The sequence below is a fragment of the Castor canadensis genome, chromosome 18 (genome assembly GCF_047511655.1).
Source record: "Castor canadensis chromosome 18, mCasCan1.hap1v2, whole genome shotgun sequence".
Classification (NCBI taxonomy): domain Eukaryota; kingdom Metazoa; phylum Chordata; class Mammalia; order Rodentia; family Castoridae; genus Castor; species Castor canadensis.
Window position 1 is genome coordinate 11,661,251 of NC_133403.1, and position 144,179 is coordinate 11,805,429.

The 144,179-nt window shown below is 39.1% G+C and overlaps 2 protein-coding genes and 1 pseudogene across 2 annotated transcripts; all 3 read right to left on the bottom strand.

Annotated features, from left to right (window-relative positions):
- Positions 1-22,494: 22,494 nt before the first annotated feature.
- Positions 22,495-23,829, bottom strand: LOC109700908 (calmodulin). Its single transcript, XM_074060819.1, is given in 2 exon segments — positions 22,495-22,599; positions 23,320-23,829. Coding segments are annotated over 2 exon segments (585 nt in total). The 5' UTR covers positions 23,800-23,829.
- A 4,223-nt stretch (positions 23,830-28,052) lies between these two features.
- On the bottom strand, positions 28,053-116,368 carry LOC109702633 (sodium/glucose cotransporter 1-like). Its single transcript, XM_074060820.1, has 14 exons — positions 116,240-116,368; positions 108,094-108,198; positions 106,907-106,966; positions 102,175-102,279; positions 100,207-100,312; positions 99,244-99,324; positions 94,660-94,880; positions 70,355-70,490; positions 63,501-63,608; positions 61,930-62,080; positions 34,825-34,993; positions 32,352-32,567; positions 30,573-30,713; positions 28,053-28,238 (listed from the first exon to the last, which is right to left on the bottom strand). Exons 1-14 carry the CDS (start codon positions 116,366-116,368, stop codon positions 28,053-28,055), a joined length of 1,914 nt encoding a protein of 637 aa, XP_073916921.1.
- Positions 92,300-92,936, bottom strand: LOC109702632 (histone chaperone ASF1A pseudogene; annotated as a pseudogene).
- Positions 116,369-144,179: the final 27,811 nt, after the last annotated feature.

The window sequence follows — 144,179 nt, forward strand, 5'->3', positions numbered from 1 at the left end:
CAGCTCCCCCTCATCCCAGAATGGAAGAAAACACCCTAAAGAGAGAAATTCCCAGGCCAAGAGTCCCACAGACATGTCTGCCTAAGCTCAGGGAAGGGCACTGGGCTTTTTGAAACTAGAGAAAAGTCAAGGACATTGTCATGAAGACCGACACACCACCAGGAAGAGGTACAAATGCTAAAGTGCTGTCAACTACTGAAAATGCTTTTACTAAGACAGGAAAAGACTGGGGATCAGCCGAGATTCCTTTCTTTCCCTCACTAGCCCCACCCTGCCTTCCTTCCCCAGAAGAACCCAGAGTTACTCACCTGATGTGTAGCCACCAATGAAATTGATGTTTGGGCCGCTTCCAGCGCTGGGGTCAGGGCAGTGGGCTCAGGTCCCCAGTCCTGGAGCACAGTGCTGGTGGGTGACACAGGCCAGGACAAATATCACTTGATGATGCTGTAATCTGTGGTGCCATGAGCTCTTACAGCAGGGAGAGAGTGACCAGTGCTGGGCTAGCTGGAAGGTCAAAAAGGGCCACCCCTGAATGAATGAGGGGACCCACCTACAGGTGCCTGGGGAGGAGTGCTCCTGGCAGAAGGAACTGTAAGTGCAAAGTAATGTGGGAATGTGCCTGGCAACTTGCAGGAACAAGGAGGCCAAGCAGCCAGGTCAAGGAAGAGAGAGGGGAAGAGGTGGAGGAGGGAGACTTAAGAGTCCTTAGGGCCTTGCAGACTGCGCTAAGCACTTTGAGTTTTTCTCCCAGTTTTCAGAGGTGCCTGAGGACACGTGGGACATACGTAGCTCCTAACTTTCTAGGCCTGGCAAATGCAGCAAATTAGAGTGAGCTAGATGATTTCCTGTGTAACAGAAGACAAGTACTGGCTCGACTGGGCTGCCCGGGTTGTGTCTTCACAGTCTAGTGAACCCCTGTGCAACCCCTTCTGATGCACACGCCAGGCTTCCTGAGGGCACCCCAGACCTGGACCTGCAGGGCATCTGTGGTCAGGTTGACTAGGAGCTGCAGCCGCTCCAAGCAGCAGGGCCCAGGAAGGGCCCAGCAAGGCGACGACCCCAACCCCACATCTATGCTCTGCCTTGGGGTTGTGGACTTGCTATCACTAGGGGGACACAGCCCCTCCCTTCCACATTAACTGAGAACTCTGCTAAAGCCCCAAAGCGAAGCCCTGCCCGCGGGCATCACGTTGGGGTCTTTGAACCCTTGCCCTTGCCTCCTGGTGTGGGCTCCAAGCCTCTGCTGTCTCGTGGTGGCACTTAGAAGTCCCTGAGCGTCTTGGTGCAGTCTGGACCCAGCTCTCCAGGGCCTGCACAGACTGCACTCTCTTCCTGCGCTTCTGTCGTAGGCACCGAGCGCCCCCTGGTGGCCAAGGAGGGTGCAGCGGGACCGGAGCCGCAGCTGGATTGCTTGTGATTGGGGTTGTAGTGAAAGGCAAGGCTCCGAGAGCAGGGAGAGTTCAAGGAGCCCCCCTGTTCCTATAGTCTCGGCTTGCAGAGCTCCTTCCCCCTGGGACCTTTATCTGTGTGATTTCAAACTCCAGATTTTCTTTTTTTTTTTTTCATTTTTCTTTTATTATTCATATGTGCATACAAGGCTTGGGTCATTTCTCCCCACTGCCCCCACCACCTCCCTTACCACCCACTCCGCCCCCTCCCTCGCCCCCCTACCCCCTCAATACCCAGCAGAAACTATTTTGCCCTTATTTCTAATTTTGTTGTAGAGAGAGTATAAGCAATAATAGGAAGGAACAAGGGTTTTTGCTGGTTGAGATAAGGATAGCTATACAGGTCATTGACTCACATTAATTTCCTGTGCGTGGGTGTTACCTTCTAGGTTAATTCTTTTTGATCTCACCTTTTCTCTAGTTCCTGGTCCTCTTTTCCTATTGGCCTCAGTTGCTTTTAAGGTATCTGCTTTAGTTTCTCTGCGTTAAGGGCAACAAATGCTAGCTAGTTTTTTAGGTGTCTTACTTATCCTCACCCCTCCCTTGTGTGCTCTCGCTTTTATCATGTGCTCAAAGTCCAATCCCATTGTTGTGTTTGCCCTTGATCTAATGTCCACATATGAGGGAGAACATACGATTTTTGGTCTTTTGGGCCAGGCTAACCTCACTCAGAATGATGTTCTCCAATTCCATCCATTTACCAGCGAATGATAACATTTCGTTCTTCTTCATGGCTGCATAAAATTCCATTGTGTATAGATACCACATTTTCTTAATCCATTTGTCAGTGGTGGGGCATCTTGGCTGTTTCCATAACTTGGCTATTGTGAATAGTGCCGCAATAAACATGGGTGTGCAGGTGCCTCTGGAGTAACCTGTGTCACAGTCTTTTGGGTATATCCCCAAGAGTGCTATTGCTGGATCAAATGGTAGATCAATGTTTAGCTTTTTAAGTAGCCTCCAAATTTTTTTCCAGAGTGGTTGTACTAGTTTACATTCCCACCAACAGTGTAAGAGGGTTCCTTTTTCCCCACATCCTCGCCAACACCTGTTGTTGGTGGTGTTGCTGATGATGGCTATTCTAACAGGGGTGAGGTGGAATCTTAGTGTGGTTTTAATTTGCATCTCCTTTATTGCCTAGATGGTGAGCATTTTTTCATGTGTTTTTTGGCCATTTGAATTTCTTCTTTTGAGAAAGTTCTCTTTAGTTCACGTGCCCATTTCTTTATTGGGTCAGTAGTTTTGGGAGAATTTAGTTTTTTAAGTTCCCTATATATTCTGGTTATCAGTCCTTTGTCTGATGTATAGCTGGCAAATATTTTCTCCCACTCTGTGGGTGTTCTCTTCAGTTTAGAGACCATTTCTTTTGATGAACAGAAGCTTTTTAGTTTTATGAGGTCCTATTTATCTATGCTATCTCTTAGTTGTTGTGCTGCTGAGGTTTCGTTGAGAAAGTTCTTGCCTATACCTTCTAACTCCAGAGTATTTCCTACTCTTTCCTGTATCAACTTTAGAGTTTGTGGTCTGATATTAAGATTCTTGATCCATTTTGAATAATATTGGTATAGGGTGATATACATGGATCTAGTTTCAGTTTTTTGCAGACTGCTAACCAGTTTTCCCAGCAGTTTTTGTTGAAGAGGCTGCTATTTCTCCATCGTATATTTTTAGCTCCTTTGTCAAAGATAAGTTGGTTATAATTGTGTGGCTTCATATCCAGATCCTCTGTTCTGTTCCACTGGTCTTCATGTCTGTTTTTGTGCCAGTACCATGCTGTTTTTATTGTTATTGCTTTGTAATATAGTTTGAAGTCAGTTCTCATGATACCTCCAGCATTGTTCTTTTGACTGAGTATTGCCTTGGCTATTCGTGGCCTCTTGTGTTTCCATATAAATTTCACAGTAGATTTTTCAATCTCTTTAATGAATGTCATTGGAATTTTGATGGGAATTGCATTAAACATGTAGATTACTTTTGGGAGTAGCGACATTTTTACTATGTTGATTCTACCAATCCATGAGCATGGGAGATCTCTCCACTTTCTATAGTCTTCCTCAATCTCTTTCTTCAGAAGTGTATAGTTTTCCTTGTAGAGGTCTTTCACATCTTTTGTTAGGTTTACACCTAGGTATTTGATTTTTTTTGAGGCTATTGTAAATGGAATTGTTTTCATACATTCTTTTTCTGTTTGCTCATTGTTGGTGTATAGAAATGCTAATGATTTTTCTATGTTGATTTTCTATCCTGCTACCTTGCTATAGCTATTGATGATGTCTAGAAGCTTCTGAGTAGAGTTTTTTGGGTCTTTAAGGTATAGGATCATGTCGTCTGCAAATAGGGATATTTTGACAGTTTCTTTACCTATTTGTATTCCTTTTATTCCTTCTTCTTGCCTAATTGCTCTGGCTAGGAATTCCAGTACTATGTTGAATAGGAGTGGGGATAGTGGGCATCCTTGTCTGGTTCCTGATTTTAGAGGGAATGGTTTTAATTTTTCTCCGTTAAGTATAATGCTGGCTGTAGGTTTGTCATATATAGCTTTTATAATGTTGAGGTACTTTCCTTCTATTCCTAGTTTTCTTAGAGCTTTTATCATAAAATGGTGTTGGATCTTATCAAAGGCTTTTTCTGCATCTATTGAGATGATCAAGTGGTTTTTGTCTTTGCTTCTGTTAATGTGGTTTATTACGTTTATTGATTTTCGTATGTTGAACCACCCCTGCATCCCTGGGATGAAAAAAGAAAAAAAATGACTTCTTTATTTTTTTAGGATAGCTACACAGGGAGTTTCCTCATGACATGTCCATGTATGTATGTAGTATAACCCATATTGGTTCATCTCCTCTCTTTTTCTCTTTCTACCTTAGTTCCCTCTTATGGTGATTTCAACAGATTTAAAAATTCTACATTCATTCTTGTATGGAGAGTACATCAACCATAGTTACCTTTCTCACTTCCTTCTTTTACTCACTCTCTCTCATTAGTGCCCTCCCATTAGCACGATCTATTTTTTCTAGTTTTTTATTTCATCATTTTTTACACTTACTCACATGTATATACATTGTTTGGGCCACCTCCCCCCTGCTTCTTGGCAGAACTAGTTTTGCTCTCTTGTTCTCCGATTTTGTTGAAGAGAAATCGTGAGACATAATGAGAAAGACATAGTGTTTTGCTAGTTTGAGATAAAGATAGCTATACAGAGAAATTCCTAGCATTGCTTCCATGCACTTGTGAATTGCAACCCACACTGGTTCATCTCTACCAGACTTCTTCATTACTTCCTAGTCCCCTTCCCATAGAGGCCTCTGCCAGTTTAAGATTTCTTTATTTGCTCCTCTACAGTGAGCACATCAACCACATTGAAGTTTTAGGTTTCCTTCCCTTTCCCTATCCCTCTCATGCACGTTCTCCCTTTAGTGTGTGACCCATGTCCAATAATATTACTGTGTTTATTTTAGGCCTATATACCACAGATGAGGGAGAACATGCGATTTTTGGCCTTTTGAGCCTGGCTAACTTCACATAAGATGATTTTCTCCAGTTCCATCCACTTACTTGCAAATGACAAAATTTCATTTTTCTTTGTGGCTGAAAAAAATTCTATTGTATATAAATATCACATTTTCTTGATCCATTTGTCAGTAGTGGGGCATCTTGGCTGTTTCCATAGCTTGGATATGGTGAATAGTGCTGCAATAAACATGGGTGTGCAGGTGCCTTTGGAATAACCTGAGTTGCATTCCTTTGTGTATTGCTGGATCATATGGCAGATCTATGTTTTGCTTTTAAAGAAGCCTCCATACTGTTTTCCAAGGTGGTTGTACTCGCTTACATTCCCATCAGCAGTATATAATGGTTACTTTTTCCCCACAGCCTTGATAACATATGTTGTTAGTGGTGTTCTTGAGGCAGATAACCACTTTTCCTAGCAACATTTGTTAAATAGGCTGTCTTTTCTCCATTGAAAGTTTTTGTCACCATTGTCAAAAATAAGGCTGTGTGGATTCATATTTAAGTCCTCTATTCTGTTCCACTGGTCTTCGTATCTATTTTTGTGCCAGTACCATGCTGTTTTTATTGTTATGGCTCTATAGTATAGTTTGAAGTCAGGTATTGTGATACCTCTGGCATTGCTCTTTTTTCTGAGTATTGCCTTGGTTATTCATGGTCTTTTGTGCTTCCAAATGAATTTTGGGTAGATTTTTCAATCTCTGTGATGAATGTCATTGGGATTTTGATGGGAATTGCATTGAACATGTATTGCTTTTGGTAGTATAGCCATTTTTACTATGTTGATTCTGCCAACCCATGACATGGAAGATTGTTCCACCTTCTGTAGTGTTCCTCAATCTCTTTCTTCAGAGGTTTGTAGTTCTCCTCATAGGGGTCATTTATTTGCTAACTTTATTCCTAGGTATTTGATTTTTTTGAGGCTATTGTAAATGGAATTGTTTTCCTATATTTTTTCTCAATTTGTTCATTGTTGGTGTATAGAAAGGCTACTGATTTTTGTAAGTTGATTTTATATCCTGTTACATTGCTGAAACTGCTTATGGTGTTTAGTTTTTTGGGTCTTTAAGGTATAGGATCATGTCATCTGCAAATAGGGACATTTTGACAGTTTCTTTACTTATTTGCATTCCTTTTATTCCTTCTTCTTGCCTTATTGCTCTGGATAGGAATTCCAGTACTATGTTGAATAGGAGTGGGGAGAGTGGGCGTCCTTGTCTCATTCTTGTCTTAAGGGGAAGTGGTTTCAGTTTTTCTCCATTAAGTATGATTTTGGCTGTAGGTTTGTTATATATAGCCTTTATGTTGAGGTACATTCCTCCTATTCCTAGTTTTCTTAGAGTTTTTATTATGAAGTGGTGTTGAATCTTATCAAAGGTTTTTTTTCTGCATCTATTGAGATGATCAAGTGGTTTTTGTCTTTGCTTCTATTAATATTCTGTGTTACATTTATAGATTTGCATATGTTGAACCACCCCTGCATCTCTGGGATGAAGCCTACTTGGTCATGATGAATGATCTGCCTGATTGTTGTTGGATTCAGTTTGCCATTATTTTATTGGGGATTTTTGCATTGATGATCATTAAGGAGATTGGCCTATTGTTCTCCTTTTGGAGGTGTCTTTGTCTGGTTTTGGGATGAGTGTAATACTGGCTTCTTAGAATGAGTTAGGCAGTATTCCTTCCCTTTCTATTTCGTGGAACAGTTTAAAGAGGGTTGGTATTAGTTCTTCCTTAAAGGTCTGACAGAATTCAGTCAGAATCCATCAGGTCCTGGACTTTTCTTTTTTGGGAGACTCTTTATTGCTGCTTCAGTTTCATTTCATGTTATCTGTTTAGGTGGTTAATATGCTCTTAGTTCAGTTTGGATGGTCATATGTATCAAGAAATTTAGCCATTTCTTAAAGACTTTCCAATTCATTGGAATACAGGTTCTCAAAGTAGTATTTGATGAGTCCCTGGATTTCCTCGGTGTTTGTTGACATGTCCCCTTTTGTGCTTTTGATTTTACTGATTTGGGTCTTTTCCCTTCTCATTTTAGTCAGATTTGCCAGGGATCTGCCAATCTTGTTTATTTTTTCAAAGAACCAGGTTTTTCTTTGTATGTTTTTTTTTGTCTCTATTTCATTAATTTCAACTCTTATTTTTATTATTTGTCTCCTTCTGCTTGATTTGGGTCTTGCTTGTTCTTGTTTTTTCTAGGAGTTTGAGATGTAGCATTAGGTCATTTATTTGAGATATTTCTGTCCTGTTAATATATGCATTGATGACTGTAAACCTTCCTCTTAGGTTACCTTTTCTGTGCCTCATAGGTTTTGGTAGGTCATGTTTTCATTTTCATTAACTTCCAGGAACCTTTTAATTTCCTCTCTTATATCTTCTATGACCCACTGATGATTGAGCAATGTGTTATTCAGCCTCCAATTGTTTGCATATTATCTGCTGCTGTTTTTGTTGTTGAGTTCTAGTTTTAGTATATTGTGATTAGATAGAAGGTAGTGGGTTATTTCTATTTTCTTATATTTCTGAGGTTTGCTTTGTGCCCTAAAATATGATCAATTTTGGAGAAAGTTGCATGGGCTGCTGAGAAGAATGTATATTGTGCCGTCATTGGATGGTGACATCAGTTAGGTCCATTTGGTTTATGGTGTCATTTAGTTTGAGGATTTCTTTGTTGATTTGTTTGGATGACCTATCTATTGGTGATAGAGAGGTATTAAAATCTCCCACTACCACTGTGTTGGATTCTAAATGTGCTTTGAAATCCTTTAGGGTATGTTTGATGAAATTGGGTGCATATAGGTTGATAATTGTTATTTCCTTTTGATGTATTGCCCCTTTTATTAGTATGAAGTGTCCTTCTTTATCTTGTTTGACCAATATAAGTTTGAAGTCTGCTTTGTCTGAGAAAAGTATTGCTACTCTTGCCTATTTTCAGGGGCAATTGGCTTTGTAGATGCTCTTCCAGGCTTTCACCCTAAGCCAGAGTTTGTTTCTGTCAATGAGATGAGTCTCCTGTGAACAATAGACTGTTGGATCTTCCTTTTTAATCCAGTTTGCCAAATGGTGTCTTTTGATGGGGAAGTTGAGTCTGTTGATTTTCAGTGTTAATATTGATAGGTATGTGATGATTCCTGACATTTAGTTGTTTTTGTTGTTTAAGGATTTGATTGTGTGAAGCGAAATCAATGCTGCTTTCCTATTACTTGTCTTTCTCTCTCTTATGGTTGATTCTTCCTGTTCTCTTGTGGTTTTGTTTGCTTTCATCTTCTGTGCAGAATTCCTTGCAGAATCTTCTGTCATGGTGGCTTGTTGGTCATATATTGTTTTAGTTTCCATTTATTGTGGAAGATTTTTATTGCTCTGTCAATTTTGAATGAAAGTTTTGCTGTGTAGAGTGTCATAAGGATGAAATTCTTTTCATTCAGTGCCCATAATTCCACACTCCATGCCCTTCTTGCTTTTAAGGTTTCCATTGAGAAATATGCTATGATTTTGATGGATTTACCTGTATACATTATTTTTTCTTTCTCTCTTATAGCCTTCAATATTCTTTCTCTGTTCTCTGTGCTTGTTGTTTTAATGATAATATGCCCTGGGAAGGTTCAATTTTGGTCAAGTCTGTTTGGTATCCTGGAGCTTCCTGTACCTGAACGGGCAAAAACTTTCTCAAGATTTGGGAAATTTTCTGTTATTATTTTATTGAATGTATTATGTATCCCTTTGGCTTGCACCTCTTCTCCTTCAATGCACATGGTTCTCAGGCTTGGTTTTTTGATGGAGTCACTGAGTTCTTGCATATTCCTTTCAGAGGTCTTGAATTGTCTGCCTACAATTTCTTGTTTTTTTCTTTAATTTCTATTTTATCTTTGAGCTCTGAGATTCTGTCTTCCACTTGTTCCAATCTGCTAGAGTGACCTTCTACTGTGTTTTTTGTTTGACTAAAGGGACTTTCAGGATTTCTGAGGTTTTCCGTATCTTTGTACAACTCCTCTTTTATATTTTATGTTGTCATCTTTAATTCATATATCTCCATCTTTACAGTGTCCTTTGTTTCACTTTGGTGTTTATTGAAATCCTCTGTGAGTTCATTTATTTGCTTTTGTGTCTTCTCATGTTCTTTATTTTTGGTGTCTTGGAATTGTTTGATTTTGTACATTCTGGTTTACCATATCTGGTATCTTTTCCATGAATTTCTCCCAAAATTTCTTCTTTGAGGGTTTTCTTGTGGGCATCACTGGGCTTCTTAGTGACATTTATCATTGTTTTGTTGGGTCAGGAACTGGGTATCCATTTTCTTTATTTCCTACTGAATACTATATAGAATTATTTTTTGAAGAGAGTTGTTTCCATTCCTTCTTCTTCCCATCAGTCTACTTGGTGCTGTGTAACTATGTTTTTGGTAGGCTAGTTGGTGGTTTTGATTGCCTGTTTTCTTTCCCTGATTTAATTTTTGTGTTATGCCTGACTTGATTGTTAGCGAGGTTGATGTGCTTTTCTGTTCCTGACCTGCAGGTGTAGTTTAGCAATAACAGATTCACAGGTTCAATGCCAGGCCAGTTGTTTATATATTATAGAGAAAACCCCTTGGCAATAATATCTATAAACAGTGGGAGTTGGGGGCGGATAATGGTTATTAGGCTAAATATAGAAATTTGGGAAATTGGTGAAGGTGGCACTAAATGGGGGGTGGGGAAAGGTGGGGGATGGGCGAGGGTTGGTGGTTGGGGAAGAGGTATGCGGGCTGCTGGGTTTTGTGGCCCTTGTGTGTGTTTGGGTGTATTTCTGTTGTTGTAGTGGAGGGTGTTTGTGTCAGGGATTGTAGGGGGGCTGGGGTTGTGTGGAGTTGGTATAGTTGGCTAGTCAGCAGGTGGTGACTAGGGAAGGAGGGGGTCGTTTGGTGACAGGTTGAGGGAGGAGAGGATGAGAAGGTGAAGACAGGGAGAGAGTGGATGATATGGGGCAGAAAGAGTAGTTGGGATGGAGAACAATGTATTGTAGCACAAGAAAAGGAGAGAAAGTGACGGGGGTAAGAATAGGGATAAGAAAATAGTGACGGCGAAGTTAATAATACAGAAAAAAACCCACAACAAAACACCAGCCACAGGGACAACAAAATGTTCAGTCTTTTGGTAAAAGTTCTGGAGTTATTCCTCAGGTGCCCAGTCCTAGTATTGGTGTACAAGCAGGAGCTCTGATGTGGTCTCACCAGGTGACTGGTTTATGAGTAATATTAGGTTCCTTCTGTCCACAGGCTTAGCTGTAGTTGGTAGGTGAGGTAAATCCGCCAGTTCATGCAGGGTGGTCAGAGCTATTGTTTGCACCGGGAAGCAGCTGCACTGCTCTTCAGCTGCAACTCTTTTTTGGTCAGCTCCTCCCCCAGCAAAGTGGGGCAATTCAATTTTGAATACTGCCTCTGTCCTGTGAGATCAGCTCTAGGATCCACCATCTGCTCCACTATGGGAGAGTGGAGCTGTCGCCCCATGCCTGCTCTCAGCCTTTACGCTTCTTCTGACCTCTTCTCGGTGCTAGTGGCTCCTCTGGGAGGTTGTCTTGTTTCCCCACTGGTGCTCCCAGCTTTTGTTGCTTTACTTGCATTTGTCCACTGAGAGTTTGGCACTGTGAGTTTGGTTCCTTGCCTCACCCCTATTCTCTGGGGCAGGTTCAGCATTCCACCTCTACCTCTGCTGTTAGTGTTAGATTACAGTTCACTGTTTTTCAGTTTTGTTGGGGGGGTGGGGTTCAGTCTGCCTAGGGGCTATGCTGGAATATGTTCCTGGGGGGTGGGTAGGGGAGTCACACGTGGTGCATGATGCTCATCTGTTTGTCCTGCAGATTCATGCAAGCAGCTTTGGAGCCAGCTGCCAGGGAGAAATGGTGCTGCTTTTCTCAGTGTGGTGCAGTGGAGGGAGGCTTTCCATAGGCTAGGGGTCTAGGATGTTGCAGAGTTTGATTCTGATTGATGTTATGTTTTCTGCTTGTTGGGAGAAAAAACAAAAGAAACACAGCTTGGGGATTTTTTCCAGGGCCAGACACACTTTGCTGGCTGTGCTGTGTGGAATTTTTGTGGCTGTTAGGTACAATTAAAGAATGATTCAAGCATCAGTCTTTGAATTTTATGTACACCTAATGTGATGGCAGTTATTATTTTGGCTAGTAGGAATCAGAATTACCCAAGAATAACTCTGAAGGTAGTTATCTCAAGGTGGTTTCTGGAGTCAGGGAGCTTAGGAGTTCTGAATCACTACCTTAACTGCCATCTTGGATCTCCTCACCTACATTCAGTGTTAATATTAAGAGATGTGTGTTGCGTCCAGTCATTTTAATTTCCTTGTTGTTTACTTTACCTATTTCTTATTTGTTGGTCTGCTTGGTCAAGCAGGTTTATTCTTTATTGCCTCTTCCCTGTCTCAGTCCAGTTTCTTCTTCTGTGTGTAAAAGACCTTTAAGAATTTTCTGCAGTGCTGGCTTGGTAGTCATGAATTCCTTTAGTTTTTCCTTGTTGTGGAAGGTTTTAATTTCTCCTTCAATTAGAAAGGATAGTTTTGCTGGAAAGACTAGTCTAAATTGACAGTTGCTTTCTTTCAGGGCCTGAAATATATCTTTCCATGTTCTTCTTGCATTTAGAGCTTTTGTTGAGAAATATGCTGTTATTCTAGTGGGTTTGCTGTTATATGTGACTTCTATTTTCTCTTTTGCAGCTTTCACTATTCTTTCTTTGTTCTGTATGTTAAATGTTTTGATTATGATATGTCTGGGGGGGTGTTTCTTTTTTGATTCTGATGGTTTGGTGTTCTGTAAGCTTCTTTCACCTGGATGGCCCTTTCGTGAGGTTGGGGAAGTTTTCAGCTATTACTTTATTGAATAGGCTGTATATGCCTTTAATTTGTATATCTTCTTTTCCTCTGTATCTATGATTGGTAGGTTTGGTCTTTTCATGTTGTCCAAGATATTTTGCATGTTCCATTCATATTTTCTTAGCATTTTTTAATGATCTCTTACTGTCTGATCTAATTCCTCCACTTTGTCTTCTGTTCCTGATTCTCTATTTTCAACTTGCACTACTATGTTCACCAAGCTTTTGATTGAGATTTTTATTTGGGATATTGAGCTGTGTATTTCAGATTGATTATTTTTCAGGATTTCTATATCTTTGTTGATTTCTTCTTTCATATCCTGCATGGTCTTCTTAATTTTATCCGTTTGTATTCTCTTTTAGCTCATTTAATTGTTTATTCACATCCTCTTTGAGATCAGACACTAGCTTTTGTGTGTCTGAGTTCATTAATCATTCCTACTATTATTTTTTGGAATTCAATATTTGATATTTCCTCTTTTTTATTGTTGTTTAGGTTGTTAGGGGTGGAGCCTTTGAAGGAGACATGCTGCCTTGCTGCTACATGTTTCCGCACTGAGATTTACACATCTAGGGTTTGTTTTGGCTCAGGATTCTTATCCCTTTTGCCCCCGTGGTTGGGGTTTTATAAAGGATTGTACAGGGCTGGAGGTGGCTGAGCTCTGATGTGTTTTCTTGTCTCTAGGTCATGGGGTAGAGGCTCAATAGCATTCCCTTCTGCTTATTGTTCTCAGGATGTTGGATTTTACCCCCTGTTCCACTTAGGACAGAGAGACTCAAGTATTAAAGTTGCTACTGTTGTTAAACTGTAGCCATGAAATTATAGCAATCCCTCATGAAGATCAGTTATTGCTACTGTTACAGTATCTTAGTTGTCTATTGGGGAAAGAATGTATCTTCATGGTCCTGAAAGTCTAAAGGTAGTAGGGTCTGTAATGGGAGGAAGACCAAAGGATACCTCTAATGGGTTACATGAGGTCAGAAGCTTAAGTTGCAGGAAGAGATGGTAGCTTAGGTATTAGAAGGGGCTGATTAAGAAGATTGGAACATGGTGAAAAGAGTTAGTAGATGTTGAAAAGTGTGAGAAGGGGAGGGATAAAAATAGAGAAAGTTGAACAGACAGACAAACAGATATGGATACCACAAAATTGAAAATTGTTCTGGAAATTGTTTTAACCACTAATAGTATTCATAGTGGAGGAAGTTTGTGGATGGGTGAATAGTAAAATGGGAAATTAAGAGCTAGGGAAGGTTGTAGTTGTTCTAGGTGGAAAGTGTGAGTGGGGAGGGTGATAGAAAGGGGCAGAAGAAGAAGTGGCTTAAGGTTAAAGACTGAAATGCAGTTTACAAGTCTCTCTTGCAATGAGGCTCAGAATGGGAAGGGTGGACAATAGGGCTTGAGAGAAAATTGGGGGGTGAGAATGTGAAGCTGCTGTTGGCATACACAGCACAAATATAAAATCTTATATACATTTGTCTTGTGCAGACAACTATAAAATATACATCACAGACTTAACAGTGACAAATTTCATATGAAAAGATTGCAAATTTTCTAGTGCTCTTGACACCAACTTATCTCCCCCTTCCTTTGTGCCTGAGTCTTTCAGTCTACTAGATGGCAGTCTAATTGGATACCTGGCTCTGGAGCCCTGTCTGATGTTGGGAAGAAAGGGGTGTTTGGAGTTTTAAGCAGGGTCCTTGTCAATTTGCCAGTCTCATGCCATCACCTGTTGCAAGTTTCCCATCTCTGGCTCCCCAGAAGTTACAGTCCATAGTTATGCTCAGAGGCAGGCTTTTGTCAGATAGACTCACTGACAGAAGTCTCAGTGCCAGTAGTTCCTTGGAGACCTTCACTGCCAAAGGCCCTGTGTTCACTCAGCCCAGGGAAGGTCCTTCTTCTAAGGCAGCCATATGGAGCATTTCAACTTTTTCTCTTGGGGTTCCAGCAACTTTCCTCAGGAAGAGGCACACTGGAAACCTTACACCACACAAGGCCCTTGTGGTACAGATTATCGCTTTCCTCCCCTCAGTGGAGGAGCTGGTGCTCCTGCTCTTTGATAGGGGAGTAGGTACTCTCGGCAGGCCAGGCAGTGGGGAGGAGCGCTGGGCATCTGTGCACAGTGGGGAGTCAGGCCTTCTGGCCCCTGCAAAGCAGTGGAGACTTGAATCTTCTATCTGCTTTCATGTAGCAGTGGGTTTCCTGGTACTGAGTAGTGTTGCTGGGTGCCTGTGGGGCAACAAAGCGGTGGGTGTGTGCCTTCTGGCTCCCATGGAGCTCTGGGGCCTGCTTGTGCAGGGGTGTAGCTTTCCCAGACATTTAGAGTGTGGGGTGGCAGTTTAAAATTTGGGGAAAGGGAGGTGGAACATCCTTGACCCTCCAGGTGAGACACCATCTAGGAATTTCCACATGTTCAAATACCTGTAAGCGCTCCAACCCATGTCCTTTTTGTGTTTTTATGGAGACTTCATTACATAGGCTTGATTGCTAGCGTACTTAGTGGGAAAATCCAGCAAGGCCCATGTATTCAGATTCCTCCTGGCATCTTTGTGCAGCATTCCTTCCTCAAGGCTAAGAGCAGGAACTCTGTAAAAAGAGGCAGATTTATGATCTAGTACTCGGCAAGGTAGCCAGCAAGGTATTTTTTATTTTTATTTTTTGTTGGTGTTGAACGCAGGCTCTTGCACCTGAGAAGCAAATGCTCTACCACTTGTGTCATGCCTCCAGCTCTTTTTTACTTTAGATTATTTTTGCAGATAGGATTTTGTGTTTTCAACCAGGGTCTACCTGAGAATGTGGTCCTCCTATATATGCCTTCCTTGTAGCTGGGACTAGAGACTTATACTACCATACACTGCTTTTTTATTGAGATGGGGTCTTGCTAACATTTTTTTGCCCCTGTTGACTTGGAATTGTGATCCTACTTATTTCTACTTGTGAAGTTGATGGGATTACAGGCATCTGTCATCATCCCTAGCCCAGAAAAATTCTTTATGACCAGATAAAGGAAAGAGGAAGATTAGAGTTTTTTTTAATGACCTGCTTTGGAGAGACAGTTAAGGCAGAAATCATGGACTAAAACCCCCAATATCACAATAGTATATTTTTCATTTGATTTTACTCAGGTTTGAATTTAGGGCTTCATGCTTGCTAGGCATTCTCCCAGTCAAAACCTTACCCTCTCTACATCTCCCTCTGGTGGTAGTCTCCCATGCAGACACTGTGGTTCCCAGACTTGGAACTCTCCAGGCTGCAAATTTTCAGATTCCCAGAGTTGCTCAGTTTTGAAGCTCACTGCTTGTCATTGTTTGCAATGAAGCAGTTATTCTAACTGAGTTCTTAGTCAGTAGGGGCTTGATATTTTAAATTGACCTTATTCAATGGAGATAGTGTGGTAGGATTGGGCAGGGCTGCTAAACTCTGGGCATTTTTTTTTTAGCTTTCCTGCTAGGAAACCTCAGATTGTTCCATCCATTCCTCTTCCTTGCTAAGTTTGCCTCTGGTGGCAGATTCTTATGTGGACACTATGGCTGGGAAGTCTCAGAACTCTCTGGGTTGTGATTTTTTAATCTGAATTTCTCAGTCTCCAAGCTTGCCTGCCTGCAAAGTCCTTCAGATATCTGAGCTCTCTGTCCATGAATTCTAGGTGCTTTGTTTTGGCAATTTTCCACAGGCAGTTATGCAGGGTTTCCAATTCCCTACCCTAGCTCCCTTTAACTTCTCAACCTGCTGCAAGTCAAAGCCTCTCTGTTGCTATGTGTCTCAAGACACCCTGAACAATCATTGCTCTTTTGTTTTCAGGATTCACTGAGTACCTCAGACTTGATCATGAGGCTCTCTCTTAAGATGGTGCCTTGTCACAGCTCTCTGAGCATGGGGAATGAGAGGTTGTCTTGTTTGCTGCTGACCTGTCACACAGGGAAAATTGCTGTCCAGTGAGATTTCCACATTGGAGTTAGGATTTGTGGGTGGTGTATGTATTGTTCCACAGCTATATCTGTCTATCTGTCACTGCAGCTGCCTAGCTTACCTTAAGATGGAGGATTCAGTTTCTCCTTCTCCCAAGGGGAGCTGGGGCTGGAACCCAGCTGGTGCAAAGTGTTTCTGGATTTAGTCTATTGTTTTTTTAGTTTGCCAGATTTTTTAGATGTCTGTCAGTCATTTGTGTTACTCTGTGCTCTTCCTGTCTTTGGTACTTCTTTTTTGTTGTTGTAATTTTTCCTTTTTTAAATTTCTTTTATTCATATGTGCATATAATGTTCGGGTTATCTCTCCCCCCTACCCCCTGCCCTTTCCCTTTCCCTCTGCCCCTCCCTCTCCTCCCCTACCCCTTTGCTACCAGGAAGAAACTATTTTGCCCTGATCTCTAATCCTGTTGTAGAGAGAGTATAAGCAATAATAGGAAGGACCAAGGGTTTTTGCTAGTTGAGATAAGGATAGCTATACAGGGAGTTGACTCGCATTGATTTCCTGTGCGTGTGTGTTACCTTCTAGGTTAATTCTTCTTGATCTAACCTTTTCACTAGTTCCTGGTCCCCTTCTATTGGCCTCTCGCTTTAAAGTTTCTACATTAGCTTCTCTGCATTGAGGGCAACAAATGCTAACTTGTTTTTTGGGTGTCTTACCTATCCTCAAACCTCCCTTGTGTGCTCTTGCTTTATCATGTGATCAAAATCCAATCCCCTTGTTGTGTTTGTCCTTGATCTAATGTCCGCATATGAGAGAGAAAATATGATTTTTGGTCTTCTGGGCCTGGCTAACCTCGCTCAGAATGATGTTCTCCAGTTCCATCCATTTACTTGCGAATGATAAGATTTCATTCTTCTTCATGGCAGCTTAAAATTCCATTGTGTACAAATACCACATTTTCTTAATCCATTCGTCAGTAGTGGGACATCTTGGCTGTTTCCATAACTTGGCTACTGTGAATAGTACTGCAATAAACATGGGTGTGCAAGTGCCTCTAGAGTAACCTGTGTCACAGTCTTTTGGGTATATTCCCAAAAGTGGTATTGCTGGATCATATGGTAGATGAATGTTTAGATTTTTAAGAAGCCTCCAAATTTTTTTTCCATAGTGGTTGTACTAGCTTGCATTCCCACCAGCAGTGTAAAAGGGTTCCTTTTTCTCTGCATCCTCGCCAACACCTGTTGTTAGTGGTGTTGCTAATGATGGCTATTCTAACAGGGGTGAGGTGGAATCTTAGTGTGGTTTTGATTTGCATTTCCTTAATGGCTAGAGATGGTGAGCATTTTTTCATGTGTTTTTTTGGCCATTTGAATTTCTTTTTTTGAGAAAGTTCTGTTTAGTTCACTTGCCCATTTCTTTATTGGTTCATTAATTTTGGGAGAATTTAGTTTTTTGAGTTCCCTATATATTCTGGTTATCAGTCCTTTGTCTGATGTATAGCTGGTAAATATTTTCTCCCACTCTGTGGGTATTCTCTTCAGTTTAGAGACCATTTCTTTTGTTGAGCAGAATCTTTTTAGTTTTATGAAGTCCCATTTATCTATGCTATCTCTTAGCTGCTGTGCTGCTGGGGTTCCATTGAGAAAGTTCTTATCTATACCTACTAACTCCAGAGTATTTCCTACTCTTTCCTGTACCAACTTTAGAGTTTGGGGTCTGATATTAAGGTCCTTGATCCATTTTGAGTTAATATTAGTACAGGGTGATAAACATGGATCTAGTTTCAGTTTTTGCAGACTGCTAACCAGTTTTCCCAGCAGTTTTTGTTGAAGGGGCTATCTTTTCTCCAACATAAAAGAAAGATAAGTTGGTTACAGTTGTGTGACTTCATATCCAGGTCCTCTGTTCTGTTCCACTGGTCTTCATGTCTGTTTTTGTGCCAGTACCATGCTGTTTTTATCGTTATTGCTTTGTAATATAGTTTGAAGTCAGTTCTCATGATACCTCCAGCATTGTTCTTTTGACTGAGTATTGCCTTGGCTATTCATGGCCTCTTGTGTTTCCTAATAAATTTAATGGTAGAGTTTTCAATCTTTTTGATGAATGTCATTGGGATTTTGATAGGAATTGCATTAAACATGTAGACTGCTTTTGGGAGTATAGACATTTTTACTATGTTGATTCTACCAATCCATGAGCATGGGAGATCTCTCACTTTCTATAGTCTTTCTCAATCTCTTTCTTCAGGAGTTTATAGTTTTCCTTGTAAAGGGCATTCAAATCCTTTGTTAAGTTAGGTATTTTTTTGAGGCTATTGTAAATGGAATTGTTTTCATATAATTTTTCTCAGTTTGCTCATTATTAGCTATAGAAATGCTAATGATTTTTCTATGTTGGTTTTATATCCTGCTGCCTTGCTATAGCTGTTGATGGTGTATAGGAGCTTTTGAGTAGAGTTTTTTTAGAATTTTTGGGGTCTTTAAGGTGTAGGATCATATCATCAAAATAGGGATATTTTGACAGTTTCTTTACCTAGTTGTATTCATTTTATTCCTTATTCTTGCCTAAGTGCTGTGACTAGGAATTCCAGTACTATGTTGAACAGGAGTGGGGAGAGTGGGCACACTTGTCTCATTCCTGTCTTAAGGGGAAATGGTTTCAGTTTTTCTCCATTAAGTAGGATTTTGGCTGTAGGTTTGTCACATGTGTTAGGTTGACGCAGATGGGAAGGCCAAATTGGAGCCAAATAATAAAACAAATAGGCTTAAAGCAGGCTTTATTGAGAGCACGCTCTCGGGCGAGTTTCACCATCCCCAAAGAACAGGGCCGGAGAAGTTGCGCCTGAGAAATGGCAGCCCAGTTTTTATAGCCTGCGTGAAGTCAAGAGCTTAAGGTATTATGGGGCATCAGGATAGGTTGAGTGTGAGGAAGAGCTCAGGGTAATATGGATCTGTAGGATAGGTCAGGACCCATTGCCTGCCAGTGGGAATTGCCATGGTAATTAGAGGGGAAGAGGAAGGAGGAGGGTGAAACAGGAAGTTTCTAATCGACATGCATGGGAGTTGCCATGGTAACCATGAAAGGAAGGAGAGGGTGGAGTGGAAAGTCGAGCGGAGAGTCCCTGATAGCCATGGGGTGGCTGCCCACCGGCCAAGCATTCCAGACTCTTTGGTATAGGGGCACAGAATCAGTTCTGGCTACTTCCTGCTGAAAGAGGGCGAAATTAGGGGCTAGGGATGTCTTGGGCCACTTGACTGGTGCAGCCGGACCCCATGGGGTGGATCTGGTAGTCATGAACCTGGAGCATCATCTGGTTGAAGGTTACCCGAGTTAATTGGTGTAGGCGGTTCTGGAAAAATCGAAAGAGAAAGGGTGCCAGAAGCAGAAAGAAGCAAATAATTATTAGGGGTCCAATCAGAGGGGTGAGAATGTTTAACGGGTGAATTCCACCAGCCAGGGGTGTCAATCGAGGCAGTATTGTAGCGGCGTATCTCATCGCTGAGCTTGTGAAGAGACTGGACACGAGTTTCCACCAGGCCTGACTTCCTGAAGAAAGAAGCAAGTTCCCCCTTTATCTGCTGTGAGAAGGCCCAAAGCGCAGTGGTTCTGTAGGGTTACCTGAGCTAGGGAGGTTATCTGTCTTTGAAGAGAGGCAAGGGATGTTGCTGAGTCCTCAAAGCCTGTCAGAACCTGTTGAGTGAGCCTTTGGGTCTGGATCATTGAGTGAGCCAGGGCACTGGAGCTGAAACTGGTAGCCGCCACTGAGGCTGCCAAAGATATGCCCACAAGGACAGGCAGGAGGACAGCCCTCTTGGTCCTATGTGGAGGTGAGGGCTGGGTCCCTGATGTAAGGCCTATGAGTTGGAAGAATTCTCCTTTTCCATACATAGTAAGCTGGGGAACCATAGAGACAGGTAAGCAGAGCTGGGAAGTTGGGCCTGTTGGGTGAGATTTTTTGGAAGTGTGCCGTTACACCAAAAGAAGCCTCCTGGAGGGGCCCAGAGGGAATCTGATATGGTAGAGTTAGTGGTGTTACACAGTTGGCCAGGATCAGAGTAGCAGAAGGGCAATTGTAGGGATAGAGGATCTCTATATAGGAGGGCTCCCATGATGGGGGCAGGCAGAGGTGTGGAGGCTGACCCGTTTGATGGGAATGGCCCAGGTGAAGGAACAGCTATGAGTGGGGGCCTGGACAATGCGGCACAAAGGAAATATTTAGTTACTTTGGCCAGGCCTGACCTATTTAACAAGTGGGTACCTTCCTATGCCAGGGACAGCCAGGAAATAGGGTCTCTCCGGGTTTTGTTTTGAAGGCTGTTTTCTGCCTCCCTAATGGCTTTTGCCTGGTCCTTTAGCACATTGAGAATCTGGGGGACTACTTGTTCATATAGCCTCCAGATTTTGAAGGTTGTTGAGGGATGTGTGTCGTACCCAGGCTGATATCCCTTGGCTGTCACCCCAGTTGCCCATCTATTATCCCAGGAGTCAAGAATGTAAAGGCGTACCTGGGAGCCATCATAGGAAGCTTCCAACAAGTTGCCTGAGTGAGATCCAGTGTTGAACTTAATGTAATGAATTTTGCAGGACCAATATGGGCATCCTCCATATTCTTCAACCCATTTGGCCCCCTCCTGACAGTATGGTTTGGTTTGATCGAATGTAAAACAGAAATAACCAAGATTTATAGTTCTTGTTCCATATATGCTGCTAAAGGAGTGCTGAAACTGGAGGGTGAGTGGTCTGCTACACCCCCTGGAGGGGCAATCCCCAGTATTGGTGAGGCGGGTGACCACCCTATTGTCTTTTGTATATGTTTCTTGGATCCTGAATCTCCAATGATAAGAGGAAGATGGTTCAGATAGGGTTGGGGGAAGGGCTAGGATCAGCATTAAGAGTGTCCCCCACCTGGGAGATCCGGAGGGAGGTGGGCCCCATTGGTGTAACTTGCCAAGTTTTGGTAGGCATGTTGGGTGGAAGCTTCTTAAGGCAGGTGAGGTGGTACCAGGTAGGGTGTCCCAGAAGTTTTGCCGCTGAGGGAGTGGTGAGGATGACAGTGTATGGTCCCGTCCATCTGGGTTGGAGGGGCTTTGGATTTAGCTGCTTGAGAAGAATGCTGTTGCTTGGAGACAGGGGGCCATAGTCTGGCAGAACGGTATCTGATTGGGGTGGGTGGCGATCTGTGTGGGCTCGGAGCAAGGAGCGGAGGGGAGTGAGGTAAGGTAAGTATCCTATTAAGGGAGGTGTGCTTGATGGGAAAGTGTGGGAAAGGAGAAAGGGGCTGCCATACAATAGTTCAAAGGGGCTTAGGCCAGTTGGCTGCCTAGGGGCCGCTTGGAGGAGAGTGAGGGCCAGGGGCAGCAGGTCAACCCAGGAGAGCTGGAGCTCCAGGGACAACTTGGTGAGCTGTTGTTTGATCAGGCCATTGGGGATTGGGGGTGGTATGGGGTGTGGAGTCTCCATGTGACTGCCAGGTGTTTACAGACTAGTTGAGTGACCTTGGAGATGAAGGCAGGGCCATTGTCCAACTGGAGACTTTGTGGAAGACAAAAACGGGGAATGATGTGATGGATGAGAGTGTCTGCTACGATTGTAGCCCCTTCTGTGGCCATAGGAATAGCTTTGACCCACCCTGTGAAAGTATCAATAAAAGTAAGAAGATATCGGAGTTTTTTGTGTTTAGGCATATGAGTGAAATCGATCTGCCAATCTTCACCGGGCTGGCTACCATGGAGTTGGTGGAGGGATTGGCAGAGATAGAGTCCCGCCATGGGGGTTTGCTTGAGAGCAAACGGAGCAGACCTCCTGGACCCGACAGATGGTGGATTGGAGGCCCCTGGGGTGAAACGAGGGCTCCAAGAAGGAGAGAAGGACCTTGGGGCCTGTGTGTAGTGAGCTGTGTGGATGGCAGTGATGACCTCTGTTGTCTGGCCCAAGGGGAGGATCAGATGGTTGTCTTTGAAGATCCACCCATTGGGGAACATAATTCCCCCTTCTTTGAGGAGAGCAGCTTGTTCTTCTGGTTCATAGATTGGAGTAAAGCTAGAAGAGAGGAAAAGGATAGGTGGGGGAATTGACTGTTCGGCTGTCTTCCGGGCCGTTAGATCCGCAAAGGCGTTTCCTCGTGCCACCGGGTCGTTGGAGGTCTGGTGTCCCCTGCAATGGATGATGGCGACCCCCTTTGGGAGCTGTAGAGCTCATAACAGTTTGGCAATGAGGGGTCCATTGACCACCGGGATGCCCCATGTGGTCAAGAAGCCTCTCTCCTTCCAGATGGCGGCATGAGAGTGTGCTATAAGGAAAGCATATTTAGAGTCAGTATAAATATTAGCAGTTTTATCTTTGGCAATGGTGAGCACCTGGGTTAAAGCCGTGAGTTCAGCCTTTTGAGATGTTTTTCCCAGGGGGAGGCAAGTTGCTGTCAGTACCCGAGGAGGGTCGATGGTGACTGGCATAGGCGGCTCAGCAGCCTCCCTGGTCATCCAGGATGGAGCTCCCGTCAACAAACATAGTGAGGTCAGGAGAAGGTAAAGGAGAGTCGGTAAGATCCTGCCTGGGGGTCATGAGACTCTCCACTGTTTCAGGACAGGAATGGGTTGGGTGAGAGGCTATTGGTGGGGAGCAGTGTAGCGGGGTTGAGTGGGGAGCAAGTAGTGAGAGTTATATCAGGATTGTCGATGAATAGGAGGTGAAATGTCTGTAGGCGGGAAGCTCCAATGAGAGAGAGAGAGAGGAATGGGTGAGGAGGTCAGCGAGTCTGTGTGGGGAATATACAGTTATTGGTTGTAGTTGGGATAGCTTAAGAGCCTCCCTGGTGAGGGTGGCTGCTGCTGCAAGAGCTTGGAGGCACGGCTGCCAGCCCGACAGTGAGATCCAGCTGCCTGGACAGGTAAGCAATTGGTCAGTGAATAGGGCCTGATAGTTGGGAAAGGACCCCTTTGGCTACTCCTCTTGTTCTGAAATAGACTGGCTGTTGCACCCAGCTGGGGCCATTTTCAAAAAAGGCCCACTCTAAGAGGAAAACTTTTTCAGGAAAACAGGGGCTATACTGTTTGTGTCCCAATCCTACCTCAACCTACATCAATCTGACTCCATTCCTGCCCAGGGTCCAGCCAATGTTGCCAACCTCCATGCCACCAATACCCTTTTTATCTCCATTGTGCAACCCTTTTTTGCTATATGGCTAATGGCGTTGATGCTTCTCACACTTCTGGTCTAGGCCTTTGCTTTCCCATTTTTCCCACACAATCTTATCTGCTTAGGGATGGGCCTCCTTTACCAGCTCCTCTTCTTATCTGGCTTGCCCTCTGCCTTTAAATCTTGTTCTCCAGTCCCTGTCTGTCTTTTGAGTTCTGGTTCCTAATATTCAGTAGAATATCTGTTCTTAAGTGTCTCCAGACAAGACTTAACACCAGTGTTTCACAAATGGCTTTGGAAATAGAAGAGGAAGAAGCAATTCCCAATTCATTGTGATGGTAATAACATCCTGGTAAGTCAAGCATATAAAGAAATTACAAGAAACAATAGACCAGAATTCTTTATGATTGCACAAATACACAAAAACTCAACAAAATATTAGCAAACCAAATCTAGCAACATACATAAGTGTTATGTACCAGGATCAACTGGAATTTAAATGTCCCAGGAGTCATCATCTGTACGAATTCTTCATAGTTGACTTGTCCATCTCCATCAATATCTGCTTCTCTGATCATTTCATCTACTTCTTCATCTGTTAGTTTTTCTCCTAAGTTTGTCATGACGTGACGTAGCTCTGCTGCACTGATGTAACCATTTCCATCCTTGTCAAAGACTCAGAATGCCTCACGGATTTCTTCTTCACTATCTTTCATTTTTCTAGCCATCATAGTCAAAAATTCTGGAAAGTCAATGGTGCCGTTACCGTCAGCATCCACTTCATTGATCATATCCTGCAACTCTGCTTCTGTTGGGTTTTGACCCAGTGACCTCATGACAGTCCCAAGTTCCTTTGTTGTGATGGTGCCATCACCATCTTTATCGAATAGGGAGAAAGCTTCCTTGAATTCAGCAATCTGTTCCTCAGTCAGTTGATCAGCCATGGTGCGAGCGAAGGGACGAAGAGGAGTGGGAATGAAATGATCAGAGAAGCAGATATTGATGGAGATGGACAAGTCAACTATGAAGAATTCGTACAGATGATGACTGCAAAATGAAGACCTACTTTCAACTTTTTCCCCCTCTAGAAGAATCAAATTGAATCTTTTACTTACCTCTTGCAAAAAAAAAAAAAAAAAAAAAAGGAAAAAGTTCATTTATTCATTCTGTTTCTATATAGCAAAACTGAATGTCAAAAGTACCTTCTGTCCACACACACAAAATCTGCATGTATTGGTTGGTGGTCCTGTCCCCTAAAGATCAAGCTACACATCAGTTTTACAATATAAATACTTGTACTACCTTAATGATAAGGAAGCACTTAGTGGACTCCTTAAAGTTCCATTTGCTAATGATTAATACACTGTTTGGGCTGGCCAGTTTTTCATGCATGCAGCTTGACGATTGAGCACAGTCAGGCATTTGTATTAAAACCAAAAAATGAAAAAACATCAAAACCTATTCAGATGGGTTCTAGTTCAGTTTGTTAGTATAAATTGTCATAGCTGGTATACTGAAAACAAATACATTTAAAATTGGTTTACCTCAGGATGATGTGCAGAAAATGGGTGAAGGATAAACTTGAGATGTAGCCCCAGTAGTAGGGATGGTCCTCTTGTACTTCACCCCATGTGCTCCGACCCATGGTGACAATGACACACCCTGGTGGCATATCCAAGTATCTTGGTTGTTAGCATTGTCTGCATTGTACTAGAGTGAAATGGGTGTCAGGCTGTCACCAATCACACAAATTTTTAATAAGAAATCTTTACCAAGGGAGCATCTTTGGACTCTCTGTTTTTAAAATCTTCTGAACCAGACTTGGAGCCAGCAGAGTAGGCTGTGGCTGTGGACTTCAGCACAACCATCAACATTGCTGTTCAAGAAATTATAATTTACATCCATTCCAAGTTGTAAATGCTAGTCTTTTTTTTTTCCAATAAAAAGACCATTAACTTAAAAAAAATAAATAAATAAATGTCCCAGGAACGAAAGATTGATTTACATAAAAAGCTAATGTAATTGATATTGGAAGGACAAAATTTAGAAAAAGTGCTCTGCAAAATCCAAATACCCATTCATGATTAAAAACAAAAATAAGCTGTTAGCAACCAGGCGCTGGTTGCTCATGCCTGTAATCCTAGCTACTCAGGAGGCAGAGATCAGGATGATTGTGGTGTGAAGGCAGCCTGGGCAAATAGTCCTGCAAGACCCTATCCTGAAAAACCCTTCACAAAAATGGGGCTGGTGGAGTGGCTCAAGGTGAGGGCCCTGAGTTCAAGCCCCAGTACTGCAAAAAAAAAAATTAATATAATTGATATTAGGACAAATTCAGAAAAATTGCTCTAAAAAATCCAACACCCACTCATGAGTAAAAACAAAAATAAACTGTTAGCAAACTGGAATAGAGGGAAACTTCAACATATGCAAAATCTCATAGCTGACATAATAATGGTGAAAAACTGACTGCTTACCCTTACTGCTTTTGCTACCTCTATTGTACTGGGAAGTTCTAATTAGGGTAATTAGGAAAGAAAAGAAATAAAGAGGAACCAGATTGGAAAGAAAGAAGTAAATTATTTTTATTCACAGATTGCATGATTATATACAAGGAAAATCATGGACTTAATAACTATTAGAACTAACAAGTTCAGCAATATTACAGGTTACAAGATCAATATGAAAATTCATTGTATTCTTATACACTAGCAGTGAACATTCTTCAGGGGTTGGTGAAGGTCCAAGGAAGTCCCCAAGTGGGAGAGGACATCTATTTGGCCATGTAGGTACCTGTCTGACACATAGGAAAGAATTTTAGGATGAGACAACAGGTAAGAGGCTAGCAGTTTTATTCAACAAGCAAAATGAACACACTCCAAGGCAGAGTGTGGGCACTGAGAAAAACACCACAATGAATTGTTCTAATATCAGGGATATATAAACTTAAAATATTCCTCCAGATAGGTGCTTTACTTTGTTCTGGGCACTTGGTTTATTTAATTACTTTTGCTGTTACAATGTCTTGCTAATATCAGCTTGGCTTGGAGACATTGGGCCTTGGTCAATTTAATTAAATCTGCATCATTGTGACAGATATCTGTTTCTATTCCTACAAGAATTCCTGTAATCAAAGGGGTAATTGTACCAAATGCCTTTCTCAAGATAAGTGTTTTTCTTTAAGATAAGCTTGTCTCTCAGGGCAACACCAGAGGGGTTTATTTTCTTCCCTGTACTACAGCTTGTTTAGGGGGGTGTGAGAGTAGAGAAAAAGGCAGGTGTGTTTCTAATCAGAAAAAAAATAATTTAAGAAAAGTTAACAATAATCTCAATAGACTGAAACATTTAGGAGTAAATTTAACGAAAGAAATACAGTCTGTATGCTGAAAACCAAACATTATTGAAAGACATTAAAAACCTATATAAATGGAAGCATTCCATATTCCTGGGTCATAGACTTAATGCTGTTCCCTCTGCCTGTTCTATCTCCAGTGTAACCCATCTCCAGAATTCATGCAGCCTTCATTCATGTGCTCAAGCCACACAGTCCCTTAACCTCCCCATCCAGAAGTCTTCTCTTCGCCTGTCTCCCAGTCTCCCCTGAGATGTTCCTGACTCCCTTTCATCTCCTCAGCAACATCCAGCAAATCTTATTCTATCACTTCCCTGCCTAAGCTCTCAGAAATTTAAGATTTCAAAGTGTACAGGCATACAGGTCAGGCCTCTCTCTACGTCCCACTCTCTTCCACACACATGCCATATCTCAGCATCCTCAGATATAACTTGCACTCTGACCCCAAATATTCCTACATGTCACCCCTTCTGTTATCCAACTAACAGATCTCCACTTTTGCTGACTTTGAATCTTGGTGGGACTCCCTGATGGGCATTTCTGCAGTACATGCACTTTGTGGTGGGTCAGCCTGTGGACTTCTATCTATCCCCTGGGTTGCTAGGTTCCCTTGCATAGCCTCATTGTCCTCTGTGAAATGTGGTTAATTCTAGTCCTTTTGCAATATGGTTCTGTGGCTTGGATGTGATAAGGCACTTACCTTGGGCATGAAAGCAGCAGGCCACATGAAATGCAGGCTATTGTCACTAATGGTTAATTGTTGGTTTGCCTCCTTAGACCATAAGATCTGATAACAGTTCCCCTGTACTTTGTTCATGGATACATTCTTGTAGCACAACACAATGGGGAACACACAGTGGGCACTCAGAACTGTTAGCTGAAGGAGTGAAGAAGGGATGAGGGACTGGCTATATATGTGTCTTTACAGTGTGGTTTTCATGATGCTGAGTGGGCCTCCCCCAAATCACTCCAAGGCAACTGAAACTTTTCCTAAAGACACAAATTATTTATTTTGGTTCAAGAAGGAAGAGGTTTGGGGACTTCCTATAGAAACACAGTTGAGCAGTGGACTATATTTGCTAGCTGACAGGAATCTAACCCATGTGTTGCACTCCCACTAACTGGAGTCAGATTGGGAGTGTGACTGGAAAGAGCTTGCATGGAGGGTAGCCCTCCAGGGATGCAGAACAGCAGAAGCCCATCCATGGTGAGTTGTGGGGAGGCCAATTCCATTAGAGCAGACTGAGTGCCTCAGTCCCACTCTGGTCCATGAAGGAGCCAAAATTTCCATCCTCGAGGCAGCTGTTGCTCCATTCCCTACTGCGGTCCTCAGAATTTGGTATAGCACCTGCAGGCAAGAACCCCTGCAGGGGCTGGGTGGGGCTTACTCAATAAAGCATCTTTGCCTGCAGAGTCACACTTTCAATAGTGAGAAGATGAGATGACAAAGCAACAGAGGTGGATATAGGAAAGAAATGATGACAAGTAAACACAAGCAAAACCTCCCCAAAATATGTAGTGATAAAAAGCCAAAATTAAAGTGAAAGTCAGTGGTTATGCAGTAGAACTATTTGGAGAATATGACTCATTTCAGACAGGAATAGATGTTCTCATTTGTATAGTCTCTGTAATCGTGAATGGACTTTGCTCTGTCCCCTGTATAGTATGCATGCCCTGCAACTGGTAGTGCTTGGTGCATGACATCAAGGGAGGGTTTAATTAGGGCAATCTTTGGCCCCATATCCTTGGGTATCCCAGGAGGAAACACTGCATCTCCTTCATATAAGGGGGTCTGAGAAAGGCAGGAGTCCTGCTCATCCAGGACACTTCTCACAAGCCTGACATGATTCAGGCATAGTAGATGTGGCCGACAACTAAGAGCACGAACAAGATGATCCCACCGACATTGACCACTCTCCTCCAGAAGGGCTTCTCTAGTGTGTCGTCACCCCACTCTGTATCTCTTGTCTTCTCAGTTGCCTTCATGTTCTTCTCAGTGACCTTTCCTGGGGCTGACTTGGGTTCTGGTAATGACTGTAGGCCACAAAAGAGGTCCAACGTATTCCAGAGGCAGGAGTGGCCCTTCCTGAACCTTTCTGGAACAAAGAGAACAGGCAACGGTCAGAATACACACAGCCCTCCAGAGAAGGATGAAGTAGGTGTGGAGTTCTGACTCAGCAGCAAGTCAAGTATGGAGTCTGATAGACTTGCTCCCAATATGAATGAACATCTTCAACCTGGAAATGGAATGCCTACAACCATTGTCAGAGAAATGCAGAAGATCCCCTCAACTGTGCAGCCCAGATGAATGTTATAGGAGCCCCACATTGTGTTGCAGCAGTGCCCTTCCTAACTCTGTGAGTGTAGGGCAGGTGTTGACTGTTCCTTGATGTACACATCTCCCTGAGTCACTATTTATGTAGGACAAAGGATGCATTGTGAGCCCTGGAAACAGATGTTGCTCTCTGGCAGCTTCTAGGAGTGTCTTCTCCAGGTACCTCAAGTCTTTCTGCTTGGCCCAACAGGGCATCTGTAGATGCCTGGGCCCTGGAGGGACTTCCTGTCTAGAAAGGAAGTCCAGGAATTACAGAAGACTGCCATTCATTTCTCTAGGGCAAACAAATGAAAATACTTAACTGTGGGGCTTGGATGTTATTCCAGTATCTGTGCTACTGACACTGGCCTGCCCCACGGGGCCTGCGCAGGCTTAGTTCAGCACCATGGTCAGCTTCAACACACCAGAATAGGCCCAGCCACTGCCTGGAATGTAACCTCAGAGCCACTCCTGAGAAAGGTTCCCTTATGTGATGTCCTTTGTCTCACCCAATTGAACAACCTCTGAGCCAGTGTTATCTGGACTCTTGTCCCTGCAGCCAAGTCTGAGGAAGCAGCAGGAATGATGGAACCTATCATCCAGCAATGTTACAAGGAGAAGGGTGTCTGTAGTCAGAGGACTCCAAAGTCAGTGACACAGATATCTGATGGGACAAAGAAGTCCTGATCACTAACCAAACTTTGGCTTCTGTTCTCAAATGCCCATACTATCATAATAATATGGAACCATACAGGTTCCAGGACCTCAGGGACTGCTGGGAGAGGTGTTGAAGCCAGCGTGGAAAAGACAACTAGTCATTAAAGCACAGCCCAAAGGCACAACCATCACTCCCAAGAGCCAAGGCTGTATGAGGGGCAGCTGACTAGTCCAGAGGCCAAGAGCTTACACTTTCCCATGGGACAGGGTTCAAATCCAGCTCTATCACTGACTAACTTATTTCTAAGTGCCATAGAATCTCTCTAATTTTGGTGCCACTTGGCACATTGTAGGTGGCCAGTTTACATCCTCTTAGAGAAGAAAAGACATCAGCAGATGTTGGAGGGAGTCTGGAGTCTCATATCCTTCCAGAGCACAGGACAGGCAGGACAGGCTGCTCCCTGCCCCACAGACGTCCATGGGCCATCCATCCTGGCCAGCTGCATATCTTCTGTATGTTTCAGGAGCAACCCCCCCAGCCTCTCTGGCCTCTGAGCTTTCCTGGAAAGAGTATAGAGGAGACCCTAAGACCCCCACCTTCTCCCTAGCCAGATCTTTTCCCCCTCTCTTTCCTTCCCCAAAGCTCAGTGCCTCTTTACCACTCTGGACTAATCTCATTACGTTCTTACCCCATTCCCTGCCCACCCCCCATAACCCTAAACACTTCTTTTCTGACCTTGTCTTCTGAAAACCTCTCTCTAGCCCTCTAAAAGCCCCAGCCCTTTCAACCACTCCCCACAACACTCTCTCCCTTCTTTCTTGGACCTGTTTCCAAGAAGCCTTCTTAGGTAGGGCTGCTCCCTCCCTCCTTACCCTTGTACCCCTGCTGGAGAGACCCATCTCCTGTTCCCTTCTGGAAGACTCTGGTTTTGAATACCTGAGCTGTAAACCACTCTCTGCCTGGCATTTCGCCACCTGATTTCCTTGCTGGAGATACAAAATGGTGTCTGTTCAAGGACCTGTACTCAACTCTTGACTTTCCTTACCTATCAGCATTTCTTTGAGTAGATTATTCTGTCTCCTGAAGTCCTTCTAGGACACTAGATTCACCTTCTGATTCCCTGCTCCTGTATAAGCTCCTCTTCATAATTCAAGTGCCCACTGCTTTGGTCCAACCAGTTCTCTTCTTCCCTCCCCTTCCTAACATCCAGGGTTACCAAGAACACCTGCTGTTTCTCCCCCTACCTGCTTTCCATGAATGTCTATGGCCTCATGGCCTCCACATGCCCTGACTGCCCCAGGAAACATCTTAGGGAAAAGGAAAACTGGGGCACCTGCTTGAAAGAGTATTTTGAGCATGTGGCCCTGGCCACACACCACCACAGACTCTTCTACACAAAGGTCTTTTTCCAGGACTGTGGCTCTTTCTTCTCACCTGGTAGGACTGGGGAGCTGTGGAATTTTCTCCAAAGCATCTCTGGGTCCAGAGCCACCCTCTTCTTTTGACTGTTGCGTAAACTCCAGCAGAGCCTATGGAGCTGGGGATGGAGAAAACAGGGTATGTCACCACAGGGCCCTGTCATGCAGCCATTTGGTACCATGGCCTATGTCTAGAATGAGGGTCCTGATAGACATAAAAGAAACCTGATTGTTAGAGTTTAACAGAAGACAGAGGGAAGGTAGGTTGAGAAATTGTAGGAACCAGAAAACTCTGGGTTTTAGCTCAGATGCCACATAATCATACGACCTTGACAAAGAGTGGCATAACCTATTGTCTGTGCCTCAGTATCTTTCAGCCTTAAGTAAGGGGTTATAGACAATAAGCTCAGGGCTCCTTCTCATTTGGGTGTTCAGGAACCTGTATCCTTTAGGGTGGGAGAAGGTGACCATAACCCCAGGTCTACTTCTTTTAGCAGTGTCGGGGAAGCCCTGTCATATAGATGAGCAGGACATGTCAGACCAGAACTGCTCTCAGCCTGTAAGCTTTTCATGAGACACAGAGAGCAGTGACCGTGCTCAGGAGGGGATTTGGCCCTGGGACGACAGAGGTCAACTGTTCAATTCCAATATAGCATTTTCAGATGCTAAAGAGGGGCAATTCCTTTCCTTTCCTATTTTAAAAACCTATATGGAAACTTTGGGAAGTAACAAAAACCCAGCCAATTGTTGCTTTGTGGAGAGAGGAGAGACTAGGGTAGCAGAAGCACAACTAAGTAAACATTTCTACCAAACCCAAGTCTATCCTGGAATAGATGCACCTCAATTTATTACAGCTGCTTTGGTGAAGGTAAAGGCAAATCTCTACCTGGCATGGTTTCTGGATGACACACAGGAGGGATGTTTATTATGTTACTGGTTGAGGACTTCCCCCAACCTACTCTATTCCAAAACCCAGCCCTGCCTCTCAGACTAAAGGCTCTTGGTCTTGTGTACCCATTTCTTCCGAGCTTCTCTCCAAACTCCAGACCTCTTTATTACTGGATTGACTTTCTGGAAAAGGCAATTCCCTGCCCTGCTAAGGTGCCAAAGTAGGTGACATGGCAGAGCCAACTAAAGCTTTGGAGCCAGGTCAGAGCTAAGGCCTGTCACTTACTAGTTTTGTTACCTTTGACGAGTTACTTAAATTCTCTAAGCCCAGGTTTTCTAGTAAATATCTAAAATGAGTTACTGACACCTGCCTTCTGGGAGGCAGGAAATGGCTTGGGAGAAGGCTGTGAAGCACAGCCTGAAGCCTTCTGTGATTGTCGTGATCTTGCACCCCTTCTGAATGGCAGTTGGCATTGCCCCTTTACATTAATTACTACTGAGGTTATTGAATGAAGGAAAAACTGCATTTTGTGAGTCAAATTCTCAATGCAAATGAATATCTAATTGGCAGATCATTGAACAGCTTTTAATTAATTAATTAATTGATTTATTTTGTGTGGTGAAGATAGAATCCAGGGCTTTGCATATGGTAGACAAGTGCTCTAACACTTAGCTACACTCTCAGCCCTTAGTGTTGTTTTTTAAAGCAGGGTCCTTTCTGTGTTACTTGACTATTTCTGATCCACCCAACTCAGTTCTCCCATTCCCAAAGAGAATGAAGGAATCCAGCCTTGATTCTTGGGTTTGCTGATTTGTTGCTCCCTGGGGCCTTGAGATTGACAACAGAGCATATTAACTGCAGCACTTACATGTTTATCCAGAATAGGGTCTGTAATTAAGGAGATCCCCAGTATGCTGAGAAGACTAAGAAGGAAGAGGATCATGCTGAAGTAGAGATGGTGCAGGCCACAGATGATCTCAGGGCACTTGCTATTCCCCTCACAGGTCCGGGTTCCATCGGCAAACTCAGCCAGCAGTCGAAAGATGCCAATCGAAATCCCTAAAGTCACCCCCCAGAAAGCGCCCTGCCAAAGAAAGGGCACAAAATAGACACATGGTAGGGAGGAAGTTGGATAATGAGATAAACCAGTACCATCCTTACTTCCTGACAAGCTTGGTTCCAAATCTCAACTAGTATTAATGAGGACAGTGATCTCTTGCAGAAGAAAGGGTAAGCAAGTGAAGAGATGCAGACCTGAGATAGTGGTGCTGTCTCTTAGGATAATCGGAACTTAAGAAAACTTGGAGACACTTTTAAGTGAGATAATGAATAGGCATCTCAATCCTTCAGCAAATCCTGTTGTGTCTACCTCCAAAATATATACAGAATCCAACCCCAGGCCACCATCTTCACAGCCACCATGCTAACCCACCCTGCCATCTTCTTTCATTCAGGTGGGTTTCTACTTTGTCGCCTATTGTCCCTGTGCCTACAGAAGCCAGAATGGTTTCCCAATGGCTGCACAAGTGAATGCCATGACTCTGTCTAGACCCTCCAAAGATTTCTCAGCTCCCACCATCAGAATCAAACCTCAACCCTGTACTATGGTTGACCTTGCCTGGCTCTGCTACTCTCAACTTGGTCATTCCACTCCACATCATGACCTTCCTGCATATTGAACCTATCCACTTTACTCTTGACTCAGCCATTGGGACTTGCCTTTGTTTTTCTTGGGTCTCTCAGATCTTGGCATTTCTAGAATGACCTTCAAGTTTCAGATTAAAAGTTACTTCCTTATGAAAGGCCTTCTACCCTCATCTTAGCTAATGTTCTTGTCTGCCTATCCCCACTAGTCTGCCATGGCATCTCAATGATCCCCCACTTTTTGGTGGTACTGGGGTTTGAACTCAGGGCTTCACATTACAAGGCAGATATTCTATTTGAGATCTTGATGATCCTTTCTGATAGTCATAGCACTGTGTCACTATCAGAAATCTTTATCTGCTCATTGGGTATAATCTGTCTCCTCCAATCAGATTGTACAGTCTATAAGAGTGAGGACTAGGTTGGCTTGGGAGTTGTATCTGGAGGCTGATTCAGGAAGGGATTGGTGTCAGAGAAGAGATCGATAGAGTATGTGGGAAAGCATCATGGGTTAAGAGCCAAACCAAAAGCCAGGCAGAGGATCCATAGGAACCAATTCCTGAAGGAGACAGTCAGAAGCCAGATGAATATGCCATCCAAGACAGGGTGGGAGAGAGGGCCTTAAGAAGTGCTTTAGGTTGAAGAGGGTATACACAGTATCACTGCAATCTTTGATCTGGGCTAGCAGGAAAGTGTCTGACCATGTTGCACTACTTTCTTTGGTATAATCCTAGTCCCCTGACTACCTGCCCTTCTTACCCATGCCCTTCCCAGGAGAGCAAAGAGAAGCAGCTCTGCAGTGGATTGTTCTCCCACATTCTTGCTTCTAAATGGAGCCCTGGTGGGCATGGGGGAACAGGGAGTGCTGGTAGGTGGTCTATAGGACTGAACAACTGAGATAAGCCTGGGAAAAACCACTGGGTAGTTACAATAGTAAAAAGATATTCCTGGCAAAGAAAATAAACCATGAAAAGGCAGGGAAGCCAGAGAAGGCAGGGGACAATTTAGCAATCAGTACTACATGTTGTTTAGAGTGGCTGGAACATAGGGTCTGTGGATGAAGAGGGGAAGGCTTGGGAGGTGGGCAGGGCAAGATTACAAAGGAACTCAGGTACTGTGCTTAGCAACTTGTGCAAGGCCCAGTGTTATCTAGGGAAACAAGAAGGTTTAAGACATGACTCAAAAAAAAAACCAATAAAAAGTAAAATATTAAGGCAAATTGTACCTTCAAAGTCTTATTGATGAAAAAGATCAACCCATTCATTTAGATCTTTATTTGGTGTTAAGTGTGACTTAAATCCAAATCATTACTTCCTCTGTGCAAAGAAGGTGGAAGGGATCCCACCACTGTAATGCTCCTACAAGTGTAAGATCTCTGAGGACAACACATTTATGTATAGAGGCAACAGAGGAATAGTTTCTTATAGCCAGGTATGTGAGAGGGACAATCATTCGGTTTTGTATCATCACCTCTACAATCTTATGGTGATCAGCCTAGCATGGAATTACATCAGAAAGGGAGGAAAACAAATGAGAAATCTCCTTGTCCTTCCAATGCACAAGAGCAAGCTTGAACCAAAATTTCCCAGGAGGCCATCATCTCTCAGAAAGCAAATGATGTCTTGGAGTGAACCTTCCAGGCACAAAAGATCCCCATTGTGAAGGCAATCACTCATACTGTTCCATGCAACACCCACCTGTTCATTGACTCTCTTGCAAAACACGGCAAGCAGAAAGAGGGCAGTAATGGGTGGTGCCAGGAAACTCCTGACTATCTGCATGTGTTCAAACAGTTTTTCACTGTGAGCTGTTTCTAATATAGGGATCCAGGTAATGGTGGCAACAAGTAAGATTATAGTAAAAAACCTATAAATTAAAGCAAAAATTTGATGAGTTTTTTCTGTCAATAAAATATATAAACACCATGAATTATTAATTCCATTTTCCTTCATTTATTTATTTATATTTATATTCATATTATCATTATTACTACTATTATTATTATTATTTTGCAGTGCTTAGGATGGAACTTAGGACCTCATGCATGCTTGGCAAGTGCTCCATCGTTGAGCTACACAACCACCCTTACTTAGTTTGAATTCAGGTGCCCATTCATAAATGTTGAAACAGAGGAGACAGCCAAACTCTTAAACACAAATAGGTGTTATAGGGCTGTAGATAAGAACCTTTCAAACTCTGAACAAATAATACTGTCTGTTTACCTGTTACTGGATAATGGACATATCTGGAGCTCATGTTTAACCAATCTGTATGAATGTCAGCCTTAAAATATATAACACATGCCAAATATTAATTTCTTGAGGAGTGACACATTTCTAAAAATTTCAGACAGATTACTAAGGCTCATGATTTTAAATGTTTATACAAGTTAAATTTGGAAACTTATTTTATGCAACATATGTAAGTCAGATTCATCCCAGTATTCCTAGTGGTTCAACATTTAAAAATCTATCAATGGAGAGGGTTAGACTGATTAAAATACATGTGTTGACAAGTGAAATAACAAGGCAAAAACCCACTGAACAATAAGCAGACACTTAAACAATGAAGGACAGGAATGTAAAATAGGTGATGTAAAATAGGTGATATTAAGGGGTGGTACTAGTATGAGGGAGAGGGCAAAGGAAAAGGGTAAAGGAGGGTGAATATGGTTGCTGTATTTTCTACACATGTATAAATATGTAATACTGAAACCTGTTGAAGTCATTTTAAAAAGAGGTAGGGGGAAGAGGGAGAATAATAGAAGGGATAAAGCAAACTGGTATGTATTATATGCTTATATGGAAATGTCACAATGAAACTCCCTGTACAATTATTATATACTAATAAAAAGTTAAAAAATGAAATAAAAATCTATAGATGGAACACACAAAATTAAGACATTGAGAGAAGGAAAAAACAGCAATATCCTAACTGACATAACAAGGCATTTAATAAAACCAAATACATTTTACACAAGGGAAAAAACCCTCAGAACACTGGGAGTACAAGGAAACCACCTTCACATGATAAAGGGCATTTATGAAAACCCCACAAACAACATCACACTCAGTAGTGAATGACTGAAAGCTTTTCCTTTGAGATATTCAAATGGGAATTTGGGTAGAGGCTATACATGTTCATTGCTTTTTCTAAATAAGTGATTGTTATCTCAGTATTGGGGTTTGCAGTATTGTGCTTGGTAGGTGTGTGCTATACCACTTGAGCCATACTCCAGTTCTCTTGATATTTTAGTTATTTTTAGATAGGATTTTTGACCTGGATTGGCCTCTTATCTATACCTACTGACTAGCTGTGATTACAGGTGTGAACCACTGTGCTTGCCCCTAAATAAATGATTTTTAATGTGGAGCTCTTTACGAAATTATAGTACCTCAGGTGTCATCCCAAAGATTGATAAATTTTAACCATATATCAATATAACATGAAAATTTGTAATTTTTGGGAGAGTGAATGTAGGCTAGAAAGGACTGGTACAATGATAGAGACAGAAGAAGGAAAGGAGCAAATTCAGTTGCATTCGTGATGAAATAGCTGGCACTGACTAACCTTTCCATAGGTGACAATGATAAACTCTGAGCTATATATAGAAACAACTTGGAGTCACTGCAGAGCCATAGGAGGGGATCCAATCCTGGGAAACAATGAACTGCACTAGGTGAGATCGATATTTACACAGATTTTCTCCTGGGGACTCATCCTAGCGTTCCCACGTGGGCTGGCCAACAGTAAACAGAGAGCCCCCCACTCTTATGGAGTTGAGGTGGTAAAAGATAAAGGAGGCTGGAGATTCAGAGCAGCTGGAAATTTAGGGGAGTAATTCCAGAAAAGAGGGAGTCACAGATCAGGGGAACAAATCTGCATATATAACTCCCTTGAATTCCTGGCTGACCTCTGAACTGTGCATATCTAGGAGAATCTCTATGGAGTCCACCAACAAGCAGCTGATGGAAGGCAGAAAGAATTGAGCAAAGGCTTCAGCTGGTGTTTACAGTAGGGAGACAGAAATTAGATCTGAAATGCCATCAAGTTCTGTAAGTACTCAGGCTTTTCACTGAAATTCCACAAGGACACACCTTATGAATAGAGATGTTATCCCAGTGAAGAATCTGCCCTAAGAATAAGAGCAAAACTGAAACAACTCACCTGAATGACAAAACCTAAGCAGGACAAACAGTGACATATATAGACACACACACACACACACACACACACACACACACACACACACACACCCTGCACACACACCACAATAAAACTGTTGAAAAGCCAAAAAATGAAGTGAAAACAATTGAAAACCATGGGGAAAAAGGTATGTTACATATAGAGAGCATCAATATTAGTTATGACTAACTTCTTATCAGGAGCAAGAGGGAAGTGGCTAAAGAATAACAATGTCACACTTGACTTCTATATCTAGTGAAAATATCTCTCAAAAAGGAGGTGAAACACAAGTTTATCTGATAAAATTTCTGAGAATATGCCACCAGCAGACCTGCATAATGAAGCATGTTGAAGGAAAATTTTCAGGTTGAAAGGGAATGATACAGAAGGAAATTTGAACATAAAAGAGTAAATGTAAAATGCTATGTATTTTTCTAACCTTAATTTATTTAAAAGGAAACTGTTTAAATTAAAGAAACTGATATTATTACTGTATTGTGGGTTTCATAACATATGTTGATATAAAATATATTACAGGAACAACAACCTAACAAAGGAAGGGGAAAATGGTGTATATTGTTACATACTTATATCTTACACAAAATGGCACAATATTTAATCTAAGTAGAAAATGGGAGGTTAAGAATGCATATTGGAATCCCCACAGTAATCAAAAAGAATTAAAATGGAATATTAAAAACCATTCTAGCCATATTAGCAATTATACTCAATGCATACAGACTAAACACAAATTAAAAGGTAGAGATTGTCAAACTAGTTTTAAAAAGTCAAGATCCAACAATATGTGTTCTATAAGGTATTCACTTTAAACATGCCTACAGCTTAAAAGTAAAAGATGTTTCTAATCACAAGAATGCTGTTGTATTCTACCTTAATAATGAAATAACCCTCAACACAAGGAGTATTATCAGAGCTAAAAGAGACAACTCATAATGATGAAAGGGTAATTCATCAAGAAGCCAAATGCATAAGCACCTAATATCATAACTTCAATATGAGGCAAGCCCCCCGGAACTACATAGAGGACATACAGACAACTACTTAATCATAAATGAAGATTTTAGTGTCTTCACTCAGTAAGAAGATACTGAATGTTTGTATATACATTTGTATAGAGCCAGACATATCTAGAAATAGAACTAGAGAAAAATTCTATAATAATACAAAACTATCAATACATTTTTAAAAGACTGAAATTTTTCATATATTTCTTGGATCATAGTGCATATAAGCCAGGCATCCAGAGCAGGGTGTTGTGGCTTGTGCCTGTGATCCTAGCTACTCCGAGGCAAAGATCAGGAGGATTACAGTTTGAGGCCAGCCTGGGCAAAACATTAGTGAGATCCCATCTCAGTCAACAACCTGGGCAGTTGGTAACAAATACCTGTAATCCCAGCTATGAGGAAACATAGGAAGGAGGATTGTAGTCTGAGGCAGCAATGGAAAAAATGTGAGACCCTATCTGAGAAATAGCTACATAAAAATAATAAAGGCATAGCTCAACTAGAAGAGTGCTAGCATAAGGCCCTGAGTTCAAACCCCAGTACCACCCCCCTAAAATTAGAAATCAGTAACAGTTAGAGAGTTAGGAAAGCACCAAATACTGTAGTCACACAGCACACTGCTAATTATCCACAAATAAAGGAAAAAATCACAAGAAAATTAGAAAATATTTTGAACAGAATGAAAATGAAAACATAACACATTGAAATTTGTGGGACTCAGATAAAACAGGCATTATAAAGATATTCCTAATTTTAAGTGATAATATGTTTAATAATATGATAAATAAATAATATGATAAAATGTTTGTCTTTTTTGCAATACTGGAGATTGAACCCAGACAATTGTGCATTCTAAGTAAGTGTTCTACCATTGTGCTCCATCCAATAAATAAAAGTTTTTAGCCAGGTCTGGTGGCTCACACCTATAATCCTACATACTCAGGAGGTGGGGTATCTAGGTAGCAGTTCAAGGCCAGCTCTGGCAAAATCTTCAAGAGACCCTACATCATGGGGAAAAAGGAACCCTCGTACACTGGTGGTGGGAATGCAAGCTAGTGAAACCACTCTGGAAAACAATATGGAGGTTTCTTAAAAAATTAAACGTAAATCTGCTGTACAATCCAGCAATCCCACTCCTAGGGATATACCCAAAGGAATGCAACTCAGGTTACTCCAGATGTACCTGCACACCCATGTTTATTGCAGTGCTATTCACAATAGGCAAGTTATGGAAACAGCCAAGATGCCATACTAATGACGAATAGATTAAGAAAATGTGGTATTTAACCACTCTTGGGGGTATACCCAAAAGACTGTGACACAGGTTACTCCAGAGGCACCTGTACATCCATGTTTATTGCGGCACTATTCACAATAGCCAAGTTATGGAAACAGCCAAGATGCCCCACTACTGACGAATGGATTAAGAAAATGTGTTATCTATACACAATGGAATTTTATGCAGCCATGAAGAAGAACGAAATGTCATCATTCGCTGGTAAATGGATGGATTTGGAGAACATCATTCTGAGTGAGGTTAGCCTGGTCCAAAAGACCAAAAATCATTATGTTCTCCCTCATATGCGGACATTAGATCAAGGGCAAACACAACAAGGGGATTGAACTTTGATCACAAGATAAAAGTGACAGCACACAAGGGAGAGGTGAGGATAGGTAAGACACCTAAAAAATTAGCTAGCATTTATTGCCCTTAATGCAGAGAAACTAAAGCAGATACCTTAAAAGCAACTGAGGCCAATAGGAAAAGGGGACCAGGAACTAGAGAAAAGGTGAGATCAAAAAGAATTAACCTAGAAGGTAACACACACCCACAGGAAATTAATGTGAGTCAACTCCCTGTATAGTTATCCTTATCTCAACTAGCGAAAACCCTTGTTCCTTCCTATTATTGCTTATACTCTCTCTTCAACAAAATTAGAGATAAGGGCAAAATAGTTTCTGCCAGGTATTGAGGGGGTGGGGGGGAGAGGGAGGGGGTGGAGTGGGTGGTAAGGGAGGGGGTGGGGGCAGGGGGCAGAAATGTCCCAAGCATTGTATGCACATATGAATAATAAAAAATAAAAATAAAAAAAAGAAAGTGCGGTATTTATACACAATGGAATTTTACTCAGCCATGAAGAAGAATGAAATCTTATCATTCGCAAATAAATGGATGAAACTGGAGAACATAATACTGAGCGAGGTTAGCCAGGCTCAGAAGACCAAAAATTGTATGTTCTCCCTCATATGCGGACTTCAGATCCAGGGCAAATGCAGTTATGTTGTTGAACTTGGGTCACATGCTAAGGGGAGAGCACACACCGGAGGAATGGGGTTAGGTAGGAAACCCAAAACTTGGAAGTGTTTGATGTCCCCACTGCAGAGGAGCTAATACAGTAATCTTAAAACAACAAAGGTCAATATGGGAAGGTGACTGGGAAGTGGTGAAGAGGTCAGGTCGAGATGAATCAATTTGGGTTGTAATACACTTGTGCATGGAAGCAATTCTACAAATCTCTCTGTATAGCTATTCTTATCTCAACTAGCAAAAAACTTTTTGCCTTTCTTATTATTGCTCATGCTATTCTTCAACAACATTGGAGAAAAGGGCAGAACAGGTTCTGCCTGAAAGTGAGAGGGGGTGGAGGGGATAGGGATGGGGTGGGGGGCAGGGGGGAGAAATGGCCCAAACAATGTATGCACATATGAATAAATGAATAAAGAAAAAAAAGAGACCCTACATCAACCAATAAAAGCCGGGCCAGGTGGCACATGTTTGTTATCTATGTGGGAAGCATAAATAGGAGCATTGTGGTCCATTGCAGCATAGGCATAAAAGGGAGAACCTATTTGAAAAATAACCAAAGTAAAAAGGGATGGGAGCATGATTAGAGGGATAGAATGTATACCTCACAAGTACAAGGCCCTGAGTTCAAACCCTAATATTCCCCCCCAAACAAGCCATTTTAGACCAATGATCTGAATTTCTACTTTAAGAAGCTAGAAAAAAGAAGAGTAAGGTAAATGCAAAGTAACAGGGAAAAATATAAATGATAGTGGGAAAAAAAGCAGACAAAACCAAAGGAATCAACAACTACACATGTTTGCTCTTTGGAAAGATCATTAAAATCTGTATGCCTCCGGACAAGTTTGGTCAAGTGGAAAAAAATCACCAATCTCTAGAATGAAAGAGGGATCATTACTTAAGATCCTACAGATATTAGAAGGCTAGTTAGGAGAAATTATAACAAGTAGCAATAACTAATCTCAGATGAAATCAGTAAATACCTTGAAAATTCACCTGAATAAGACTAACTCAGGATAAAGAAAATCTCAATTAGTATAAATCTATGAAAAAATTAATTCATAATGAAAAATATTTCCATGAAGAAAAAGCCATATCTAGTTTCACTGATGAGTTCTGTCAAATGTTTAATAAAGAGATAATACCAATAACACACAAACTCTCTTGGAAAACAGTTTTCTAAATCATTTTATAAGGGCAAAATATCCCTCAAACTAAATTCTGTCAAAGACATTATAAGAAAATTACTGACCAATATAGCTACCTCATAAATACAGGTAGAAAAATACTTAACAAAATATTAGCAAGTCAAACCCAGTAATACATAAAAACAAATAATGCAACATGACCAAGCATGTTTATCCCAGCTTTGCAAGGCTGGCTAACACTCAAAAATCAATAATTTCAATTCACCGCATTAACAGGATAAAAGAGAAAAATCATACAATCATTTTCATGGATATAGAAAAATCACTGGATATAATTAAACACCCTAGGTAATTCTACTTAAATCTAAATGAAAAATTTTCAAAACATTTCAGAAAAATTTAACTTAGTCCTTTATGCACAGCATTGGAATTCAACAGATGTCTTGTGGGAGAAGCCTGTACATGTTTGAGACCCTTTGATTTGGCATTTCAATTCCATCAGCCTGCCAGAAGAGTTATAATTTTCTCTATCTCCTAATAGTGGCCCAGTCTAGAATGAATTTCTAGTGCTTACTGCATTGGAGGGGAATTTCCTCAACATGGTAAAGAATATCTACAAAATTTCAGCCAATATCACACCTAATGATGAAAGACTAAACATTTTATCCCTAAGATTGAGAATGATTCAAGAATCCAATTCAGACACTAAAAAGAGTAAAGAAGTTCCTTCATATTCCTAATTTGTTGAGATTTAAAGAAATAGGTGTGGAAGTGGGACATGAGGATTAGAAGTATCTGCTATTTTGGCTAGATGAATGAGAAAAGTTTGGAAACATGGGAGGCACTAGATTCTGAGAAGAGAAAGAGAGAAACAAAATCTGGAGTCACGAAATGGGTAGCAAGAAGGCAAAAATCCACGAGACAGTGTGGGAACAGAAAAAAGCAGTCAGAAACTCTAAGTCCATCCCTGTCTTCCTAAGAGGGGAGGAGAAGCTGAAGACTCCATTATAAGGCAAAACAGACTTCCCTGGCAAGAGGTTTCCAACCCTACCTGCAAGATAGCTCCATATATCACACAAGTCAAACATCTACTGCTAGGATTTGTGCTCTGGAGAAGACAGACAATCTGTCACTTCCCTTATCTCCAAAGGCAATTATCAACCTACCATCTTGAGAGAGAGCCTATTGTTTGGAACTCAAATACTGGGGGAGGGGGGGTTGAAAACAAGGAACACTCTTGGCTCAGGGAATCTTTGGACTCCCTGCCACAGAGTTTGGGCAGGAGCTGACCATGAATGGTGGTTAAGGAGAGGGACAGCAGCATCCAATGGGATCCCATCGAGTTTAAGTTGTGGGAAACTGCACCAGCAATGCAGGGCACCAGAAGTGCAGATGCCTGCAGACAAGGAGCCAGTGACAGCAACATAATGACAGCTTCAGCACTGTAGTAGGGAAGCTTGGAATCTGCTTGGGCCCCACCAGTAGAGAAGCATGGCTTCTGCTTGGACCACAGTGGCAGAGGACTGTCTGCTTGTGTCCCACTAAAGGAGAGGTGCAGTCCCAGCTTGAGTCATGTCCCAGCAGTGTGGGTGCCTCCTGTTTGGATACAGCAATTAACGGAGGCCCCACCAGCCCTGGTCAGAAGCGACTCCCACAATTTGAGGCTAGGGCAGCAATAAAGCTTCCAGCCCATGCTTTATTCTTCAGCTGGAAGAATAAAAAGGTGATTAAAACTTCAGACCAATGACTTAGTCTCAGATGTGTATATCTCAAAGTAGAAACACAATGAATATGAAAAAAGAAAGATAAGGGAGTTAAAAAATATACAGAAGATGAAACAAAAAGTTGGTTCTTTTGAAAATATAAACAGATTTGATAAACTCTCAGCCAATCTGACCAAAAGGAGAGGGAAAAGACCAATATTTATAAAACTAAAGATGAGGAAGCAGTAGTGCTATGTCCCTTTGCTTATCTGCCCACCATTTTATTTCCTTCTAATGATATGCTAATAAATCTTTGCTTTCTCCCAAAAAATTAGAGCTGAAAAAGGATGTATATTAATGAAGCCAAGAAGACCACAAAGGAATACTTTTAAAACTTTATTAATTTTACAGTCAATAAATCATAAAATTTAGAAAGAATGGATAAATTTCTAGATGCATTTGATGTATCAAAATTGAACCAAGAGGATATAAACCTCTTGGTTTAAATAAACTGGTAGCAAGGAATGATATTGAAGAAGTGATAAGAGTCTCTAAAAAAAAAAAAAAGAAAAGCCCAGGATCAGATGGATTCACTGCCAAATTCTACCAGACCATTAAAGAAGAACTAATACCAATGCCCTCCAAACTACTCCATAAAGTAAAAAGTAGAAAGAGACGACACAATGCCAAACTCATCCTATGAAGCCAATATTGCCCTGGTAAGCCCTATAAAGACACACACAAAAGATAACTACAGATCAATTTCTTTGATGAAAATAGATGCAATTTTTTTCAATTAAATAATTACAAATTGAATTAAACAACACACCTAAAAGATCATATACCACAACCAAGTTGGTTTCATCCCAGGATGCAAGGATGGTTCAACATATGTAAATCAATAAATTTGTTGGGCCTATATTCTGCATATGAGAGAAAACATGCAGCCTGTGGTTTTCTTGTTAATTTTACTCAAGAGGATGCTCTTCATTTTTATCCATTTACCTGAAAATGACAAAATTTCATTTTTTCTTTATAGCTGAATAAAATTCTATTGTATATAAATACCACCTTTTCTTTACTCATCATTTGTGGGGCATTTTAGCTGTTTCCAGCAATACTATGAAAAACATTTCACACTAAGGGCAGGTCACTAACAGGAGTGGGAGGGTAATAGAAGGAATTTAAGAAGGTGAATATGATTGATGTAATTTCTATACAAGAATGAATGTACAATTTTTAAACCTATTGAAATCATCATAAAAAGACCACTAAGGTAGAATGGAGGAAAATAGAGGGATTAACCAATTTGGGTTATAATACATATTTACATGAAAATGTCATAATGAATCTCCCTGCCTGTATAGCTATTTTTTTTTTCATTTTGTAACATAGATTTCCTTTTTATTTTTTTTTTCATTTTTCTTTTATTATTCATATGTGCATACAAGGCTTGGTTCATTTCTCCCCCCTGCCCCCACCCCCTCCCTTACCACCCACTCCACCCCCTCCCGCTCCCCCCCAATACCCAGCAGAAACTATTTTGCCCTTATCTCTAATTTTGTTGTAGAGAGAGTATAAGCAATAATAGGAAGGAACAAGGGGTTTTGCTGGTTGAGATAAGGATAGCTATACAGGGCATTCTGTATAGCTATTTTAAACAAACAAAAATATCTCCTTTCGAAAATGGAGAATAAGAAGATAAAATGGTTCTGTCTGGGGGTTGGTACTAGTGAGAAGGGTGAGGATATAGGGAAAGGGTATAGGAGGATGAATTATGGTGGGAATATTATGTACTCATGTATGAAAATGGAAAAATGAGATGTGTTGAAACTACTCTAAGTGTGGGAAGGGGGGATTAAAGGAGAATGATGGAAGGGGTGAATTCAACTATGGTATATGGTAAGAACTTTTGTAAATGTCACAATATACTCCCAGTACAACAATAAAAATAAGTGTAATACAACATGTAAACAGAATCAAGCACAAAATTCACACGATCATCCCAATTGATGTAAAAAAGCCTTTGACAAAATTCAACATTCTTTTATGACAAAATCTCTGAAGAAACTAGGAATAGCAGGAATGTACGCCAAGGCTATGCATGACCAACCTACAGCCAACATCATACTAAATGCAGAAAAACTTCAACAATTTCACTTAAAGTCAGGAACAGGACAAAAGTGATTACTGTTCTCATGTTTATTTAATATAGTACCAGAATTCCTAGCTAGAGCAATAAAGTGAGAGAAAGACATAAAAGAGATTCAAATTGGGATGAAAGAAGTCAAATTACCCCATTTGCAGATGATATGATCATATACTTAAAAGACCCTAAATATTCCACCAAAAACCTCCTTGGGCTGATAAATACTTTCAGCAGCATAGCAGGATACAAAATCAACATACAAAAAACAGTAGCTTTTCTTTTAAAATTATTTTATTTTGAAATTATCCTATATATGTAAGTAGCTTTTCTATAAACCAACAATGAACAGTCTGGTAAAGAAATCATGAAAACAATTCCATTCACAGTAGCCTCAAAAAATAAATAAGTAGATATAAACTTAAGGAGGTGAAAGACCTCTATAATGAAAACTATAAAAGTTCCTCTCATGTTCATAGATCAGCAACATACCAGGAAAATGGATATACTACCAAAAGCAATATACAGATTCAATGAAATACCCATCAAAGTCACAATTTCATTCTTTAAAGAAGTAGAAAAATCAATCCTAAAATTCATATGAATGAATAAGAGACCCCAAAGAGCAAAATAATCCTGACAAAAAAGAGCACTGCTGGAGGTATCACTGTACCAGACTTCCAATAAACTATGAGCAATGGTAACAAAATAGCATGGTACTGGCACACAAACAGACAGCACAACCAATGGAACAGAATAGAAGCCCCAGAAATAAACCCACATATCTACAGTCATCTAATTTTTGACAAAGTAGCTCCCCAAAAAACATACACTGGAGAAAAGTCAGCATCTTCAACATATGGTGCTGGCAAAACTGCTTTTCTACATGAAGAAGGCTGAAGTAGACCTCTATCTCTCACTCTGTACAAAAATAAACTCCAAAGGAATGAAAGATCTTAATGTGTGACCTAAAACTCTGAAACTACTACAGGACAGCATGGGAGAAAACACAGGAATAGGAATTTTTCTGAATAGGACTCCAGGTGTCCAAAATATAAGAGCAAGAAGTGACAAATGGGATTGCATCAAATTAAAAATTTCTGCACATTAAAGGACACAATTACCAGAATCAAGAGACATTCCAGGTCTTAGGTGATAGAGGTCCCAGGTGTCCCAGCCTCCATAGCTCTGTGTCCCTGTCTGCAGGAGTCTATGGATGATGGGACCTCTGGGAAGCCAGGAAATGTACCAAGGAGAACCAAAACTTTGACACTCTGAACTCCTAGCCTGTGGAAAGCTTCTCCATGCAATGTTACACTGAGAAAACAGGTGGGTTGCCACTGCCGCCGCCACTATCACCACCACAGCTGCTGGCTGGAAACCTGCCTATGAGACATTTGGCAGACCAAACAGGTGAGTGCCAAGTATTATGCAGAATTCCCCCAGCTACCCCCGGGATAAACCATAGCCCCCTGGGCAGACTGAAACTCCCCCCACCCAAAAAACCCTGAACAATAAACAGCAAACTGAAATCTAGCACAGAGCAGAAGGGGTGGGATTGCTGAAAGTGCACTGGAGAAGGGGGAAGGAGCAAGGAGCTAATCTCAGTGAACTATCAGTAAACAAATGCTGGAAAGGCAGGAAGGCCAAGAGCGGGTGGGTGATAAGCCATTCCCTGAAGTAGGGCAGGTAGTGGATCACAAAGTTCATCTCCTGAGCCAGTGATTAGCACCCAAAGTGAAACTGCTCTGCAAAATTGAAAAACAAACAGCAAACCATCACAACATGCTGACAGCAGGGGGCCAGCTGACATAACACTGACCCTGCCCCAGAGAAAAAGGGTGAGGCAAAGAAACAATCCCCCAGTAAACAAGCACAATGAAAACCCAACACCAAAGCAGGACGGCTGGTGGGCTACAGAGCTGATCTCCTGAACCTGAGGACAACATACAAACTTAAACTGCCACACCTCACTGGAGGAGGATCTGACCAAGCAGTTGCAGCTGAAAGACAGAACAACAAAACACTACCCAACCACCTGGGGAGACTACTTGAAAGAGCTTCTGCTTAAATGGCAACACCAGGACTGGGTGCTGGAGGAGTAACACCAGAACTTAAACTTAGACTGAAATTCTATTGTTCCTGAACCTGGAGTTTTTTTGTTTTTGTTTTTGTTTCTTGTTTGTTTATTCATCTCTCCCCATTTATTTCTTTTGTTGTTGTTGTTTGTTTTATTATTATGGGTCTTCTATTTTTACCTTACTCCTATTATATAAAAGTAAATAACTACAACACTAGGATATTCTACCCAGCAAAACTATCATTCAAAATGGAGAAATAAAAGTCTTCCATGATAAGCAGAAGCTGAACTAATGCATGACCACCAAGCTACCACTACAGAAGATTCTCCAAGGAATTCTGCACACAGAAAATGAGAGCAAACAAAATCGTGGGAGGACAGGTGGTACCAAACCACAGGAGAAGAAAAGACAAGGAATCAGTGAGTAACACTGATTCAGCTGTACACAATCAAACCATTAAACAACAAAAACAACTAAATGACAGGAATCATCACGTACAGATCAATATTAACACTGAATGTTACCAGACTCAACTCCCCCATAAAACACACCATTTTGTAAACTGGATTAAAAAAGAAGATCCATCAATCTGTTGTTTACAGGAGACCCATCTCATTGACAGAAACAAGCACTAGCTTAGGGTAAAAGGCTGGAAGAAGATTTACCAAGCCAATGGCCCCTGAAAAGAGGCAGGAGTAGCAATACTTATCTCAGACAAAGTAGACTTCAAACTTACATTAATCAAATGAAATAAAGAAGGACACTCCATACTAATAAAAGGATAAATACACCAAAAGGAAATAACAATTATCAACCTATATACACCCAACATCAGTGCATCCAATTTCATCAAATATACTACGAAGGACCTAAGAGCACATACAGACTTCAACACAGTGGTAGTGGGAAACTTCAATACTCTCTATCACCAATAGATAGGTCATCCAAACAAAAAATCAATAAAGAAATTCTAGAACTAAATCACACCATAGATCAAATGGACCTAGCTGATGTCTACAGAATATTTCATTCAACTTCCACACAATGTACATTCTTCTCAGCAGCCCAAGGAACTTTCTCCAAAACTGATCATATCTTAGGGCACAAAGCAAGCCTCAGCAAATATAAGAAAATAGAAATAATCCCCAGCATACTATCTGATCACAATGCATTAAAACCAGAACTCAACAACAAAAGCAACAGCAGAAAATATGCAAACAATTGGAAGCTGAACAACACATTGCTGAATGATCAGTGGGTCATCAGTGAAATAAAAGAGGAAATTAAAAGGTTCCTGCAAGTTAATGAAAATGAAAACATGACCCACCAGAACCTATGGGACACAGCAAAGGCAGTCCTAAGAGGAAAGTTTATAGCCATGAGTGCATATATTAAAAGGACAGAAAGATCTCAATTCAATGACCTAATGCTACATTTCAAACTCTTAGAAAAACAAGAACAAGCAAAGACCAAAACAAGCAGAAGGAAAGAAATAATAAAAATAAGGGCTGAAATTAATGAAATAGAAACAAAAAAATACAGAATCAATGAAACAAAAAGCTGGTTCTTTGAAAAAAATTAACAAGATTGACAGATTCCTAGTAAACCTGACTAAAATGATGAGAGAAAAACCTCAAATCAGTAAAATCAGAAATGCAAAAGGGGAGATAACAACAAACACCATGGAAATCCAGGGAATCATCAGAGACTACTTTGAGAACTTACAGTCCAATAAATTTGAAAATCTTGAAGAAATGGACAAATTTCTAGATGCTTATGACCACCCAAAATTGAAGCAAGAGGATATTAATCACCTGAATAGATCTATAACACAAAATGAAATTGAAGCAGCAATACAGAGTCTCCCAAAAAAGAAAAGTCCAGGACTTGATGAATTCTCAACTGACTTCTATCAGATCTTCAAAGAAGAACTAATACCAACTCTCCTTAAACTTTCTCACAAAACATAAAGGGAAGGAATACTGCCTAACTCATTCTATGCAGATAGTATTACACTCATCCCAAAACCAGAAAAAGGTATCTCCAAAAAAGAGAACAATAGGGCCAATCTCCTTAATGAACATCAATGCAAAAATCCTGAACAAAATAATGGCAAACCGAATCCAACAATATATCAGAAAGATCATTCACTATGACCAAGTCAGCTTCATCCTAGGGATGCAGGGGTGGTTCAACATATGAATATCTATAAATGTAATACAGCACATTAATAGAAACAAAGACAAAAACCACTTGATCATCTCAATAGGTGAAGAAAAAGCCTTTGATAAGATCCAACATCACTTCATGATAAAAACTCTAAGAAAACTAGGAATAGAAGGAAAGTACCTCAACATTGTGAAGGCTATGTATGACAAACCTACAGCCAACATCATACTTAATGGTGAAAAACTGAAACCATTTCCCCTAAAATCAGTAATGAGACAAGGGCTCCCACTATCCCCACTCCTATTCAACATAGTCCTGGAATTCCTAGCCAAAGCAATTATGCAAGAAGAAGAAATAAAAGGAATACAAATAAGTAAAAAAAACTGTTGAAATATCCCTATTTGCAGATGACATTATCCTATATCTTAAAGACCAAAGAACTCTGCCCAAAAACTCCTAGACACCTAGGAGTAACCTAAACAGTTACAGCAAGGTGGCAGGATACAAAATCAACTTACAAAAATCATTAGCTTTTCTGTACACCAATAACGAACAAACTGAGAAAGAATATATGGAAACAATTCCATTTACAATAGCCTTAAAAAAATCAAATACCTAGGAGTAAACTTAACAAAGGATGTTAATGACCTCTACAAGGAGAACTACAAACCCCTGAAGAAAGAGATGGAGGAAGACTACAGAAGAGGGAAAGCTCTCCCGTGCTCATGGATTGGTAGAATCAACATAGTAAAAATGGCTGTACTACTAAAAGCAATCTTCATGTTAAATGTAGTTCCCATCAAAATCCCAATGACATTCATCACAGAGATTGAAAAATCTACCCTACCCAAAAGACCAAAAAACGTATGTTCTCCCTCATATGTGGACATTAGATCAAGGGCAAACACAACAATGGGATTGGACTTTGAGCACATGATAAAAGCGAGAGCACACAAGGGAGGGGTGAGGATAGGTAAGACACCTAAAAAACTAGCTAGCATTTGTTGCCCTTAATGCAGAGAAACTAAAGCAGATACCTTAAAGCAACTGAGGCCAATAGGAAAAGGGGACCAGGAACTAGAGAAAAGGTGAGATCAAAAAGAATTAACCTAGAAGGTAACACCCACGCACAGGAAATTAATGTGAGTCAACTCCCTGTATAGCTATCCTTATCTCAACTAGCAAAAACCCTAGTTCCTTCCTATTATTGCTTATACTCTCTCTACAACAAAATTAGAAATAAGGGCAAAATAGTTTCTGCTGGGTATTGGTGGGGGGAGAGGGAGGGGGCGGAGTGGGTGGCAAGGGAGGGGGTGGGTGAAGGGGGGAGAAATGACCCAAGCCTTGTATGCACATATGAATAATAAAATAAAAAAAAAAGAAAAATCTACCCTAGAATTCATTTGGAAACAAGAGACCACGAATAGCCAAGGCAATACTCAGCAAAAAGAGAAATGCTGGAGGTATCACAATACCTGACTTCAAACTATATTACAAAGCAATAGCAATAATAACATCATGGTACCGGCACAAAAACAGACAGGAAGACCAGTGGAAAAGAATAGAGGACCCAGTTATGAATCCACACAGCTATGCCAACATATTTTTGACAAAGTTGCCAAAAACATATGAAGGAGAAAAGACAGCCTCTTCAACAAATGTTGCCGGGAAAAGTGGTTATCCATCTGCAAAAAACTGAAACTAGGTCCATGTTTATCACCCTGTACTAGTATCAACTCAAAATGGATCAAGGACCTTAATATCAGACCCAACTTCTGAAGCTAGTATAGAAAAGAGCAGGGAATACTCTGGAAGCAATAGGTATAAGAAAGGACTTCTTCCATAGAACCCCAGCAGCTCAGCAACTAAGAGAAAGGATGGACAAATGGGACTTCATAAAATTAAAAAGCTTCTGCACAACAAAAGAAATGGTCTCTAAACTGAAGAGACCACCCACAGAGAGGGAGAAAATATTTGCCAGCTATACATCAGACAAAGGACCGATAACCAGAATATACAGGGAACTTAAAAAACTAAACTTTCCCAAAATCAATGAACCAATAAAGAAATGGGCAACTGAACTACACAGAACTTTTTCCAAAGAAGAAATTCAAATGTCCAAAAACACATGAAAAAATGCTCACCATCTCTAGCCATAATCAACATACAAGAGAGATACCTGCATACCTGTTTATTGTAGCCTTATTCACAGTTGATAATCTGTGGAATCTGTGAATATGGCATAGTTATATACTATGCATTATTACTCAGACATAAAGAAAAATGAAATTATATCATTTGCAGGAAAATAAATGGGATTGGAAATCATACATAATGTTGAGGGAGACAAGCCAAGCTCAAAATGTGAAATGTTTTCCCTCATCCATGGAATCTATACCCCAAATGATGTTGATGAAAATGATAATTAAAATAATAATAATGAATGGGAGGGGAATCATTGTCAGGAATGGACCTTATAAGTGAAGAGAATTTAAGTATTATATATATTATATAACATATACATATGTATGTCTATCTATCTATATCTCTATCTGTATCTATCTATCTATCTATCTAATCTCCACTTCCTGAGTGTTGGGATTATAGAGATGCACCACAATGTGGAGCTTAAAATATATTTAAACATATTTATATTATCTTCATTTTGAACTATGTTTTTGTAGTTTCGCCCCTAACACTTGAAGATGCTATTCTCTTTTCCTTGATTGCAGAGTTTCTGTGGAAGATCCTGCTGTCAGTTTCTTCATCGCTCTTTAAAGTTAATGTAATTTGTTTTCCTGTCTGCTTTAAAGGGCTTCTCATTATCTTCAGCTTTCAGTAGTTTCACTATCATATAGTCCAGATATGCTTTTCTTTATTATTTATCATGTTTCGTTTCATAGAATTTCATGTCTTTGGTTGGTTGTCCATCAGTTTTGGAAAGATCTTGGCCACTATTTTTTCAAAATGATTTCTATCTGACTTCCTCCTTTATCTCTGTAGTTTGTTTTCTTTTCTGGCTCTGTTTTTGGTAGTACTTAGGTTTGAACTCAGGCTTTGAGCTTGGGGTAGGTGCTCTATCACTTGAGCCACACCACTAGGCAATTTTTGCTTCAGTTATTTTTTCTGATAGGGTCTTGTGTTTTTGCCCAGGGTGAGCCTCAGACCAGGAGCCTCCTACTTATGGCCTCTTGTGTAGCTGGGACCACCGTCTTGTACCACCATGCCAGGTTTATTGATTGAGATGGGAATCTCTCTAATTTTTTTCCGGGCTGGCTTTGAACAACCATCTTCCTGATCTCCACTTCACTAGTAGCTAGAATTACAGGAATGTGCTACTGAGCCTGACTTCTGTGATTTCAGTTACACTATGGTTAGTCTGGCTGTTTATCATGTACATTCCACTTGTTTTTGTGTATTAAAGCTGAATATTGTCAATTGATCCATTTCCAATAATTAAGCCTTTTGCTGTATCTAATCCCTGTCCACCCATCTATATTTTCTTCATTTTAAATATCTATTTCTCAATTCTGTATAAAAACTTTTCAGTTCTTTTTTCTTTCCACACAGGGATTTACAATGTAGCCCAGATTAGCTTTGAATCATAATCCATCTGGATCAATTTCCCAGTTTCTGGGATTAAAGGCACATGTACCTATGCCTACACCTTCAATACTTTTAATAAATTCTAATTTTATGGTAAAATTCTCAAATTTTTATCTGTTTTATGCATCTTTCCCTCTACTTTATTTTACAGAACAATCATGGTTGTTTTAAAGTTCTGGTTGGCTAACATTACCTGTGGGTCTACTTTCTATCTATATATCTATTTATCTATGTATCTGTCTACTTGTATACAGCAGTGAGGGAGGACATTCTTGCCTTATTCTTCTCTTTTCTCATCAAGGATGATGTGACTTTTAGTATGATAAAGACATGTTTTATCATGTTAAAAATCACCTATTCTGCTAAATGCCTTCTAATAATCTATGAATGGGCATACATGATTTTTATTATGTTGAGTTATATCATTACATTTCCTAATACTAAACCATTTTTTTAATTTCTGGAAAGAAATCTACAGGTGGTAATGATGTATAATGCCTTTTAAACATTCTTTTAATGAAATGTTGGACTTGAGTCTAAGTTTTATTACATCTTTAAATTTATATTTAAAATCGAAAGGTTATTCTTTTGTTCCAATGTTTTTTCATGGTATATTTGAAAAGTTTTGGCATCAGTAGCTTGAGCTTCACAAAACGATTTTGTCTTCATTTCTTCCATATATTGTATAACACTTTAAATAAAACTGAAATGCATTTCTTAAAATTTTTCTGAAAAATGCTTATCCATCATGCAATGACAATAAAAATGTAAAGGCTGCTGGATATGGAGACACACACCTGTAATCCCAGTTCTTGAGAAGCTGAGAAAAAGGGATCATGAGCTTGAGTCCAGCCTGGGCTAACACCTTCCCAGGTGAGACAGATAAAATAAGTAATGGTCATGCACTTTGATGTCAGATAAAAGCAGTATTTTAGACACTGTGTGTGTTGGATGTAGCCCATGGGTAGCCAGCATGAAACTCTATGAAACAAGTCCTTTAAAGACAAAGGCCTAGCAAGTGCCAAGTGGCACCTGCCACTCCTCTTTTAAGTGCGTAATTAATTATAAAAGGGGATTCATTATGATATTTCCATACATGCATATAATGTACTTTGCTGAATAGTACTCCATTGTCTATATACAACATTTTCTTCATTCATCAACTGATGATCCATTTATCACCTAGACTGATTCTATAATTTGGCTATTGTGAATAGCACTTGTATAAACATGGATATGCAGGTATCTTGATTTTATGTGGACTTACATTCCTTTGGAAGTGGTGTAGCAGGATTATGTGGTTTTAGTTTAGCATGATCATATGATTTTATTTTTAGTTTTTTGAGGAACCTCTACACTTATTTCTGTAGTGGATGCACCAACAGTTTATAAGGGTTTCATTTTTCTTGCATCCTCACCAATATTCATTGTTTTTTAAAAAATGATTACCATTCTGACAGGGCTGAGATGGAATCTCAGTGTTGTTTTGATTTCCTTTATGGCTGAGAATAGTGAACATTTGTTCATGTGTTTATTAGTCATTCATACTTCTTTTGAGAGTTCACTTCATTTTCCCATTAATGGAACAAACTGAATTGTTTGTTCTTTTGATATTTAGTTCAATGACACTGATTTTTTATCTAATAAACAGTTGGCAAAATTTTCTTTCAAAAAGAAAAAATTCAAAGTTGTCTCTTGATTCTGGTAAATGTTTCCTTTGCTGGGCAGAAGCTTTTTAATTTGATATAATGCCATTAGTCAATTCTTACACTTAGTTCTGAGTAATTGAGCTTATTCAGCAATGCATTACCTATGCCTATTCTTCATGTTCTTCTCTAAGCTATCCTCCAGTAGTGTCAAAGCTTCAGGCCTTACATTTACCTCTGTGATCCATTTTGAATTAATTTTTGTACAGAGGAAAAGATAGGGATTCAGTCTTATACATGTGGTTATCCAGTTTTCCCAACACCAGATGTTGAAGAACCTGCTTATTCAAAGTATGTTTTTCTTGCTATAGTTGAAAATAAGATGGCTGTAGCTATGTGGGTTTATTTCCAGATTTTCTATTCTATCCATTTTTTTATTGGTCTGATTTTGTGCCAGTATTACATTGCTCTGTGGGATAATTTGATATCAGGTATTGTGTGCCTCTGGGATTGCTCTTTTTGCTCAGGGTTTCTTTGTCTATTCAGGGTCTTCTGTGCTTTTGACAGGGATTGCATTGAATCTGTAGATTATTTTTGATTGTATTGCCATTTCCACAATATTAATTCTGCTGACCCATGAACATGGGAGGTCTTTCCATCTTCTAGTGTCTTCAATTTCTTTCATTATGGGATCTTTCACTTCTTTTGTTACTTTTATTTCTACATGTTTAATTTTTTGAGGTTGTCGACTGGAATTTTTTTCTGATTTCTTTTCAGCCTGTTCATTATTGGTGTTAAGAACAGCAATTGATTTGTATGTTGATTTTGTATCCTGTTTTTGCCAAAATGCTTATTATATCTAAGAGTTTTTTTGTGGAGGTTAGTTGTCTTTTAAGTATAGGATAAAATCAACTGCAAACAGAGGTAATTCAAATTCTTACAGTCCCTTTTATAGCTCTTGCTTTTTCTTACCTTATTGCTATGGCTAAGAATTCAAGCACTATATTGAGTGAGAGTTGAGAGAGTGGACAACATTTTCTGATATTAGAGGAAATGTTTTTAGGTTTTTTTCATTCAATGTTGGTTATAGGTTAATCATAGATAGTCTTTATTGTGCTGAGTTATGGTCTTTCAATCCTAAATTTTTCAGGGCATTTATCATGAAATAATGTTGAATTTTGTCAAAAGCTTTTTCTACACCAATTGAGACGATTATGTGATTTTGTCCTTTACTCTGTTTATGTGTTAGATAGTGATTTTTGTATGTTGAACCATCTTTGCATTCTTAGAATGAAGCTAACTTGATCTTTGTAATGTGTTGTTAAATTTGGGCTGTATTTTATTGAGAATTTTTGCATGTACATTCATCAAGGAAATTGGTTTATAATTTCCTTTTTTTGTTGCACCTTATAGAGCTTAGGTATCAGGGTAATACTGGCTTCATAGGATGAATTTGGTATTGTTCCTTCCCTTTCTACTTTATGGAATAATTTGAGGAGCATTGGTGTTAGCTCCTTGAAGGTCTGGTAGAATTTGGTAGCAAGTCAGCCTGGTCCAGGACTTTTCTTTGTTGGGAGACTCTATCACTGCTTCAATCTCATGGCTTGTTATAGATTTGTTTAAGTGATTTATATCCTCTTGGTTCAATTTTGGTAGGTCAAATGCATCTAGAAATCTATTCATTTCTGATACATTTTCCAGTTTATTAAAATGTAAGTTTTCTAAGTATTCCCTAATGATCCTCTGAATTTCATTGCTGATTGTTGTGATATCACCTTTCTCACTATAATTTTATTATTTGGGGCCTTCTCCTTCTTTCTTTTGGATAGATTGGCTAAGACCTCTTTAATCTTGTTCATCTTTTCAAAGACATCTACTTTTTGTTTCATATATCTTCTCCCTGATCTTTATAATTTCTTTCCATCTATTGTTTTTGGATTTGCTTCTTCTTGTATTTTCTAAGAGTTTGAGATGTATCATCCCATTTTTTGGGAACTCTCTGATTTTTGAATTAAGGCACTCGTAGCTATAGACTTCCCTAGTAACATGGCCATTGCTATGTACCAATGGTTCTGGTAAGTTATGTTTTCATTTTTGCTTCATTTTGAGAATATTTGAATTTCCTTCCTTATTTCTTCAATGATCCAGTGATCATTCAATAGTAAATTGTTCAGTTTCCAGGTACTTGGACATTTTCCATGGTTTCTCCTGTTACTGATTTCTAGTTTTATTCCTTTGTGGTTTGATAGAATACAGGAAATTATTTCAGTCTTCTTGTATTTATTAAAACTAACATTATGCCCCAAGATATGACCTGTTTTTTTAATGTTTGCTGGAACTTTTCCATTATGTTTTTATTATTTATTTATTTTCTTGTTTATTCATATGTGCATACATTGTTGGGCCTTTCTCCCCCTATCCCTCACCCTCTCCCTCTCCCCCTCCCACCCCCTTGCTTTCAGGCAGAATCTGTTCTGTCCTTATGTCTAATTTTGTTGAAGAGAGAGTACAAACAATAATAAGAAAGACAAAGCATTTCTTTTGCTAGTTGAGATAAGGATAGATATACAGGGAGGTTCCTAGCATTGATTCCATGTATAAATGTGTTACATTCTAAGTTGATTAATCCCTTACTGACCTTTTCTCTATTTCCTGATCCCCTTCTCATATTGACTTCTATCACATTAAAGTTTCTGTATTAGTTCCTCTGCAGTAAGTACCTCAAATGCTATCATGTTTTTTGGGTTTCTTACCTACCCCCCCTACCTCCAATGTGTGTTCTCACCTTATCATGTGACCCAAGTCCAATCACATTGCTGTATTTGCCCTAGATCTGAAGTCCGCATATGAGGGAGAACATATGATTTTTGGTATTACCTGTTTTGAAGAAAATTTCATGGGCTGCTGAGAATGTGTATTCTGTCACTGTTGTGTGGAATATCTTGTAGATGTGTGTTCCTGAAATTTATCTGTTGAGTTTTTGTCTGGATGACCTGTCTGCTGGTGAGAATGTGGCATTAATGTCACTTACTGTTATCATGTTGGGGTCTGTTTACGTTTTTATGTTCAGTAGTGTTTGCTTTATGAAATTGTGTGTGCTGATGTTTGATGTGTATATGTTTGCAATTGTTATCTTCTCTTGCTGGATTGTTCCATATCAGTATGAAGTGATTTTCTTTGTCTCTTCTGATAAATTTGGATTTGAATTCTGCTTTGTCAGATATGAGTACAGTTTCTCCAGCTTGTCTTTGGGTTCCATTTATTAGACTATCTTTTTCTATACTTTCATTCTAAGCTGATGTTTGTCTTTGCCATTGAGGTGCACTTCTTGTAGGTAACAAATAGTCAAGACTTATTTTTTAAAACCCAATACACTGGTCTGTATCTTTTGTTGGAGAATTGAGACCACTAACATTCAGAGTTATTATTGAAAGATATATAGTAATTTCTGCCATTTTATTGGTTTTGTAGTGCTTGATTCTTCCTCACTCCTCATTTTCTTACTACTTGTCTATTGAGATTTATTCTTTCCTATATTTTCATATCTTTCTATTCTGTGTTTATGAATCCTATAAGAACCTTTTATAGTGCTGCTTTAGTGGTCATTAATTGCTTTAGTTTTTGTTTATCATGGAAGATTTTTATTTCTTCTTCAATTATGAAGGATAGCTTTGCTAGGTACAGTAATCTAGGTTGGCAGTTATTTTCTTTCTTTGCTTGAAATTTATTATTCCATGCCCTTTTCTTTTAATGTTTATATTAGCAATCTGTTGTCATTCTTTTGGGTTTGTTTTTATATGTGAGTTGGTGCTTCTCTATCATGTTCAATATTCTATCTTTGTTCTGTATTCTTTGTTTTAACTATAAAATGATATGGAATGATTCTGTTCTGCTCTTGTCTGTTTGAGATACTAAAAGCCTCCTGTACATGGATGACAATCTCTGTCTCAAGATTTGAGGCATTTTCTGCTATTAAAGTATTGAATATATTTTCTATGCCTTTAGTTTGCACATCTTTTCCGTCTTCTATACTGATAGCTTATAGGTTTGGTTTTTTAATGGTGTCCCAGAGGTCTTGCATATTCCACTCATACTTCTTTAGTTTGTCCCTCTATGTTCATCTGTATGTTCTAACACATATACTTTGTCAAGCCCTGACATTTGGTCTTCAGTTTGATACAGTTTATTGGAGAGACTCTTGACTGATTTTTTAATTTGACTTATTGAGCTTTTTCATTTCCATAATTTCAGTATGATTTTTTTTCAGAATATCTACTTTTTATTGAATTCCTCTTGTTTTACATTGTGTTCTTTATTTTATTCAGTTCTTTTTTGAATTTTCTTGGCATTTATTTGTGTCCTTTAATTTCATTGATCATTCATATAACTCTTTAAAAATTTCTTTGTGAGATTTCATCCATTTCACTGTCATTAGTGTTTTTAACCACGGACTTGAGTTTTAGAGAAATCATGTTGCCTTGTTTTTTCCATATTACTTATGTTTGTGCCCTGGGATTTGCACGTGTGAGGCCAAATCATTAGTTGGAAGTTTTAACCATTTGTAGTTTTTCAGTTGAAATATTCTCAATGTTTAGGAAGCACAGTGAAGTGGTCAGTTTAAGTGCTACTTCTCACCATTGAATTGAGAGTATCATTCAGTTTCCATGCATTTACCACATGCTCAGGGCACAGGGTCTCATTCCCAGCACCACTCACATACAGTTAAACTAGCTGGTAGCTCTTGTAGAAGGGTTGTTTGTCCACGTCTGGGCTGCTTCCACTATAGAAGTTTTCCTTTCTCTGTGTACTGTGTACTGCTGCTGGCTGCATACAACCTGTATACTGGGCAGGTTCCTACTTGCTCCAGAAGCTCCCCAGTTTGTGTTCCCAGGGTGAGCAAGTGTCCGGTTCTTCAGGTGACACCCGAAAGTGGGAGCAAATAGAGAACTGAGTTCTGCACTGGCTTGGAGAAAATGGAGAGCACTAGTCTCTCTGTCTGCTGGTCTCAATATTACATACCACATCCAGCAGTTCCCCTTCCTGTGGGAAGGAGGGAGTAGCTGTGGAAGTCTCACATTTCAGATGATCTGAACTCAAGCCCTGAGTCCTATATAGCAACAAACAAACATTGGAATGTAGTTCCCAGAGGTGTGTCTCAGTGATTTCAGACTCCACCTAGCAGTTTACCTCCCTGTATAAGAGAGGAAGCTGTGGATGTCACTTAATTTGGAGGGTCTGGTCTCAGGGCCTCAGGCAGGCCTGGTAGCTAACATTTGCTGGGATACAGTTCCTGGAGGTGAGCCTCAAACCTTGCACAGCAGTTTGCATCCTTGCTGGGAGAAACAGGCTGTGGAAATTATGTGATTCAGCAGGTCTGGATTCTGGGCCCTTAGACACGCTTGTCAAAAAACACAGTTTGGGATGTAGTTCCCAGAGGTAGGTCTCAATGTTTTCAGACTCTGCCCAACAGTTCTCCTACCTGTGTGATGCAGAAGGCTATAAATATTACATAGTTTAGAGGGTCTGAGCTCAGGGCCCTGTCATATACCTAACAGCCAACACACACCTCCAGGAGGTTGGCCCTGGAGGCTGAATATTATACCAGTCACAGGCATAGTGCCTTGCTCCCACTATAACCCTCAGGCAATGGGAACTGTTCCTCACCAGAGAAGATGGGGCCTCCCGCCACTAAACGCTTCACTTCTGGAGCTCCCCATTTCTTGAAATCTCTGCAGGATCATGCCAGATCATGCCTTTTTCTCTCCATGACCATCTCTTATGATTGTGTTGCACCCAGACACCGTGGCATGGTGTCCCAGGACTTCCTGGGCCCATGACTGTTCTTTTTTCCAAACCCTCAGAGTATCTCAGTCTCAATAGGCCCCTTCTCAAGATGACATTTTGCTATATCTGTCTGAGGTAAAGAGAACAACAAAATGTCTTTCTTCACTGAAGGTAGTTTTGCACACTGGAGCAGACATTATTTCACCAAATCAGCATACTGGGTATAAGACTTGCTGGAGGAGAGGGATTTATCTTGCAGCTAAAAATTACCAGTCTGTCACTAAGGTCACCTGGCTTACCTTGTGATTGAGTCTTCAAACTTCTCCCCAGGGAGATGGGGATGGGCTTGGAACTGTGTGTTGCCTTTCTCTATTGACTGGGTTTCTCTGTGACTTTCTGTTACCACTTTCACTGTTCCCAATGCTCTTTCTCTGTCTCTTCAGAATATAGCTTCTCTTGTGTTGCCTGACTCTTCTCATCCATGGAGTCCAAATAGTGAATGCTTCAAATCTACCATCTTGCCCCAAAAGTAATGATGAGGACCCAAGATGGGCATGTTCCCCCACTTATTATATAACCCGAGTTATATAATAATCTGTTATATATAATCTCAGTTTCTCCCTCTGGCACAGATTCCACTTTTGCTCAATGAAAATAAAAATGGTAAAATTTACCTTTAATGATTGTCATGAGGACTAAATGACATAATGAGAGAGTTTATGGAAACTTCCTCCAAAAGAGTATTTTAGGGGTACATTAAAATATACTCATTTTATCAATGTAGTGATTATTTTCTTTTTTCCCAAGTGGCAACAATTTTCTTTGTGACAATAAAAGAAATATATTATCATTGCAAAATATGTAGCAAAACAACATGAAACTAAAACTCCAAACCACACTCCCAAGCCAACCAAACTGCATATAAATGGGATAATTTTATAGAGTATTACAGCCTAAATTTTCCACATAATCACATTAATAGTGTGGTTAGGGGAATACATCACCTTCCTGATACCATGAGTTCCATTTCAGTGGCCAGAGGCCGCATCCAGAGATAGATATTCATTGTGAACAGGGCACTGGCACTGTTGAAAGCAGAAGTCAAGGAAGACATGAGGGCAGCACATATTGTGGACACCATTAAGCCTTGTAGTCCTGGAAAAGAAAGGACATTTTTTGAACTTCCAACGCTCTGACCATGGCAGGAGATGACTTAAACCTCCTAAGGAATTTTTTTGAATACTAAATTTTCTTCTTCAAAACATTTGAATTTTACTTAGAGTGGAATTCCATCCAGGATAGATGATAACATCTATCTTTGTTCTTTGTTTGTGACAAGACTTATAGCTTCCTACTGTGTCTCTATACAAGAATGGCTGCTAATATCTCTTAAGTGGTTAGTTTTGGCAAGAACATCTCTTCTGGCATTAGCCTGCATCATTCTCTATATAGTCCTGTGATAAGGACACCATTGCTTACCCTTCATGTACAGGTAAAGAGCCAGAGGCTCAGAGAAGTTTCAGACTAGAGGCAAATGATGTAGCTATTTGTGCTTTAGTGTTCTCATCTGTGAAGTGGGCATACAGTACCTACCATATAGAAGTGGTGCTAAGATTAAGATAAATTAAGTAGCCAGATTAGCACAATGCTCAATATAGAGCAAGTGCTCTAGAAACACTAGTTATAAACATTACAAATCTGATATGAATACCTGGAAGGCTACCATGTGACAGGGACATTAACTGTTTGGAAGTTTCTATGTACTTCTGGGAAAGCCTGCATATAATCTGACCTGGAACCTGGCTTAGAAGCTCACTGTGGCAATGCCACAACTCTTATCAGTGGACCACTCAGGGCAGGCAGACATAGGCAGGGTTCTTTGGATTTGCCTTCCTTCAACTTCTCACTTACTTGCAACCCTGGTTGTTCTAACCTAGGGTGTGTTTTGGCTGTAATGTGCTATATGTATTTTATGGAAATGTCTCAACTTTTCCAATGTGTTGTTCCACATCTAACACAGAATTATTTTTTGAAAATATATATTTGGCCATTTCAATGACATTTTGGGAAGCTGAAATAAATGCATGGACTTACTGTCCTCTCAGAGTGAAAGTTACTTACTTTTGGGTAATTGACCTGCTTCTTGCCTACCCCACTACATAGTGAGCTCTTTGGGGGACAATATTAGTCTTGCTTATGTTTGTGTTTTCCTCGTTTAGAACAGTGACTTGCACAGTATGGAGTCTATTTTCTGAATTAATGACCAAGGTCATCAGTTAAGCAGGTTAAATGAATAATGTAAATGGCATTGTCAGGTTGTGCACCCGCAGAGTTGAGAACTACCACTGTGCAAGGAACAGAGAGGGAGAAGGTCCTTCCTCTGCAGAGTAAGCAAGGCAACTCCACTGTACAAACACGCTTCCCATTCCACAGCCTGCATTTCCATCCCAGAATTATGGGAAGGCTGGTAAAGAAGCTCCCCCAGTAACCTCACTCCTAATTTGCCACTTATAGCTGGAAGACACAGGTTCCAGTGAGGGTTCTTAGGCCCTTGGTGGCAGAGTCTGTTTCTTACCGGTAGGCAGCACTGCTGTCACCAGCATTGGATAAGCCAGGAGGCTGCAAGTGGTTTCAGCACCACAATACTTTTGACATTCTGATGGCACAACACATGCCACTTCATCTGCAGAGAGAAATAACAATCGCATCAACACAATGGCCTTAGGGTTCTAAAATCTGGGTTCAGGATAAGGGAAGCAAATTAGCAATCACATATTGACATGTAGATACTAGATTCTTGGTTTGCTCATGATTACTCCAATTCATGACACTACACAGCATCAAGAGCTTGGGCTAGAGGAAAAGGCTAGAACTCAGGCTCCTAAGAGTCAAATGAATCAGAGCTTCTACTGACTTACTGCATGACTTAAGGCAAGTCATGGAACCTCAGAAAAACTTTCAATGATCCCAGCTGGGTGTTAGGAAAGCCAATGGATTATTCTCCACATGCTAACTTAGGAACAGCTTAGAACCTTACTCTGTTGGCCCTGAGAGGGGTGTCAATTCAGATTAATAACTTGAGACTCCAGGTCTTAGAGAGCAGAGGGCCTATTTTCTATTTTATGAGGAACTACCACCCAGAAGGTCTAACAAAGCACCCCTTCACTTATGAATATCAAATTGGGAAATGTTGATACTCCACGCTGTTAAAACTGGAAAGAAATTAGGCTAGAAAGAAAGGTTTGTCTCAGGAGCAGATTGAAGGATGTGTTAGGGTTAGGGATGTCCACTGTACATGTTATCACTATAACCTGCTCTTGAAGAGGGGAAGATGGCAGATTTCAGATTCACACTACATTGCTCTGTCTCCACTAACCAGAAATAAAAATTCAGGTATGTGGCTACAAAGAAAGGTGGGTGAGTTAGCAAGCCAGGACCACCAGTAAAAGATTAGACAGATAATGACTAGAGAACACTTACACAAATACTTAACTTTAGAATAAAGAGATAATCTGCTTGGGTGAAGGCCAAGAAGAACCTTGCCAAATTGGTTTCTGACCAGCAAATGTGTCCCTCTGCTGAGGCAAAAAGCAGACCTGGAAGCAAGGAATCCAAGTACACGTCCCTGTAATGGCCAAATCCCTAAGAGCGCCACCAAGCCCAGCAGTTGTAAAAACTGGCCATGAGAGAAACTTTTGACAGTGCAGGCTAAGGAAAAGTTACACATTTTGGACTGAGCTAGGGGTAGGGTAAAGCCCCTCAGCAATTGAATATCCAGCCCAAGACAAAGGGTGGATACTGAAGTGAACAAGATGGCTACAGCCATAAACTCACTGCTCAACCCAGTGCTCTCTCTCTCTCTATATATATATATACATATCAAATAGTATACAAATATAGTGATATATATATATATATATGCACAAATGACAAGGGTATTTGCCCTTCACTTTGTAAATGAAACATTAAATTGGAGGCATAGGTGGAAAAGAAAAATCTTGCTATTGACAAGCTTGACAAGCTGTGTCAGGGCAAGATGCAGATTTTAAGAGTGGTACACTTGTATACCACTAGCTGTGCTCATACACCCCTCTACTAACTCCAAAATGTTACCTCACATCCCACCAAACCTCAGCAGAGGAGACTAAACTCTGGGAATTGCTGCTATTCCACAGGACCTGCCCTACCTTACCCCAGCAGCCAACCACAAAACATCACACCCAGATTATACCCAGGCAATCTGGGGTCCAGAAGGATTGCATGAATAAACACAATAGAACTGCAGACAGAGCCCTGCTGGCATAAATTTTTTTCCTCAACAAGGAAGAAACACTGATTTTTATTTTTAAGTATTAATTTATTTTCATTTTCTTTACAAATTTTGTATTGATAGTTCATTCTCCCACCTTTTAAAAATTATTCTTAATTTTCTATCCCTTTGCAATCCCTGACTATAGCATCCATCTCCATAATACTTGAACTATATTCCTGCACATTATTATTTGTTTACCTCCAGCCCACATATTTTGCCTCTACTTCCCAGACTTCCTTATTTCTTCTTTAACTTCTTTATTTTTCAGTCTAATTTTAACTCTTCAACAAATAGGTTTTTTTAACCTCCTTAGTGTTATAATTTAAGAAGTCTAGTCCCTTTTACATATAATGTGATCAGTTATATAGATAATGTCACCAATGGTTTATTTACTTCATGTAAATATCTGGTTTGTTATTGAATTGGTGGATTTATTATTGTTCAGTTATACCCAAGGCCAGTGCTAAGAAATAACACATGAATCCTACTCATAGAATAAGAATATAAATACATCCATGAAAATAAGGGAAAACATAAATCTCATCATTAGACAGTAGCTAAGCAAGTGAGGAGTAGTGAGGAATCAAACACTACAAAAACAACAAAATGGAAGAAATTACTACAAACCTTCCAATATAGACCTTTCTGTAGACATTTCTGCATGTTAATGATCTAAATCATCCTTTCAAAAGACATGGAGTAGTGGACTGGATTAAAAAACAAGATCCAACCATTTATTGTCTACAAGAAATGTACCTCACTGATAAAGACAAACACATACTTAAAGTGAAAGGATGGAAAATGATCTTCTAAGTAAATGCAGACCAAAAGCAAGCAGAAGTAGCCAAACTTTTATCTGATGAAGCACATTGTAAACAAAAATTAGTCAGCAGAAACAATGATTGTCACTTCATATTGATAAAGGGAATATTCCATGAGGAGGATTTAACTATTGTAAACATATATGCACTGAATGTTGGTACACTCGATTTCACAAAGGAAATACTACTCAACATGGAAGCTCATACAGACCCTAACACAGTTAAGAGCAAGTGACTTTAATAACTCACTCACCAATAGATAGGTCATTCAGACAAAAAATCAATAAGGAAATTTCAACATTGACACTAGATCAAATTAACTTAATAGATAGTTATAGAATATTCCACCAAAGAGTCACAGAATACACATCTGGAACTTTCTCCAAAACTGATCACAGTTAGGACCTAAAGTATGCCTTAACAGTTAGAAGAAAATTAAAATAACCTCTTCTATTCTATCAGACCAAAATGTAATAAATCCAGAAATGAATAACAAGAGAAACTACAGAAAATATTCTAACATGTGGAGACTGACAATTCACTTTGAATGAAATAAGGTAGGAAATAAAAAATTGCTAGAAGCCAATGAAAATGAAAACACAACTTACCAGAACCTTTGGAAAACAGCAAAGGAAATGCTAAGAGAAAAATTTGTAGCTATGAGGGACTATATTAAAAATTAGAGAAATTTCAAATAAATAACCTAATGATGCATCTCAAGCTCAGAAAAACAAGAAGTGAAACCTAAAAGCAGTAGATGGAAGGAAATTATAAAGATTTGGGCAAAAATTAATAAACTGGAGACTGAAAGAATACTACAAAGAACCCCTGGTTCTTTGAAAACATCAAGATTGATAGACCTCTAGGCAAATTAACCAAAAGAAAGGGATAGAAACAACTTAATAAAATTAGAGATGAGAAAGTTGACATTATAAAAAAACACCAAAGAGGATCATTAGGGAATACTTTGAAAACCTATTTTTTAACAGACTAGAAAACCTAGAAGAAATGGATAAATTTCTAGGTGCATATGATCTACCAAAATTGAGCCAAAAGAATATAAATCCCATAAGCATGTATGATAAGCAATGAAATTGAAGCATTAATAGTCATCTGACAAAGAAAAGCCTACCTATGACTGGATGGATTCAGTGCTGAATTCTATCAAACCTTTAAAGAGAACTTATACCAATACTACTCAAGCTATTCCATAAAGTAGAAAGAAAAGGCACACTGCCAAACTCATTCTGTGAAGCTAGTATTACCTTGGCATCTTAACCAGGAAAGGACAGTACAAAAAGATAATTATGAACCAATTTCCATGATTGACATAGACACAAAAATTCTCAACAAATTATTTGCACACTGAATTCAAGAACAGATTAAAAAGATCATACACCATGATCAAGTTGGTTTCATTCCAGGGATGCATGGATGGTCCAATATATATAAATCAACCAATGTAATATAGAACATAAACAGAATAAAACACAAAAATCACACAATAATTTCAATGCAGAAAAAGCCTTTGACAAAATTTAACATCCCTTCATGATAAAATCCTCGAAGATACTAGGAATAGAACAAACCTCAACATAGTATGTTGTATGCTGTAAACCTATAGTTAACATTGTTCTATATGGGGGAGACTGAAACCACTTCTTCTAGTCAGAAATGAGACAAGGGTGTCTACGTTCTCCACTTTTATTCAGTGTGGTACTTGAATTCTTAGCCAGCGCAAAAAGGCAATAAAAAGAAACAAAAGACATACAAATAGGAAAGGAAGAAGTCAAATTATACCTATTTACAAATGATATCGTTCTATATTTAAAGGACCCAAGACTTCACAAAACAACTCTTAGATATGATAAATGCTTATGACAAAATAAGAGGATACAAATCAATTGTTAAGAAGAGTAGCTTTTCTATATACCAAAAGTGAGCAGGATGAGAAAGCAATTGAGAAGACAACTACATTCACAATATCTTAAAATAAATGAAATACCTAGGGATTAACTTGACTAAGGAGGTGAAAGAGCTCTACAATGGAAACTATAAGACACTGAAGAAAGAAACTGAGGATGACACTAGAAGATGGAAAGGCCACCTATATTAATGAATCAACAGAGTTAATATTGTGAAAATGGCTACATTACTGAAGCAATCTACAGATTTAATGCACTCTCCATCAAAATTCCAATGATATTCTTCACAGAAATAGGAAAATCAATTATAAAATTCATTTGGAAGTACAAAAGACCCTGAATAGTCAACGCAATCCTGAGCAAAACCAGCAATGCTGGAGGAATCACAATACCTGAATTCAAATTACACTATAAAGCTATACTAACAAAAACAATGTGGTATTTACACAAAACAGAGATGCAGATCAATGGAATGGAATAGAAGACCAAGGAATAAGCCCAAACAGCAACCACCATCTGATTTTGACAATGGCACCCAAAACCTAAGTTGGAGAAAAGATAGTATGTTCAATAAGTGGTGCTAAGAAACTTGGATACTGACATGTAGAAGACTGAAACTAGACCTTTGTCTCTCTCCTTATACAAAGTTGTTAAATGGATCAAAGATCTAAATGTAAGGCCTGAAAAATTTAAAATATCAGAATATAACAGGGAAGATGCTTGAAGATACAGGCACAGGTTAATGCTTTTCTGAGTAGAACTACAATTGCTCAGAAAATAAGAATTAAAAAATGGAATTGTATTAAACTCAAAATCTTCTGCATAGCAAAGGAAACAATTACTATAATCAAAAGAATACGTACAGAATGGGAGACAATCCTTGCCATTACTTATTGGATAAAGAATTGATACCGAGAATACATAAAGAGCTCCAAAAATTGATCACGAGAATAAATAATCCCCAGTTAATAAATGGGGAGATGAATTGAACAGTTTTCTCAAGAAGTGTAAACGGCTAATAAATACATGAGGAAGAGTTCAATATCCTTAGCCATCAATGAAAAGCAAACTGAAGCATCATTGAGATTCCATTTTACCCCAGTCAGAACAGCTCACATCAAGAAAATAAACAATAAAGCTGATGAGGATGTGGTGAAAAAGGGACCTCTAAATACTGTTGGTGGGAATGTAAAATATTGCAACCACTATGGAAATCAGTATGGAGAGTCCTTTAAAAATTAAAGATAGAACTGCCATATGATCCTGTAATAGCACTCTAGGCATATATCCAAATGAATGTAGATCACATACAATAGAGATACCTGCATACCGATGTTTATAGCAGTATTATTCATAAACCAGAATATGGAATTAACCTAGGTGCCCATCAACTGATGAATGGATAAAGAAAATGTGGTGTATATATACAGGGAATATGTACTTTATACCCTTGAATGAAAATATAACTATGAGACGTATTGACATTGTTTTAAGAAGCACGGAGGAAGAATGAGAGGGATATGAAAGGGGATGAGTTTGATTGAAGAATGTTGTGTGCTTGTGTAGAAGTATCACAATAAAATCCCTATCTATAACTAATACATGTTAATAAGAAATAAATAAATAAAACAAATTAAAACTTGTTCTTCATTTGTTTGTTCTTGTCTAAAGCACTGTAGGAAAAGACTCTCGGAGTTACCTGATGTGCTCCTGTGTCTGCACTGATATTAAGTGTTCCATTAAGCTTAATGAATAGAGCTGTCACCCTGAGAGATAGGACAAGCTGGTAAAACAAAGATGAAACAGGGATGAAATACATCTACGGAATTATGGTAGCTCATTGAGGGAAACAAGGATGCTATTCTTATTTACTGGAAACTACCTGGGCTTTGCTTCTAGCCAGTCTCACTGTGGAGGCTATATCAAGCTCCCTCCAAACTACCTCATGAGTTCAATGATGCTATGAAAATCTGGTATTGGGACTGTGAGAAGAAGTGACAGCAGTTGTGAGATCCCAGCACAGTGTCTGCCACATAGTATATGGTGATGTTTGTGATGTGTTGGAACAACCCAACCTTCCTGCAAACAATGTCCCAAAGTCATGGCTCAGACACTGCAGGGAATGAGGCTGTTACTGGTGGTAAATTGCATTGATCTGTTCTTCATGCCTGAATTTAACACCCTGGAATTTTTTCTTGATGTGTATACCAACAGTTTCTATCAGATTTCTGCTTGGCTATACCCCAAGGAGGCACTCTGGCTCCTCCAATAACCAGTATACCATAAGAGACCAGCTAACCCCAAATAGTCTCTAGATCTCTTAAGAGATGAGTAGCTTATTGCAGTGAATACATCAGAATCAGAAATTTACCTGGGAACAAGGTGCGGCTGATCATTCCTGGCATCACAATGAGGAACATGGGCAACAGCATTAGGTATCCATATAGAAGGCAGCCACCTTTCATGTGAGACATGTTCTTTCCTGCCAGGAATCGCTGGACAGAAACCTGCCAAGGAAACACGGGTGGATAAAGCAAGTGATGGTTCATTTTTCAGTGTGTGTTAAAGCCTGGGCTACCTCAACACATGGAACATGACAATGGTTATAGGCCACAGATGCAAGGTGTGCACTCTGGTGGTGTTTTGGTAAGCTGCTCAACCCTCAGTCAGACACTTCTGGGCCATCCAGGGCCAGGGAGACATGTGGCATTAACTAGCACATTTTGTACTATTGCATAGCTGCCAGATGGGATAGAGATGTGGAGTGACTTTGGACTCACTGATAGTGCTATTTACCAATAAAAGGCAGTGAAGGGCTTGTAAGCTGTCCCCTGGCAAGGACAAGATTTCACCTTGAAGGCCATAGGTTGTTTCTTCCAGACAGAAGGAAGGGGCCTTATCTCACCAATCAAAATGAAGATGGGCCCCTAGCAACAAATGAGTGCTGAGGACAGGGAGTAACTTAATTAGTTGAAACTGGAATTAATACCATAGCACTTTAAATGTAGACTTTCCCAGGAGATGTTTCAGGGCTCACTTCATGGCCCAAGTGCTGTAAAAGGCAGCATGCTGTCAGGCCAAAGTCAATGGTGACTTAGGAGAAGCACTTAGGAACAGAAAATAAAGGCATGGTGGAGAGGGAAAATGTGGAATATATAAACAATGGAGTATTAGCCACAAAGAAGAATGAAATATGAAATTATTTTGTTTGCAGGAAAATGGTGGAATTAGATGTCATCATGTTAAGAAAAATAAGTCAGACTGAGAAAGATAAGAACAGCATGTTCACTTTCATATGTGGAATAGCATCTTTAGGATGTTTATTCATACCAGGCATGTAAAACAGGTTTTGATTGGGGGTGGGTACCAGAAGTAAGTGAGAAGTATGAAAATAGAACTATGAAACCTGTTGAAATTGTTTCAAGAAAGGGGGAGGAGGGATGAGGCGGGAGGACACGGGATGAATTTGATTGAGGTACATTGTATGCATGTGTGCAATTACCACAATGAAGTCACTTTGTATGACTAATATATGCTAATAAAAATTAAAAGGTAAAGACATGGTCAAGACATTTAGTGCATTTAGACATTTAGTGCATTTAGTGCATTTAGACATGCACTAAAACTTATGTTCTTGAAGAACAGCCAAATAATGCCCACAGTGATTGAAAGGAACAAGACACAAAATAGTATATATAAACTGTGATATTATGCTTTGGAAACAAGTCCATGAGAATAAACCAATATGATAACCTGTGGATGAAGGGATTAAAGGGTAGACTTTTCATTTTTGTCTTTTTACTTTCTAAGTGCATTAATTTAATAACAGAGGAAGTAACTCAAATTTGCTGTCTCCCCATGCAACAGGTATTGATTCTTGAGAAGTCACCTGGCCAGTCTGTTGCTGGTTTTCTTGGTGAAGACGGGTGACTATTGAGCAGGTGGAGTGGCCACACATGTTGCAGTTCCTGGTCTTTGCTTAGGCCTGGTACAGAAATGTTTCTAATGGAGGGGATGAAGTAGCAGTGTGAGGGCATAAATATAAGGACATAAATGTCCTTATATTGAGGAAAGGGTGACATAAGAGCATTAAATCATTGTATGTAGTAAGTCCTAAGCACTTTAGCATATTATCATGTACTACAAAGAGGGGGAAGGAAAGAATTATTATTATAAAATGGTGGTGAGCTACACTATTAAGAATTTTCTGCCAGAAATTCAAATGGCCAAAAAACACATGAAAAAATGCTCACCATCTCTAGCAATAAAGGAAGTGCAAATTAAAACCACACTAAGATTCCACCTCACCCCTGTTAGAATAGCTATCATTAGCAACACTACCAACAACAGGTGTTGGCGAGGATGCGGGGAAAAAGGAACCTTCTTACACTGTTGGTGGGAATGTAAACTAGTACAACCACTCTGGAAAAAAATTTGGAGGCTACTTAAAAAGCTAGACATTGATCTACCATTTGATCCAGCAATACCACTCTTGGGGATATACCCAAAAGACTGTGACACAGGTTACTCCAGAGGCACCTGCACACCCATGTTTATTGCGGCACTATTCACAATAGCCAAGTTATGGAAACAGCCAAGATGCCCCACCACTGACGAATGGATTAAGAAAATGTGGTATCTATACACAATGGAATTTTGTGCAGCCATGAAGAAGAATGAAATGTTATCATTCGCTAGTAAATGGATGGAATTGGAGAACATCATTCCGAGTGAGGCCCAAAAGACCAAAAATCATATGTTCTCCCTCATATGTGGACATTAGATCAAGGGCAAACACAACAAGGGGATTGGACTATGAGCACATGATAAAAGCGAGAGCACACAAGGGAGGGGTGAGGATAGGTAAGACACCTAAAAAATTAGCTAGCAGTTGTTGCCCTCAACGCAGAGAAACTAAAGCAGATACCTTAAAAGCAACTGAGGCCAATAGGAAAAGGAGACCAGGAACTAGAGAAAAGGTGAGATCAAAAAGAATTAACCTAGAAGGTAACACACACGCACAGGAAATTAATGTGAGTCAATGCCCTGTATAGCTATCCTTATCTCAACCAGCAAAAACCCTTGTTCCTTCCTATTATGGCTTATACTCTCTCTACAACAAAATTAGAAATAAGGGCAAAATAGTTTCTGCTGGGTATTGTGGGGGTAGGGGAGAGAGGGAGGGGGTGGAGTGGGTGGTAAGGGAGGGAGTGGGGGCAGGGGGAAGAAATGACCCAAGCCTTGTATGCACATATGAATAATAAAAAAAAGAGAAAAAAAAAGAATTTTCTGCCTGTTTTTGGTTCTTTTTCAATTAATATTTTTTCTTAGAGTCACAGGTGTAAATAAGTCAGTGTTAGAACATTTGTCTAGAATATGCAAGGCCCTGGATTCAATACCTAACATGGAAATGGAACTTTTTTCTTAAACAGTGTCTTTTGCAATTTAGGAAGTTGTATATTTACTGCTATGCTTTTAATAAACTACACTTAAATTTTTAATAACAATACAACTTAAAGTCTAAGGTAAATCAATATCCCCTCCCATTTCTTGAATTATTTACAGACCATAGGCAGAGTAACTCCAAACTATAGTCACATATTTGTTTGATTTTTATTTACTGATTTAGTAATGATTATTGTGTGTGTGGTTTTTTTTTTTTTGTGGCACTGGGGATTGAACCCAGGGCTATGCAATTGTTCTCCCACTGAACCACATCTACATCTTTTAGTGTTTTGAGTCAGAGTCTCGCTATGTAGCTCAGGCTGGTCTCAATTTTGCAATCAAACTTCCTCCACTTCCCAGGTACTAGGACTACAGGCATGAGCCATCATCTCCAGTTTATTGCTATTTTAGTTAGTGCTTTAGGTTTACTCATGTGCCTGTCAATTTATTTTGGCTAATTTGCTACTCTCTAGTGCACATTCTTTGGCTTTTCTTTAGGAAAGGTTATATCTTTGTTGTCCTTGTTTTTGAGTAACACTTAAGCTAGATGTATAATTTGAAACTGACATTTCCCCAGTATTTTGAAACAAAATTCTCCTTACTTTCTTTTTTAACTTTACTTTTTTGAATTCTAGTTTCTGAACTCAGGTTGAGACCCTTAATTTGCTGTTGTTGCTTCTCATTGCTGGTGGGCACTTTTTTTTTCCTAGTCCACCTTTCCAATGAAGGTATAGACTTTCAAGAATCTAACTTTTACATGGAGAACTTACTCTTCACCACTCACCAACTTAAGGCTTTCTGCGATTCTCATGTGGCAGCTCAAATCCTAAGCCTTTGAAAACTAAGATTAGTAAATACTGTTAGGGCACTGTCAGTCTTGTCAGCATAGTTCTATTAATTTAAATTCTCTCTTTGTTTCTAACCTCTGGACATTTTCTTCCTTTCTTATGAGCTCCCCTATGACCATAAAGAGATGCTTGTTATATTTTTCCACCCTTCATGGGTGTTTATTTTGTTTTGTATTGTTTGTATTGTTCAGGAAATTTAGTTTTCCTATTATGAGAAGAGGAAGTCTCAGAAGCAACATTTTCAAATTATGGTTATAGAGAAATTGAAAAGAAAAATATGGAAAGATCAAAAAATCTAGATAAAGTAGCACAATTAAACTACACAGGGGTTGGGAATATAGCTCAGTGGTAGAGGACATGCTGCTCATGCATGAAACAATGGGTTTAATTTCTAGTGCACAAACACACACACAAAACCGCATTCAAGACAAGAACAAAAATGCCCCTCCCCCAATAAATTGATGGGAATAAATACAAACAAAAATGAGAGCTACATTACAAAGAATAGCCATGTATTATGTTCTAGATCTGGTCTTGTTTCTTGTTCCTCCACTCAGTTTTAAAGGCCCATCAGTGTGTGTGCTATGTGCACAGCTAGTCTGTTGTTTCTAAGCACTGCCTAGCACTCTACAGTATTACCACTTACCATTTCATCTAGCTACTTTACAGTAATAACACTATCAACAATGATAAAATTCTCATACATAGTCCCTTATGAACTTGTGTTAGGATAGTTTACACAGATTCTGGGGATCATCACTGCTATGTCTCAGAGTACAATACATTTAATTTTATTAAATTCTCAGCTCACATTGTGGAATAAACTGCACTAGTGTATATATCCACCAGGAATGCATATGAGTTCCTAAATATCCATAGCTTCCTGAAGGCTTGACAACATAGAGCTTTCTAATGTTTGCCAGGCCCTTTGTGGTTTTAAATCGCACTTCCCTGATAACTTTGTTTTATATTATTGCTATCATTTGTGTTTATTTGAATTTCCTTTTCTATAAATTGCCTACCATCATCTTTTGTCTGTATTTCTATTGGAGCTCTTTTTTGTATATTTCTTGGTATTAGTTTTTTGTCCATGATAAACATTTCTAATACTCTTCCCTAATTTGTCATCTGGAAAGTTTGTCTAAGGTATTCCCTATTAGAAAGTCCTGATAGGGTAGAAAGGTGGGAGAGACTATATTGTGAAAAGAGAAAGAGAAAAAGAGCATAGGTAACCATGAAAGAGGTGACAGGACAGCTGAAAAACACAGAGAAACATAAAGGCTATACAGAGAGGAGACGGTAAGCTAGGCACCCCTGGTGAACACATATTGAAGGTTCTAGCTGCAAGGTAAGCCCACAGTTCTTTCAAGCCTTAAATTCAGAAGAAAGCCATTTTGTCACTCAGAGAGCCATCACTGGGCACTATGTTGAGAGAGGTTCTGTTGTTTGAGACTGAGTTACTGTGGACAACTGAAAGCAAGGGATTATCATGGTTTAGACTGGGGACACCATGCCACAGTGTCTGGAGGGTAGACACCCACAAGAGGTAGTTGCAGAGGGGATAGGGTCTGACATGGACCTGGTAAAAAGTATAAGCAGGGGAAGCTTGGGCAATGAAGGGCACAGTGGTTGATGTCTATACCCTCAGAAACAAGGGCCAGCCCCCATCACCTGATGATAACTTTGGAAACAGATATCTGAGCCTATGGCTAGCAGATTGCTCAGTCTGTGGGAGCTGCCTCCTGGCTTTTCATGGTTTGCTACTGGGAGGAACTGAGATCCCTGAGCCAAGGTCCTGCAGATCTCTCCATTTCTCCAGCCTGTTTCCTCCTGCAGGGTTAGCAGAGGATAAAGTTTGAGAGTGCTGAGACTGTGGAGAGAGTGTTGAGTTTTCTTGGTTCTCTGACTCCAGTGTAGAAATCAGTGCTCTGTTTGCTCCCCGTACTCCATGACACATTAGAGGGATAACCTTAGGCTTGGATTCTTGATGCCCCTAGGGGCACAAATTGGGGGCCCTGAAGAGAAATGGGAACCCGCCAAATCTCAGTGGCAGCCAGTAGTGGCACCTGGAACACAAGAAGGTAAGCTTCTACAATGAATGTCTACAATGAAGTCCTGAAGAAGTTGACCCCTTCACCAGCCTAGCCCTCAGCCCACATATAGCATCAGCCACAATAAGAACTACTAGACTCCAGCTAGTTATTATTTCTGTGAAAGTTGCCAGGAAACAGGCCCAATCCTCTAAGTACAGGGGCAAATGTTTGGCTACTAAGCCATAACCCTAGTCCTGTGGTAGAAAACTTCAACCCAACCTTGCCACTACCCAGTCCTTCCTGAACATTCGAAAAAATTCAACTGAAAGACTGTAGGTGGTTAAATTCTCCAACTAATGACTTGGTTGCAGTTTCACAAGTCCCAACACAGAAGCACAAAAAATTGAAAATAGAAGGTAATATATCTACACTAAAAGTCAACAATACTTCAATAAAAGAGTTTAATGAAAGTGAAGTGGATGAATTATAAGAATGATCAATGAAATAAAAGAGGACATGAAGGAACACCTGAATGAATTCAAGGAGAATTAAAAAAACCAGCCAAGTGAAATGCAGTATATGGAAGCAGAATTCAATAAAGATATAGAAATTCTAGAAAAACCAAGTTGAAATTCTGGAAATATATATCCCATATAGTCCTTCAATAAGCAGATGGAGAGATACTGTTTTACCTCCATTTCTTAGTGGACAAAACTGAAGCCCAGCTTGGCTATTAACCAAGGCCATCAAGGTCATGGTAGAGTTAAGCAGTCTAACTCTAGAGCTTTGTCAGAGAGCATTATAGAGCACTGCATCTTAACCAAGAGGGCCCTTCAAGCTCACACCCTAACCCACAACCATGCTTTTAGAGATTTCTTCTAGTTGTTATGCTACAGAATTCTTATTCACACTGCAGGGCCATGGCTCTGGGTCCCATCTTGCTTGGTTTCCAGGCCTGGCTTTCCCTTTGTTCCATCCTAGGCTTATTCTCACCCTTTCAACTCATGGGGTGGTTGTGATTGTTTCAAGATGGCATCCTTGAGGACAAGGTAGCCTTTTGAAGACATTTGTTCTTCTTTTTATTCATTTATTCACATGTGCACAAATTGTTTGGGCCATTTCTCCCTCCCTACCCCCCACTACCTTCCTCCCCTCCCCATACCTCTAGCTTCCAGGCAGAACCTGTTCTGCCCTTTTCTCCAATTTTGTTGAAGAGTAGACGTGAGCAATAATAAGAAAGACATAGCATTTTTGCTAGCTTGAGATAAGGATAGCTGTACAGAAAGATTCCTAGCATTGCTTCCATGTACAAGTGTATTACAACCAGAATTGATTCATCTCTACCAGACCTCTTCACTACTTCCCAGCCACCTTCCCATATTGAGCTCTGTCATTTTAAGGTTATTGTATTAGCTCCTCTGCAGTGGAGACATCAAACACTTTCAAGTTTTGGGTTTCCTACCTATCACCATTCCTCCTGTATGTGCTCTCCCCTTAGCATGTGACCCAAGTCCAACAACATAACTGCATTTGCCCTAGATCTAAATCCCTCATATGAGGGAGAACATATGATTTTTGGTCTTCTGAGCCTGGCTAACATTGCTCAGGATGATGTTCTCCAGTTCCATCCATTTACTTGCAAATGATAAGATTTCATTGTTCCTCAAGGCTGAGTAGAATTCCATTGTGTATCAATACCACATTTTCTTAATCTATTCGCCATTAGTGGGGCATCTTGGCTGTTTCCATAATTTGGCTATTGTGAATAGTACTGCAATAAACACGGTGTGCAGATGCCTCTGGAGTAACCTGAGTTGCATTCCTTTGGGTATACCCCTAGGAGTGGAATTGCTGGATCATATGGCAGATCTATGTTTAGATTTTTAAGAAATCTCCACATTCTTTTCCAGAGTGGTTGCACTACCTTGCATTCCCACCAGCAGTGTATGAGAGTTCCTTTTTCCTCACATCCTTGCCAACATCTGCTGTTGGTGGTGTTTTTGATGATAGACATTCTAACAGGGGTGAGGTGACATCTTAGTGTGATTTTGATTTGCATTTCTTTTATGGCCAGAGATGGTAAGCATTTTTTTCATGTGTTTTTTTGCCATTTGAATTTCTTCTTCTGAGAAAGTTCTGTTTAGTTCAGTTGCCCATTTCTTTATTGGTTCATTAATTTTGGGAGAATTTAGTTTTTTAAGTTCCCAATATATTCTGGTTAGCAGTCCTTTGTCTGACGTATAGCTGGTAAATATTTTCTCCCACTCTGTGGGTGTTCTCTTCAGTTTAAAGACCATTTCTTTTGTTGTTCAGAAGCTTTTTAATTTTATGTAGTCCCATTTGTCCATCCTTTCTCCTAGCTGCTGAGCTGCTGGGATTCTATTGAGAAAGTCTTTGCCTATACCTATTGTTTCAAGAGTATTCCCTGCTCTTTCCTGTACTAATGTCAGAGTTAGATATTAGGTCCTTGATCCACTTTGAGTTGATACTAGTACAGGATGATAAACAAGGAATTTGTCCTTTACCTTGTGTGACTGGGGATCCTTTTGAAGAGCTGTTAAAAAGTATAAAAACTTTCCTGGAATGGGGGGCTTCAAACATGGAAATGTGTGATCCCAGAGGAGCCACCTGATGCCTAGGACTTGGATTTAACATTTAAAGGAATAAAACAAGAATGACAAGAGAAAAAAGGAAATTCTAGAAATACAAAGCTCAATAAGTTAAATAAAAACTCAGCCTATCATAGCTTGAAGACAAGGTAGTAAATTATAACATTTAGAAAATGATAAAAAAAATAAGAAAGTACAAACAGATTATAGAAGACCCCTGGGGCACCATTAACAGACAAACTTATGAATAATGGTCACAGAAGAAGAAGAGATAAAAACAAAAGGCATAGAAAATATTTAATAAAATAATAGCAGAAAATTTCCCAAATGTTGGGAAAGAGATGGTTATCCAAGAAGTTCTCTAGAACACCAAATAGACAAGACCACAAAGGAACATCTTACACAACATTATAGTTAAAACATCAAGAAAAGATTGCTGAAAGCTGTAAAAGGGAAGTGCTAAGTCACATATAAAGGTAAACCCATCAGAATAACAGTAAGTTTCTCAACAGAAATTCTAAAATCTAGAAGAATGTACTTCAAGGTCATTGAGAAAAATTGTTGCCCACCTAGATTATGTCAACCTAAATTACTACATTCAGCAAAACCATCCTTTATAATTGAAGGAGAAATAAAAAATTCTTACATGCTAAACAAAATTAAGGAATTTGTGACCTCTAACCCATCACTGCAGAAGATACTAAAAGAAATACTGTGCCCAGGAGAGGAAAATAAATACATGAAAATACAGGAAAGAATAAATTTTAATACAAGAGTAAAACAATAGAATGAGGATTGGGAAAGAATAAAACATGACAAAACAACAAATTTACAAGAATTAGTAGAAACCGTTCAATAGTACTCTGAATGTTGATGCTCTTAATGCGCTAATTAAAAGACTGGTAAATTGGATTAAAGGACAAGACCCAACTATTTGGTGCCTATAAGAAAACCTCCTTACTCGCAAAGACAAACAATGACTTAAAGTGAAAGGATGGAAAAAAGATCTTTCAAGCAAATGTAACACAAAAGCAACTAGGAGTAGCTATATTTAAATCTGACAAAGCAGAGTTCAGACAAAAGTTAGTCAAAGGAGACAAAGACGGTCAGTCACTTCATATTGATAAAGAAAACAATCCATCAAGGGGATTTAAAAGCCTCTTTTCTCCTCCTTTTCCCTTTTTCCAAAGGGCAAAAACTCATCACAGAGAACTGAAGAACAAGTTCTGAAAGTGCCCAGACTATCCTTGACCTATTTATGGATGAGGAACCTCTGACTGCACCTGCCTGTGGCCAGGGGTGCTGACTCCCAATACCACTGAGAGGAACTACAACCCTTCCATGTAAATGTGCCAAACCATTTGCTCTGGAGGAAGCCACACAGTTCAGTGTAGCTTGTTTGCAGATTGCAACCATCCTGGACAAAGTTGGTAGCCTAACAAATTGAGGAAAAATTCCAGCCTAACCTGGTGGGTGGGGCAGGGTGCTGGGCTGATCCAGCCTGTGCAGTGGAAGAGTGAGAAAGCTGCAGTCCAGGGAAAGCAATGCCTTCTACCACCTTGGAGAAACAGGTAGCAATTTGAAACAGTCTACAAGGCATTCAACCAGAAAGCTCAATTCCAGCTCCCAGGCTTGCCTTGCTCACAACACCAGCTCCTCTGGGGACCACTTTGGAGAACCTACCTACTCAGACAAACTGACCCTTACTGCCCACCTCCCCAAGAAGAGCCATGACTTAAACACCATGAATGGATCCCCCAAACCTGTTTGGTAGAGAGGGGCACACTGATTACCACACAGCCCAGCATGTCAACCCTGAGAAGGGAAAACACTTGATGAAAAATCAGAGGTAAGTGCCCAGAGCACTCACTGAACTTAGAACAAACCCATATCGAGGAGGAAATTAGGGGGATTGAACAAGAGGGAAGATTGTTGACATCCCTAAACCCCAGTGGTGACTAACCACCTGAATAAGGAAGATGAAGGGACCCCAAAAGACATCCATGGGTTCCTGTAACCAGCAAGAAGCAAAGGCCTCTCCAAATCCACAAAAAGAGAAGCAACTAACCATGGGAAGAAGGGGAGGAATGACTTGCAGCTCAACACTACCGATCCCCTGCCCCTGAAGTCTCTGTGTAGCTCTAGGATCCATTACTCTGTGCTTGGCAGTAAATCCTGCTTCCTGGCATACATAGGAAATCAGAGCTCTACCCTCCCCCACACTTACATGATGATACCCTGCACCCTGAAATGCCAGGCAAACCTGGGCTCCCTTGCTTCACGGGAAACAGAAGGTGTAAGTTAGCAGGCTTGGTTGTCCTGTGCCTCTGCACTACTGTACTTGGCTCCTGGATGCCCATGCCTGGCAAGCAGGCCCCAGAACTCCTGCTGCACTCAGGCTTTCTTCTCCCATGACTGCAGCAGCTTCAGTGGCTCCTGGAAGCCCATACCCTGGCATCAGTAGACACCAGGACCTCTGCTGCCTTGTGGGCACCACATGATTCAAGCTTGCTGGCTTTGCTGCCTCATGGGCACCCTCAACTAGCTGCTCAGTGTCAGGAGCCTGCTGCCACACATGCAGTGAACCCCAGGCTCCATGCTTTGCTATTCTGCTGGCACCAGGAGCTTCTGTTCCCCTCAGAGCATGGAGGCCCAGCACTTACCACCCCCCAAGCCCTCCTGTGGGAGAACTCCCACTGCCCTGTCAAAGAGCAGCAACCCAGCTCCTCTACTGAGCAGTAATCTGCCATTCTGTGGGTGCCAGGAGACTTGTTTCCCTAAGACACAAAAAGGCCCAGTGCTTCCCACTGCCCCTAACCATGGGAGAGTCCCTGTTTCTATTAAGGAGTGAAAACAACAGATTCCCTACTGAGAGGAGAAAAACTGTAAACTACTACTCAGTGATCAGTACAAGAAGAAGAAGTGTGCACCTCCCAAGGTGCACAGAGGCCCAGCACTCCCCACTGTGCCTGACAGCTGGAGAGCCCCTGTTCCCCCATCAAAGAGTGAGAATGCCAGATTCCTACTGAGGGGAGGAAAGATGTAATCTTATACTCTGGACAGCACCAGAAGGCCTGCTTCTCCAATGTGCACAGAGGTCTAACACTTCCAACCTCAGTTGCCTACAGGATGGTCCAGTCTCTCCTATCTAAGAGCTGGAACCCCAGCTCCTCTACTGAGTGGCAATCCACTACTCTGCAGCTGCCAGGAGGCCTGCCTCTCAAGGTGCAGAGAAGCCCAGCATCCCCCACTGTGCCCATGAAAGAGTGAGAATACCAGATTCCCAGCTGTGGGAAGACAGCTGTAACCTGCTACTCTGTAAGCAGCACCAAAGGCCTGCTTCCCCAAGGTGCACAAGGGCCCAGCACTTCACACTGTGCCTCACTGCAGGAGAGTCCCATCTCTCCTGTCCAAGAGCTGGGATCCCAGGTCTTCCACTGCATGCAATCCACTACTCTGCAGCTGCCAGGAGGCCTGCCTCCCGAGGTGCACAGAGGCCTAGCATTTCATGCTGTAGCTCCCTGCAGGAGAATCCTGTTTCTCCTGTCCAAGAGCTGACATCCAGGCTCCTCCACTGAGTGGAAATCTGCTACTCTGCAGGTGTTACTAGCATTTCCCAGTGTGACTTCAGAAGAGTCCTCATGCCACCATCAAAGAGCAGAAACTCCAGCTCTCTCTCTGAGGAGAGAAAAGAGGTAATCTGCACCATAACAAAATCTCTGCAAGATTTCCAGCATACCCCTTTCTGAGGAAAACTGCTGGGGCTCTGGGTGAAAAAACTCAAAAGCCCAACTACAGAGGCATAAGGGATTAAAACCCTAGCTAAACCCAGCTCCAGATGCATAAATCTCAATGCAGAATGAAAGAGCAAGGCAACCACTCTCCCTCAAAAGTCAATTCCACCACTAAGGATTTAAATACCATGTAGAGGAAGAGATATCAAATAAGGAATTCCAAAAAATAGTAGTAAAAATGAATAATGGCCTCAAAGAAGAAACACAATAGTTAGTATCTGACTTCTAAAAGGACATGAATAAACAATGAAATGAGCTCAAAGAGAATACAAACAAACACATGAATGAAATTAAGAAGACTATGCAGGACATGAAAGAGGAGATAAAGATAGGGAAACCCTGAAAAATAATCAATCTGAAATAAACAATTCAATATCCCCAATAAAAATCTCAATCAAGAGCTTGGTGAACAGAAGGGAGCAAGTTGAAAATAGAGTATCAGGAATGGAAGACAAAGTCAAAGAATTAGATCAAACAGTAAAAGATCATGAAAGAATGCTAAGAAAATATGAATGGAACATGCAAGATATCTGGAACACCATGAAAAGAAGGAGAGCATATACAAACTAAAGGCACTGACAACCTATTCAATAGAATAATAGCTGAAATCTTCACTAAGTTCAAGAGGGATCTTCAGGTGCAGGAAGTTTACAGAACACTAAACTGTTGGGACCAAAAATGAAACATCCCCAGACACATCATAACCAAACACTGAGCACACAGAACAAAGAATTCTGAAAGCTGCAAAAGAAAAAAAAAACAAGTCAGATATAAAGGCAAAGGCATTAGAATAACAGCAGATTTCTCAACTCAAATTCTAACTGCAAGAAGGTCATGGAAAGACTTAATTCAGGGCCTGAAAGAAAGAAACTGTTTACCTACACTAGTGTATCCAGCACAACTGTCTTTCCTAATTAAATTAAAATCCTCCACAGCAAGGAAAAACTAAAGGAATTCATGACTACCACACTAGCACTGCAGAAAGTTCTTAAAGGTCCTTTATACATAGAAGAAGAATTGAGACTAAGATAGGAAGATGCAAAAAAAAAATAAACCCTTTTGAGCAAACAGACCAGTAAACAAAGAACAGGTAAAACTAAAAAACAGGGGAATTAAAATAATTAGAAACAACAAACACCTCTGAATGTAAGTGACCTCAATGCCACAATCAAAAGTCATAAAATAGCAAACTGGGTGAAAAACAGGGCCCAAGCATATATTGCTTACAAGATACTCATCTCACTGAAAAAAATAGACACTGGCTTAGAGTCTAAGGGTAGAAAAAGGTTTTCCAAGCAAATGGATTCTATAAACAACTGGAGTAGCTATACTCATATCTGACAAAGTAGACTTCAGACCAAAATCAGTCTGAAAAGAAAATGAAGGTCACTTCATAGTAATTAAAGGAACAAGAGCAAATGCCAACCCTTAATATATATGCACCAAATACCTATCTACATTAAAAAACTCTAATGAACCGAAGACCACAGATAGACACTATCACAGTGATAATGGGAGACCTAAATACCCCACTATCACCAATAGATAGGTCATCCAGGCAAAAGATAACAGAGAAACTGCAGAGCTACTCTACATATTAGACTAACTGGATATGGTTGGTATCTACAGACTGTTTCACCCAACAACTAGGCAATACACATTTTTTTCTGCAGGTCATGGAACTTTCTCCAAAATAGGTCATATTTCTGGACACAAAGCAAGTCTTAACAAATTCAAGAAAACTGAAATAACCCCCAATCATATCAGATCACCATGCAGTAAAACTAGACATCAACAACAAAAAACCCCCACAAAAATCTACAAACACATGGAGACTGAACAACACACTGTTGAAAAACCAGTGAGTGACTGAAAAAATATGGGAAGAAATCACAAAGTTCGTAGGATATAATAAAAATGAAAATATAATCTACCAGACTCTGTGGAACACAGCAAAGGCTGTGCTAAGGGGAAAACTCGATATCTACATGTAGAAGCCTGAAACTAGATCCCTGTATTTCACCCTGTACCAAAACCAATTCAAAGTGAATCAAAGACTTTAATATAAGGCCCCAAACTTTGAAACAACTCCAGGAAGCAGTAGGAAATACACTGGAATAGAAAAGGTATAGCATAAGACTTCCTAAATAGAACTCAAAAGGCTCAGCATCTAAGAGAAACAATGAACAAATGGGACTGCATAAAACTAAAGAGCATCTACACAGCACAGGAAACTGTCACCAGACTCAAGAGTCAGCCCACAGAATGGGAGAAAATCTTTGCCAGCTACTCATCCATTAAGGGACTAATATTCAGAATCTACAGAATACTCCAAAACCTCAGCCCCAGAGAATCAACACCTCAATAAAAAAATGAGCACATGAATTAAACAGGGAACTCTCAAAGGAAGAGGTACAAATGGCCAGTAAATTCATGAAGAAGTGCTCAACTTCCCTGGTTATAAAAGAGATGCAAATCAAAACAACACTTAGATTTCATCTTACTCCAATTAGAATGGCCATAATCAAGGGTAATAACAACAACAAATGCTGGAAAGGATGTGGCAAAACAGGAACCCTTATACATTGTTGGTGGGAGTGCAAATTAGTACAACCACTATGGAAAGCAGTATGGAGATTCCACAAAAAGCTGAAGATAGAACTCCATATGATCCAGTGATTCCACTCCTGTAAATCTACCTAAAAGAATGTAAGATAGGTTTCAATAGAGACACCTATACACTGATGTTCACTGTAGTACTATTCACAATAGCCAAACTTTGGAAACAACCCAGGTTTCCAAACAACTGATGAATGGATGAAGAAAATGTGGAATATATATATAATGGAGTATTACTTAGTCATAAGGAATGATGATGCAGTTTGAAAGTAAATGGATGCAATTTGAAGATGCAGTCATGTTAAGTGAAGTAAGCCAGGATCAAAAACACAAAAGCAGCATGTTCTCTCTCATACTTGAAAGATAGATCCAAAGATAAACATATATACAAAACCAAGTATGATCATATACAAACTCAGATGTAGAATATGTTTGTAAAAGTGGAACTACTCTATGGAACTCAGGGAAAGAGGGAAAAGAAAAGAGCATGATAGAGCATTAGTAATATAGCTTAACTTAAGATGTGAAGATCTAAAGGATATAAGGATTTGTATTGAAAGCTATTGAAAATGGAGGATGGGATGTAAAGGGGTAAGGGAGAGTAATGAAGGGGTTGAACAGACCAAAGTAAAGTACACCCACAGTGGGCATACATTGAGACACCCCTTTGAACATCAACTTAAATATTAATAATGAAAACCAGGACTGTAAAATAGGTACTGTGTGTGTGTGTGTGTGTGTGTGTGTGTGTGTGTGTGTGGTACTAGCACAAGGGGGGAGTGTGAAAGAAGGAGATTAAGGTGACGGTATATGGTAGATGGACTTCATATACCAGTGTGAAACAGAACTAAGAAACCTCTTACAATTGCTTTAAGTAAGGTGGGAAGGGAGTTGAGGGGGAGAGATGATGGGGGCAATGTAAATAATGTACAATGTAAATCTAGTTGGAATTGTCATTATGAATTCCCCCCATATGATGAATATATCATAATAAAAATGTATTAAAAAATGAGGAAATTAGTGCTCTCTCTTTCTCTCTCTCTATATATACATATACACATATATAGGTATGCATATCTATCTGTCTATATTTGTGTGTGTGTGTGTATATATATATATATATATATATATATATATCTTTTTTTTTAAGTTTCTTTTTTTGTTACTGATCTCCTTTTTCCACTCTGCTGAAACTAATTTGCTTAGCCCTCTCTTGTTCCACATTCTTTTCATGACCCTGAATTTTTGTTTTCTCTTTTTTTCTTTCTTCTTCATCTCCTCTTATCTTCCTCTCCTCCCTCTCTCTTTCCTCCTACTGTCACTATATCCTCCACACTAACCACTCATGAGTAGTCTGTTATACCAACTTCACACATTATCCCCATACTTCCTATCATTCTGCAATTACTGACAATAGCACCCTACCACAACAACTGAACTATACCTACACACATTAGGGAATTATTATCCCATAGGCCCCACACCTCATACCTCTTCTCCCTTTACCCCATACTCCCTCTCTTTGTCTCCTCTTCTGTCACCATCATTTTAATTACCTAAGTATAAATATCTCAATACCTATGCAAACAACTGTTATCTCCCCAATAACCCATGTTTATGGAAAAAATTGCCAAGGGTTTTAAATATTGTGCAAATGATTGGTTGGGCATTGGATTTATGAATTTGCTATTACTAAGTTATACCTCCAGGTCAGTGAATGGAAATGTTACAACAACCTAGCTAACAATTAAGCTAGCTACAGCATAGACATTGAGGCCAGGGAAAAATAACAAATGATTAAAATTCCTACCCAACTCATCAACAATGCATGAGCAAATCTCAAAATAGAAACATGAGGAATAAAAGAAGGCAGGGCAATATGACTCCTCAAAAGGTCGACAATCACACAGTAGAGGATTTTGTAGGCAGTGAAGGGGATGAATCCCTAGTTTCTGAGGTAAGAAAAATGATAAGAATGTTTAATGAGCTTAAGGAGAACATACAAAAACAACTGAATGAATCCCAAGAGAACAGAAATAAAAACCTTAAGACACAGAAACAGCAAAATGAACTCAGAGGATTTCAACAAAATTTGAATTAAATCCAAAGAAATTATTTTAAAAGAGATAAATGAAATAAAGAAGGCAGTACAAGATGTGAAAGAAGAGTGTAACAAAGATATGGAATGTCTCAGAAAAAAAGGAATCAAACAGAAACCCAGTAAACAAAAAATTCCTTAAGTCAAATAAAATATACAGTTGAAAGCCATTGCTAGCCTATGGTCTGAGGATGAAGCTGTTTATTACTGAACAGCATGGAACATGAGCCTAAGGGCTTACACAGAGCTTCATGATAGTGGGTAAGAGAGACAAAAACCCATGAACAGGGTTAACAGAGAACTGTTAAGCTTGGACCCCTATCCAGATAAAAATCAACAAAGAAACTCTATAATTGAATGAAAACATAGATCAACTAGGCCTGACACACATCTACAGTGTATTCCACCCTGCAACAGCACAAAATACATTCTTCTCAGCAGCCCATGGAACTTTCTCTAAAACAGACCATATTTTAGGTCACAAAGCAAGTCTTAACAATGACCACAATGCAATAAAACTAGGACTCTACAACAAAAGAAATAGCAGAAAATACCAAACACCGTGATCAGTTGGTCATTGAAGAAGTAAGGGAGGAAATAAAAAAGTTTCTGGAATTTAGCAAAAACGAAAGCACAACCAATGGTACATAGCAAAGGCAGTCTGAAAGGGAAAGCTTACAGTCATAAATGCATATATTAAAAATACAGAAAGATTTCAAATAAATGACCTAATATTGCATCCCGAACTCCTAGAAAAGCAAGAACAAGAACAAGCTAAAACTAGAACTAGCAGAAAGAGAGAAATCATAAAAACAAGGGCCTAAATCAATGAAACAAAGGCCAAAAAATACATACGAAGAATCAGTGAAACAAAAAGCTGGCTCTTTGAAAAGACAAATAAGACTGACAGATCACTAGCAAATCTGACTGAAATGATGAAGAAAGGACCCAAATTAATAAAATTAGAAATGAGCTAGGTGGCTCACACCTGTAATCCTAGCTACTCAGGAGGCAGAGATCAGGAAGATTACAGTTGAAAGCCAGCTCAGGCAAATAGTCCATAAGACCATATTTCAAAAATACTCATCACAAAAAGGGATGATGGAGTGTCTTAAGGTGAAGGCCCTGAGTTCAAGCCCCAGTACCCCCCAAAATAAAATAAAATAAAATTAGAAATGAAAAAGAGAAAATCACAACAAATACCAAGGAAATTCAGAGAATCATTAGGGATTACTTTGAAAACCTATATTCAAATAAATTGGAAAATCTAAAAGAAATGGCCAAATTTCTACACAAATAAAACAAACCAAAATTGAACCAAGAGGATATAAATCACTTAAATAGATCTATAACAAGAAATTAAATTGAAGCAGCAATAAAGAGTCACCCAAAAAACAAAAGTTCTGGACCTGATGGACTCACTGCTGAATTCTACTGGACCTTTAATAAAAAATTATAGAAGATCAATCTTTTTAGTAAATGTAGATGCACAATTTCTCAATAAAATACTGACAAAACAAATTCAAAAACATATCAAAAAGATCATAAGCCATAATCAAGTAGGTTTCATCTCAGGGATGGATCAGCATATATAAATCATTAAACAAAATAGAAGGTATTAATAGAAGCAAAGACAAAAACCACATGATCATCTCAGTAGAGGCCGAAAACATCTTTAACCTGGGCTCTGGTGGCTCATGCCTCTAATTCTAGCTACTCAGGAGGCAGAGAGCAGGAGGATTGTGGTTCGAAGACAGCCCAGACAAATAGTTCACAAGATCCTATCTCAAAAAAGCACACACACACACACACAAAAGGGCTAGTGGAATGGGTCAAGTTGTAGGCCCTGAGTTCAAAGCCCAATACTGCAAAAAAAAAAAGGCTTTGATAAAATTCAAGATCCATTTATGACAAAAGCTCTGATGAGATTAGGAATAGAAGAAATGTACCACACCATAATAAAGGCTATATATGGGGACAAACTGAAACCATTTCCACTAAATTCAGGAATAAGACAAGGGTGTTCAGTTTCTCCACTCTTAGGCAACATAGTCTTAGAATTACTAGCTAGAATAATAAGACATGAAGAAGAAAAAAAAAGAATTCAATAGGAAAAGTATAGTCAAACTATCCCTATCTGCAGATGACATGATTTTATTCCTAAAAGACCATGAAAACTACCAAGAGAACTCCTGGACATCATAAATACCTTCAGCATAGTAGCAGGATACAAAATCAATTTACAAAAATCAGTAGCCTTTCTTTATACCAAAAATGAACAGACTGAGAAAGAAAATAAGAGGAGAAATTCCATTTACAATAGTCTCGAAAAATGAAATACCTAAGAATAAACTTAACAAAGAAAGTGAAAGACCGCTACAGTAAAAACTACAAACTATTGAAGAAAGAAGTCGAAGAAGATTACAGAAGGTGGAAAGGTCTCCCATGCTCACTGATGGGCAGAATCAATATTATGTAAAAGGCTATACTATCAAAAGCAATCTACATGTTCAATGCAATCCCCATCAAAATTCTAATGATATTTATCACAGAGATTGAAAAACAACACTAACATTTATTTGGAAGCATAAAACTGAATAGCCAAGGAAATAATGAACAAAAAAGCAAGGCTGGAGGTGTCACAATACCTGACTTCAAACTATACCACGGAGCTATAGGAATAACAACAGCATGGTACTGGCACAAAAACAGAGATGAAAACCAGTGGAGCAGGATTGAAGACACAGATATGAATCCATGCAGCTATAGCCAAATGATTTTTGAAAAAGGCACCCAAATCATACAATGGAGAAAAGACAGCCTCTTCAACAAATTTTGCTGAGAAAACTGGATATCTGCATGCAGAAAACTACAAATAGATCCATGTCTTTGACCCTGTAGAAGTGTTAGCTCAAAATGGATTAAAGACCTTAATATAAGATCTGAAACTTTGAAGCTAGTGCAGGAAAGAACAGGGCATCCACTGGAATTAATAGGCATAGGCAATAGATTCCTAAATGGAACTGAAATGGCTCAGCAACTAAGAGAAAGGATTGAGAAATGAGACTACTTGAAACTAGACAGCTCTTTACAACAGCAATAAATATGCTGAAAAAGAAGTCAAGGAAGCAATCCTAGTCACAATACCCTCAAAAAATAAAATACTAAGGCATAAATTTAATTAAAGATGCTAAAGACTACAATAATGAAAACTGTAAAAATCACTAAAGACAGAAATTGTAAAAGACACTAAATGATGGAAAAGATATTTCATGCTCACGGATTGGGAGAATAACTATTTCTAAAATGGCCATGCTACCAAAGGCTATAGACAAATTTAATTCAATCTCCATCAAATTTTGATGATATTCTTCACATAAATAGAAAAAAATGCTAAAATTCATATGGAAACACAGAAGACCCTGAACATTCAAAGCAATCCTGAGCAAAAAGAGCAATGCTGGAAGTATCAGAACACTTGTCTTTAAATTATACCACAGAATTATAGTAAAAAAAAAACCCAAACAAGTAGTATGGTACTGGCACAAAAATAGATACATAGACCAATGGAGTAGAATATTAAGATCTGGAAATAAGCCCAAGAGGGCACTCCCATCTGATTCTTTTATTTTTTTCAGTACTGGGGTTTGAACTCAGGGCTTACACCTTGAGTCACTCCACCAGCCCTTTTTTTGTGATGGGTTTTTCGAGATAAGGGCTTGTGAACTATTTGCCATGGGTTGGCTTTGAACCCTGATCCTCCTGATCTCTGCCTCCTGAGTAGTTAGGATTATAGGTGTGAGCCACTGGCACCTGGCTGTCATCTGATTCTTTTGGGAGGCAGTGTTGGGGCTTGAACTCTGGACCTCGTATTTGGTAGGCAGGGGCTTACCACTTGAGCCACACTCTAGTCCTTTTTCCTTTAGTTATTTTTTTAGATTGGCTCTTGAATTTTTGCCAAGAGTTGACCTCAGACTGTGATCCTCCTACCTATGCCTCCTAGTGTCTAGAGCCACAAGTGTGTTCTATAATGCCCAGTTTGCTGTCTGAGATGGGGGTCTCACTACTTTTTTTTTGGTCAGGGCTGACCTTGAATCATGATCCTTTCCCTCTCTCTCACAAGTAGGTAGGGTTATAGGTGTGTACCATCATGCCTGGACCAGCTATGTGATTCTTGACAAAAGTTACAAAAAAGATACCTTGGAAAAAAGTCTGCATATTTAGTGTGCTGGGAAAACTGTATATCCACATGTAGAAGAGTGAAACAAGATCCCTATCTCTTACCTTGTAAAAAATTCAAGCCAAAATGGATAAAGACCTTAATTTAAGACTTGAAACTTTGAAGCATCTAGAGGTTCACATATGGGAAACACTTCAAGCTATAGGCATAGGCAAGGACTCTTTGAACAGGTCTGAAACATCTCAGGAAATAAAAGCAAGGATTCAAAAATGTGATTATATCAAATTAATGTTTCCGCATAAAGGAGAGATGAAGAGGAGGGTCCAGGGCCTCAATATCAAAAAAATACCCTCAATGATCTCACTTTCTTCTACTAGGTCCTGCCTCCTAGTGGTTCTCTCGTCTCTTAATAGCACCATAGGCTTAGACCAGTCCTTCACTACATGGGTATTTGAGGAACATTCAAGATTTAAACTATAAGGGCTGTACTCATTGAGCAATCTCTATTGTTCCTCCCCCTTCCCTCCCTCACTGTCAAAAAATTACTTATAAATCATTGTTTTCATAGTCCACTATTTGCTTATTTGTTCAAATATTGGTTTTCTTATAAACTTTCTATAGGATTTTTAAAAACAAATTCTTCACACTATGTCTTGATTATTGGAATTAGAGGGAGATAGTTCTGTGTTTTTATAGCTTAATTTGTACTAAAGGGATGGAAGGTAGTAGCATGCAGTCCATGTGAGATTCTAACATGACATTTAGTGGGTTTTCTGATGAGGATGATTCCCTTTGATGCTGAAAGTAATGCATCTGTTGAAAGAAGTGACTGTGGATTTGGAATACTGCTCTCTGTATCTCCTGGTTTTTCTGTGTTGTCTTCCTAAATTAAAGTAGAATCTTGTGACCCTGGGATTAGATCCCAAAATGTTCCTTTGAAGCTTAAAAAAATCTGGTTTTATTTGTGAATTTTCCTTTAATTATGTCTCAGTATACTCATTATTTACATAATAGCCAACTTTAATAAATTCCTGATCTCCACAGGTACAAGTAAGTAGCATGACTGTTACAACTTCATCTGCATCTGGAATGAGTTCTAGATTAGGTGCATCAACTTGAAATACAAACAAATGCCTTCCTGCAGAAACAGGGCCCTCTAAAACTTGAATGTATTCTTCACTTTCTGTGGAGCCCACATAGGTAATTTTCCATTTCAAGTATTCAGATAGGTCTTTGATGCAGTCAAGGTGATCATGAACCAGAATGGGTGGTAGAAAAGAGAAGGGCTATCTAGCACCACAATATTGTTCTGCTGAACCTTTGCCATATTTTGAAAAAACCACAATGTTTGTGTTTTTTGGACTTGTTGGACACAATAAAGTCAGCCTGGGGCTATTCCAAGAGTGCAGACCCCTGCCCAGCGCTGACCTGATACACTGCAGTGGAGACTTGAGAAATTGTTATTTACACAGGAGTGCTCTGCAGCGTTTTTGCAGCTTTCCTATTTCCAGCACTTAGTTTTAAGTGTATATATTTTAATGAATGACTTTCAAATCCAGAAACTATATAACAACATGTCACTTAATTTCAGAAATAAGTAATTTAAAGAACTATCCTGTTGTCGTTAACTTTTTTTTGCATTAGTGCAAACACATACTTTATATGATATTGATTCTTAGCAATGTAATAAGGCTTCATTTACAGTCTAATTATGGTCAATATTTGTAAGTGTGCTAAAGGGTAATGTTTATTTTCTGTTCAATGGACATGGAGAACTTTGCACAATTAAGATATGCAAATTTAGACCAATATATAACTAAGCCTGCCATGTGCACTGCTTAGGTACTAGATAGCTCTTACTTTTGTCTGCATGATAAGTTTGCTTCTAGAGAGGAGCCTTAGAATCTTCAATTACAGCTGATGCTTTATATCTCATTATATGTGGAAGCACAAGTTGACACAGTGAGAAAAATCAAGATATCAAATGGCTCAAAGACAGGAATGGAAGGAAACCATTTGTAGATGTTGTACCATATACCTACAACATTTACATAAAATTATTAGAATTGGGACAAGCAAGGTGGCTAGAAGGAAGACCTATATCCTAAAATAAATGTGCATTTCTATACATAAATAATGAAGAACTGGGAAATATAACTTATGAAGTGCCATTTACAAAGAGAACTAGAAGATAAGGTAACATGAGTTAGACAAATGTTATGGAGATGTGTGCCCAAGAGATGTCCAGAGATGATGTCGCTGCATCATTGATTTAATAAAGACAATGCAGACCGCCTAACGCTGGTAAACTGAGAACTGGTTAAACACATTTAAGTGCATTTCACATCACGGAGACTCTACTGCCACTAAAATGAAAATACTGACACTAATTTGCCAACAGGAAAAGATGCTTGTGACATTATTTTTGTGGTGCCCAGGGCTGAGTCCAGGGCCTTGTGCATTACCACTGAACTTCAGCTCCATGGCCTGCAAGATATTTTTGGGTAAAAAGAAGCCCAAGAGGGGACAGAGAGCAAGGATAGATTAATTTAATTTATGTAAAGTAAACCAGTGCATATGTTCATACATACCAGAAGGGGTGTAGAAGCTTGTTCATCAAATACTGTAGCTACCACTTCTTGAGATTTTGGTGATTTCAACTTTGAACTTTCCTTTATACTGTGACTTTTTTTTTAAATAGAAAAGATGTATCATTTTTATTTTAAGGTAATGGTTATATTCTTTTTTCAATGCAATAATGATCAAAACCAAACAACAAAATGATCAGAACAAAAAACAAAGCCATTTTTCACTTTCAAAAATTTGTGCTTTTTACATAATGACAGGGAAGAAAAACAAAAATGAAAAAGTTGGTATGTTTTAGATGGGACTTTGGGAGAAACTTCTTTTAGATGTTTCATATAAAATTACCTAGGCAATAAGTGAAAATTGGAAGGGAAACCTACTCATGGACAGTGAACAGGACAAAGTTGCCTGAAACTGCAGAGAAACCAAAGACCAGTTACTTAAATGACAATGACTTTAATTACCTGATCAGCGCACCCATAGAACAAGGACAGAGAAGTGGCACCAAAGACAAGTGCAGGCCAAGGGATGTCTCCAGAGTTGCGGTCTTGAAAGATATGAAAAGCATCTGGACGAGGAATATAGCATGCTGTCTTGGCAGTCCAGTTTCCTTTGCTGATCATTTTTGGAATAGCGTGGAAATAACTTTTCAGCAGCCCCTGGTATCCTCCCACGTCACTAAAGGCTGTTAAAAAACCATGATATTTATTAGTTCCTTAAAGAGAAGAGTAACACATGACTGAAAAGTCAAGACTGTAAAGTAAGACCCAGTGTAATTGGTTATATCTCATCTATCGAGTGCAATGGAGTGACATAGCCAAGACCTCATGTGCTTAAGGAAAAGCCAGTTCTTCCAAAGAGAAAGAAGATTGCAGCTGTGCACCCAGCACCCTTCCTCCAGCAGTTGGTCTCAGAACACCTCTTTCCAGGGGTATTCCATCATGTGTGGTTTAGGTGGTCAAACCATCCCCTATTCCAATCTGGCACATGACCTGAGCCTGACCCGTATTCCCTGTCTCCTGGGCAACAACTGAAATGAGAGGAATGGACACGAGACCCACGCTGGGCGATTCAGAATTTGCTCTAGGATTCTTCTGCTGAAGGAATTAAAAAAAAAGAGTACTTCCTTTCACTGGCTATAGCAGCTCGAAGCTGTTTTGTCTACCTGACTCTTTCATACTCCTCGATTGAGCCACACCTGAAGGTAGTGTGCACCTGGAATTTTTAGTTATAGATGCAAAAAATACTTATTTACTTACACATTTTTTTTTTTTTTTTAGCACAGGCTGGTCTCAAACTTGCAATCCTCCTGCTTACACTAGTTTTGAACTAAAGTTACATCATAATTTCCATCTAAAGAATCTTGATTAAAACATAAATTTTCTTTTTCCTGCAATTCCAGCAAAACATTGTGAAACTTCCCAGATGAAATTTTCTTCAGAACCTTTGGCATTTCTCCCCCAACCATCCTGAGTGATATAAAATCCTAACATTAAAGAAAAACATTATTTAAAATACGTTAAAATATCCACTTACCTTGTTTTAGTTTACTTCGACATATAAAAACGTGTTCTTTGTAATACACTTGGTTTTTGAAATGGATTCAGAGTTATTTGGAGTCAAGACTGGTCAATGAAAAGACAGAGTGGCTACAAAACTAATAAAAGACACCTCATGGCATTTATAAAAATAAATTCATGTGGATTAAAAAGGTGAAACACAAACTATACAGGTATTAGAAGACAACAGAATATGTTTATGTACTATGGTTAGTGAGTACATTCTTAAAAATATATAGAAAAGAAAAGCTAATAAATTTGATCTTAAAATTTAAAATTTTATACGACAGGAATCATGTTAAAATCTGAGACTGAAAGACAGATTTGCATCATGTATAAAGGACTCTTATACATGGGAAACTACTGGAACAAAATATGTTGGCGGATACAATCAGGTAATTCATTTTTTTAAGCAGGTAATTTATAAGCAACAATCTAAACAACTACTAGGTAAATGAAAAATGCTCAACCTTAGCACTGTGTGGAAACTAAAAATTGAAACAAGAACAAGAAATGGGATACTTTTTAACTTATCAGATGAGCAATGTTTTAAAAGTTATTAAAACAACAGATGTTGGGTTGAAGCAGGGTCAGGAAACATTCTCATATACAGCTAAGAATATTATTCAAATATAACCACTTTTACTGAGGAATTTGGGCTACCTCTTGTCAAAGCTGGGTTTATTTCAAGAATATAAGATTGAGGTGGAGGTGGTAGGGAAAGGAGTAGGAAGATGAATATGGTGCAAATAATGTATACACATGTATATAAATGCAAAAATGATACCTGTTGAAACTTTTCCAAGAATTAGGGGAAGGGGGGATGAATTCAAGTATGATATATTTGATAGATTGTAAGAATGTTTGTAAATACTCCAATGTACCCCCACCCAGCACAACAATAATAAAGAATAATATAGACAGAATAACATTTAAAACCAATTCTGTTAACTCTGTTAACAGAAGAAAGAAGAAAATAATACAATCATCTCAGGAGGTGTTGAAACAATACTTGATACAACTGAAAAAGGATTTGTGATAAACAATCTTAGCAAAGCAATAGAAGAAACTTTGTTAGTCTGCCAATGGGTATCTACAAAAAATCAACAGCAAATATTTTATTTAATGGTGAAATACATAAGGTTTTTCCTGTAAGATTGGAGATGAGGCAAGGATACCTAATGTCTCCACTTCTATTCCACACTGTACTAAAGATACTATCTAGTGTAAGGAAAAGAAAAAACAGCATATGGTTTAGAAGGAGTAAACAAAAAACCCCTATAATTTCTGATCTTGGGTGATGTTCACTAGTGTGTGTTCACTTTGTGATATTTCATCTGGCTTTACAGTTTGTGTACTTTTCAGTAAAAAATTATTACATATATAAAACCAAAAAAAAAGTGCAGTAGATCTCTACTTGTTAACATAGAAACTACCTATAATATGATAACAGTGGTGGGAAAATGGACAAACTGAATTTAAATATTTTTATGTTTTATCTATACATAATTATTATGTGTCAATCATTTTTATGGGGTGTAGTGTGATATTTTAATACACGTATATAAAGTTTAATGATTAGGTTATGGTAAATGCAGATCTATGACCTCAGACATTGATCATTTCTTTGTGTTGGAAGCATTCAAAATCCTTTCTTCTAGTTTTTTTTCTGTAGTACTAAGGTTTGAATTCAGGGCCTTGTGCTTGCTAGGCAGGCGTTCTACCCTCTAAGCAACACCCCCTAGCCCTCTACTAGCTATCATGAAATAGTTAATTTTGCCAATCATAGTTATCCTACTATGCTATAGAACATTAGGCATTATTCCATTTATCCATCTGAAACCCTGTAAATTTTATGTTTTGATTCTATCAAAATATATATATATCTCACACACCAAAAATATTTGTATATGTGAAGAATATTTTTGGAAGCATATACATAAATGCATAGTACTAGTTGTCTCTGAGGAGTGGAACCAAGAAACAAGGGTGACTCTTTAGTTTACTTAAAATTAAAAATATAATTGCATGTGCATGGGTTCCTACAATGACTAAAGGACAGCACTCATTTGGATGGACAAGGTGTTATATATTCTGTAAAAGAAAACAATTATATCATTACTTTATAATAGTTTACTCCTCAAAAAAAATCCCTTAATATTTCAATTAAAGTATCATTAAATTTCTCAGTAAAGAGTATACAATCATTTATAGATATAATTACTAACACTAAATGGAATATTCCCCTGCTTCTTAAGTTTATTTGTATGACATCATCAACTTTTGGGGGTAGGTTTGAAAGGTTTTAAAATGTTAATATTTAATATTAGCATAGAATTAAGCACAATGGCTTATTGTCTTTCTTGGTCAATATTCTGTCACTTAAATCAGCCTGATCTGTAGATTGTATTCTAGTAATACAGCATTTGAGTACATGGCATGGCATACTAATGCTTCCTGTAAAAGGAGGAAGACTGATTTTCTTTGATTCTATCTGTTCTCATCCCACGGCTCAACAATATATTCACTGTAACCACAGCCCTTCAGTTGTGCCCACATGTCATTTAAATAATTTTTCACTACCCAAGCCAAGATATTTTCCTTGTAGATTTCTGTTAAGACCAGCCTCTGAGTCATTGTGCAGTGGTCACACCAACCTTCCTAATCTCACCCTCCTTAAAATGGAAGATGTCCATTTTAAGGTAAGCGTACCTGACACATTTCAGGTACTGTAAATGTTATTTTATATATTAGGCTTTAGTGTTAGAAAGATCCAGCCTTGGGCAGGTCTTGCTCTTGGTGAGTCTCATAATAAAGTTACTTAAATTAGAATAAAAATTCCTCATCTATAAAATTGGGATAACTAAAGTAATTATGACTGTCATGATTAAATGAGGCAGTATAGACAAATACCTACATGACACCTGATACTTAATTCATATCAGCTATTATTTTGATTCTCATAACTTATTTAGCACCTACTCATGAAGTAGGTACTTAATGCAAGAGGTTGCACTTTGTGTAGGGGACAGTGTGGGATCCAGAAGTTTTAGATCTGGGAAGTCTGCTTTATTTATGTGAAACAATTAATGAACCATTAAGATATGTTATTAAAAATGTTAAATTGTGTGGTAGTGACTCAAGTCCATTGATGAAAGATGTGCTGATGGAATTCACTCTTCACCTGAACAGATGGATTTAATTGAGTGGACAAAGGAAAGGGGCTTACAATTAGAGAGGAAGAATAAGGACAAGTCCTGGGGTGGGGAGAAGTGTGATGGAACACACACTGGAGTCTATCATCTGCACCTTATTTCTCAACTCTTTCTCCTCAAGTGAGCACAGGTTTCCTCCCCAACTCTCAGCATGACCTTTGACAATGCTCTTGGGTTCCAAGGGCTTCATTCTGTCATTTGTGAGATGAAGGTGATGGTCCCAACAGTTCTAGATTTGAAAGATCATTGTTCAGTATTTTTAAGTTTTACTTACCATAACCCATTAACAAGACTGATCCAAAAATCATAATACCAGCTTGCAAGGCCTCAACATAAGCCACAGCTATCAAACCACCTGAAGGGAAATAGGCAGAGAAATGAAGGCCATGCCTGACTGTGCTAGCAGTAACTTTTGAATCACCAACTCTACATGCCTTTCTCCTCTCAGACCTCCCCATTTGTACTTTATTCTTTTAAATCGATAGGTCTTCCAATACTTGTGCTTGGTTTTGGTACATCCTACTTTCTCTCTTTAACATCTTTCATGATCTTTTGTGGGATTCTTATCTGGCCCTTCTATCTCCCAATTTCATAGTTTTCCCAGCAAAAGTGTACATGTTTCATCAAAAAGCTCAGTGTAGAAGCAACAGCAGTATTCCTGGCCTCTACCCACTAGATAATATTCTTCTGCCCAGTTATTCTCCAAACATTTCCAAATGTCCCCTGGAAACCAAATTTTGATCCCCCTTCCTTGACAATGCAAAGCATCAATACAATATATCCTACTCTGCACTCTGATTCTGTCCATAAAACTTGCATTGTGATTGGAAAAAATAAGTGACAAGAGTGCTAACTCTCAGTACCTAGAAAAAGGTTGCCTAAGACAGAACTGTCTGCATAAACAATAGATCCCATCCAAAAGCCTGGTCAGGTGGTCTACGACCTGTGCCTTTCCTTCCCCTCATTCTCCTTCAGTGCTCTCATCCTGTTACCTGGAAACTTGCAGTGTCAGTCCCTACTGTGCCCCAGACATGATCACTGTTTACCTGTTAGACCTAAGGGAGAGACCTACCCAGCCCAATCTAATTCCTAGTGTTAGACACTACTCAGGCACTCCTTCTCCATTATTTTCCCTGTCTGGTGATCTTCAGACTTAGAGAAAATGCAACACTTAGTGACTCCACCAAGCAGAGAGTGTTTGAGTAATTATAAATCTCTGTGGTCAGAGCAGCCTCACCTGTGATGGTATAAACGCCAGCGATTGTCAGCACGACCAGGGAAGTCTGGTAAATATCTATGTCCCAAACCATTTTCAAGAACGTGGCACCATAGCAGATCTCCAACTGAAATGAGTACAAGGCCAGAAGGCTGCACTAAATTTCCAGCAGAATCAACAACAACTGCAGAAAGAAATGGGCCTTGGAAGCCTTATGCAAGAGGTGGTCTCTGGTTAGGATCCCATCACCAGAGGATACTGGTTGAATTATACCCAAGTTTTGTGCCCTGTGTGTTCAGCCAAAGAACCTTCAGGGCTTGAGTTAATCCAGTTGACACAACTTAGTCTATTCCACTCTGGAGCCTCAGAGTGCGGAGTGTTGCTTAGAGTTAATTTTTCTTGTGGTCCTGCCACTGGGAAAAAGCCATAGGGATAGCTTCTTAGGGGTTGGCAAACTGTTTTTGTACAGGGCCAGATGGTAAATACTGTCGGTTTGTGAGCCACCAGTCTCTCATTATTACAATCCTTTAAAATTATAAAATTCATTCTTACTTCAGTGGCTGTACAAAGCAGATCATTAGCTGGATTGGCCTGAGGATCAGACTTATTGACTCCTGGCTTAGTTGACACTGGTTTAGCAATTTCTGCACATCATTTAACTGGCCAAACTCTTGCTTTGTTATGCTGCCCTCCAAAGCCAAGATACAATAGGGAGAGCACCATTTATCCATTTATTCACCAAATGCTCACTGAGTTCCATCCATGTCATAGATATCCAACAGGGTTCAGAAGACACAAGGGATACCAAAACTCAGTTGCTGTCCTCAAGGAGTTTATGTTGAATGAAGGCAGAACGAAGGATACAGCATGCTATACAGTGTGATAAATGACACTCAATTTGGTTATTCAAAAGTATCTATTAAGGGCCTCAATATGCTAAATGTTTTCAGCACAGGGAATAGTGCAGCAAAAAAAGCTGGTCGAGGCCCTTGGTCTCAGAAAACTTGGAATGAAGTGTAGGTGAAGATAATGAGCAAGAATACAAATAAACTGCTCTCACACAAGGATAAGCAATATAAAGAAAGTAAAATAGAACCATGGAGTAACAAATGACTAGGCACACCCATGGAAGGCTTTTCCAAGAAGGAGACATTTCTCCTCTGAGAAAGGATGGGAGTTCAGCCAGGGAAAAACCTGGGGAAAAATATTGCAGACAAAGTACAGAGCAAGTATAAGGGCTTAAAGTAGCATAAGCTGGCTGTGATTGAGAATCAATAAGGCAGGAAGTACAAGTAAAGGGAAAAAATAAGGACGGTAGGCCAGAGAGGCAGGAAGATTGAACAGGCCAGCTCTTGTACTCTTGCTCATGAATATTCTTGTAAGGGCCGGAAACTACTAGATTGATTTGGGCACATTAGTTAATGACATGAGATAGATAACCCCAATGTTCTCTGGGAATACAAAGGAGGGACATGAAACTCATGTTGAGAGGTTAAAAAAAGATCCTCCGTCCTTTCTTTTTCTTTTCTTTTTTTACAAAGTATTATTAAGCTATTAGTAATAAAATTCTTTAAAAATTTTTGTTATTGTTGTACTGGTAGTACACTGTGACATTTACAAAAGTTCTAACAATATATCATAGTTGAATTCACCCCTTCATCATTCTCCTTTTTCCTGGAACTGTTTCAATTTTCCATTTTCACACGAGTACATAATATTTTCACCATATTCACTCTTCTATACCTCCTTCCTCTGTTCTCCCCTCTCCCACTGTTGCCAACCCCTAGATAGGTCCTGTTTTACCTTACTGTTCTCCATTTAAATTAAGTACTATTTAAAGCTACAGCAGAGGCCAATAAATAATTTATAAACCCCAGAGTAAACCACTTGAATAATCTAGTATAATCCTGAGTCTGGTGTGTTGGCTTTGGTTTTGCTCTTGTTTCAGAAGGGGTTCTCTTTATTCGGGCTTGCTTTTCCATAACTCACCAAGATCCTATTGAAGACACAGACAATTAAAAACAGAATAGAGAGGAGCATCTGGAGTCGGATGCTACCAAACCTCTTCCTTAAATATTCTGGCAAAGTTACCACCTGTAGAAGCAACAAGACAAGTCACCATCAAATAGTGAACATGGAAGAGGCAGATCCACGGGCATAAGCCTTGTTAACAAAGTGCTGCTGTCACAGGGATGCTACCAGATGATGGGAGTGGCCCAGGAATACAAGATTTGAAGTCACTGTTTTTGTCACCAGTCAAGATTAGAAAAATAAGGAAGGAGAGGCAACATTGCTGTCTTCAAGAACCTTGAAGTTCAGCTTCCTGGCAATATTTGGAATGCAGGAGGAAATCCAGCTAAATGAAAATGTCTAATGATGACAATATTTATTTTTTTGTGATACTGGGGTTTTAGCTCAGGGCCTGCACCTTGAGCCACTCAACCAGTTCTTTTTTGTAAGGGAGTTGGCTATTTGCCCGGGGTTGGCTTCAAACTTCGATCCTCCTGATCTCTGCCTTCAGATTAGCTAGAATTAAAGGTGTGAGCCACTGGTACCTGGCCTAATGATGACAATACTTTTGTGGAATAATCATAGAGCCATAGCAAGTGCCTTGTCATGTACTTTAAAGACAGTCAGTGCTCAAGGGAGATGGAAACTGAATCTGTAACTCTCTGACTTGCCTAATGTCAACACTGCAAGTCTAGATGCTGGTGTCCCAAAAGATCCTGCTGCCACATTGTCTCAGGTTCAGGCATACCATGAGTGCAAGGTCTGTGCCATCTGTGCTCATTATGTTCCTGGATCTTAGTCAGTACCTAACTCATGGTAGGCAAACTAATAATTGCTAAATGAATGTTGTCTTGCTTTCTGTTCTGGGTACCCTTATGTCCACCTACCTACATATGTCTCTTAAACTCTACCTGCTTGATGAACGCTTACAGGTGCTCTCTTAAGCACCTGTAGCTTTCATTATCTTCACCATTCTTAGGGATCTAAATCATATTCTGCCTTATGTGGCTTACTTTCTCAGTGAGGTTCTAAGCTTCCCAAGCTGTTTTTACATTTACTATTTGTATGAGTATGTTAGGGATGCCATAACAATGCAGGACACTTTGGGTACTTTGAATAGCAGACAACTATTTCCTTACAGTTCTGGAGGCTTGAGGTTTTGGAAGGTTTGGTTCCTTCTGAGAGCAGAGAGAGGATTTGTTCCAGGCCTTGCGAATAATCTGCTGCCAGGTGCTGTGATAATCTATTACTCAATTGGAGGATATCAAAGCATATGCTCCTATTTCACTCTAAGCCATTCTAATGTGTATTGTAAATATTTTATAATCTTCTGTATGTCATGATGGTTTGACATTTAAAAAATTTTTTCCGCCTGGGAAAGACTGCCCTTCCCAAGACTAGAATTCTTAGAGATAACAAAGGGTCCCACGCTGGAATATGCATTTGATATGCAAGTTAACCAATCAGGTGTTCAACCTTTATCTGGTCTGTGTACCCAGGGGACAGTATTCCTCTGGGATCAGGTACTAGGCAACTACAGATCGCCTCTATAGTCTCAAACCTGTTGAAATTATTTAAGCCAATCCTAATTATTCAAATTCAATCCTAAACTGTTCTGCTTTTTCCATGGAAAGCCCCATTAAAGGTCATGATCTACACTGACTCATTCTTGTCTTCTGTCTCCTGACCATCCTGTTTTTTCCATGTGGTCCTGTGTTGTATGCTGTCTCTGGGACCCTCCTGGCTCTGGGACCTGTGGATATAATAAACTTTGCTTTTCCCAAGCCTCTCTCATTTCTACTCTTGTGGCCAAACCCAACTGACTGGCTCATGAAAGAATACAAAAAGATGTGTATACTGGTATTTAATTTTAATTTGCATTTTTCTGATGATTAAGGAGAGCATCTTTTCATGTGATTATTTGCCATTTGTATGTTTTCTTTTGTAAAACATTAGTTCAAGCCTTCTTTTTATAAATGAGTTATGAGAATTTTTCAAAAAATGTATTTTCTGGGGAAAAGTTTTATTATAAATAAGTTTTACAAACATTTCTTCCTAGTCTCTAGCTGGATATTTCACTTTCTCAATATCATCTTTTAAAGAGTAAAAAATTTAAATTTCAGTGATGTTCAATATATTGATTTCTTTCTTTATAGTTTTTTCTTTTGTGTCCTGTCTAACAAATCATTATCTACCCAATTACCTTGATTTTTAAAGGATTATGCCTTTACTGTAATATAAAGTCTTGGCTGAGAGATTTTTTTTCAGTAGTTTGAATATCATTCCAATGTTTTTTGGTCTCCATTGTTTCTAATGGGAAGTCAACTATTAAGTGTGTCATTCCTTGTTTCCTTGCACGTAATGTGTTATTTTTCTCCTACTGCTTTCAAGATTTTCTCTTTGTTTTTGTTTCTAGCAGTTTCACCTAGGTATGGTTTTATTTTTGTTTCTTCTATTTAGTGTTTGTTAAACTTCTTAGATCTATATATGAATGTTTTCCACCAAACATGGGAATTTCTCAGTCATTATTACTTCAAAAATATTTTTCTGCCTTTTTCTCTCTCTCTAATCTGGGACTTGACATAAATGTATGTTGGAGTACAAGTATCATGGGTCTCTGAGGTTTTGTTCCTCTTCTATTTTTTTCTCAGTTCTTTATGCTATACAATTCTTATTATCTTAAAATCCATTGATTTTCTTTCTTCTGTCATTTAAAATCTGCTATTAAACCTTCTTGTGAGTTTTTTTTATTTCCATCACTATGTTTTCTAACTCTAGTATTTCTACTTGGTTCTTTTCTATAATTTCTGTTTCTTTGTTGAGAAGCCCCATTTTGTTCATTCATTATTATTACATTTTACTTTTTTGAACTTGTTTATAGTAGTATCTTTGAAGTCTTTGCTCTTAAATCAATATCTGCCTGTTTGGAGTCAGCTTCTATTTATTGTCACTTTTATCTTCCCACATCTTTGTATGTCTAGTAATAGTTGGCAGAAAACTGACCATCATAAATAATACAATGTAGCACTTTAGAATCTGTGTTGTTCTTCTGGAAATGCTGTTTTTTGTTTTAGTGGGAAATTAATTTTTCTAAACTCAAGCTGCAAAATCTTTCAGGCTACCACCCACCTAACATGTAATATACAGCAGCTGATGTTTCTGTTTGTTTTTAATGCATCCAACTGTTGCTTATTTAGTTGGGCACCTTAAAGTTTTCTGTAGCACCTGTATAGTTTGGTAGTCAGCCATGGACACAGGCACAATTTACACTGAGATTTGGGGGTTAATCTTCTCAATTGTTCCCTTGTTTTTGGAGCTCTCCACCTATATTTTCACTTGCTTTTCTCATCCTCAGTTCTGTCTTCTGATATCAAACCAGTGAAGACTCTACTTTCCACTGTCTACACTGTGTGGGTTGGAGAAGGTACTCATCAGTTGAAGTCACTATAAACTAAAAATACTACTTGATGTAGATCTGGCATAGGACAGGTCTAGTTTCCTCCTTTTTTTGGCTGGGCTTCCGTAGTTTGAAGTATGCATGTGTACATTAATAATCAGAGATTTGGCATTTTTTATCTTACTTAAAAATCACTCTCTATGTCAAGGACATAAAAATGTTCTATACTTTCCTATAAAAGTTAATAATTTTGCATTTCCCATTTAAATTTTTAATTAATGTAAAATTATTTTGGGAACAGTAGGAATTCAAATTTGTTTTTTCATATTATAATCAATTGGCTCTCCTTTCCTCAGTGATAAGCAATGCCATCAATGTCAATGACTGTTTCTGAGCTTTTCTCCTCTTCTACTAGTCAGTGTGTATATTCATCAGCTTTCCATACTATAATGCATGAGATAAATTGACTTTCAAAGGTGAAAGGTTTATTTGTTTCATAATTTCATAGATTTCAGTCCATAGTCAGTTGTTTGACAAAATAATTGTCAGTTGCATTGTTTTGGCACTGTGGTGGCACAGTACATCATAGCAGGACTGCCTGGCAGAGAAAACTGATCATGGCCTAAAGCAAAAGAGGTACTAGTGTTCTCTTCAAGGTTATGCCCCCAGTGATCAGAAGATCTCACACTAGGCTACACCTCTTACAAGTTCCACCTGAGCTCCAATAGTGACATGGACTGGTGACCAACCCTTTAACTTATGGGATTTGGTGGAATACTTATCTAAAGCCCAGCACTGTTTATCCCTGAATCAACACTATATTGTATTAATTGTAACAGATTTCTAGTAAGTATTGATATTTGGTAGGGAAAATATCTTCTTTTCTCTAACAGAAGTATCTTTCCTATTCTTATACTTTTGTTCTTCTATGTATATTTTAGAATCAGTTTGTTAAGATCCTTGAAAAACCCTGTTTGAAATTACATTCCATGCACAGACCAATTGTGGAGAACTAAAATGTTTAGGGTAGTGAGTCTTCTATTCATTAATGATTTTTCTCTTCATACATTTGGCTCTTATTTTTCCAATGCTTTAAAATGTCATAAAATCCATAAAAGCTAACTCTTGAGTAAGCACACTGCTATCTGTTTACTCAAGGCAGAATTTTATATTTTTGTCATGCCAGAGTTTAGTAAAGTCAGTGTGAGGATCAAAAGACTGAGACATTTTCATCCAGAATGTTTTTAGTACACATGTAATATTTGTAAGAAAAAAATATTGTACAGAATAGAGTAACTGACAGTGAACACTTACCTCAGCCTTAATATAAATAGGTATAAATATCCAACCAAGAATAAAGAGCATAAATATAGTCTGAAACAAAAGAGAATTAAATTGAGATGCAAGCTCAGTTATGATCTTCTTTGAGCTGGATAAGATGTACTACTACTGGAGACATACAAATAAAGGCCCAAGACCCAACCTTCAACAAGAAGAACTTAGCTTTCAGGCACACAATCTTTTATTTTACAAGAGTATTAATTTAGGGAGGTTAATTGAGTGAATTTACAAGGTATTAATTATTAATTTATTGTCTATTCCAGATAGGAATGAAGATGCATTATAAATAAATTTAAAAATAGATTAAAAAGAAAAGATAAATCAGAAATTATTCAGGGGAAAGGAAGAGAAAGTGTACCAAACTTTAATACAACTGAAATGAAATGACAAACATGAATCTGGCTTTCTTTAGGAAAAAAGTAGGGTGAGTTGAGTATGTGAAGAAATGAGATGTTTCAAATTCCTGAGAGGTAAATAGTGGTGAAGAACAGGGCTTCTTACTAGGTTTGACTCTGTAGAAGTATTATTTTTTGTAATGTATGAGGAAAAAGACGTGACTTATGAAGCATGGAGCTTTCTGATTTATCATAAAGCCAAATGATTTATATACTTTGGTTAAATATATTTCATTAATTAAATCACTAATCCAATATTTATATGGTTAATATTGAAACTGGTATTCTTGGAAGATTAGTTAGATTTATAGTAACTAGTTGAATATCTCAAAGAGCTCAGTTGAACTCATTCTCAACATACACTGTGAAAGACAATACATATACAGATATACATAAAAATATATCTGTGTGTACACATATACACATTTGCATACATATATAATATATATCTCTGAATACCATATATTACATATATAAGAGTTTATTACATATATACATACATATATATGTATATGCGTGTGTTAATATGACCTCTTCCCTTACCTGACCAATCTGACAGTTGTTTACTGTATTCTTATCACCCTCGGAATGACCTATTTTTTATTTATTAAGAAGTATAATAATTTTTTTAAAGACTTGGCTCCTTCCCTTCATAACTTCTCAAGAAGTCTTTACTAATTACCCAGGTTGAAAGCAAGCTGTGCTTAAGCTTGCTTTGGGCAGTGGTATAGACAGAGTTTAGTTGCTACAGAAGGTGCTACTTACATTCCATTCCAAGGCCCCAACAGCAATCCCTGAAGCCGCTCCTAGCCCAGCCATGCCTATAAAGTGGCCACTACCAGTATTTGCAGCAAAAAGAGAAGTACCTATCTGAAAATTAAAAATGATTACCAATCAGAATTCTCAGTCCTATTCCAAGAATGAATTCTTACACATGTAAACTTTCACTGAATTTCAAATTTCCTCAAAAGCGATTATTCCTTAGGCAGAATTCCCATTCACATTTCTTATATATAGAACTAGCCATGAGTTAAAAGTAAAGAGGGAGAAAAATGAAAACCAGAATAGCCATTCTTATGCTGCCACTTTCCTCACACTCCACTAACTTGCAATTCCCCAATACAGAAACATGAGCTGGAGTTTGATGTGTCTGAAATAATTTAAAACTGTTAACAACATCACTCATTATCAATAGACTGGTTAAAATACTAAAATACATACATGTGATGGAGTACAATGTAGCACACAGAAGCAACAGGTAGCTCTATTAAGTGAAAAGCAATATATATATAATGTAATTAAATTTTTATGTGTGTATTTTACTTGTGCACATATATGTTTATATATGCATGGGGGAGATTCTGGCAATACACAAACACACACATATATAAAACAAAATACTTCTAGGAACTAGAATTATGGTTATAGAAATGGAGTGGATATAAATTTCTAAGTTTTATACTTGAACTGTAACTTTTCTTTGTTTACAACCAACATCTGTTAGTTTAAAAATTAAAATCTTAGGGGAATAAAAAGGAGCAAAATCCCTCCTAAACCAGCAGTCACTATTTTATGAAATGGAGGTAACCAATCATTTAAAACCACAATCTATTATGTCAGTGACATGAAGCCCATTTCAAACCAAATTATCAGGGAAGGTAAAACATAACGAGGCAATTTAGATAAACAAAAACAAACAGAAAGTAACTTTGATAACATTAATATAAGATGAAGTACCATAAAGACCAAAAGAAATATGAAAGACAGAGTTTTAAAAAACAACTATAAAAGGTAAAATGTACAAATAAGACATAGTTCCCAAACACCAAACATCTTGGTAGTGAAAAAATATAAGACAATAAAATCTTAGAAGGTGGCCAGGCAACTGTGTCTCACGTCTATAATCTTAGCTACTTGGGAGGCTGAGATTGGGAGGATTGAGGTTCAAAGCAGCTTAGGCAAATAGTTTGGGAGACCCCCATCTCCAAAATAAGCAGAGCAAAATGGACTAGAGGTATGGCTCAAGCAATAGAGCATCTGCTTTGTGAGTGCCTGCTTTGCAAGCATGAATCCCTGAGTTCCACAAAAAAAAAGAAAGCTTAGAGGAGGCATGTAAAAAGTACATGAGTAATGGAAGTTATTTTTGCTGTTAAATAAAATGTCATACACTCAATGCAGTATTATTCAGCCATAAAGAAGAATGAAATTATGTTTTTGCAGGTAAATGGATGGACCTGGAGAACATCAACATCATGTTATGTGAAGGAAGCCAGGCTCAAATGGTCAAAGATGGTGTTTTCCCTCCTATGGGAAAGCTAAGCCTGTAAGATAAATGTATACATAAATACATACGTGAACTTATATATGTACATACACAATATATAATAGATGGAGAGAGACAGAGAGAGAACAAGATTGTATCAGTGGGTCTGTCTGAGGGGACTAAAGGAGGTGGCAGAGGGAAAGAGGATGGTACAGAATGAAAGATATTGAAACGTTCCACCTAGGTATGAAGATGATATAACATTATGCACTGCAAGCTGTGGAATAATAGGGGAGGGGAGCAGGGTGACAGACAAAGAGTATGCAATGGGGGGATTGATCTGATTAAAGCACGATATATACATGTCTGAAATGCCAAGGCAAAACCCCCTTGGACTATCTATATACACTTAAAAAAATGAAGGACAGGAAGGTAAAACAGGTCCCGTCTGGGAGTGGGTATCAGTGGGAGGAGGGAGGGCATAAGAAAAGGGTGAATGAGAGTGAATATGGTGGATGTATTTTGTATTCACGTATGCAAATAGAATAATGAAACCTGTTGAAATTGTTCTAAGAAGGGGGCAAAGGAGGTGAGGGAGAATGATGGAAGGGTTGAATCTAATTAAGATATACTGTAAGCACATATGTAAATACCACGATGTGTCCCCATACAACTATTATATGCTAATAAAAAAGAATATTTACTACACTTAGTGAAAATTTATATACAGCTTAAATTGCCTGATAATACAGCACATAAGTAGTGGTAGGTTCACATGATACAATACTATGCAACTGTGTATAAATATAAAATATCCATATCTAATTATGCAAAATATATTTTAGTGCATTAATAAATGAAAAGGCAGGTAATTAAACCACCTTTTCTTGGAAGTACTGGGGTTTGAACTGAGGGTCCCATACATTCTAGGCCTGGGCTCTACAACTTGAGCCATGCCTCTAACCCCTCCCCCTTTCTTGCCTTTAGTTTGTTTGCAGATAGGGTTTCACACTTTTTTCCAGTCAGGCCTTGGATCGAAATCCTCCTCTTTCTGCCTCCTGAGTGGCTGGGCATACAGGTGTGCACCATCATGCCTGGCTTATTTGTTGAGACAGGGTCTTGCTACCTTTTGGTCCTGCTAACTTTTTGCCTAGGCCGGGTTCAAACCGCAATCTTTGTCTCCCATATAGCTGGGGTTACAGGTGTTAGTCATTCCTGACTGATTTAATAACATCTAATTAATGTCCACTGCCAACTATGGGCCTGGTACTGCTCTGGGTGTTAGGTATATATTAGTGAATATCATATATAGAAGTCCTATCCCTGCCTCATGAAGCTAACATTCTTTTGGGAAGAAGAGACACAATAAATACAATTAATTTGGAAATTATTTTATATCATGATAGTGATAAGTGCTAAAAAAAGGAAAAGGTGAGAAAGTAGATAGAAATGCTGAGTAATAAGATGGTCAGTGCAGTCTGTCCTCAGAAAAGAACTGAGGAATAGCAAAAGAGCTGAGGGAATAAGCTGTGGGGACATCTGGAGAAAGCATCCACACAGAGGCAGCAGTAGGTGCAAAGGTTCTGAGGCAGGAGCACAAACACAAGATTCAAGGACACTGGCTAGAGCTGAGAACAGGCGTCCCAAGAAGCAAGGCCTGAGAGGAAAGGAAATGCAGGTCACCTGTGGCCTGACATAGGCCATTAAAACAGTGGGGCTTTATTTTGGGTGAGAAGCCCTGGAAGGTTGTAAGCAAAAAAGTTCATTGTCTGATTTGAGTTTTAACAGTATTTCTTCAGCTGCTTTGTTGAGAGTGGATACTGAAGAGCAAGGGTGGAAGGAGGGAGCCCACAAAGTGGTCCCGGCGAGTGATGGGCACCATGGAGTTTGAGGCAGAATAGATAATAAGTGGCTAGAATCCAGATGCATTTTTTAGATTGAGGCACAGGATTTCCTGGTGGATAGGATGCTGGATATGAGAGTAAAAGAAGGGTTTAAGATGACTCTAAGTCTGTCAACACCAGCAACCAGAAGCATGGAGTTGCTATTAATGAGATGAGGAATATGGAGAGAAGAGATTTGCAGAGGAGAATCTTGAGACAAGACTTCTCTCTATGAAGTGTTACCCTGATGTGAGAAAATGAATCCTTGCCGTAAGACTGCTTAACATTTTTTTTGCCTTTAAATTTTTTTGTTTATACATTTATTCATATATGCATACATTGTTTGGGCCACCTCTCTCCCCTGCACCCCTCCCCTGCTCCCCACCCTCCTTGCTTCCAGGTAGAACCAGCTCTGCTCTCTTCTCAATTTTGTTGAAGAGAAAACATAAGAGATAATAGAAAGACATAGCATTTTTGCTAGCTTGAGATAATGATAGCTATATAGAGATTCCCAGCATTGCCTCCATGCACATGTGTATTACAACCCACATTGGTTCATCTCTACCAGACCTCTTTGCTACTTCCAGGTCACCTTCCCATAGTGGCCTTTGTCAGTTTAAGATTACTTTATTCGCTCCTCTACAGTGGGCACATCAAGGACTGGTTAACATTTGAGGACAAAGAATAAATGATTAAATAAGGACCTTCTTGCCCAATTCTTTAAGTGACCTTAAATTTCTATGTGGGAAATGTATGCATATTTTCACACATTAAGTTATAAAGTGGTCCTGGTTCAGGCTTGGCATGTTCTTCCTCTCTGAGGTGGCCTTATCCACTCCAGCAGAAATACAGGGCTGTACATGGGCAGCTGCCTGCACTGCTGTGGGGGTTTCGAATGACTTTGTGCAATCAATAAAATATTTAACATACGAATGACAAAAATGATTTTTTACCTTCCACCCTGCCTCCCTCCATCACCATGCCACTTTGTACCTCCATGTTTGGAATATGCTTTCCTTCTGCCTGGAAGCTTTACACTTTTTGTACCTGGAAAATGTGTACTTCACTTCCAAAACCTGCCCACATAACTTCACCTCTGTAATACCTTTCTTGTGCTACTGTGCCCAAAAGTCCAAGTTTACCTTTCATCCATGCTTTTTGACTGTGTATCTTTTAACAGACTTGTCCTGCACTATAATGTACTGTAATTAGTTACCTATGCATACTACTTCTGCTCTTAACTTTGCACTCCATATGGCAGGGATGTCTGTTTTCTATCTATGTCCTAGAACCTAGAACAATACACTGGTACACAATGGTTATCACACTAAACTTAGTTGAAATCCTGCCAGGGGGCGGAGTGGGTGGTAAGGGAGGGGGTGGGGGCAGGGGGGAGAAATGAACCAAGCCTTGTATGCACATATGAATAATAGAAGAAAAATGAAAAAAAAGAGAATGTACCTTAGACAAAAAGACTATAGCTGTTTACATGTATACATTTTAACTCTGTAAATGATTTTCATAACATTTAGATATAGAGTACTATCAATATTAGAACCATTTAAAAGAATTTTTACTTAGTTTAAACTTAGTTTCAGTGTTACCAGAAAAAATGTCTTTGGGTTTTTGCATCTGGCAAGAGACTAACTTAGACAGGATGAAAGAATAATAAATAATTTCAAATGGGGGAAAAAAAAGAAATAATAATTACTGTAAATTATGCTGACAGATTTATAAGGTTCACAAGAATTCATGTCCTATATTTCTCAGATAATTAAGGCAGAGGTGTTGTGCTAATTAAATATTCTATAACTTTCTGTAGCTCTTTTGTGAAATGGACATAAAACTATAGAAATTAATATTTACAATTGGGAAATGTTCTATTTGTACTCTTTATTTTGCATTAGCAAAGCATAACTCTGATAAATAAATACCATTAGGGCCATCAAAAAAAAAAAAAAAAGAAATCCTGCCAGATATTGTAGTGTGGTGGGAAAGCTAGGAGGGGGAAGAGAGATTAATGAGTGCTACAGTGAAACAAAAGAAAACCGGAGTTGGGGAATGTTACCTGGAGACCAAAGAAGGGTCACTTCGCTCCAGGGGTTAGAAGGCCCAATAAAATAACATGTGATCATGTATGGAACAAGCTGTACCCCACAATTCTGTAACATGGTATACAAGCCTTTGGACATGAGTCTGCTGAGTTGCTGCCAGCTTGCTTAATAAACTTGCTTCCTGAAAGCTTTGGTGCCCTCTCAGTCTCTATTGGAGCCCTCCTGCAACAGTAGTTCATGTCTGTAATGAAAACACTTAGGAGGGTGAGGCAGGAGGATGTTGAGCTCCAAGCCAGTCTGGATAAAATAGCAAGACCATATCTCACCTCAAAAAGATATTCCTGATTTAGTGACTTCAAATTACTTTGGTAATAAGACATCTAAACCTACATTCATGGCTTACTCACCAACCACCATGCTAGACTTTTGCTAGCCAGGAAGAAGTCTCTTACTTTATCACGACTGTGTGACCTTATAGCCTAAAACAAAAACAAAAAAAACACCTTAGTGGAATATAAGAAAACAAACTGCTCCAAAGACACAGGTCTCTTAAAGAGATTGCCTTTACTTATCCCCAAATCTTCTCTTCCCTTCTTTCTTTTTAGGAATAGAATCTGTTAACCCCTGAAATAAGGAAAGCCATGGCCTCCTAACTGGAGACTACAGTCTTTTCTGTCTGAGTCAGCATGGCTATGACCATTTTTCTACAGCTTTGTGAAAAGAAGATTGATTTACTTTTTCCCTGAGTAGCTAGCCAGTGCCATAGTTTCTGGCAGAGATTGGGAGATAAGTGGTTTAGTGAATGTATGTTTCAATCAGGAATGGCAATCTGAACATGTGCTTAGCATCTTCCAGGAGGGCAGTCACACCGTCTTGACTACAATGTCCTTCCAGTGTCTTTTCTTCTAAAGGTTCCCAGATCCGCTCCCTACATCTGGTGTGGTCAAAGGATAATGAAATTGGAGAGCTCCTGGATTGCCTAGAAAGTTCGTGAGCTAAGGATGACAGCTGGCTGCTAGAAATGTTTTCCCATGGACGGAGTGAACTTTTTACTTCCAAGGTGTCTGCATTCAACAGACAGCCTCTTCACATCATACAGTCATAAACCCAAGAAGTAACTCTCTAAATTCATGCACTGCATTCATTTAGTGAATATTTATCAAGGTCCTAAGTCTGTGCATAGCTGAGTTTTCTTGAGGAAGGTGTCAGTTGTATATAGGTAGAGGGACATGAAGCTTTAAAAAGTTTATAAAAGGTTCTAAGATGAATGAAATATCCTTGGCTGGTGAGTCCATGGATTTGAAACTCTTGGATATGGAGGGCTGAATGTATTTTTTCTTCTAATATGGAGTGAGTCCATATCTCCACTATTCTGTCTGCCCAATAGTATAATGACTCATTGTAAGCCTTTAAGATTGTCGAGTGATTGTACTTTGAAGAGCCAGATTTTCAACAGTAAGATTCTGCCCATGACCTGGTGAAACACCCCAGAATAAAGGTCACTGGACACGAAAAAATTCAGCTTGGCAGGGACCACTCAGCATGAAATATCTTCTACTGGATAGCAATTGGCATCAATATCACTAGCCACTCCTGTTTGATGAAGTAGGCCAGGGAGAGGCCTTTGATGGTTAATTTAGTCAAGGGGAGATATGGTGATACTAGCCAAAGCTTTCATACCCACCTGATCTTTAAGTGGAACATAGGCTGTGTCTACCCCTTAATTGTACAGTTAAGGGGCATTTTTTGAGTTCCTACATGCTAAAGTCTGTGGGCAGATGGTAGTAAAGGAGACGTGGTTCTACTCTATTGAGACAATCTTGTACTAGAGAAGAAAATACAATGTCTTAACTCAAATTTAAAGAAAACATTTAGAACTCTAAGTTAACTTGACTTTTGAGGTCTTACTTGCAACATGGAATGATTAGGCTCAAGTCAGAAAGCTCTAGGTTTGAATCTGAATTCCTTCATTTTCTGGTTGTCACTTAACATTTTTGAACCTCAGTTCAAGTAAAAGTACAGTTCTCACACTCCATGGGGACTTGATTCAGGGCTCTCTGAGGACACCAAAATCCACAGGTGTTCAAGCCTCTTAAATAAAATGGTGCAGTATTTACCTACAGCCATTCTCTTGTGTACTATAAACTGCTTCTATATTATTATTTAGGTAATACTTTTAACACCTAAAGCAATGAAAATAATTGTTACATTGTGTTTAGGGAATGACAAGAAAAAGCCTGTAAGTGTCCATCCAGTACAGATGAAAAATTTCTGAATACTTCTGCTATTATTGGTTGAATAAGAAGATGAGGAACTCCTGGATAAGGAGGGCAGCCTATGTCATTCACAGCATGGTTGGAGGTTACCATGCTCACCATGATAATCATAACAAGGGCTCATTATGAACTACTGTCCAGGATTAGGTTCTAGGCAGTAGGTACAGGAGCATTTGTCCTGTGTAACTATTTGGAGGAGGAGGGTATTGAGGCACGTGAAGGCTGATGGTCCAGTATGGCTTTGCTGATGAAGAAGTGAGCTAACTCTGGGTGGGAAGGGTGGGGAGCAGCCAGGCAAAAGGAGGGTGAAGAGGTTTCCTCTGTGGGTTCTTCACTGGTAGGGTTCAGGATGCTAGGTGGGGACCTGGTACTGGCAGGCAGGGGTCAAACCCAGCACAGAGTACCAGGACTTCCTCCCCATGGGCTACACCATACCCACAGGCCGATGCCCAGGACCAACAGGAAGTAAAAGGTTGTCAGTAGTGTGTCCAGGGTGCTGTGGCTGTGGAGGTCCACAGCGTTCCAGTTCCAGGTGGTGCGACGATAACTCTCATGACTGTCCATCGCGGTGTTTCTGGGCTGGATGAGCAGGACTTGTTCCGTTGGGATGGCAATGGCTTGGCTTCAGTACCGGCCTCGGGTCGCGGGGCATCCTGGGAAGGGAGGTGCCGCGAGGCATCCTGGGTGTTTGTTCCCAGCAGGCCTCGCGGCCCAGTTCGCCCCAGGATGAAAAGACCTTGCATCCCTGAGGTTGGTTGATTTGCCAGAAAATGAAAAGCACTTCTTGGCTGCCAGATCAGGCCGAATGCTGGTCTGCTTTTCTGCTTTGCCAGGTCCAATCCCTCATCCTCAGCTCCAGTTTGGACGTGGGAGGGACTCGTGCCAGAGAATGAAGCTGGGTCAGTGGTGTCTTTTGGAGCCACGTTGGATCCCAGGGTAGAGACAGAAACCAGTAACACTGCTTCTGTCGTTATTTACAATTTTGATAGTTCGTCCATAGAAGATTTTTACATTCATTTCGATTGACTGAAATACTGTACTAAAGTATTCCCTATTTGATTACCACGGTTTTTGTTTCTTTTTTGGCACATGCTTAAATGTTTTGCCAAGGCAATCACCTCAACTCATCTGGCCCGGCTCTGGTGGAACTGATCACTGAAGGTCCTCAGCTTTTTTGCAGTTTGTTCTTTTACTGGTGATGTGCGCGGTTTTAGTATGAGCTAGGCTTTATTTTATTGGTACGTTTCCTTGTTAAATTGTATTTTAATAAATCCTGGTCACTTGTACTAACAATGATAGTAATAGCCAACTCTTACATAACTCTTGTTATGTGCCAGACCTCCAGCTATTCATTTTATAGGTTAACCCATTCAGTTCTCACAATAATGAAATCTTGTGAGTCTCTGATAAGGGCCGGATGCTTATTTTTGTAAGCCAGAAATCTACCAGGTCAGTTTCCTAAACACAATTCTATGGTCCTAGTTGAGTTCAGTGATGTTCAATAGAAATAATGGGAATCAGGGATGTAATTAAGTTTCCAGTAGCCAATTTAAAAAAAGTAAAGGAAAAAGATGAAATTAATTAATATACTTTATTAAATCCAATGTATCCAAAATATGCAGTTAATGGGAATTTTTTGAGATATTTTATGTAATTATTCTCCACAATAGGTCTTGGAAAACTGGTACATATTTTACACTCACAGCACATCTCAATTAGCACAGTAACTTTTCATCAGAAATCCTTCATCTGTATTTAGACTTAATAAAATTTGTGGTTGAAAATAAATCACATATCAAGTTGTTCTAAAAATTAAATGGCTAAGTATAATTTTCCTTTAAGTCAATGCCAAAACTAGTTCATCTTTTAAAAAGAATTGATTTGACTTTGAAGCCAAAGCATATCACTTTCAAAATAATGTCACCTAAGTCAAGTAAATTCACTAATACTTGTTACTAACTCATTATTATTAATACCAAATTCAAAGAGACATTACATGATTTGAAGAGTATTTTAAATTGATCTACATCACAATGTTCTTCAAGATTCTTTTGGAGATTTTATAGCCAATTAATATAATCAGTCCAGTTGAAAATTTCAGCATATTGTCTTATGTTGGGAGAATGTGCAAAATTATCATTATTGACTTATATAATGGAAAGTTTCAGTTTCAACATAAATTCTCATACTTGGTTAGCTAGGTCACAAATAAATTTTTCCTTCCCTTGGCTCTTTTCATTTAACTCATTCACAGGTAGCATGCATTATTGAGAAAAACTAAGTATGGACTGTCATTTGTTAAAAAAATTCATTGCCTTCTATTTTTTCCAACAGTTCCATAAAATAATAATCATTCATAAAGTATGTGTACTGAATGGTTTTAACAACTATAGCCATCCATGATGCTTTTCATAGAGTCTGCTGTAAAAATTGAGCACAATTTTTAAAATATGTATCACAGAATAGATAAAGCAAAAGAGAAACATCAGTCTCTTGTTAAAAAAACTCATTAAATTACCCAATATAGATGAACCACTATCCATCATGAAAAAAACTATTTTTCATAGCTGGCTGAAAATATTCTTTGGTAAATGTAAAAGATTGAAAATATCTATGCCATAGGTTTGACTTTTAGGTCATGAATTGACATTTCTTCATAGATTTGAGTGTCTTTGGGAAAATATATTTGAGATATTAATTGAATAGTTCTCATGTTTCATGGATCAACTAAAACTAAAGAAAGTTACTTTCTTTTTGTGGGGATGAATATTGTATAATATATATGTGTGTGTGTGTGTGTATATATATATATATGTGTATATATATATATATATATATATATATATGAATATATACATAATGATGAAACCCACCAAAAACTGTGAAAATGGGGGGGAAGAAAGGGGTGGTTAAAAAAGTAATTAAAATGGGGTGATTTTGATCAAAGTACATTATATGCATGTTGTAAATATAATGAAATCCCTTTATACAATGAATTTATGATAGTAAAAATTAAATTGAAAAAGAAAGATAATAAAATTTTTCAAATTTTGAATCTGTTAATTTTCCTTCAGATGGGCATTGTTTTTAAATTTATTAAATTTATTAGAAAAATAACTCCTTATATTATTAGCATTTGCTCATGATTTTTCTAACAAACTTTCATTTCTTTTCTTTTTTATGATAAAGCATTCTTTTTGTTCCTTCTTTTATTTTATCATTTTACATTTACTTAGATGTGTATACATTGATTGTGCCACCCCCTTCCACCCCCTCCAGGCAGAACAACCTGTTCCACCCTCTTGTTCTCAGATTTTGTTGAAGAGAAAACATAAGATATAAGAAGGACATTGTTTTTGCTAGTTTGAGATAAAGATAGCTATACAGCAAGATTCCTAGTGTTGCTTCCATGCACTTGTGAATTGCAACCCACATTGGTTGGTCTCTACAGGACCTCTTTGCTGCTTCTTGGTCCCCTTCCCATAGTTGCCTCTTCCAGTTTAAGATTACTTTATTCACTTCTCTACAAGGAGCACATCAACCACATTCAAGTTTTAGGTTCCCTTTCCTTTCCCTATTTCTCCTGTGTGTGTTCTCCCCTTAGTGTGTGATCCATGTCCAATAATATTACTGCATTTGTTTTGGGTCTATAATACGCATATGAGGAAGAACATGAGATTTTTGGCCTTCTGAGCCTGGCTAACTTTGCTTAAGATGTTCTCTAGTTCCATCCATTTACTTGTGAATGACAAAATTTCATTTATCTTTGTGGCTAAGTAAAATTCCATTATATATAAATACCACATTTTCTTGATCCATTCATCAGTTGTAGGGCATCTTGGCTGTTTCCATAGCTTGGCTATTGTAAATAGTGCTGCAATAAATATGGGTGTGCAGATGGTTTTGTAATAAGTCACATCCCTTTCAGATATATCCCTAGGAGTAGTATTGCTGGAGTGTATGGCAGATCTATGTTTAGTTTTTTAAGGAGCCTCCATATTGTTTTCCAAAGTGGTTATACTAGCTTACATTCCCACCAGAAGTTGTGAGGGTTCCTTTTTCCCTGCACCTCACAAACATTTGTTGTTGTTGTTGTTCTTGATGCTAGCCAGTCTAACAGGGGTGAGGTGGAATCTTAGTGGTTTTGATTTGCAGTTCCTTTTTATGGCCAGGGATGGAGAGCATTTTTTCATGTGTTTTTTGGCCATTTGGATTTCTTCCTTAGAAAAAGTTCTGTTTAGTTTAGTTGCCCAATTCTTTGTTGGTTCATTGATTCTTGGGGTGTTTAGCTTTTTGAGCTTCTTGTATATTCTAGTTATCAGTCCTTTGCCTGATGTATAGCTAGCAAATATTTTCTCCCATGTGTGGGTGGTCTATTCAATTTAGACACCATTTCTTTTGTTGTGCAGAAGCTTTGTAATTTCATGTAGTCCCATTTGTCCATCCTTTCTCTTAGTTGCTGGGCTGCTGGAGTTCTACTTAGGAAGTCCTTGCCTATACCTATTGTTTCCAGGGTATTCCCTGATCTTTCATGTACTAACTGCAAGGTCTCAAGTCTGATATTAAGGTCCTTAATCTACTTTGAGTTGATACTAGCAAATGATGACAGGCATGGATCTAGTTTCAGTTTTCTATAGGCAGATAGCCACATTCCCAGTAACATTTGTTGATGAGGCTGACTTTTCTCCATCATATGTTTTTAGCACCTTTGTCAAAAATAAGGTAGGTGTAGGTTATCCCGGGTCCTCTATTCTGTTCCACTCATCTTCATATCTGTTTTTGTGCCAGTAACATGCTGATTTTATTGCTATGGCTCTGAGGTATAGTTTAGAATTGGGTATTGTGATATTTCCAGCATTGCTCTTTTTGCTCAGTATTGTCTTGGCTGTTTGTGGTCTTTTGTGTTTCCAAATGAACTTTAAGGTAGATTTAAAAAATGTCTTTTATTCATATGTACATACAATGTTTGGGTCATTTCTCCCCCCTCCCCTCCACCCCTTCCCTTTCCCCCCACCCCCTCCTTCTCCCCCCCAACCCCCTCGCTTCCAAGCAGAAACTGTTTTGCCCATATCTCTAATTTTGTTAAAGAGAGAGTATAAACAATAATAAGAAAGACCGGGTTTTTGCTAGTTGAGATAAGGATAGCTATACAGGGAGATTCCTCACATTGCTTTCATGTACATATGTGTTACATTCTAAGTTGATTCTTCTCGAACTAACCTCTTCTCTAGTTCCTGGTCCCCTTCTTGATGTCCTTTGCATTGAGGACATCAAATGCTATCATTTTTTTTGGGTTTCTTACCTATCCTCACACCTCTGTTGTGTGCTCTTGCCTTATGTGACCAAAGTCTAATCCCCTTGCTGTATTAGCCCTTGATCTAATGTCCGCATATGAGGGAGAACATACAAATTTTGGTCTTATGAGCCTGACTAACCTCGCTCAGGAAGATGTTCTCCAGTTCTATCCATTTACCTGCGAATGATAACATTTCATTTTTCTTCATGGCTGAGTAGAATTCCATTGTGTATAAATACCACATTTTCTTAATCCATTCATCAGTAGTGGGTCATCTTGGCTGTTTCCATAATTTGGCAATTGTGAATAGTGCTGCAACAAACACGGGTGTGGTGTGCAAGTGCCTCTGGAGTAACCTGTGTCACATTCCTTTGGGTATATACCTAGGAGTGGGATTGCTGGATCATATAGCAGGTCTATGTTTAGATTTTTAAGGACCCTCCAAATTTTTTCCAGAGTGGTTGTACTAGCTTGCATTCCCACCAGCAGTGTAGGAGGGTTCTTTTTTCCCCACAACCTCACCAACACCTGTTGTTGTTGGTGTTTGTAATGATGGCTATTCTAACAGGGGTGAGATGGACCCTTAGTGTGGTTTTGATTTGCATTTCCTTTATGGCTAGAGATGGTGAGCATCTTTTCATGTGTTTTTTGGCTATTTGAGTTTCTTCTTTTGAGAAAGTCCTGTTTAATTCACTTGCCCATTTCTTTATTGGTTCATTAATTTTGGGAGAGTTTAGTTTTTTGAGTTCCCCGTATATTTTGGTTATCAGTCATTTGTCTGATGTGTAGCTAGCAAATATTTTCTCCCACTCTGTGGGTGGTCACTTCAGTTTAGAGACCATTTCTTTTGTTGAGCAGAAGCTTTTTAGTTTTATGAAGTCCCATTTGTCTATACTTTCTCTTAGTAGCTGAGCTGCTGGGGTTTTATTGAAGAAGTCCTTGCCTATACCTATTACTTCCAAGGTGTTTTCTACTCTTCCCTGTTCCAGCTTTAGAGTTTGGGGTCTGATATTAAGGTCCTTGATCCATTTTGAGTAAATACTAGTACAGGGTGATAGATATGGATCTAGTTTCAGTTTTTTGCAGACTGCTAGCCAGTTTTCCCAACAGCTTTTGTTGAAGAGGCTGTCTTTTCTCCATCGTACATTTTTAGTGCCTTTGTCAAAAATAAATTGGGTATAGCTTTGTGGATTCATATCCGGGTCCTCTGTTCTTTTCCACTGGTCTTCATGTCTGTTTTTGTGCCAGTATCATGTTGTTTTTATTGCTATTGCTTTGTAATATAGTTTGAAGTCGGGTATTGTGATACCTCTGGCATTGTTCTTTTTGCTGAGTATTGCCTTGGCTATTTGCTGTCTCTTGTGTTTCCAAATGAACTTTAGGGTAGATTTTTTAATCTCTGTGATGAGTGTCATTGGGGTTTCAATGGGAATTGGGTTGAACATGTAGATTGCTTTTGGAAGTAGAGCCATTTTTACTCTGTTGATTCTGCCAATCCATTAACATGGGAGATCTTTCCATCTTCTGTAGTCTTCCTTGATCTCTTTTTTCAGTGGTTTGTAGTTATACTTTAGAGGGCATTTACATCCTCATTAAGTTTACTTCTAAGTGTTTGATTTTTTTTTATTGTAAATGGAATTGTTTTCCTATATTCTTCTTCAGTTTGTTCATTGTTGGTATATAGAAAGGCTATTGATTTTTGTAAGTTGATTTTGGATCCTCCTACATTGCTGAAGCTGTTTATGGTGTCTGGAAGTTTTTGGGTGGAGTTTTTTTGGTTTTTGACTACTTATTCACCTATTTGTATTCTTTTTATTTCTTCTTCTTGCCTTATTGCTCTGGCTAGGAATTCCAGGACTATGTTGAATAGGAGTGGGGGGACTGGTACATTTGTCTCATTCCTGAGTTTAAGGGGAATGGTTTCAGTTTTTCTCCATTAAGTGTGATGTTGGCTATACATTTCTCTTATGTAGCATTTATAATGTTGAGGTATATTCCTTCTATTCCTTGTTTTCTTAGAGCTTTTATCATGAAGTGGTGTTGAATCTTATCAAAGGCTTTTTCTGTATCTATTGAGATGCTCATGTGGTTTTTGTCTTTGCTTCTATGAATGTGCTGTATTACATTTATAGATTTGCATATGTTGAACCACCCTTGCATCCCTGGGATGAAGCTGACTTGGTTGTGGTCAATGATCTTTCTGACATATTGTTGGATTCAGTTTGCCATTATTTAATTGAGGATTTTTGCATCAATGTTCATTAGGAGATTGGCCTGTAGTTCTTCTTTTTTGGATGTGTCCTTGTCCAGTTTTGGGATGAGTGTAATACTGGCTTCCTAGAATGAGTTAGGCAGTGCTTCCTCCCTTTTTATTTTGTGGAAAAGTTTAAGAAGTGTTGATATTTGTTCTTCTTTGAAGATCTGGTAGAATTCAGCTGAGACTCTGTCAGGTCCTGGATTTTCTTTTTTGGGAGACTCTTTATAGCTGCTTCAATTTCATTTTGTGCTATAGATCTGTTTAGGTGGTTAATGTGCTCTTTGTTCAGTTTGGATGGTCATAAGTATCTAGAAATTTGTCCATTTCTTCAAGATTTTTCAATTTATTGCCATATAGGTTCTCAAAGTAGTCTGTGATCAGTCCCTGGATTTCCTTGGTGTTTGTTGGTATCTCCCCTTTTGTGTTTCTGATTTTACTGATTTGGGTCTTTTCCCTCCTCATTTTAGTCAGATTTTCCAGGGGTCTGTCAATCTTGTTTATTTTTTCAAAGGACCAGCTTTTTGTTTTGTTGATTCTTTGTATTTTTTTGGTCTTTATTTCATTAATTTTGGACCTTATTTTTATTATTTCTCTCTTTCTGCTTGATTTGAGGTTTGCTTATTCTTGTTTTTCTAGGAGTTTGAGGTATAGCATTAGGTCATTTATTTGAGATCTTTCTGTCCTTTTAATGTATGCATTCATGGCTATAAACTTTCCTTTTAGAACTGCCTTTGCTGTGTCCCATAGGTTCTGGAAGGTTGTGTTTTCATTTTTATTAGCTTCCAGGAACCTTTTGATTTCTTTTCTTATTTCTCCTGTGACCCACTGATCCTTGAGCAGTGAATGTGAAGGCTGAATGTGTTATTCAGCCTTCAATTTTTTCGTGTTTTCTGCTGTTGTTTTTGTTGTTGAGTTCTAGTTTTAATGCATTGTGATCAGATAGAATGCAAGGGGTTATTTTTGTTTTCTTATATTTCCTGAGGTTTGCTTTGTGCTCTAAGATATGATCTATTTTGGAGAAAGTTCCATGGGCTGCTGAGAAGAATGTATATTGTGCCATTGTTGGATGAAATATTCTGTAGACATTGGTTAGGTTCATTTGATTTATGGTGTCATTTAGTTCTAGGATTTCTTTGTAGATTTTTTTGTTTGGATGACTTATCTATTTGTGATAGAGGGGTATTAAAGTCTCCATCTACCACTGTGTTGGAGTCTATATGTGCTTTTAAGTCCGTTAGTGTATGTTTAATGAAATTGAGTGTAATGATATTGGGTGCATATAGGTTCAAATTGTTATTTCCTTTTGATGTATTGCTTTTTTTTGTATGAAGTATCCTTCTTTATCTCATTTGACCAATGTAAATTTGAAGTCTACTTTGTCTGATGTAAATATTGCTACTCATGCCTGTTTTGGGGGGCCACTGGCTTGGTAAATCTTCTTCCAGCTTTTTTCCCTAATTCAGTGTTTATTTCTGTCAATAAGATGGGTCTCTTATAAACAACAGATTGTAGGATCTTCCTTTTTAATCCACTTTGCCAAATGGTGTCTTTTGATTGTAGAGTTGAGTCCATTAACATTCAGTGCTAATATTGATAGGTGTATGGTGATTCCTGCCATTTAGTTGTTTTTGTTGTTTAAGGATTTGATTGTGTGCAGTTGAATTAATGCTACTCTCTGATTACTTTTGTTTTCTTCTCCTGTATTTTGGTACTTTCTGTCCTTTCGTGGTTTTGTTTGCTTTCATCTTATGTGTGCAGAATTCTTCTATTGTGGTGGTTGGTGGTCATATATTGTTTTAGTTTCTCTTTATCATGGGAGACTTTTATTGCTCCATCTATTTTGAATGATAGTTTTGCTGGGTAGAGTATCCTAGGGTTGAAGTTATTTTCATTCAGTGCCCAAATTACCTCACTCCATGCTCTTCTTGATTTTAAGATTTCCCTTGAGAAATCTGCTGTTATCTTGGTGGGTTTACCTGTATAAGTTATTTGTTTTTTCTCTCTTACAGCCTTCAGTGTTCTTTCTCTGTTCTTGTGCTTATCGTTTTAATGATAATATGCTGTGGGGAGATTCTATTTTGGTCAAGTCTGTTTGATGTCCTGGAGGTTTCCTGTACCTGAATGGGCAAAAATTTCTCTGGATTTGGGAAATTTTCTGTTATTATTTTATTGAATACATTATGTATCCATTTGGCTTCCACCTCTTCTCTTTCTCCAATACGCATGGTTCTCAGGTTTGGTCTTTTGATGGAGTTGGTGAGTTCTTGCATATTCCTTTCATAGCTCTTGAGTTGTTTGACTAAGATTTCTTCTGTTTTTTTCTGTAATTTCTATTTTTTATCTTCAAGCTCTGAGACTCTGTCTTCCATTTCTTCTAGTGTGCTGGAGTGGCCTTCCACTGTGCTTTTTGTTTGACTAAAGGGACTTTTTATTTCCAGGATTTAGGTTTGATTTTTTTCTTCTGAGGTTTTCCATGTCTTTGTTCAACTCCTCTTTTATAATTTGCGTTGTCCTCTTTAATTCACGTTTCTCTGTTTTTATAGTGCCCTTTGTTTCACTTTGTTGTTTGTTGAAGTCCTCTCTGAGTTCCTTTATATGTTTCTGTGTCATCTCATGTTCTTTATTTTTGGTGTCTTGAAATTTCTTGAGTGCATCTTGTACATTCTGGTTAACCATGTCTAGTGCCTTCTTTATGAATTTTGCAGAGATTTCTTCAAAGATTTTTCTTTGAGGGTTATTTTGTGGGCAATACTGGGTTCCTTAGTAATATTTATCATTCTTTTGTTGAGGTCAGGAATTGGGTATATACTTTCCTTATTTCCCACTGAAAACTGTTTTGACTTTTTAAATTGTTTTATTATTCATATGTGCATACAAGGCTTGGGTCATTTCTCCCCCCTGCCCCAACCCCTCCCTTAACACTCCGCCCCTCCCTCCCCCCCCTCAATATTTTGCCCATATCTCTAATTTTGTTGAAGAGAGAGTATAAGCAATAGGAAGGAACAAGTGTTCCTGGTTGAGATAAGGATAGCTATACAGGGAGTTGACTCACATTAATTTCCTGTACATGTGTGTTGCCTTCTAGGTTAATTCTTTTTGATCTAACCTTTTCTCTAGTTCCTGGTCCCCTTTTCCTATTGGCCTCAGTTGCTTTTAAGATATCTCCTTTAGTTTCTCTGCGTTAGGGGCAACAAATGCTAGCTAATTTTTTAGGTGTCTTACCTATCCTCACCCTTCCCTTGTGTGCTCTCGCTTTTATCATGTGCTCATAGTCCAATCCCCTTGTTGTGTTTGCCCTTGATCTAATATCCACATATGAGGGAGAACATACGATTTTTGGTCTTTTGAGCCAGGCTAACCTCACTCAGAATGATGTTCTCCAATTCCATCCATTTACCAGCGAATGATAACATTTCATTCTTCTTCATGGCTGCATAAAATTCCATTGTGTATAGATACCACATTTTCTTAATCCATTCGTCAGTGGTGGGGCATCTTGGCTGTTTCCATAACTTGGCTATTGTGAATAGTGCCGCAATAAACATGGATGTGCAGGTGCCTCTGGAGTAACAGTCTTTTGGGTATATCCCCAAGAGTGGTATTGCTGGATCAAATGGTAGATCGATGTCCAGCTTTTTAAGTAGCCTCCAAATTTTTTTCCAGAGTGGTTGTACTAGTCTACATTCCCACCAACAGTGTAAGAGGGTTCCTATTTCCCCGCATCCTCGCCAACACCTGTTGTTGGTGGTGTTGCTGATGATGGCTATTCTAACAGGGGTGAGGTGGAATCTTAGCGTGGTTTTAATTTGCATTTCCTTTATTGCTAGAGATGGTGAGCATTTTTTCATGTGTTTTCTGGCCATTTGAATTTCTTCTTTTGAGAAAGTTCTGTTTATTTCACGTGCCCATTTCTTTATTGGTTCATTAGTTTTGGGAGAATTTAGTTTTTTAAGTTCCCTGTATATTCTGGTTATCAGTCCTTTGTCTGATGTATAGTTGGCAAATATTTTCTCCCACTCTGTGGGTGTTCTCTTCAGTTTAGAGACCATTTCTTTTGATGAACAGAAGCTTTTTAGTTTTATGAGGTCCCATTTATCTATGCTATCTCTTAGTTGCTGTGCTGCTGGGGTTTCATTGAGAAAGTTCTTACCTATACCTACTAACTCCAGAGTATTTCCTACTCTTTCTTGTATCAACTTAAGAGTTTGTGGTCTGATATTAAGATCCTTGATCCATTTTGAGTTAATCTTGGTATAGGGTGATATACATGGATCTAGTTTCAGTTTTTTGCAGACTGCTAACCAGTTTTCCCAGCAGTTTTTGTTGAAGAGGCTGCTATTTCTCCATCATATATTTTTAGCTCCTTTGTCAAAGATAAGTTGCTTATAGTTGTGTGGCTTCATATCTGGGTCCTCTATTCTGTTCCACTGGTCTTCATGTCTGTTTTTGTGCCAGTACCATGCTGTTTTTATTGTTATTGCTTTGTAATATAGTTTGAAGTCAGGTATCGTGATACCTCCTGCATTGTTCTTTTGACTGAGTATTGCCTTGGCTATTTGTGGCCTCTTGTGTTTCCACATAAATTTCATGGTAGATTTTTCGATTTCTTTAATGAATGTCATTGGAATTTTGATGGGAATTGCATTAAACATGTAGATTACTTTTGGGAGTATAGACATTTTTACTATGTTGATTCTACTAATCCATGAGCATGGGAGATCTCTCCACTTTCTATAGTCTTCCTCAATCTCTTTCTTTAGAAGTGTATAGTTTTCCTTGTAGAGGTCTTTCACATCTTTTGTTAGGTTAACACCTAGGTATTTGATTTTTTTTGAGTCTATTGTAAATGGAATTATTTTCATGTATTCTTTTTCAGTTTGCTCATTATTAGTGTGTAGAAATGCTAATTATTTTTCTATGTTTATTTTATATCCTGCTACCTTGCTATAGCTATTGATGATGTCTAGAAGCTTCTGAGTAGAGTTTTTTGGGTCTTTAAGATATAGGATCATGTCATCTGCAAATAGGGATATTTTGACAGTTTCTTTACCTATTTGTATTGCTTTTATTCCTTCTTCTTGCCTAATTGCTCTGGCTAGGAATTCCAGTACTATGTTGAATAGGAGTGGAGATAGTGGGCATCCTTGTCTGGTTCCTGATTTTAGAGGGAATGGTTTCAGTTTTTCTCCATTAAGTATAATGCTGGCTGTAGGTTTGTCATATATGGCTTTTATAATGTTGAGGTACTTTCATTCTATTCCTAGTTTTCTTAGAGCTTTTATCATGAAATGATGTTGGATCTTATCAAAGGCTTTTTCTGCATCTATTGAGATGATCAAGTGGTTTTTGTCTTTGCTTCTGTTAATGTGGTTTATTACGTTTATTGATTTTTGTATGTTGAACCACCCCTGCATCCCTGGGATGAAGCCTACTTGGTCGTGGTGAATAATCTTTTTGATTTGTTGTTGAATTTGGTTTGCCATTATTTTGTTGAGGATTTTTGCGTCTATGTTCCTTAAGGAGATTGGCCCTATAGTTCTCCTTTTTGGAGGTGTCTTTGCCTGGTTTTGGGATAAGTGTAATACTGGCTTCATAAAATGTGTTTGGCAGTTTTCCTTCACTGTCTATTTTGTGGAACAGTTTAAGGAGGTTTGGTATCAGTTCTTTAAAGGTCTGATAGAATTCAGCAGAGAATCCATCAGGTCCTGGACTTTTCTTTTTGGGGAGACTCTTGATTGCTGCTTCAATTTCATTTTGTGTTATAGATCTATTCAGGTGATTAATTTCCTCTTGGTTCAGTTTTGGATAGTGGTATGTATCTAGAAATCTGTCCATTTCTTTAAGATTTTCAAATTTATTTGAATATAGGTTCTCAAAGTAGTCTCTGATGATTTCCTGGACTTCCATGGTGTTTGTTGTTATCACCCCTTTTGCATTCCTGATTCTACTAATTTGAGTTTTTTCTCTCCTCATTTTAGTCAGGTTTGCCAGGGGTCTATTGATCTTGTTTCTTTTTTCAAAGAACCAACTTTTTGTTTCATTAATTCTTTGTATGGTTTTTTTGGTTTCTATTTCATTAATTTCAGCTCTTTTTTTTTTTATTATTTCTCTCCTTCTATTTGTTTTGGGATTTGCTTGTTCTTGTTTTTCTAGGAGTTTGAGATGTATCATTAGGTGATTGATTTGGGATCTTTCAGTCTTTTTAATATATGCACTCATGGCTATAAACTTTCCTCTCAGGACTGCCTTAGCTGTGTCCCATAGGTTCCAGTAGGTTGTGTTTTCACTTTCATTGACTTCCAGGAACTTTTTAATTTCCTCTTTGATTTCATCAATGATCCATTCTTCATTAAGTAATGAGTTATTTAGTTTCCAGCTGTTTGCATATTTTTTGTCTTTACTTTTGTTGTTGAGTTCTACTTTTACTGCATTGTGATTAGATAGTATGCACGGTATAATTTCTATTTTCTTATATTTGCTGGGAGTTGCTTTATGCCCTAGTACCGGTATGATCTATTTTGGAGAAGGTTCCATGGGCTGCCGAGAAGAATGTATATTGTGTAGAAGTTGGATGAAATGTTCTGTAGACATCAACTGGGTCCATTTGATCTATTGCATATTTTAGATCTAGGATTTCTTTATTGATTTTTTGTTTGTATGACCTATCTATTGATGATAATGGGGTGTTAAAGTCTCCCACAACCACTGTGTTGACATTTATATATGCTTTTAGGTCTTTCAGGGTATGTTTGATGAAATTGGGTGCGTTGACATTGGGTGCATACAGGTTGATGATTATTATTTCCTTTTGGTCTATTTCCCCTATTATTAGTATGGAATGTCCTTCTTTATCTCGTTTGATCAATGTAGGTTTGAAGTCTACTTTGTCAGAGATAAGTATTGCTACTCCTGCCTGTTTTCGGGGGCCATTGGCTTGGTAAATCTTCTTCCAGCCTTTCATCCTTAGCCTATGCTTATTTCTGTTGGTGAGATGGGTCTCCTGTAAGCAACAAATTGTTGGATCTTCCTTTTTAATCCATGTCATCAAGCGGTACCTTTTGATGGGTGAATTAAGTCCGTTAACATTAAGTGTTAGTACTGATAGGTATGTGGTGATTCCTGTCATTTAGTTGTCTTAGTTGTTTGAAGTTTTGATTGTGTGTACCTAAGTTGAGGTTACTCTCTACTGTCTTGCTTTTTCTTTTCCTGTGGTTTGGTGCTGCCTGTCTTTTCATGGTTAAGTTGGGTTTCACTTTCTGTGTGCAGATCCCTTGAAGAATCCTTTGTAGTGGTGGCTTTGTGGTCACATATTGTGTTAGTTTCTGCTTATCATGGAAGACTTTTATTGCTCCATCTATTTTGAATGATAGTTTTGCTGGGTAGAGAATCCTGGGTTTGAAGTTATTTTCATTCAGTGCCCAGAAGATCTCACCTCATGCTCTTCTTGCTTTTAATGTTTCTGTTGAGAAGTCTGCTGTGATTTTGATGGGTTTACCTTTGTATGTTACTTGTTTTTTCTCTTTTACAGCCTTCAATATTCTTTCCTTAGTTTCTGAACTTGTTGTTTTAATGATGATATGTCGTGGAGTAGTTCTATTTTGATCTGGTTTCCGTTATTATTTTGTTATATATATTACACATTCCCTTCGCTTGCACCTCTTCTCCTTCTTCGATGCCCATGATTCTCACGTTTGGTCTTTTGATGGAGTTGGTGAGTTCTTGCATTTTCTTTTCACAGGTCTTGAGTTGTTTAATTAATAGTTCTTCAGTTTTTCCTTTAATTACCATTTCATCTTCAAGTTCTGAGATTCTGTCTTCTGTTTGTTCTATTCTGCTGGATTGGCCTTCCGTTTTGTTTTGCAGTTCTGTTTCGTTCTTTTTTCTGAGGTTTTCCATATCCTGGCTGTTTTCCTCTTTAATGTTGTCTATTTTTGTCCTGAGTTCATTTATCTGTTTATTCATCGTGTTCTCTCTTTCACTTTGGTGTTTATACAGTGCTTCTATGGTTTCCTTTATTTCTTCTTTTGCTTTTTCAAATTCTCTATTTTTGTTGTCTTGGAATTTCTTGAGTGTCTCCTGTACATTTTGGTTGACCCTATCCAGTATTATCTCTATAAAATTCTCATTGAGTACCTGTAGTATGTCTTCTTTTAAATTATTCTTGTGGGCTTCGTTGGGTCCTTTGGCATAGTTTATCTTCATTTTTTTGGAGTCTGGATCTGAGTATCTGTTTTCTTCATTCCCCTCTGGTTCTTGTACTAATTTTTTGCTGTGAGGAAACTGGTGTCCTCGTTTTTTCTGTCTTCCCATCATTGCCCTTGGTGTTGTTATTGTCCCTGTACTGTGTGCAATTAAGTATTTTGTGTCTTATAATAATAGCACTAGTGATATTTAGAATGGAAGGGTGAGAGGGGATGGAAAGCAAAGAAGTTAAAGGAAAAGGGAAAAACAAATAATCAAGTAGAAAGAAAAAAACAAAACAAAGAGACAAATAAAAAAGTTTCAAAGATGTAAACAGGGAGAGACAGTGTACTAATCAACTGTAAGCTGAAAAGGCATTTGAGAGACAGAGAGAGGATTGAAAATAAAACATAAAAAAAAAGATAAGAATAAAAATAAAAAAAAAGTGAATGAAGGAAATATATATATATATATATATATATATATATATATATATAAAATAAAATAAAATGAAAAATAGAAAAATAAAAGAAAAACCAAAAAACCTCCAAGTTCAAATGCAATGAAGTTTCACTCTTAATAATTTGGTTGTCCATCTCAGTCTCCATTCCTGGAGATGGTGCCTCAGATGTTGTTCTGTAGTTGTCTCATCAAAGGGGATGCATAAAGTAGAACAAAGCTACACACACACACACACACACACACACACAAACCCCACCAAGTGTCCCAAGTTCAAATGCAATACAGTTTCAGTAAGTTTTTCATCATGCAGGTGCAATTTGGTTGTTCTCTCATCAAAGGTAGGGAAAAAAAGAGAAAAAAAAATAGTCTGGAGACAGTTCTGAGAATGGTATCTGTGACTGTGGCTTGCCTGCCCACTGTTGTCAGCCTGCTGTTGCTGGAGGTGTTATTTATGCAGATCTCAGGGGTGAGCTTAGCACTCACCTGGTTCTGCAGGCTTTGTTTACTCAGAGTTCTCCTGTGTGTGAGCCTCTGCTACAAGCTTCCCCCTTTCCAAGCACACTGGGGCAGGTGACACTGCACTCACTTTCTCAGGCTTGTGTGTTTATTTACAGTTTATGTGGGAAGTGGGTCTTACCCCCCTCCTGTGCATTTTTCCTCCCACCACCACTTTTACAAGCTTTCCTGCTCCTGATTACTGGGCGGTGCTGCTGCTCCTACCAGCCACCATGTTTGTTTACAGCTCACGTGGGAAGTGGGTCTTCCCTCCTCTCCTGTGGAGTTTTCCTCCCTCTGCCACTCTCACAAGCTTTCCCGCTCCTGGTTGCTGGGCACGTGCCTGGCTCCCAGTGGAGCCTCTCCTGCCATCCCGGCTTGTTTATTTACAGTTCTGGGAAGGATTCCCTTTCCCCAATCTTCAGCGCTCAGTGCGCCCCACCCTCTTTCCCGCATGTCTTTATTGTTCTTATTGCTTATTAGTCAGTTTCTCTTTTTTCCCCTGGTGGAGGTCAGTCTGTCCAGGGGGCTATGCTGCTCTGTTCCAGGCTTGTCTGTGGGAGTACCGTGGTACTGCGAAGCTCACCTTGTCCACGTCTTCCCAAGCCATCTGGGCACGGGTGACTGGCAGCCCGGGGGCCCTCCTTGTTTCTCTGTTTAACGTGAAGTAGAGATTCTCTGTGCCGGCTGGGGGTGTGGAGGGGTCAAAGTTTTGCCTCTTCTTAGTGACTGTGCCTGCAAAGTGTGTCTCCAGCGTCTCTCCAAGATTTCACTATAGGAGGCTCACTTTCTGCTTCCTCCCTCTAGCCACCATCTTGGAATCTCCCTGTTTTGATTTATTTGTTTGAGGTGAGTGGTTTCCATCCCTTCTTCTCTCCATCACTCCCACTTGGTGCTATGCAACTATGTTTTTGGTAAGCTAGTTGGTGGATTTGATTGCCTGATTTCTTTCCCTGATTTAATTTTTCTGTTGTGGCTGACTTGATTGTTAGCTAGGTTAAAGTGCTCTATCTGTACCTGGTCTGGAGGAGTAATTTAGCAATAACAAATTCACAGGTTCAATGCCAGACCAGTTGTTCCCATATTATATAGAACCCCCCCTTGATGATAATATCTATAAACAGTCAGAGTTGAGGTGGTAATGGTTATTAGGCTAGTCATAGATTTTGGGGAATTGATAAATGTGGTACTAAAAAGGGGGGTGGGAAAAGGGTGGGTGGGTGAGTTAAGAGGTTTGTGAGCTGCTGGGTTTTGTGGCCCTTGTGTGTGTTTGGGTGTATTTCTGTTGTTGTAGTAAAGGGTGTTTGTTTCAGGGATTGCCAGGTGCTGGGGTTGTATACAGTTTGTATAGTAGACTAGTCAGTGAGTGATGAGTGTGTAAGAGGGAGGGGTAGTGTGGTGACAGGTTGGGGGAGGATAGGAGGGTGAGGTGAAGACAGGGGAAAGAGTGGATGAGAAGGGGCAGGAAGAGTAGTTGGGAGGGACAACAATGGATTGTAGTAAAGGAGAAGGAGAGAAAGTGAAAAGGGTGAGAATAGGCATACGAGAATAGTGATGATGGAGTTAATAATAGAGGAATAAAAAAGAAAAAGAAAAAAAAAGAAACATAATAATAAACACCAGGTTTTGGAACCACAAAAAGTTCAGTCTATTGGTAAAAGTTCTGGAGTTATTCCTTAGGTATCCAATCCTGGTATTCATGTTACAGCAGAAGCTTTGATGTGGTCTCAACAGGTGACTGGCTTGTGAGTGATATTTGGACCTTTTGTCTAGACAATTAGTTGGAATTGTGAGGTGAGGTAAGACTGCCAGCTTATGCAGGGTGATTAGAGCTGTTGTTTTCAGCAGGTGGCAGTTGTGTTTCCCTTTAGCTGCAGCTCTGTTTGGTCAGCTCCTCACCCAGCAAGGTGGGGCATTTCAGTTTTGAATGCTGCCTTCTGTTCCAGAGATCAGCTCCGGGACTCACCTCCTGCCCTGCTTTGGAAGGTTGGCCTGTCGTCCTACCCCCTGCTCTCAGCCTTTGTGCTTTTACTGATTTCTGCTAAGTGCTGGTGGCTCCTCTGGGAGGTTAGTATGTCGCTTGACTCCCTGGCTCAGCCTTTATGCCTCTCCTGATCTCTGCCAGCACCTCCTCTGGGCAGTTGTCTTGTTGGCCCACACTGCTCTCAGCCTTTGCGCTTTCTGCATGTGTCACCGAGAGTTCAGTGCTGAGAGTTTGGCTCCTTGCCCCGCCCCTGAAAATTCAGCTTTTTTCTCCATCCCTGTTCTCTGGGAGGATTCAGCATTCCACCCCCACCTCCAGTGTCAGTGTTAGATTACAGTTTGCTGTTTATATTTTTCAGTTTTGCTGTGGGTGGTTCAGTCTGCCCAGGGGCTGTTTTGGATTATTTCCCAGGGATGGGGTGGGTTAGGGGTGGATGGGTAAGGGATCCCCATGTGGTGTGTGATGATTATCTGTTCCTTTTGCAGTCTCACACAGGCAACTTTGGAGCCAGCTGGTGGGGAGAGATGGTTATGCTGTTTTTGGTGTGGCATGGCATAGGGAGACTTTCCACAGGCTAGGGGTCCAGGATGTCACAAAGTTTGATTCTGACTGATCTGTCTTCTGCTTGTTGAGAGATGTAAGAAAAACAAAGAGATGTGGCAGGGGGCTTTTTTCCCAGGGCTGGACACCCTTGCTGGCTGTGCTGGGTGGGACAAGCTTTCATTTCTGAAACAGTATTTATTTTGTCATCTTTTTGTTTGTTTTTGGTGCAAGAATCTACGTTGTTTTAAAAACTGGTCAAAGTTACAAACTCATGTTCTGTTAAAAGTCATTATATAAGTCTAACCAGAGTTGTCACTATGAAACCCCCCTGCATAATGAATATATCCTAATAAAAGTTTATTATAAAAAAGTCATTTTAACTTCTTCATGGTTGTTTATTTCTGATATCAGACAAATAATATTATTGATTTTTAAATCACTGAGTGCAAGTTTTTTCTCAAATTCACTACATATTTGAAAATTCTTCTCTCCTGCTAGTTTTGAGTTTAGCTTGTTCTGGTTTACTAGGAATTTGTGATGTAGCATTAGGTCCTTTATTTGAGATCTTTCTGTGTTTTAATGTATGCATTCATGGCTATAAACTTTCCCCATAACATTGTTTTTGCTCTGTCCCATGGGTTCTAGTAGGTAGTGCTTTCATGTTCATTAAATTACAAGAACTTTATAATTTCTGCTCTTGTTTCTTCCATGACCCACTGATCTTGGTGCAATTTATTGTTCAGTCTCCAGTGTTTGAATATTTTCTGTTCTTTCTTTTGTTATTGGATTCTAATTTTATTCCATTGTGATCAGCAGTATGCAGGGGGGTTATTTCAGTTTTCTTATATTTGTTAAGATTTGCTTTGTGACCTAAAATATCTGTTTTGGAGACAGTTCCATGGGTTGCTGAGAGGAATGTATATTGTGCTTTGTAGTATGGGATACTCTGTAAATGTCTGTCAGGTCCTTTTGATTTATGGTGTCATTTAATTCTAAAGTTTCTTTGTTGATTATTTTTCTGTCTGGATGACCTATGTATTGGTGATAGAGGAGTATTGAAGTCTCCCACTGTTACTGTATTGGGGGAGTCTATCTGTGCTTTAAGTCTCGTATTGTTTGTTTAATGAAGTTGAGTGCACCAACATTGGGCACCTAACAAGTTAGCAGTAGTTATTTCTTCTTGATGTATTGCTCCTTTTATTAGTATGTAGTGAGCTTTTTTGTCTCTTCTGACTAATTTAGGTTTGAAGTCTATATAAATATAGGTACTCCTGTGTGTTTTGGGGGGCCATTAGGATGGTAAATTTTTTCCCACCTTTTCACCCTAAGACAGTGTTTGTGTCTGTCTGTAATGTGCATTTCTTATAAACAACAAATTGTTGGGTCTCCCATTTTAATCCAGTTTGTTAATCAATGCCTTTTAATGGAGGAATTGAAGTCATTAACATTCAGTGTTAACATTGAGAGGTAAATGGTGATTCCTGTCATTTAGTTGTTTTTGTTGTGTAAGGGTTTGTGTGTGTGTGTAAAACTGTTTATCATGGAAGGTTTTTAATTTCTGTTTATCATGGAAGTTTTAGTTTCTGTTTATCATGGAAAGTTTTTATTCCTCCTTCAATTTTGCTTTTTTTTTCCCCCACTGCAACATTTACTTTCTCTTCTTTTTGAAATTGCTGTGCTGGAGGTACATTGTAGTACTTACATAAGTTCTTACAATATATTCGATATATCATAATTTAATTCACCATCATTCTCCTTTATCATTCTTCTTTATCCTCCCCTTCCCCATTCCTGGTATAATTTTTTTTGCAGTACTGGGACTTGAACTCAGGGCCTGCACCTCGAGCCACTCCTTCAGCCCTTTTTGTGTTAGGTATTTTCAAGATAGGGTCTCACAAACTATTTGCTAGGGCTGGCTTTGAGCTACGATCCTTAGGAGGATCTCTGCCTCCTAAGTAGCTAGGATTACAGGAGTGAGCTACCAGTGCCCAGCTCCTAGAATAACTTTAAGAGGTCTTATTTTTCTATTTACATACATTTATACAATATTTGCACCACATTCACCCTCCTACGCCCTTTTGCCACATCCTCTCCCACTCCCACTGGTACCAACACCTCAGACAGGACCTGTTCTTCCCCCCTGTTCTCTGATATGTGGAATGTAGACCTAATTCAAATGCAAGCAATGTTGTGAAAAGCAGGTCACTCCAGGGAGAGATCACATACAAGAGAAGGAGAGTAAAAGAAGGAAATAAGAAGGTGGATATGGTTGATATACTTCCTATATAAGAATGAATAAAAAATTCTTAAACTTGTTGAAACAACCATAAGAAGAGGATTAAAGGAGGAAAATAGAGGAGATGAACCAATTCAGGTTATAATACATACATACACATATGGAAATGTCACAAGGACACTACTCCCTGTATAGCTAGCTATCAAACAAACAAAAATGTCATTTTTTTACAAAATAGAGAATAAGAGGGCTGAACAGGTCTTCCTTCAATTTTTGAGTGATGCTACCCAGCTTTGCTGGGTAGAATATCCTAGGTTTGAAATTTGTTTTCTTTCATTTCTTAAAATATCTCACTTTATGTGCTTCTTGCTTTTTAAGGTTTCTGTTGAGAAATCTGCTGTTAGTTTGATGGGGTTACCTTTATGTGCTATTTTTTTCTGTCTTATAGCCTTCAATATTCTTCCTTATTCTTTGTGGTAATTGTTTTAACTATAATATGCCATGAAGAGATTCTATTTTGGTTATGCCTGTTTGGTGTCCTAGAGGCTTCCTGTACCTGGATGGGCATCTCTTTCTCAAGATTTGGGGAGTTTTATGCTATTATTTTATTGGGTATGTTTCCTTTGCCTTTAGTTTGCACCTTTTCTCCTTCTTTGATGTCCATGATTCATTGGTTTGGTCTTTTGATGGAGTTGCAAGCGTTCTTTCATATTCCTTTCTCAACTCTTCAGCCTTTTCTCTTAGTATTCTTCTGATTTTTTTCTTTAGTATCTATTTTGTATTGAAGCCCTGAAGTTCTGCTTCCACTTGTTCCTCTACTGGAGTGGCTTTCAACTGTATTTTTAATTTGACTTAAGGAACTTTCTGTTTCCAGAGTTTCTGTTTGATTTTTTTTTTGAGGCTTTCCATATCTTTGTTAAGCTTCTCTTTCACATCTTGTACTGCCTTCTTTATTTCATGTATCTCCTTTTTATAATTTCCTTGGTTTCATTCTGATGTTTTTTGAAATCTTCTGAGTTCATTTAGTTGTTTCTGTATCTTCTCAAGTTTTTTTTAATCTGTGTTCTCTTGGGATTCATTGAGTTGTTTTTCTTTCTTCTCATTAAGCTCCTCTTTCAGCTCATTAAACATTCTTATCATCATTCATCTGACATCAGCAGCTGAGCATTCATCCCTTTTATTGTCCATCAAATCCTCTAATGTGTGATTGTTAACCTTTGGAGGATCATATTACCCTGCCTTCTTTTATTACTCATGTCTTCATTTTGAGATTTTCTCATGTATGGTTGATGAGTTGGGTGGAGATTTTAATCACCTGTTATCTTTCCCTTGATTTAATTTCTATGCTGTGGCTAGCTTAGGTATTAACTAGGTTGTTGTAACATTTTTGTTCACTAACCTGGAGGTATAACTCAGCAATAACAAATTCATGGATTCAATGCCAAAATAGTTATTTGCATAATGTATAAAACCTTAAGTATTATCTATAAACAACTGGTATTGGGAAAATAATATTTGTTTGCATAGAGATTGATACTTAGTTAGTGAAAATGATAAGGATAGAAGAGGGTGAGGGGAAGAACAAGTATGAGGTGTGGAGGCTACAGAGTAATAAGCCCTAATAGGTGTTAAGGTGCAGTTCAGTCATTGTAGGGGAGGGTGCTGTTGTCAGGGATTGCATAGGGATAGGAAGGATGGGAGTAATGTGTAAAATTGGTATAATAGTCTACTTGATTAGTGGTTAGTGTGGACGAGATGGGGCAGTGGGGTGAAAAGAAGGGAGTAGAGGAAGAGGAGAAGGAAGGAAGAAAAGAAGAAAAGAGAACAATATCAGGGGAGAGAAAAAAAAGTGGAGCAAGAGGAGGCTAAGCAAATTAAAATTTCAACAGAGTGGAAAAAGGATATAAGTAACAAAAAAATTTAAAAATTGGGTATTTATTGTCCAAATTTCTCCCTTATTATGGAGATGAGTAGGTTTCCTCTGAGTTCAATGAGTACAATGGATGCATTGTACTCAAATCCTGGTTCTTTCCTTTCAGATAAGGGCTTTCTCTGGGCCCCTTCCCTTCCTTAGGGTTGATATGCTGGGCTGTGTGGCAGTTGATGGTGCTCCTCTCTATTGGACAGTTTTGGGGATGTTACACTCAAGATGTTTAAGCCCAGGCTCTTCCTAGGGGACTGGGCCATCAGGGTCAGTTTGCTTGGGTAAGAGCATTCTCTGAAGTGGTCCATGAGGAGCTAATGTGTGGGCATTGGCCAGCCCTTCTTACCTGTTGGCAAGCGTGGGACCTGGAGTTGATCTATTTGGATGAACGCTCTTCTCTGGGAAGGCTGTTAATTTCAGCTTGCTACCAGATTCTGGAAGGTGGTAGAATGTGTTAATTTTCCCCAGGCTTCTTGGGTTGGGTTACCCATCCCCCCCACAGGCTGGATCAGTCTAACACTTTATAAAGATAGTCGCATGTTGGGTTACCCCTCTCCAACCAGGTGGAGCTAGAATTTTCCCTCCATTTACTAGTCCAACAGCTTTGTCCAGAGCAAATGGTGTGGCATGCTCACCAGAAGGTGTGGTTTTTCTCCATGGTGTCAGGGGTCAGCAGCCCTGGTGGTTTTGCATCCATGAATTTGGGTGGGTCCAGGGCAACTCAGACACTTTTAGAACTTGTTCTGCAGTTCTTTGCATTGAATTTTTGAGAAAGAGAGGGAGAAAGAAAGAGAGAGAGAGAGAGAGACAAAGAGAGAGAGAGAGAGAGAGAGAGAGAGAGAAAAGAAACTGCTCTCTGGTGGACCGGCATGGCAGCCAAAAGCCGCAGTGCCCAGGATTCTGAGGCTGTTTTGCGTTATTAAAAGCTAATTTAAAGATTAGTTGTTGCACATTAGTTTGCCTATGTGTTGGTGATGTCTTACTTGGTGGAGAAGCCAGGTTCCCAGACCTTGCTACCACAAATGTGAAGTTTTTTCAGACCTGTGAGAGCTTAGACTTCCAGGGTCTATCAGCTATCTACCATCTTTAAATTTCCCTAAATCCAGCTACTCTTACTGGACTATTTCCTTCCAGCAGAAAGGCATCCATTGGGATTTTTTCAATTGCATATGTCCCACTGCTCAGCCATCTATTCGTCACCAGAATAGGATGCTTGAAATTGTGACCAAAGAGGTGAGAAACTTATGGTCTATGTAGCTACTTTGAAGCTCGTGACCTTGAATTCTTGAGCTGTATTCTGTGGTTCATTTAGCTTATCTGGGTGATCAGTCCAGGGACTCCAGTTCCTTAAATTACTCATGGAGGATTATTTAGGGAAAACAAAATTCAACATCCTTAGCAGTAATTTGTCCTAGAATGTTGATTTTAATCACTGCAGGTCGTACCTCCACTGCCTTTAGAAGGCTTATCATATGAAAAGCCTAAAACTGATGAGGGATGGTCATGTTTGAAAAATATGACATCACGGCCCCCGAGGTTTAAAGTCCATATCCACCCTGAGTGAAGCCTCCCTATAGTCAGATATTTCCATTCTAAGACATCATGAGGGTTGTGGAAAGATGACAAGCTTACATGATGATTTCCTCTTTTTCCACGAAACTTGGAAATGTAAATATTTGAAAAGACAGAGCTGAGTGGCCAGCCTCACTCTCACCTTATAAAGGCTTTAGGGAAAGCAAAGGCTATAGGAAAATTGCTTCCTTCTTTTTGTGGCAGTGTAGTTTGTATGTGCTCTCTATGATACATGACTAGCCATCATTTTTTTCTGGAGCTAGGCCTGAAGCATTTGCAAGGATGTTTTTCTTTGATCCCAAGTGACATACCTCCAGAGACCACCAGAAATACTTGGCTTCTTTTATACTGTACTGGACAGGCCTCTGTAACATAGCTATCCTTAACTGAATCTCACAAATCCTTGTAGACCTTTGGAACTGCTTATTGGAGAGGGGAGAGCATCAGCAACCATCTTTTTCTCATTCCTCCAGTGCCCATCCCAAAGAAAGCTGACAGAATTTATACTGGTTGATATCTCTTCAATCCAACTTAGGTCTGATTTGGATTGCATTAACCATAGATTTGCTGTTCAGTTGCAGCATTCACTCTATGCTTTCCCTGTGGCAGCTGATTGTTTGCATGCTGAAAGATACAGTCCCTAGAGACTCTATATACCAGAATTCAGAGGAAGTGGAATGGAATGGAGAGGGTGAGTCCCAAAGCTTTAAGAAAGCCAGATGCAAAGTATTGGACTGTATCCCATACTAAAGTGGTTTCCTCAAGAAATCTTTGTGAGAAAGATTGGCTAATGAAGGAACTAGTAGTTCAGGAGAGGAACTCTACACAATGCTGAGATTCAGAGCTTTTCTAGCAGAGAATTGTTTAGCAGGGACACATAGGTTGATGAAGGGAAAGAAACTTGTCTGAAAGTGTGAGCCAGAGCATTGCCAGAAGGTGTGGGACAGAGTGGATCTGCAGAGTGGTCTGTTACTCCTGGAGGGTGTGGGTTGATGGAGAAGGTCTGAAAGAGTAGCTTCTGGGGTGGAGTAATGGTTTCCTGAGGGTGCAGTGAGAGCTGGTCTAGAGAAGAAGCAGCCAGGGGATTTATATTTGAGTTAATAATATTCCTCCCACATCTCACCCTCTAGGGATCTGGAAAATGGAGTCCTGGGCTAGGCAGATACCTTCTTTATAAATACCCTATGGAACAGTGGAAGAGTGTTTGGTGATCAGCAATCTCTTGCTGCCATGAGGGGATTTTGATTGCCATGGGGTAAGTGTAATAGCTTTGTTGTTACAGGGTTCCATCTGCCCTACCATAAGTTGGGATATAGGTTGCTGAGATTTAGGGGGCCAGGGTTACATGTATAGTCAGAGGGAAATCTCTTGCCAAAGAAAGGCCCTGAGGTAAAGGCCAACTTCTAGGACCTAGGAGGAAGTACTCACTATGAATGAATGCCTCTAGTTATGTTAGTTGAGTAACTCTTGTTCTAGAAATAATGTGGCAACTTTTTTCAGCTGAGGTGTCCTTCTGGTAATTCTCAGCCAGTAGACTGGGGGGTCTGCTGGCAGACAGTGGAAATTATTATTGCTCTACAAGGTCACTGCTTACTCTAAAGAGGCAAGCCATTCCATGGTAACCCAAACATGGAAGAAGACTGGGATTGAGAAAGAGGGAGAAACCCTTGGGATCTGGGATAGCTGGGCAGAAGAGTGGGGTTGTTACTCCTTTCGTCATGCACTCTTCTCTACATGGTCTGTGATTTGCTTGACTTTGCCACCAGGTGTCACTGCCTGCTTGTACAGGAAGATGATTGCCTTCCAGACTGCACAATAAAGGAACATGACAACCGCAAAGAGCAGGGTCAGTGGTGAGCTGGAGGCTTCTTGCACAAGTTCATGAGAACAGATGACGAAGGGCATCTTTTCCAAACTTTGTGATCAGGGGAGCAAGTTGGCAAATGTTACAAACTAGGGCTCTCCAACTCCTACACATTCTGATTTGGTTGTTGAATATTTACCAGCATATACTGGGCATAGTGACCATTTAGTCACACTGATGGGAAAATGAGGCTTGGGCAGTTCTGTGGTTGGAATATGGTTTATTTCCTCCAAAATGCATATTAAAATTTAATCCCCATTATGATATATTAAGAGGAGGGACTTTTAAGATTAGGTCTTCACCCTCAAGAATGGATTAATTCAAGGTGGGTTTGGTAATACATGCCTGTAATCTTTGCACCCGGAGACTGAAGCAGGAGCATTTTGAGTTTAAGGACGGGCTGGGCTACATACTGAGACCCTCAAAAAAAAAAGAATGGATTGATTTATTCTACAATTAGTAGATTAATGGAGAGTGGGTTATCTTAGAGTGGTTCTGCTATAAAAGCACTTTGATTGGGTCACATGCATGCTCCCTGTCTCTTCCCTATGATACCATACACCACTTCAGGACTGTCCCAACAAGAAGACCATCACCAGCTGTAGTCCTTTGACCTTGGACCAGAGCCATGAGCCAAAGCAAACCTCTTTTCTTTATAACTTACCTGTCAGTGGCATTGTATTATTAGCAACAGCAAATGGACCAAGATAACAGTTTATTGAATTACAACTGGGAAAGAGCTCTAAGTCTCTGAAGCACTGCCTTAGAGAAAACAAGAGGAAACAGGTCCCTGTCCTCTGCCCAGTTAGAAGAGGGAGACCAGATATGTCATTGCAGGGGAGGATTTACCTGGTGTCTGGTGCAGATGTGCTACTTTGCCTGCATTATTTGAGAGCTGCAAGGAAAAGTTGTTATCAGAGTGACAGAGGAAAAGCCTGGTATTATCAAGTGTGGTGAAGACTTAGGTAAACAGTACCCCATACACTGCTCTTCAGGTGTAAATTAGTGCAGCCACACTAAAGGGCACTAAAAAACTGCCTTTAGACCCAGGAATTCCACCTCTGGGCATAACTTAGTATTATTTGCCAGCTGCTTCATTATTTCTGTAGTAGTTACTATTACCTTAGTAGCAAAAAATGGAAACAGCCTATATGTACATATGTGACAGTACATTTATATGATGTGTTATTCAGCAGTAAGGGTGAATGAGCCAGATCTATGTTTTATCATAGCAAGATTTCAAAAATATATTGAATGAAAAAATGTAGCCAAACTATGTATACAGCATAAAGCCGTCTACAAGAACTTCAGAACTTGTAAGCATATTCATATGTCTTATCACAGCTTACTATTACTGTTACTATCTTTTATGCATATGTTTATTGTCTCTTTCAATCTTAAATGTAAGGTCCAGGAAGATGAGGTCATTTTTGTGTTCTCTTCTGTGTCCACTTCTGCTTCCACACTGCGCATGTGAAAGTAAGATTGCTCCTCTACTTGGGAAAACAGTTCAGTGAATGCTTACAAAATTAAGCATCTGCCAGATATAGCGGCATAAACC

Excerpts from the sequence above, each read along its gene's own strand:
- LOC109702633 (XM_074060820.1), bottom strand. The coding sequence starts at position 116,368 with ATGGACAGTCATGAGAGTTATCGTCGCACCACCTGGAACTGGAACGCT. Across the intron at positions 34,994-61,929 it reads GAACTCATGGTATCAGGAAG|GTTTTTTACTATAATCTTAC; the intron begins GTGATGTATTCC and ends TTTAATTTATAG. Across the intron at positions 32,568-34,824 it reads GCAAGAGAGTCAATGAACAG|GGCGCTTTCTGGGGGGTGAC; the intron begins GTGGGTGTTGCA and ends TTTCTTTGGCAG.